The 127,330-nt window shown below is 42.8% G+C and overlaps 4 protein-coding genes, 2 long non-coding RNA genes and 3 pseudogenes across 12 annotated transcripts; 6 read left to right on the top strand and 3 right to left on the bottom strand.

Moving 5' to 3' along the window:
- The first annotated feature begins 6,465 nt into the window (after window positions 1–6,465).
- On the top strand, window positions 6,466–13,747 carry C3AR1 (complement C3a receptor 1). Its single transcript, XM_014565560.2, has 2 exons — window positions 6,466–6,682; window positions 10,416–13,747. The coding sequence occupies exon 2, from the start codon at window positions 10,426–10,428 to the stop codon at window positions 11,875–11,877; it is 1,452 nt and encodes a 483-aa protein (XP_014421046.2). The 5' UTR covers window positions 6,466–6,682; window positions 10,416–10,425; the 3' UTR covers window positions 11,878–13,747.
- A 703-nt stretch (window positions 13,748–14,450) lies between these two features.
- Window positions 14,451–34,011, bottom strand: FOXJ2 (forkhead box J2). Of its 3 annotated transcripts, none has more exons than XM_032473477.1 (12): window positions 32,797–34,011; window positions 29,489–29,639; window positions 26,574–26,920; window positions 24,606–24,680; window positions 23,812–23,880; window positions 23,495–23,635; window positions 22,825–23,023; window positions 20,127–20,498; window positions 19,622–19,723; window positions 18,866–19,075; window positions 18,218–18,316; window positions 14,451–17,171 (listed from the first exon to the last, which is right to left on the bottom strand). In XM_032473477.1, the coding sequence occupies exons 3-12, from the start codon at window positions 26,904–26,906 to the stop codon at window positions 17,083–17,085; spliced, it is 1,689 nt and encodes a 562-aa protein (XP_032329368.1). In that variant the 5' UTR covers window positions 26,907–26,920; window positions 29,489–29,639; window positions 32,797–34,011; the 3' UTR covers window positions 14,451–17,082. The 3 variants fall into 3 exon arrangements, with proteins under 3 accessions (XP_032329368.1, XP_032329369.1, XP_032329367.1); XM_032473478.1 differs by having other exon boundaries at window positions 29,540–29,639; XM_032473476.1 differs by lacking the exon at window positions 29,489–29,639 and having other exon boundaries at window positions 32,797–34,008.
- On the top strand, window positions 33,183–35,023 carry LOC116661372. The gene is made up of 2 exons (XR_004317259.1): window positions 33,183–33,317; window positions 34,305–35,023. It is a non-coding gene; the product is annotated as an uncharacterized LOC116661372 (long non-coding RNA).
- Window positions 35,024–40,593: 5,570 nt separating this feature from the next.
- LOC116661371 lies at window positions 40,594–41,610 on the top strand (annotated as a pseudogene).
- Window positions 41,611–42,061: 451 nt separating this feature from the next.
- On the top strand, window positions 42,062–42,714 carry LOC116661261 (annotated as a pseudogene).
- A 3,559-nt stretch (window positions 42,715–46,273) lies between these two features.
- On the top strand, window positions 46,274–105,927 carry SLC2A3 (solute carrier family 2 member 3). Of its 5 annotated transcripts, none has more exons than XM_032473446.1 (11): window positions 46,274–46,297; window positions 48,090–48,167; window positions 95,659–95,751; window positions 96,192–96,352; window positions 97,823–98,063; window positions 98,346–98,508; window positions 98,804–98,991; window positions 101,639–101,743; window positions 102,116–102,217; window positions 102,664–102,867; window positions 103,413–105,927. In XM_032473446.1, exons 2-11 carry the CDS (start codon window positions 48,147–48,149, stop codon window positions 103,623–103,625), a joined length of 1,491 nt encoding a protein of 496 aa, XP_032329337.1. In that variant the 5' UTR covers window positions 46,274–46,297; window positions 48,090–48,146; the 3' UTR covers window positions 103,626–105,927. The 5 variants fall into 5 exon arrangements, with proteins under 5 accessions (XP_032329337.1, XP_032329338.1, XP_032329341.1 ...); XM_032473447.1 differs by lacking the exon at window positions 46,274–46,297 and adding an exon at window positions 46,572–46,708; XM_006192153.3 differs by lacking the exons at window positions 46,274–46,297; window positions 48,090–48,167 and adding an exon at window positions 93,642–93,863.
- On the bottom strand, window positions 65,123–72,494 carry LOC116661366. The gene is made up of 4 exons (XR_004317253.1): window positions 72,437–72,494; window positions 71,148–71,415; window positions 69,008–69,095; window positions 65,123–66,186 (listed from the first exon to the last, which is right to left on the bottom strand). It is a non-coding gene; the product is annotated as an uncharacterized LOC116661366 (long non-coding RNA).
- A 904-nt stretch (window positions 105,928–106,831) lies between the features above and the next one.
- LOC102504891 lies at window positions 106,832–107,160 on the top strand (annotated as a pseudogene).
- Window positions 107,161–117,389: 10,229 nt separating this feature from the next.
- On the bottom strand, window positions 117,390–122,364 carry NANOG (Nanog homeobox). Its single transcript, XM_032473451.1, has 4 exons — window positions 122,293–122,364; window positions 119,942–120,207; window positions 118,740–118,826; window positions 117,390–118,608 (listed from the first exon to the last, which is right to left on the bottom strand). The coding sequence occupies exons 2-4, from the start codon at window positions 120,185–120,187 to the stop codon at window positions 118,177–118,179; spliced, it is 765 nt and encodes a 254-aa protein (XP_032329342.1). The 5' UTR covers window positions 120,188–120,207; window positions 122,293–122,364; the 3' UTR covers window positions 117,390–118,176.
- Window positions 122,365–127,330: the final 4,966 nt, after the last annotated feature.

Here is a 127,330-nt window from a genome sequence, read left to right as displayed (position 1 = left end):
GTAGCGGGCGGGTATAGCTCAGTGGTAGAGAGCATGCTTAGCATGCATGGGGTCCAGTGTTCAATCCCCAGTACCTCCATTAAATAAATAAATAAATAAATAAATAAATAAATAAATCTGCCCCCCCCAAATTTTTTAAATAATAAATAAATAAATAAATAAATAAATAAATAAATACAAGATGATACATTTATCAGTTGACCAAAATGCAGTGACCAGAAGTTGGCAGAAACTACCCTGTATTTCTCCTCGCAGCAGTGGTTCGATGTCTGCTAATTCAGTGTTCTTGGTGACTTTATAAAGCGTAACCATCATAATTACAGAGAGAATAGACTAGATTAACAGTCAAAGGGCTAATCAGCATGGGGGCTGAGAGCAAAGGTTCCGGAGGCTGGCTGTCTTGTTTCTAAATCTGCCATTTACATCGTGGTGTGGATGTAACCACAACTTGGATAATTCATCAGCTTCTGTACTTCAGTGTCTTTTTTGACAATGAGGTACTAGTGTTGGTACCTACTTCATCACTGGGGTATATAGTTAGAGTTAAATAACATACAGCCAATGAAGCACTTAGCCCAGTGTCTGGTACTTAAGTCTTCGAGGTGTAAGTTATTACTATTGTTAATTTTTTAGTAATACTAATTTACATTTGAAATAAGACTTATCATGTTTGTTTAGGTAACGATAAACATTGACACATTGGTTTTTAGAATTTCAGAAGCTGCATAACAGAGAACATAATAACTAAAATGGAGTTAACATTCTAACACCATTTTTCCCTAAATGACTGACAAATGTAACCAATGTAGAAAGACATTTCATCTGAAATGAGTACGTTGAGATTGTGATTTATAATAAGAAAAATATATATCTTGATCTGTGCCTCTGGCTCCTGAAACCCTTGTAATTTTCTAGTGTTAGGAGTGTTCTAATGAAGTGACTCTGGGCAGGCTCCAGGATGACTCCTGGGTGAGGGCTCCAGAACGACCAAGCCTTAATTAGAAGCTTGGAATTTTCAGTCCCACCCCAATCCTCTTGAGAAAGGAGAAGAGCTGGAAATGGAATTAATAATTGATCATGCCTGTGTGATGAAGCCTCCATAAAAATCCCAAAAGTATGGGGTTCAGAGAACTTCCAAGTTGGTGAATACATCCATGTACTGAGAGGGTGACACACCCCAACTCTGCTGAGACAGAAGCTCCTGCACTCAGGACCCTCCAGACCTCGCCCCATGTATCTCTTCACCTGACTGTTCATCTGTGTCCTTTATCATATCCTTTAATAAACCGGTGAACTTAATGAGCATTTCCCTGAGTCTATAAGCCACTCTAGGAAATAATCACATCCCAGGGGAAGGAAGTCCTGGGAACCTCAGATTTGTAGCCAAGATGGACAAAAGTTGTGGGTGACCTGGGGATCTACCTACTGCTTGAGATTGGCACCTGAGCTGAGCAGCAGTTTTGTGGCACTCACCTTTAACCTGTGGGATGCAATGCTGTCTCCAGGTAGACAGTGTCAGGACTCAGTTAAATTGTGGGACACCCACTTGGCATCACAGAATTGTATGATGGGGGAAAAAAAAAAAAACCAACAAACACACATTTGGTGACCAGAAGTGTCAGAAGTGAAGTGTCAGCTGTGGGAAAGTAAATGGAGACAGGAAATGGAGACCTGCGGGTTTCTCTACACAGAAAGAAAAACTGGGTAGTTTTCCAACCGAGTACCGTTACGTCATGCCACCTTCTTTGCCCCTATTATAGTGGAAATGAAATGGGGAAGAAAAGGCAAAGGAGAAAGGAAATGGAGAAGACATTTTCTAAATAATGAACAAATAAGATAGCTAACCTAAAAAATCCATCAAAATTTACTCAAAAAGTTATCTAGACCTACATTTATGAGAACCATCTATCTCTCAGTAGCCGTGAATCCTGTCCCTCACAAAAAAGTCCCTATGGCTTCTCATTTGATTAGATGAACACAGACTGAAGCCTTGTCCTTTGTCCATTTTAAGTTTTACGGAACTTAAGTCACAGAGGGTGTTCATGAAACACTCAGTTTACTTCCCCTCCAATCTCCCTTCCTTGGCTGCCCTGGATACGTACTATAATAGAAAATCAATAATCAGTGAATCAATAGAAGAAGCAAAGTTTGCTAACTTTTCTTTAAGCCACTCAGTTTTGAATGATTCATCATGCCAAATTTGGCTGGTTTAGGTGGCTAAACCACAGGGAGTAGAGAGTTTGTCTCATCTCCATCCTTGAGGACTATGGGTTAGGATTTGATTTGACAGAAGGGATGTGACTTAACAAATGAGAAGGGGACATTCTGGGAATTATTTACATGTCCAAGGTGGGAAAACAGTTTTGCTTTAATAGACAACTGGAAGGCACATTAGTTTTTTGACATAATAATTGCTAACATCTATTGAATGCCTATGAGCCAGCATTGTTTTAAGTGCTTTATGTGTATTAACTTATTTACTCCTAACAATCCTATAGAGTAGGTACAGTGACTGTTCCCCCAGCCAGGAAAACAGAAACCACTGTAGGTACTTTAGACAGGGTGTTTACCTCGAGGACTCGGTTATAACAGTGTTGGAAGGACTAGAAGATTAACAGGGGAGCAGATAACATAATTGCAGGTAGCTACTCCCCTAAAGTTGGAAGAGAAATTGTCACAGGGCTGAGGATGTGGCTGACACCTGCAATCCTGCTAGAGACCACAGTCCCCAGCTGCGACCAAGGACACACCTGCCATTTCTGTTCCAAGAGCTGACCACGGTTGTCTGCCATTGATTTCCCTTTCACTCTCCCTCTCTTTTATATTTTAATATTTTGAATGTTTATCCTATTTAATGTTTTAAAAAAAAAAACCTTGCAGTCTCTGTGCACAAGTTCCAGTATCGAAAGCAATGACTCCCTTTTCACTTCCCAATAAACATGAACGTGCCCTTGGGTAGAGCCTATTCAGACCTCGCTGGAGGGAAAGTCTAGGAAATGTAGCCCCCAGGCTTCTAAAAGATAATAAGGAAGAAGGGGAACGGGCTTGAGGATCAATAAATAAAATCTGACACAATCCCTGCCTTGCAGGTGAGGAAATGAAAACACGGTCTGAATAATTCCTGTACAATCACACACTTAGTCAGGGGCAGAGCTAGGAGTCACACTCAGGCTCCCTACACTCCTCTTGCTCAGCCACGTGTCCTTTTCACTCCAGCCAAACCGCATTCCTTGTCATCCACGTGTGTTGGATTCACCTCCACATTAATACATGTTTATATTTTCCCCCTGCTTGAAATGCCCTTTCAATTTCTCTCTCCCTGCTAAAATGCGAGAATTAAAGTTTGTTAGATGTGAAAGTAGCCTTAAAGAGAATTCAATCCAACCCTTTAATTTTACATCTAAGAAAAAAATGTTCTAGGCCAAGCATCCAGCCCAAGGTCAAGTAGTTATTACTTAAACTAGAGCTCAAATTCCTAATCTAGAGGATGTTTCACCTCAAGGGTTGTCTTCCTTGAAAATTTTTCAGCTCATCCTAACCACCATCAGTCTTTATCAGTCTTGTCCTCTGAGAAATTGTCCTAGCATATGTCTACATCAACCATAGTTTTTGGTACTTCGTTATTTATCTTTTAAAGTATAATTAATCGTATATAGTCTAATAATGAATCTAATCATTTTTCATCAAAGTCCCTAAGGACAGAAACTTTGTCATTTATTCTTTCAGACAAAACAGGCTAGAGATTCTATGATTCTAAAATTTTAATTTTGGCCAAGTGAGTACAATCTCCATCACTGAAAAGGGAGAATTAATTAGTGACTCGTAAAAGGTCTTAAAATGGCTGTGTTTGCTATGTAGATTCAAAATTTCATTCTTTCCAAAGCATCTGATCTCTGCATAAATATGTATGTTAAGTATTAAAAAGGAACAAAACAGAAGAGAGTCACATAAATTCCCCCAAATTTTCCACATTACACTATAATACAACTAATATTTTATAAAAAGGGCCTGGAGCCATCCAGAAACAGGAGCTCTATTCGCAAGGTGTTTTCAGCCATGTCCTTCCTGATCTGAAAATCCAAATAATATAGCTAGAAATTCTCCGACTGGTTTTAATTGCTTTATAATCTTCAGAGAGAGAGGAATCAGTAAAACTAGATTCACACCAGAAACAACTTTAAAGACTCAAATTAATTCTTTGAATTGTATTCAAAAGCCAATATCCTTTTCAACCAGACATTCATCCACTCCTTCCTTCATTTATTGGTGCCCCAGACATGTTATTCCAGGCACGGTAGCAGGCACTGGAGATAGAAACAAATTACAAATTCCTGGTCTAATAGGGTAGAGAGACAAATAAATTATTTCCCAGCACTGTTAGTGTCTGTCAAATCCCTACTCATCCTTGAAGGCCAGCTCAAATGCTGCCTCGTGAGTGCATTGTCTTCCTGTTTGCTTCAGTAAGAATTAGTCTTTTCCTCGTCCATGTCTGCAGGGTATATTGGGACCTGCTAGCAGCCCTCATTGTATTATAATTGCATATATACGTCTATCATTGCATCTCCTGCAGTGCAAAGCATAGTGTCTATGTACTTGCTTATGATACTGAACTTAATGGTAAAGACCTTACCTTTTGGAAATGGAATAGATACCCTTGCCACCGTTGATGGGAGTGTAAATTATTGGAGTCTCTTTAGTGGAAAATACCATATCTTTCAGCAATGTAAATGCACATGCTCTCAGATTTAGCAATTACAACTCTAGGAAACCATTCTACAGAAATATTCATAGATGTATAGAATACAAGAGTGCTCATGGAAGCATTGTTTATCACTGGATAAAAACAGGCTATCCATGAAGAGGGGAATAATTGACTAAATGATATAATATGGAGTAATTTTGAAAGTAGGATGCAGGCCATTATGTCCTAATATTAAAAGATAAATGGAGAAAGCAGAATAAAACAACATGTGCAATGGAATTACAGTTGTATTTATGAAAGTGATTACCTCCAGGGAGTGGAACTAGGGTAGCTAGGTGTTCAGGAAATTTTAGTTTTCACTTTAATCTTTCTATATTCAAATTTTTTACTATGGAAATGAATTTTTTATATATATATACATATATATATAATGTGTGTGTATATATATATATAATGTGTGTGTATATATATATATACACACACACATTGTAGTACTGTTTATCTTTTGTGAGTTTTATATCTCTGCTTTCTGAATACATTCATTATTCAATATTTCTAAATACTATATAAAAATGTAATTAATGGAATTACATGCACTAACATGGAACTATGTTCTGATATATTGTCAAGTGAAAAAGCAAGTCATAAAATCACATGTAAATCCCATGTTTATTTGAAACTAGAAAAAGTTCACAAAGAATGAATACTAATCTTTAAAAAAGTTACTTCCAGGCAGTGGAAACGGAAATGTACACTTTCATTCTCTTACCCTTTATATTTCTGTAGTATTTAAATCAATCTTTTTTTATAAGTATGTACTACTCTTGTCATTAGATAATAATAATGGAAATAAATACATAAACTAATGGACAGACAAACAAATAAATAAAACAGAACTTGTGGCATTTTTCTTGGGTTTTTCTGCCTCAAAAATATTCATGGTGATTTGACCACAAACAAGAGGAGGAGCAGATATTATTGTTTGGACAAGAAGTTGATTAGTACGTTAAAAAAAAAAAAAGGACACAGATGAACTTATCTACAAAATGGAAACAGACTCACAGAGAACAGACTTACGGTTACCAGGGGTTAAAGCGGGTGGGAAAGGATACATTGGGAATTTGAAAATTGCACCCCTTGGGGAGTGATGGATATGTTAAGCTTGATTTTGGAGGTGGTTTCACGGGTGTATACATCTATCAAGTTTCATCAAATTGTAGACCTGAAATATGTATAGTTTACTGTACAGGAACCATACCACAATAAAGGTGTTGGAAAAAAAAGAAGAAGTTGTGCGGGAGGGCATAGCTCAAGGGGTAGAGTGCATGCTTAGCATACACAAACAAGGTCTTGGGTTCAACCCCCAGTACCTCCTCTAAAAAATAAATAAACCCTAATTACCTCTCTCCTAATAGATTTTTAAAAAGTGCGATACATTAAAAAAAAAAAAAAAAAGACGTTATTTGAGATTCATTAGCTGAAGTTGTGCAGGTCATTCTTCCCAACCACTCCCCACCTTGACTCTCATGGGGTCGTTTTTGTGCATTTCTAAAACAAAATGAAACAAAAGCGAAACCTACAAAGTGAGATGCTTATGTAAAAAAGTACTCTCCAATGTACTCTGTCTTGCGGAAAACTTCTGAGAACTATAGTCTCTCACTTCTGTTTTTTTTGTTCTGGTTTTGTTTGAGTTTCTTTCTTTTTCTTTCCTTTTTTTTTTTTTTTTTTTTTTTTTTTACTTTTCTTATCTGACACATTTAGAAATGACTCACTTTGAAACTCTGTGGAGTCAGATAGCAGTCAGAGGTGCCTGCTAGAATTTATCATCGGAAAAGAAGAGAGAAAAGGAAACAGGAGAAACTCAGCAAGTTTCCTAAACATACTTCAGGACTTGATTGTGGTTAAGTGTGAGGATCTGCTGGGACACCCAGGGGCCTCCAGATCAGTGCTGAAGCCTTCAGCTACTACCTTGGGTTTTTGGTAAGAACACCTAAATCCATCTAATGACTTGAGTCTAGCTTGTTTTGCTTATTATAAATAATGTTTGTGGATCTTTTTTTTCTATTTCCCCTTATTCCTTCCCTTAGTTTTATTTCTTTTGTTTTATCCCCATGTTTACCTTTTTCTTTCACTAAATACTCCACATTCTACTTCTCTTTGCTCTTAATATTTTCATTCTGGAACTAATAGTGAATTTTTATGTCATTTCCCCCCTCTCTTAAATTAACTGTTTCTCTTCTGACCTTTAATTCCAGCTTTCTCCAATAGTTCTGTTTTCCAAATCATCGATTTGCCTATTTTTTCTTAACATATGTATTTTTTTCCATTTCCCTCTTTTTTTCTTTTTCTCTTCTTTCTTTTCTGTTTTTTTCTCTTTCCTTTTTGTTGCTGATTTTGTCATCCTATCATTAGTATTTGACTCTGGAATCAGCTTTTCTTTTCCTATCGTAGTTGAATTTTAGTTTCAGGATTTTATTTGTCTTTTTAATTACTGTCAGCCAATTCAGTACTGAAAACTAAAAAAAAATGTAGAGGTACCTTTCAGCCAAAACACTTGGAGAAATATAAAAAATGATCTTGGTCTGAAAGATAAGATTCTGATTCATATATACTTTCATCTCAAGACAGATAATATGTGACATTTAAAATATGGCTCACTCCAGATGACTCAATGTCTTTATATTGGAATTTTGCTCTTTTCCGTCTTTTTTGTGTCCATATTCTTCCTTCTTCTCATACAGCTCTGGGTACCTTTCCGTTTATTAGCAATATCAAAGGCTTTTCAGTTATGTGATTATTGGAGTAAAAAGACTATTGGCCTGACAGTCACTGGACCTAGGATTTGAGAACCCTCCTAGTTGTGAATATGTGAAAGTCACCTAAATTGCTGAGTTTTAGTGTCAAAAACTGCAAAATAAAAAATAGAGACAAGAAGAGATGATTGCTAACTTTCCTTTCAGTCCTAGAACTCCATGACTCTGTACTTCTCTCAGTATTTTACGGGTCTCTGTGTGAATAAATGTGCAGGACAGTCGATCAAGGTCACTTGCCATGCACAACGGAGAAGAAAGTGTCCCCGACAGGAACTGAATACTGAAATAAGCAAGGCTACAGAAAAGAGAATGAGAATCACTTTTTCATTATTTTGTTGCCTGATTTGTTTGAACTTCTACTTATCCCTATGACAGCATTTGGTTAGCTCAGCAGAACAACTTCCAAGACCCAAAAATATTTTGGGCTTCTACAAAAGGAAATGTAAAATGCTGTTATTGCCAGTAAAAAGTGGGAACTGGAAAACAAAAAGGAAGTTAGAAGAGACAGCATTCTTGCTGGGTTAAATGGATAAGAATAAGAATTTTTAATTTAGTTGGAAAAGAAAAAAAAGTAAGCCCCCAAAATCAACATTCATCCATTCAAGTAATCTTTAATCTTTATGCCTTGTAAGGCATTGTGCTAAATTCCATGGAACAAGCATTTAGGAACAAGACTCTTTTTCACCATTGTGAAATTTAAGGCTAGAATGATGGATAAGACAGCCAGGAAAATCATTATAATACAAAATAAAATGCATCATTACACAGAGAATATGAAAAAAGTTTCAACACACACACATGCGCACACACACACATACACACATACACAAACATAATTTAGGAGACTGAAGAACTAAATTATGATTGGGATTATAAGAGAGGTTTCAAGGAGGATATATTTGAACTTGATCTTGAAGAATGGCTAAGATTTCAACAGATAGAGATTAAGAAGGGAGGAAAGAGGAAGTTAAGGTGGAGGATATAATTCTAGATAGAAGTTAACAGCGTTAGCTAAGGAAGAGAAAATGGCATGAACTTGGAGTAGTGAATTGTCCAGGAAAGCTATAAAGTAGGGCATGTTTACGGGAGTGTTGAAAATTAGGGGAGGGTAATGTCACCAAGGCCAAGAGAGGAGAGTGTTAAGGAGTCCAAGTATCAAATGGCTCATATACTGTAAAGGATAAAGGCAGAGAAAAAAGACACTTGGATTTGTTATCTAGAGGCAGTTTTAGCAGAGTGATGGGGCAGAAGACTGATTACAAAGGGTTAAGAAGTGAGTAGTGAGAACAACAGACCCCAAAACAAGCCAGTATCCTTTAAAAAGAGAAATCTATGCTAGATTAAGAGACTTAAGAAACATCCTGGTACAAAGTATGATCCTAGATTGGATATAATTGTTGACAAATCAGCTATAAGGGGAATCTGGGGGACCATTGTAAACCAATGGATAAGTCTGAGCATTCCTTAAGGCAGAATCTTACTGTATAATGTGGAGACGGCTAACTGATAAGAAAGCAGTTTATAGAAAACAATATGCATTTACACTCGTATTCATAGCAGTGTTGTCCACAATAACTCAAACATGGAAAGAATGGATAAAAAAATGTGGTCTATACATGCAAAGGAATATTATTCAGCCATAAAAAGGAGGGAATTCTGACACATGCTACAACATGCATGAACCTTGAGGATGTTATGCTGAGTGAAATAAGCCAGTCATGAAAGGACAAACGCTGTATGATCACTTACGTGAGATAGCTAGAGTGGTCAAACACAAAGAAACTGAAAGTAGAGTGGTGACTGCCAGGGGCTGGGGGGAAAGGAAGTGGGGAGTCGTTGTCCAATGTCTCAGTTTTACAAGATGAGAAAGTCCTGGAAATTGATTGCACAATAACGTATATCTACCTAACATGACTGAACTGTACATTTTAAAACGGTTAAGAATGGTAAATTTTATGTTACGTGTATTTCACCACAATTTAAAATTTTTAAACCAATATACATCAGTATAACCAGAATTTTAAAAATTTAAACCAATATGTAACAGTATAATCTAATTTTGTTAAATTTTGCTTAGCAAAAAATATACATACATATAATATACACATATGTACATGAAAAAAGATCCAGAAGGATGTAAATTGAGATGCTAAAGGAGTAATCACTGACTGAAAAATTTTTGTGTTCTTATTTTTGCTTATTTATGTTCTCCAATTCTCCTCACACATGTTTTCTGTTTCTGTAATAATAAAGCTACTTTCCCCATATAAAAAAACAAATAAGTAAGAAATCATGAATGGTAAGGAAGTCAATGCGAAGAGAGATTGGTCCCAAAAGGAAAAGATGAGGTTGTATCTAAAAGACATAACTGAGTCTAGAGCAATTTATCTGTGGTGATGAGTCCTTTGAAAATCTGGTAGAGGGCATGGACAGACCTTCTTCCCTAACGGAAGTGAAAATACGTAAAGTTAAAGTGTTCTCTGTCACTTGAGGTGATGACGAAACTTCCTGATGTCCTTTTGCAGATCTCAGTTTGGGAACCTCTAGTCAAAAAGTCATTGTTTGCTTATCCATTTAGCTTGTTCATGTTTAAAGGGGACGTTAGGTTTGGAAAGGAGCCATTGGAGAATGAGACTGAAAGTGCAAGAAAGCGGAGAAATTGACATTGGTAGGGACTTCCGAATGAAGTTACTACTTTGCTAGACATTTAAATCAATAGAGCAGATATTAAACTGTCCATCAGAGAATGCTTTTGTGCAATCCAGTGTGAAATCAAGGAACACAAACTACAACAGTGTGAGGGTCTTTGGGTCCTACATCATTCTGTGGGAAGGTTAGAACTCAAAGAATATGCGTTTTTGGAAAAGAGAGTTTTACTATTTTTGTTTGTGTTTTTATAGAAATTTAGCCATGGAGTCTTTCTCTGCTGAGACCAATTCAACTGACCTCCCCTCACAGCCCTGGAATAAACCCCATGTAATTCTGCCCATGGTCATTCTGGGCTTCACTTTCTTACTGGGATTGCCAGGCAACGGACTGGTGCTGTGGGTGACTGGCCTAAAGATGCAACGCACAGTGAACACAGTTTGGTTTCTCCATCTCACCCTGGCCGACTTTCTCTGCTGCCTCTCCTTGCCCTTCTCCCTGGTTCACTTGGCTCTCCAAGGACACTGGCCCTACGGCTGGTTCCTATGCAAGCTCATCCCATCCATCATCATCCTCAACATGTTTGCCAGCGTCTTCCTGCTGATGGCCATTAGCCTAGACCGCTGCCTTTTGGTACTGAGGCCAGTCTGGTGCCAGAATCATCGCAACGTAGGCACAGCCTCCGCCATCTGTGGCTGCATCTGGGTGATGGCTTTTGTAATGTGTATACCTGTGTTCATATACCGGGAAACGTTCTCTATAGGTGACCATAACATGTGTGGCTACAATTTTGGTTCCTACAGCTCAGTAGATGATTCAGACTTCATCTTAGATCTACTGGAAAACTGGTCTCTTAAAAACTCCACTGTTGAGCACCCTGGAGAAATGGATGGTAGATTCAATTCTTTCTCTCTACAAACAAATGAACAGTCTTGGACAGACACCAGTGGCCTCCATTCTCAAATATCTCAAAGACCTTCTGGAGATTCACTCCCTACGGATTCAGCTAGATTACCTGTTCAACATCCATACTACGGTTCATTTAAACCTGCTGACAAGGTCTCGCCTGCAATCGCCAGTGAGTTTCCCGTTGAAGATGACAGAGCTAACCCGCCGGGACACTCTGCTGCTTTTTCCCCTACTGATTTAGAGCTTTTCTATAGTGCCTCCAGCAATTCCTTACACACATCTGACTTATCACAAGATTTCCAAGATGATGATTTAGGCCAATTTGTGTATGTCCATCAAGTGCCAAGACCCCAGGTAGCAATAACCGTCACTAGGCTGGTGGCGGGTTTCCTGCTGCCGTTCATTGTCATGGTGGCCTGTTACAGCCTTATTCTCTTCCGAATGCGACAGGGCCACTTCAAATCTCGGAGCAAAATCTTGAAAGTGGCAGTGGTGGTGGTGGTTGTCTTCCTTGTCTGCTGGGCTCCATACCACATTTTTGGGGTCCTGTTATTGTTTATTGACCCAGAAACTCCCTTTGGGGTAGCCCTGTTGACCTGGGACCATGTGTCTCTTGCTCTAGCATCTGCCAATAGTTGCTTCAATCCCTTTCTTTATGCCCTCCTGGGGAAAGATTTTAGGAAAAAAGCAAAGCAGTCCATGCAGGGAATTCTGGAGGCAGCTTTCAGTGAGGACTTGACACGTTCTACTAGCTGTTCCCAAAACAAAGTCTCTTGGGGAGCGAAGAGTATCAGTACAGTTGTGTGAACATATGGAGCAGCTGACCCAAGCACAGGTTCTTAGCGATTCACTCAGTGCAACATGTTTCTAGAAAGACAGGGGATATGGTGAGCAGGGGATTTCAGAAACCGTCAAAGAATCAACCCTTTTTAAGGGATTCTTAAGCTGTAGTCCCAGACTAGTGGCATCAGCATGACCCGGAAAGTTGTTAGAAATACAGATTCTCAAGCCCTAGCTTCCAGACTGGCTGAATCAGAATCTCTGCAGGTGGGGCCCCGAAAGTGTTCTCACAAGCTCTCTTGTTTCTGATGAATGCTAAATTTGGGAATCATTGTAAAAATTAGTCGACTTCTATCCCAAAGTCCCATGAGAGAAATGACAAGGCAATCTTAAAATCATGTCCCCATCATTAAATTTTTTCTAAATCCCCTTCCAGATTCTATTTTAAACCATTTCTTTTGGTTTTGCATGAGTGAAAGCTGATCATTGATTCCATGGCTTTATTGTGATGGGGGGTAATGATGGTGGTGATGATTTCAAATGAAAAAAAGTTGCAGAAAGAAAAAGTCTGTAAAAACAAGGAGTTATGAGACTGAGTCTGGAGCCAAGTACAGTGCCAGATGCTCTGCTACTTGGAATCCTCCAGGATACAGGACGTAGGAATTCTGAGTTTCCATTTTTACAACTAAATAAGCATCTATTGTATAAAGACAGACTACTTGGGCATCTAAACCGTCCTCATGAAAAAGTATGTAAGTGGTTTGGGGAGTTCTCTGTTTTGCTCTATCTGCCTATTGATAGAATCATCCATTTTCCATTCCTTTTCTTAAGCTCCTTAATTCTCTTATTCCTCTTTTGCCTCTAAAACTTCTTCCAGACTTTATGCTTCTAATAACCAATCGTTTCATAAGATGAAAATTACTCCCCTCCTTTCACTCCAAATTAGTATTTCCCTAGAAACTCATTTCAGATGAAAGGAGTAGGGGACGGGGCGGCAATCCTTTATTTCACTGCAGAATAACCAAGTACCTTCCGGGAATCCCATCAAACGTTTAAAAACATGACTGGGGTGTGTATATTTCATGCCAAAATTATCAGGTGTATCTTTGGGGTTTTTTAAAATTAACCTTTATCTTTACCAAAGTAATACTTGCACATAGTTTAAAGAAAATTCAAGGCTTATAATGAAATCTAAGAGGTTTCCTGCCCCACTAGTCCATCCACCCTTTCCTCTGACTCCCAGTTCACAGAGATAAAACCCTTGAAACAATCTTAGATGTTTCTTCTGATATTTACCATCACATTTCTAAGTCATGCCCTTATGCTGCTAGATTTCATAGACATGATAAAGTGACTTCTTATTTTGAAAGATGAAGAATTTTATCCCCAAACATTCATATTGTTTGTTTATTCAGCATCCAAATATGTATTAACCATCATCCTTTCATCTGTTCATGATCACATATTTTCTTCCTACTTTGTTTATCCATTCTAACCTTCTTTCCATCCTTCTTTCCTTTAAAAAAAATGTTATTCAAGTCCCCATCATCTTCTCATTTTCTTTTGTATATAAACTTTTTGTGTGTTAAACGCCTAAAATTTCAGGTTTGTTGGTACTATAACATAGCCTCATCTAAGCTGAGTACAATGATTTTGATTGGAAAAGTAGAAAACGTGATGTTTTAGGCTTATAAGGCACTGTTATTTGTTCAGTGGTTGAGGTGAAGGTCTGGACTACAAATAAGTTATAAAATACTCTGTGGAAAAATTTCAAATCACGAGGAATTCTTTCAGTTGTATGGTAACAATATCTGACCTGATGTGAGATTTTCAATGCTACCTTCCAATTTAATCTGCTAATATATTTGTTGTGAATAAATGCTTTTTTTTTCTCATGGCTCCTTGCAAGGCTCAGAGATTCATGGATCCTTTCAATTGTTTGACACTCAGAATATATCATAATCCCTAACCACACAGCAAATAAATCTCAAAGAGGGTAGCTTTAAGCTTGCTATAATGACAATAAGCTAGACTCCTGGAAATCCCAACACAGCTCACAGGACCCTGGGTGTAAGTCCCAAACTCCTAGGGTTAGTGTATAGGATATTAGGGTGATGATCTTGGCGTAGTTATAAAGATTCAATAGTTGACAATTCTGGACTCCTTTTGAGAGTTCTATTTTCCTTTCCCTACAACTGGAATTTCATTTCTGATGAAAAGCTCTGGTGAGTACGTGCAAGTGCTCAATGGAAGTCCCATAGTGGGGGCCAACCCCTCCTCAGATTGTAGTATCTTTAATCTTGAAAATATCCCAGAATGCAAGCAAGGTGGCTTAGTCCCCATACCAAGCTGCAAGGGGGCACTGCCTCTCCCACAAACATTTTGCTATATTTAATAGCACTTGAAAAGAAGAATGTGAAAGGCATGTTCTTAATTCTTCTTACCCATCAATCTTACAAAAAATGTCAGGGTCCACTAATGACACCCAGTGGTGGGAGGAGGGCAAGAGGCCATTGAAAACAAATGCTTTCACATTTCTTTTTTCCTACCCTGGCAAAAATGAATTTGAGACCAGCACCAGTAAGATAAAACCATAAACATTCTTTTTTTTTTTTATTAAGAAAGCATGCAAAAAACAACAACAACTTGTGAGACCATACACCCCCTTCCCAGCCTGCACCGATGCAAAGCATTATGGGTGGTGTGAAGGACTCACTGAACCAGAAACATGGGGGTTGAAGAGAGAAAGGCAGGGATGGGTGGATCTGCACCAAATAATTACTCCTTCTGTCCTTCTCCTCCACTCTCTCCCTTGTTTCCTCGTGGGTAGGCAGTGAGCTCGTGTGGTTTTGCACACATCACCCAATACAACAACAACTCTACCTTCAAGTCCAGCAATGCCAGACCAACAAGAAAAAGTAGTATTCTTTCCATTGCATGGAGGGGTAGGGAAATGGAGGCCCAAAGAAGGTCAGGTTTGTCCTGTGCCTTTTAGCAAGGCTGGGTTTAGTGGAGGGAAGCTAAAATCCCAGGAGGCCCGAAGGCCAACGTCCAGCCCTAGCCCCAAACTTCTTAATGAAACTAGTTTTCAGAAGACATAGATGAATTATGAACCAGGGACACGAACAGGTCTGATTTATCTACCCTTGCAAATCCTGTGTGGATCTGAGTAGACAGGGGGTTGAGAAAGAGGACTGATGGTCTGTGAAGGGGGGCTCTTTGGGAGAACAGAGGGGACGCTGTGCATGGGAGGCACCTTGATTGGAAGGAGGAAGGAAGACACGCCTCAGCTAGGGACACTGGGCAAAGGCATGCCGCCAGCCTCGAAGAGAAATTCTCCTTCCCCAATGGGGAATGTGACGTCAGCCTTGAACCCCGCTCGTGCCCTCCGACACAGTGGGGGATTCATGCCACTCACACTCCCGTTTCTTACCAAGAACTTCAAAGAAATAAAGTGCTGTTTGGTTAACTGCCCTTTCCTGCCCCCTTACTTTAGCCTCACTGGACTTCTTCAACAAACTCTCATATATAACCCCTGACAAAGAAAAGAAAGGGCGGATGAGGGGAAAAACCAGGAGAGCGGAAAGCATGGGTAAATAAAGAATATGAATGAAAAGCAGAAATCAGAGAGTGGCCTTGTCTGTTCCGTACATTTTGTCCTGTAGCTTTGAGAAAGTGAACATTCAGTAAAATAAAAGCAGAAGTAAAACTGTTCCTCCCTCTTACAACTAAAATTCAACAATGGATATCAAATATACACTTAGTACTTTGCAGCAGTAAATCATGGCCACTCCTGGTTAAAGGAGGTGAGTTATCCCTAAAACCTTTTTCTGGGAGGGAAGGGGGGGGTCTCCCTTGGCCCTCATGGAACTCTTCCCTTTAGATTATTTATCCTCCCCTACCAATTTCCTTCACCCCCTAAAAAGCCTAATCTCAAAAGCTTCAGCCCCAGTGATCTGGATTCCAAGAGAAGCACTTGCCCACATAGTCAAATAACTGAAATTTTCCCTACCCATGTCCATGGCAGCTCCCCTCGCCTGCCACCAATACTCCAGGTTTGGTTCTGCTGTGATCGGTGGGGAAGAGATGCCTGTCTTGTCCTAGGACATGACAAAACTAAAAGTAATAAAGGGTTACTTTCCTTTCTGGAGAATCCCAGAAAACGGGGGAAGAAAATCAGATGGGTGGGAGGGTTGAGCTAACCACTACAGGAAAACGGAATAAAATCTGCTGAATGAGACAAAGGGATGGAAGGATTATGTGGAAATGCAAAGAAAAGCCACAGTTAATGTCCAAAGAAAATGATGTTTAAAAAGCCAAAATGGTTAAATTGAAACCATCTCTAAAAAGCTGAACCTATGCTGAAGAGTTGTGCTCATTCCTACCAGAGAAGCAGGATTCTGGCTAAGATCAACTCCATCTTCTACAGAGAATGGGCCATGAATGAGCCAAGGGCAGTATCCCTGACACAGTAGCATCTACCCAATTCCCGACTCTTATTCTCCATCTCTTCTCTGTCATATTCTACTCAACCCAACCCAGACCTCTCATTCCACCAGGATTTTATTGTCACCCTCCTGTACCACCACCGTCACTCTTCCCCTCAATGGAGAATGAGGTCAGCAGAAGTAGGACTGGAGACACAAAGGGACAAGGAAGAGCTCAGAGGGCAAAATTAGCACCATTGAGTAAAACCTGCAAATTCATGGCTGCCAAGCAGTGTTCCAGATCCCTTCTACTTGATAATGTGGCCCTTCCAGTCCTGCACTGAACTGATGTTCACAAAAAACGATTTGGGGCCAAAAGGTAGGATTAGCGTTGACTTTCTCAAAGGGAAAGGTAAATCAAAATTTGAGGCCTTTCTCCATGGTGATCATGGCCTCACCTTCCAGCCAGATGATTTTAAACTAGCAAGAGGTGGACAGGGTCCATGGTGTAGGGACAGGAGACTGGAGACAGCATATAACCAATAATAATAATAATAATAATATAATAAGAATAATAATAAAAGAATTAGGAAAAAACAAGAAGGAAGAGGAAGAATGAGGCAAGAAAGAGGGGTTATCTTCGGCAGCATCTTGCAGTGGCTTCTCTGGCAGAGAAAGCAAAAAAAAAAAAGAGGATACATATCTATATACAGGCAAGGGTGGAAGGGAGGGGCCGGGGCTGCTGTCTCCCCACTGCCAGACTTCACCACCCAGCCCTGGGCTAATGGCCACATTCAGTGACACACTAAGTAATCAAGTCCCAGTCGAAGTCATCGGGGATCTCCTCATTGGCCCCAGGAGGTGGAACCGGTGGCCGAGGGACCATGTGGTGTGCTGTGGGAAGAGAGAAAGAGATTAAGAGGAGAGTGGGTGGGAAGCCGTTCTACCCATCCAGACAGGCAGTGGTCAGCCCCAAACACCACCATGGGGAAGGTCTGGTGGAACTATTGTCCTCATCAGCCCCGCGTTACTTTTGTTGCCGCCACCACTTCAGCAAGGCCTCAGGGAATCAACTAAATCGAGTAAATGAGGCCAGGTGGCAATATAACAGTATGCAGCCATTAAAAATTATGCTTATGAAGACTATGCAACAATGATTAAAAAAAACATACAGGATGTACCATTAGATGAAATAGCTGCGTAGAAATGTGTACCTGCATTACCCAGATTAGGTACACAGGGATAAGGGGAGGGTACAGCTCAGCGGCAGTGTGAGCTTAGCACACACGAGGTCTTGGGTTCAATCCCCAGTACTTCCACTAATAAACAAACAAACAAATAAACCTAATTACACTCCCCCCCAAAAAAAGTTAGGCACACAGGGACAGAGAGTCAGATATCATCCCCAAAACTGAAAACACTGTGGTAAGGCAGCTGATAATAGTGAGTTTCCTAAAATGCACTAAAAGGTGAAGGATCTGGGCATCCTGAACTATTTATGACCACTGAGGGTCCCCCGCTACAGCCCCACCATCAGAGATAGTTCAGCCCCAGGACCCTGGTACCCTAGGGCAGGGGACAGGAAAGCAGACCTGGCACAAAGCAGGCAGGTTTATATAACGTGTTCATTTTATTTGCCTGAGTGTGTCTCCCAGCTGGACTCCAGAGCTAGACTAAAACGTTCTATGTGTCTCTCTCCTGTTTGTAGTCATACTTTCACTTCCTCTCAATACTGCAGACATCAGCTAATTTTAAAGTAAGTCTTCTTCAGTCTCCCGTGACATACATCCTCTGGCCCTGGGAAACACGAAGTCTCACCCCCTCCCAGAAGGCGCAGACAAAAGGGCCAGAACCACAGGCTCAGAGCCCCAGGAAAGCGAGGCAACTCGCCAGGGTGGAGAGGGCTGAGCTGGTGGTGAAACAAGCTTCCTGGCTCTTACCTGGGCGATTGTATCCTGCTGAGTCCTGGGTGGGGAGTGGGTACATTGGCGATGGGCCAGGGTAGAGGTGGGGTGCTTGAGGGTGCACATAAGAGTTCACTGCCAAAGCAAGACAAGAGTTACTTGAGTGGGATCACTGTACTCAAAGAAGCAGGGTCCGACAGAGAAGGAGAAGGTCTTCTTCCTCCCCTTAGGCTCTTCACCCTTCCCTGCTCTGTTCCCTGGCTCCTGCCGGCATCAAGACTGTGCAGAAGCCATCAGTCCTCACCTCTGAGGGTAAAAAAGGACCAGATACTAGAATTGTGAAATATCACAGCTATCAGAGGATGACAAACATAGACACAGGATGGCTGAGTCTCTCATTTCACTGGTCTGAAGCTCATATAATTGTAGAGAATCGTGACTCCCCAGATACGGTCCAGGTCGGGGTGACCAGGACACATATTTGGAATGCGGACTCTCTCTTCTTTTTTCTTAAGTAAACCTGACCTCCCAGATCAAGATCTAAAAGGAATCATATGCCCTATTTCTTTGCCATTTGGATCCTTGCCATAGAATGTTTTTTGGTTCTCTTCTGACCTTCTCTTCCCCCTACCCCGCTTTGATTGTCAAGTCTCCGCCTCCTTGGCAACCTGCTCTGTGGGGTACCTTGGTTCATGGCTGGCTCCTGTTTGCCACTGGTGAGGGCACAGGAGTCAGCAATGCGGGCAGGGGCAGGTGGCCGGTGGGAACCCCCCTGGGGGGGCATGTGACCAGTCTGGGTGAGGAAGTGGTTGAGGGAGTCGCACAGATTGGCGATGTGATGCTGGTCGAGGCTCCAGTTCTTCTGCTCTGCCTGTCGCAGACTCTCCATCAGCTCTACAAACAGAGAAGCATGAAATGCTAACTTTGTCGAGGCCCCAGAGCCCTGCCAGCTTGATGCCCAACTCACTGCTGCAGCCACTCCGTCAGGCACCACCGCCGATCACACGCGCCACCGACGCTGACATCTGTTAGCACGCTGCTCTCAATGGCCCCCCTCACCCCCCCATTTCTCCCTCACTCAGTTCTTAGTATAATTTGCTTCTTACTGATGAATTAAAAGTTTCAAAGTGACTGAGTGAATTAGCCATGGTCACATTTTCAGTAAATGGCGACAAAACTACAAAACAGTTGTCAAGGGCTTCTGAATTCCTGAGAGCCTTCCTTCTCCCAGAGCTAAAACTGAGTAGAAGAAACCACTGGCACATTTTAAGGCCAAGTTAATCAGAATTCATTTGAAAGTAGTACCAAGGTCACGTGAAATCCTCCATCCTCAAACTTCCCTGAATCCCCCCCCCCCCACTTCTGGTTCTGGTTTCCACTGGGTTTTTCCACTCACACTGGGTGCCTCTTCCCTCCAGGCCCCATCCTCTGATTACTAACCTGAGAACTGTGACTGCTCAATGCTGGACCAGTTGAGCCGGTTCACCATCTTGAAGCTTTCCTTTAAGGAGTCGATGTTGGAGCACCAGTCAGGAGGGAAGGCTGGAAAGAGGAGGGGAACAGGGGAATAAGCCAGTGAGGCGGTGGCGCACGGACAGCAGGCTGACTGAGGCAAGGTTCTCCCATCCTCGCGTGTTCTCAGTTGCATCACCAAGACCATTTCACCCTCCCTCCCCGGAGGTTCAGGACCTGGTAAAGCTACCAACGCTTTAGGCACAGACAGCCCAGCTCACAGGCAGGAGAACACGTAAAACAACCCCAGTTTGTCCGAGAATCTGATGCAGAGCTCTCAGTAGCATCTTCCGTCGCTCAGATGAGCTCTCATGGGAGAGTGAGGCTGAAAGATCCGCTGTTAACCTCCTACCCAACTGCACCTTCGTGCCAGAGTCAGAACAAGGGGGTCCCCCACGGCCCTCTAGGGTCTGCGTGCCCGCTCCTTACTCACCGAAGCCAGAACTGTTGATGGGGGCCTGACTTTGTGCCTGTGGCTGTGGCGGCGGCGGCGGCTGGGCGGGGTGCGGGTGGGGGTGGTGCTGGTGAGGGTGGTAGCCTCCGTGCTGCAGGGGGGGCGGGTGCATGGCCATCACAGGGGGCGGCCCGTAGCCCTCGGCCCCCGCTTGCTTTCCCCCTGGCGGGGTACAACCATCGGGGCTGGGGGTGTGCAGAGGAGGAGCACCCCCTACAGGGGAGGGGCCCTGGGCGGGCGCCTGCTGGGGCGACGGCTGCTGGGGCGACGGCTGCGGGGGCGGCGGCTGCTGCTGCTGGTACATGTAGTAGTTGTTCGAGGGCGGCATGTCCCCCAGGAGAGAGGAGAAGCCTGCCGGGTGGGAGGAAGCAGGCAGGTGAGCTGGACCACACATTTTCCCCTAAACAGGATTTCCACCGGGGTAGACGGGAGGCCTCAGAGAGAAAAGGCCGACTACAAAGGCAGAGGGTCAGGATGCTCGGGGACACAGCGCCCCCTGGCTCCCTTGGTCCCCCGGCCGGTATACCAGACAGGAGGGCCTTGACAGCCTGACAACTGCTGAAATTTTAGCCAAGAGGGCAGCGTGCACCTTTTGACGCTATGTTTCAGGGATTCAGATGTAGGCCTGGAATCACAGTTTCAAAAGAAATCAGGTATCTGATTTCAAAAGTAAATTATAAATAAAACAAAGCCATGGGGTTTCTGTTCTCTTCTTTTCCTTATTATCCTACGCTCTTCAGGACCTAGAGATGATCATACTAAGTGAAGTCAGACAGAGAAAGACAAGTATCATATGATATCACTCATATATGGAATCTAAAAACTAATACAAATGAATCTATTTGCAAAACAGAAATAGACTCACAGACATAGAAAACAAACTTATAAACTTATGGTTACCAAAGGGGAGAGGGAAGAAGAGAGGGATAAATTAGGAGTATGGGATTAGCAGATACACACTACTACAGATAAACTAGAAGAGCAACAAGGATTCACTGTTGAGCACAGGGAGCTATATTCAATATCTTGTAATGACCTATAATGGGAAATATCTGAAAAAAATGTATATATATACACATACACACACACATACACATACATACATAGAACTGAATCACTTTGCTGTACACCTGAAATGGACACAATATTGCAAATAAGCTATACTTCAGTTAAAAATAATAATAAAAGGAAATAAATAAAAGAAGAAATTCATGACAATTAATGTAAATTTCCCCAAAAGTGACTGCTAACTACTTTTGATCATTCCATTCATCTCCTGCTGCCTGTCCAAGGCCACAGTACAGAACAGGAAGGTCAGATGATTCCCCTGAAATCCGGACTTCACCCCTACCTCTAAATTCTTTTAAAAAATGAAAAAAAAAAAAAAAAAAAACTAAACAGGAATTGCAGAGGGCCAAACCAGACGATCCCCCAAGGAGCCTCCCACTAACGACTTCAAGGCATTCTCACATGTTAATCTGGGAAATGTGAGTATGGACAAGATATAAACTGATATTAAGGAAGAATTTTTTTTTCCATATTTAAATTGTTAGAAGTATTAGTTCTAATGTTTTTATTGAAGTAGAGTTGATTTACAATGTTACAGTAGTTTCAGGTCTTCAGCAAAGTGATTTATATATATCTGTTCTTTTTCATATTCTTTTCCATTATAGGTTATTACAAGGTATTGAATATAGTTCAATATACTCAATATATTAAACAGTGCCATACAGTAGGTCCTTGTTGCTTACTTTATATATAGTAGTTTGTATTTGCTAGTCCAAAGCTCCTCATTTATCCCACCCCTTCCTTTCCCCTTTGGTAACCGTAAGTTTGTTTTCTATGTCTGTGAGTCTGTTCCTGTTTTGTAAATAAGTTCATTTGTATCATATTTTAGGTTCCACATATAAGTGATATTATATGACATCTGTCTTTCTCTGACTTATTTCACTTAGTATGATCCTCTCTAGGTCCATCCACGTTGCTGCAAATGGCATTATTTTATTCTTTTTATGGCTGAGTAGTATTCCATTGTATGTATATACACCACATCTTCTTTATCCATTCCTCTGTCGATGGACATTTAGGTTGCTTCCAGGTCTTGGCTACTGTAAATAGTGCTGCTATGAACACTGGCATGCATGTATCTTTAAGGAAGCATTATTTATTATGTTAGGAGTGATAATGGCAATGGATAACTAAAAGAAAAATCTTTATCATTAAGGACGCATACTGCACTAGTATTTACAGGTAGAACGATGTACCTTGAACTACTCCAATTAAACGAAAAGTTGGGTGGTAAACAAAACAAGCTTAACAAAATATCGGTAACAGTTAAAACTCGGGCGATGGAAACATGATGGTTTACTGTACTACTTTCTCTATTTATGCATCTACTTGAAATTATTCCTAATAAAAATCAACATAAATATGCTAAAAATTAAATTCTCACAATGAAACACTGTGATCCTTAGGAAAAGAGAACTACTGCTGGCCCCTAGTGGCCATCCTTGGAATGACTTGCTGGCAACCATAAAATCACAACCCTTAGTTCTAGAAGGGGGATTCCGCCAACTCAGAAGCTAATGACGCAGCCTGCCTCCCGAAACAGCTGTCCTTCAGCTCTAAGTCAGAAGAGCTCACCAACCCCCCTCCCCACCCCCTCCCGCAGCCTCACCGTGCTGAGAGGAGGAAGAGGACTTCTCCAGCATGGATTTGTAGAGGTTGCGGAAGGACCAGCTTAGGTCCTGAAAATTGATCTCTGAGTAGGAGAATTTGAAGTCGTGGTTGGTGTTATACAGGGGCGGGGGGGCCTCAGCGCCCTCTCGGCCTGGAGCCCCAGCTGCCCCTGCTCCGCCATCCACAGGTGCTGGGCCCTGCAGAAAGAGGTGAGAGAGACCTGATCTCCATCCTAGTGCGGGACCAGCTCAACCCTTTAACACACACCAGGCTCTCCTGCCTGTCCTCGCCACCCTCACCAAGTTTTCAAAGAATGAGCATCATTTTCTCCTTCTTTTCTCATTCGTTCTGACCTTGATGTAGCCTCCTGTCCTTTTCCTGTGTTACCTCCCAGCTCACCTTTCCCATCTTGTAAACTTTTTGGCTCTCCTTCTCACTTTTTACCCCTGATCTTTCTTAAAGTTCTGTTGCTTCTCTCTCTCCCTCTCTCTCTCTCTCCCTCCCTCTCTCTCAGCTTTCCTCTTTTGCTTTCTCCTTCTTTCCCAATGTATCTGCCTACTATAGCATAGACACCCATCAGAAAATTTTGAATCGACTGATACATGAAATCTATTCAACCACCCAGTCAGCCACCCAGCCCTGCGCCCCCTGCCACCTCTACTTCCTACCTGGCTGTAGCTGGCTATCGACGTGGGGCTCTGCAGTGACATCTGAGGATTCCCCTCGGGAGGCAGCGAGGCTTCTCCACTCCCTGGAACGCCTCCCCTTGGGCTCTTGCTTGCCTCCTGTTCTGGTGAGTCCTGGGACAGCTGAAGGTTGTGAAAGAACAAAAATCTGTAAGCAGATGATAAACATCCTCCCAAGGCCCCTGGCTTCACCTCTGCCAGTATCTGTCCTTTACCCCAAATTTAGGAAATAACTGGAAATACAGGAGAAGATGCAGCTGGCTCAGAAATGTCATCTCCCCATGGAAGTGGGGACTTACATCATCATCTGGGGGGTGTCTTCTCTTTCGGGAGATGTCAGGGCAGGTGTCGATTGTCCAGTAAGAGCCCTAGAAGGAGAACCCATCCCCAGAAAATCATTACATATGGAAATTTCTCCCTTTGGAAAAGTGGATATTTGAGAGGATTTTTATACAAAATAAGTTACATTAAGAAAGATGACTAGAGAGTCACACAGAATCCTGAGGGTACTGGATATTTTTGAGGATTAAATTTGTCCTAACAGCTCACTGAGTATGTCCGAGGTACCCACTGTGGTCCAAACACAGGCCTCGATCGTTCTGGAGAACAGCACAACAGCAGCTGGTTCAAAGAGCTGGAAATGCCAGCCTTTCCCTTCCCTGTGACCTGAGGGAAGGCTCTCTTGGCTTGAGAATCCACATCTGTCAAGTGATAAGGACCCTCTCCCCTTTGAACATAAAATCATGGGTTTTTCATATAGAAAAATTCCTACAAAGGTCATTAAATCCACCTTTTACATCTAGAAAGACTGCCATGTGGGGGGGGGGGGGATAAAAAGGAGCATGAAGTCAACTTTTTCATAAATGTTTCTATTAAAAAACAGATTTCACAGTCTCCCTTAATCACTCATTCTAATGGGGGCCACAAACTTGATAACCAAGCTCTTCCTCCAAGAATAAAAAAAAAAAAAAGCTGCTTCAAGAATTAACATGCTTTCCTCTTCTGGGTAATTAAAACAGCCACAGGACTCTGGGCTGTCAACTACTTCTCGCTCCTTCCTGATCCTCCCTTCACCCTCACAAAAGAATCTCACCTTCCCAGGGTCATCCCGAGGTCTGGGCACCTTCCGGAAACACTTGTTGAGAGAAAGGTTGTGCCGGATTGAATTCTAGGGAAGCAGAGAAGCAGGTCAGATTTGAGCATCGTGCAGAGCAGAAGATTTTCCAATAGGACACAGAGGGACACAAAGGGACATAACATACACTAAAGTTCAACTATCAGTGTAAACTTCTTAACTTTACTGATGGAGGAAATTACCTATCGGATAGCGAAAGCAATGAGATAAGAAAAAGGCAGCAATTAAGCCGAGGAGAGGTAATGGCTACAAATTTGACTGCCAGGTGCTTCTGGAAAGCAGTGTATACAGTTTTTCAGTTGTTCCACCCAACTGACAACAGGTATATAAATGCCTCAAAATCACATCTACCCCAACCTAAGGGTCCATCAACAGATGAATGGATAAAGAAGACGTGGTGTATATACGTATAATGGAATACTACTCAGCCTTAAAAAATGAAATTTTGCCATTTGCAGCAACATGGACTTGGAGAGTATTATGCTAAGTGAAATAAGTCAGACAGAGAAAGGCAAATACTGTGTGATATCACTTATATGTGGAATCTAAAAAATACAACAAATTAGTGAGCATAACAAAAAAGAAGGAGACACAGATATAAAGAACAAACTAGTGGCTACCAATGGGAAAAAGCACGGAAGGGTAGGGGATTAAGAGGTACAAAGTATTATGTATAAAATAAGTTACCAGGATATATTGTACAATACACAGAATATAACCAATATTTTATAATAACTGTAAATGGTGTATAATCTTTAAAAATTGTGAATCACTATATTGTACACCTGGAACTTATCTAATATTGTACAGCAACTATACTTTAACTTAGAAAAACACATCTGCCCAGTTCTTTAATTCATCCTATCAGTAATAAAAGAACAATGTTTTAAAACCAATTATGTAAATGATAACAAAATATAAATTACGAGTGAAACAAGGCACAGTTCACCTTCTGTCTTCTCAACAGCTCATAGAATGGTCACATTTGGAGGAAAGAAATATCAGGGGATAGGTCTAGCTCAGTGGTAGAGCGCATGCTTAGCATGCATGAGGTCCTGAGTTCAATCCCTAGTACCTCCATTAAGAAGATAAATAAATAAATAAATAAACCTAATTACCTCCCCCCTGAAAAAGAAAGAAAATACTCCTGGAGGAAAGAACTATTGTTGCATGCCTGTGCTGGGTGAGGTTGGGGGTGGTGGCGGCTAGCAGGGACATATTTATAAAGGAAAAACGGAATGCCTTCAACACTCTCCAGCGCATCATCTGGTCTGCAAGTCAGCAGGTGATTTACAGAGTGACTATACTGCATTAAATCCCCATTCCTACTCCACAGCTGGCAAGTGAGTTGTGCTGTGAAGGACTGAGACCATCAGTCTTCCTTCTTTGCTTGGAAGAGGAGGCCCCTTCTTCCTTTATCTCCAGCCAAACAACTTAGCCTCTTCTCATTACTTGCTTGGTGGATGAGCTGTTGCTAAAGGACTTAATTATACTACATTTTTTTCTTGGTACAGTTTTTTAAAAGATGACTATGTGCCATGAAGTTTTGGAGATCTGACGAGATTCTGCCTCTAGGTGGGCTGGAGCAGTGCCATGCCTTGCACAGTGATGTGAACAGAGGGTGGCAATAGATAATCTGTGAAATGAATGAATCTCCTTTTTGAGGAACCAGAGAGGAGGGTATGACCGCATCCTGCCTCCCCCATAACTATACCGAGAGGCTCGGTATCACTGGAGTTTCCCCACGATACCTTCTGAAAGTTGTTCAACTCTGCAAAAAAATAAGGGATGGGAGATTTGCGATTTCAAGTTCACATATCACTGAGACAGCTCAGAGTGAAATGGACCATGTTATAGGAAGAAATAAAAGCAGAGGAAAAGGTTGTCAAGGCTAAGAATGATCTCAGGTTATGGAAGCCATCCCACCTTCCAACCAATGCCAGCATTCTTGTAATAGGGGAAGTTATCGCAGATCCAGCGGTAAATCTCACTGAGGGTCATCTTCTTGGCTGGGGAGGAGTTGATGGCATAGGTGATGAGGGTGGCATAGCTGTAGCGGGGTTTGCCGTCCTGGTGGACCGCTGCCTCGTCTTTGCTCAGGGTGGCATTAGGATCCGTGGGTGAGCCTGGCGGACATTTGCGGCTGCCGCCTGGAGGCCCAGCCTGGGAGGCACTCCCAAGCTTCTCAATGGTCGCTCGGAGGGTCAGCTGGGGGAGCCAGTCTATGGAGGTGAGGCTACTTTCTAGGTCAGAAGCCATGGTACTTCGAGGTTCTGCAGAGAAGAGGAAAAGGCAAGAGGAAAACAATAGATGAGTGCTACCTGCGGTTACGGGCAGCAAGAAATACACAAATCCTGGTGCTCTAAGGGAAGGAGGCTCCCCCCTACTCTAATTCATAGAAAACTCCTCTCATGGGACAGCCCTCAACCAGGTGTTCCCAGAACCCCCAAACGGACATGTCACCATCACCTACCAGGTGACACTTCTCCAGTACTTTTCCTACATCTTCATGTGGAACATGGCCAAGAGGCCACTCCCTTCACGCAGGATGAAAAGAGAGATCAAACCACTCACCAAATTGAGCTATTCCCTCAATTCTTTTTACTTAAAGCCCAGCAACAGAATATTTTAAAACCATGTAGAAATTAAAACAAACAAACAAAACACTTAGCAGGTAAAATCAGCCAAAGTCTATTCTCCAATTATGTGACGCTTGTTATATTGACACACAACATCCTCAGACAGCGCGAAAGAACATGTGAAGACAAACAGGTTGAGTAAACAAGAGTGTACAATAACGAAACACACGCCCGCACTTTCGAAGATGTTTCATATTAATCACATTCCTGTGCTGGTCCTTTTGATCCCACACACTTGGACCTGAGGCGTCTTAGCTATAGCCCAAGCGTAAGTGACAGTGTGACAACCAGCCAAGGGCAGATGCCAGACACATCAACAGATCACAATTAGATACGCGGCGTACGTTACCAGCAGAGCACAAAGTCACACGCCGAGGTAACAGATCCGAGCCCAGCCGCCCTCGCACCTTGAAAGCTCCCCCTTGCGAGCTCCCGCCCACAGACACCGACACCAGGAAGAAGTCATCGGCAAGGCCCTCCCAGCGGCTGGCCCGGCTGCTCCGCCAGGGAGACACCCAGCTGTGTGCGCACCGGTAACAATCAGATAGCAGGACTAAAAATAGCCACTCTGGGGCGAAGAGCTGGCTCGGCTTCTCCCGCCCTCCTCCTCCCTCCTTCCTTCCCAACCAGGCACGGCACCTCCATGCAAACTCCTGGCGCTGCCAGACCGCCCCCGCCTGCTGTTTGCGCGCCCGGCCGCCACCCACGCAGCCTGGGCGCTCTCGCCGGCGGAGAGGTGCAGCTCGAGTGACGTCTTGGTGGGGGAAGGTGAGGAACACTGGGTCTAGAAAGGCTGGCAGGAACCACTTGCTGGCCATTTGGCACCCCCCTAGCGACGGTGCCAGCAACCCCCTAAGCGCTTGCTGCCTAACAGGCTTGTGCCTGCACCGGGCCAGCAGATCCCAGCTCGTGTTTCTTCCTCCGACCCCTGCTGACAGTCCCATCAAGGCATTTCTTTTGAAGAGCCAGAGTTCAGAATCCTGGACTGAAAACATAATCCGTATGGAATCTCCAAATCCACACCCAGATTATAGGCACACGCATTACGTACAACTACACACAAACCCACCCACTTTGTAGGTAAAAGCTCAACCCCCCTCTCTCCGGCCTCCAACACACCTTGCAAGCTATCTGCTCACTCCTCCAGGTAGTGATTCCTCTCCCCCTGGGACTTTCTCCAGAGGGTCAGCATTCGCACTCATCTCCCTCTGCCGCCAGGTCCCCACCCAGGCAGCCTCTGCATGCACACGCACTGTCCCCTGCCCTGAGCTGCTCACCAGCAACACGCCCACTCCACAAGGCTCAAGGAGACACCTTAGCGCTTCAGGAATCTGGGCAGCATGAGCCCCAATTGCAACCCTAAGAATTGCTTGACAGGAGAAAAAAAATCCAAAGTTTCTGTTTGTAAACAGCATCATGAAGGGGTTTCTCCTTTATCCTTAGCTCCTCTCCCTAGCTCCTTCCCAGCCCATCACCACCACCTTGTCCGAAAACCATGACAACTTGGAAACTAATAGGGACATTAAGTCATTCCAGGACGGCTCAGACCTCCCAGCACTTCACTAAGTCAAAGCTGCCAGTCTCTGGGGTAAAGCAGGGCACTTCCTTGCATCGATGGGTCCTGGAGGTGGGCTCCCAGCTGACATGTATCCCAGGAACATGACAATGTGCAGGTTCCCAGTGACCAAGGTTCTCCTGGGTCCACAAGGAAGTTTTGCCCTCTTCCCTATCATCCTGCTAAAGATCCCTGGGAAATCTCACCTTAGGGACAAAGAAGCCTTCAGGGGACATTTCGTTTGAAACTCTCCCCATCTTAGACAGGGAGGGACAGGAGAGTAAATTCGAAGGAGTTTACAGAACCCATCTGGCAAGTGCCAATCACTGAGAATTCCAGAAAGGGAAGCACCCTCAGCCTTTTGCTACTTGCTCTGTGCCCTTCCCTATCCTTCGCCCAGCACCAGGTTAGGACACGGAGGTTAAATTTAACCTTTCTCCACCAGCACCCTCCCCACCAGCCCTCCAGATACCGCCCCAGCACTCAAAATACCTCCAGATCTTACCAGCTACAAGACCTGCAAAACGCTTGCAGCAAAAGACCCTTCTGATCTCTGAGCACCATTCTCCCTAAACCCATCCCTGCTTCCTCACTACCCCCCACCCCATCACTTCCCCATTCTTGAGGGGCAGCCCAGTGCATGATACCTCAGAGAATGAGGTCCCCCGGTTCTGTTCCGAACCTTGACACTGACTCACTGGATGTCCCTGACCATCCCTGGCTCCCTGAAGTCCTGACGCCTCAGTTTCCCGCTTCGATAACAGGGATGAAGGCATCCACACTGTCAAAGCTTCATTCCTGGAGGGAAGTGAATGAAGCTTCATGAGCTTCAGGCAGCCACACATTCCACAATCCCCAAAATAATGACACCAGGCTTAAATGCAGGGCTATTATTAGAAAGGCACACAAAAGGTACTTCCATGTCTCAGTCCAAACAACCTAGTTACCCAGACCTCTCTCCCCAGGTGGGCCTCGTGCCACTGGGCTGGGGCAGAACCTGAGTCAGGCTACATTCTTCTCTGTGAGCTGGAAAACTCAAAGGAAATACTCATAGAGACTGGGAAAGGCAGCCAAAGGGCAGGCTCCATCCCATCCACTGGACCTCTGATGAAGACAGGAGAAAGGCAGAGAAAAACACAAAGACATCCTGGTGGAGGGGAAGACTGGTCCTGGATGAGACCCAGAGGAGCCAAAGTAACAGGCACAGTTTTCTTCCCATTTTCTCTAAAAAGCCAGTTATTGTTCTCCGCAGGGCACCAAGGTCAGGCATTAAGGAGTGATAACTTCTTGCTCTGTATAAAACTCACAGAGCAGCGGTTAAGTTTACCATGTTACCAATTACCAGCCAGGGTGCCTGGGCTTACTTCCTGGCTCCACTACCTGCTTGCTGTGCAACCTCAGGCAAGTCACTTAACCTCTCTGTGTGGTAGTTTCTTCACTATAAAATAGTACCTACATAATAACTGTACCTACATAGGGTTGTTGTGAGGATTACCTTGAGTTAAACATATTAAAGCACTTACTAAGTGTTATGTAAGTGGAGCAATTATTATTTTTAAATGAGAGAGACTATTAGAAATTAAAAATTAGAAAACTGACAGACCATACAGGTAAGACTAGAAGTAGCAAGCCTGCAGTGGTTTACATTGCAAAGCCTACACTGAGTTTGCAGTCATTTTCAGGACGTCAGAATCTCAAACTTTTCCATCGGGAAGAGTGGCACCCCAATTCTGACCAAGGCCAGAACTGAGTAAATGCTCAAGAATGAAGAAATGGGGGAATATCATCTCTTATTTGTCAGGGGGAACTAGGTCTAGTCATTAGACACGATCTGGAACACGGCACTCTCTAAACCATAGTTAATCCAGCCCTGTAGCCATCTGCTTCTAAGTGATTCCGCGGAGGCGAGGAGCAGTGGGGAAGCTCAGTCCCAGCAGAGCCAGTTACACCATGTGGCAGTGGCACACCTGGAGGTGTCGTGCGACACTTCACTCTGAGCCACTCAGCAAGTTGTGTTCCAGCATCTGGTAAAGTAATTTGTGAGAAACAGGCTGCTCTTACACAGAGCCGTCCCTTTTCAGAAAATGGGGGAGGGAGTTCTAGATTTAAGAGCCAATGCTTTTCAGACCAGAGATATCAGAATGAAGCTCTCTTATTAGTCCTAGAAGATGTGGTCCCAACCTGAGACTGGGCTGCCCTGCTGTAGGGGGTGGCTTTCGTGCAGCCATTTGCGAGGGGTCCGGCTGACCAAGGCAGGCCAAGCCTTTCCTCCCAGCTGGGCATCCTGGCCAGCACCCTCTCCGCATCCCTGCACCTGCTTTTAGAGGCCTACCAGCAACATACAGGTCTAAGTAATTGATGGCTTCATCTGAAAATCACACGTGTACCTGTCCCCACACACATACCCATTCAAAACACAGACTGAGAGCCACATCCACCTGAATCAAGAAACATATGCACATCACTGTACAGCACAGCCATACCAACCTGGCTTATAGCCCTGTGTCCTGTCCCACGACCAACAGGCAGCTTCCAGGACCAAGTGGATGTACTTAGGGACTTAGGCAGTCCACCCAATGCCCAGCAGAGAAAGGATGAAACATAAAAACCCAAACAAGATGAAGCCTCCCACTTGGACTCCCTGTGGGGTCTAAGACCCCTTACAGGAGACAAGGATTCTCCTAAGGCAGAAAGGTGGCACCCAGCTAGGCATCCCAGGTTGATTTGGGGCAGGGGGGGAGGTAAGTAGGTTTGTTTGTTTGTTTGTTTAAAGGAGGTACTGGGGATTGAACCCAGGACCTTGTGCATGGTAAGCATGCACTCTACTGCATTATACCCTCCCTCTGGATCCCAGGTTGAAAGGCAGAGCAGCGCTACTAAACCCACAGCCCAGGCTCAGCTAGAAGGATTTCCTGGCACCTTTTTCTTGCCTTTTCTGAAGATTCTGGGCTTCTATGATTCTTGCTATTATCTTATGAAAGAATACTTACATATAAGGTTCCAGAGCCCCAGAACTGAACAAGAAACAGGATGGGGGAGGACATCACTATTAGCGCTTTTCTGAAAGTAAACTCCTCAGGGGTCAAATCTCCCTGGCAGCCAACTTATTTCGATGGCAGACTGGAAGGAGGCTGAGCAGCCACTCTCCTCTCCTGTCCAGTATCTGCCTTTTCCTAAGGAACTGTCAGTGAAGGACAGGAGTGGTGTCAGGCACTGGGGCAGTGGTACCCGGCCAGCATTAGGGAAGAACTTTACCGCGGAGCTGGTGTTTCCCTGCACCCTTCCCCCTTGCTTCAGGGCAAGGGATCCCCATTTTTCCTGTGGATTTTATTGGTAAGACATGCTTCCAGCCAGAGTGGGGATGTCATGAGAGGAGGTCTCTTGGTGTCAGAGGTAGGGTGAGTGGAGACAGACTGCCTTTCTTATTAAGGAAGCAGTAATCACAGTGGGTTGGAGAGAACAGCTCTGGTGGACATTAGCGACCTAGGGTTACAGATAAGAAAATGTAATACCAATGGAAGCCCCAACAAGGCCAGGCCACGAAATGCCACCATGACTTTAGTGAGGGCGCACTCTCTGGGTGAAAAAGCCCAAGGATAGAGGGTGGCACGGGAGTCCAGCTGGGAAGAGTCCATCGTTACCACACTGCATGGATGGAGCACTGAAGAGGCAGGCGTTTTCTGATATCCCTCTGCCCTCAGCAGGAAAACACTCGTCCCTGGGGACCTCAAATGACTCCCATCCCTTTAGTCCCCAAACACTAAGAAACCCATTTCTCAAGACCCTCTGAAGCGAGATGAGGGTTTGAATCCAGCAGCTTCAGAACACATTTCCCAGAAGGTTCTCTGAGTTATCACTCCACCTTCCCAAGTAATGAAACCCAAGAAACCGTCTCAGCCCCCTACACCCACTAGTGCCTAAAGATGACAGAGAGAAGATGAAAGAGAACACTAACCTGTCTCCAAGTTTCCCCCCGCGGAGGGAGGGGACCACCTGGCACTGGAGTTTGGGGATTGGAGGGTCTCCCCTCTTCAAAGGCAGATGGAGAGCCTCATCTTCAGTGGCTCTTCCTGTGTTTGGCGGAGCCTCCCAAGCTGGGGAGGAGAACTGGGTTCCCAGAGGATGAGGAGCGGAGGGAGGAGGGGGAGGAGGAGGAGAAGGAGGTCCTACCTGGGGAAGGTGGCACACCCCCCACACTCGGCCAGTTTCCCTGGGGAGGAGGGGAGGAGCCTCTCCCAACCAGGAGTTGTCTCCTCCCCCTCGGGGGAGTCCCCCTCCCCCCCAAACTGAATCTGCCTGGAGTGGAGGGCTTCTTTCCTTCTGCTGGAGACCTGAGCGGAGGGGCTTTGCCCTGTTCCACTGTCTAGGTACAAGGAAGTTGGGGAATTCCTTCCCCTCTCCTGAAAGGCTGAGAGCTGATTCCTCTTCCTTCCAAGGAGTGTCCTCCGCTTCTGAATTTAAGGAGTCCTCTGCGCTGTGAGTACTGGGGAGGAGGCAGGGTGCCTACTCCATTGGCATAGCCCCCTTGCCCTTAGCCTCGAAAGTCCAGGACTGCTGAGAGTGTGTTTGGAGCAGTGGAGGCACGTCGGGGCGCCTCACTCGGCCGCCTTTGGGAAGGATCACCCCGTTCTACTTCTGGAGCTCTGTTCCCGGGCCGGTGTGGGGCTCTTCCTCGGCCCTAGGGAGGAGAGACTCGCCCCCGAGAGGGGTCCCTTCTTTCCCTCGCCCGAGCGCTAAGGGTCTCCACTCCGTCCCCGCTCCCGCCTCCGCTCCTGGGGCGCCCCCGAGGGTGGGGTTCTCGTACTCCCCGCTCCGCCGGAGCTGGCCTGGGCAGCAGGGGCCGGGAGGCCGCGGCTCCCGACTCCCGTCACTGGCGGCTCCTGCGGCGGCCGCGCCTCCTCTAGTCCCGTCCCGTCCGCTCCGCTCCCTCCGGCGCGCGGGGCTCCCCGCGCCACCACCGCTCGGGCTCCGGCCGGTCCGGGCTCCCGGGGAGCCAGGAGGCGGACGGACAGTGTCAGGGCTCGGCTGGGGCTCGGGCTCGGCTAGGCTCCGCTGCAGGCCCCGGCTCCTCCCCGGCCTCCGCGCCGCGCTCGGCGCCCCTCCCCCGCCCCCGCCCGCCGGGCCGCCGCCGCCACCGCCTCCCCGCGCGGGTTAAGGAGGAGCGGGCGGCGCCGAGCCGCGGGCCGCGCCGCCGGGGGTGCGCTCCGCCCCGGGAGCCGAGCTCCGCCCGGGGAGCCGCACCGCCGCTCCCGCGCTCCCGGGGGACACGCCGGCGCGCCGCCCTCGCTCCCCTCCGGCCGCCACCCCGCCGCGCGGCTCCGTGCCGCTCGGCATCCACCCAAGATGACAACCCCCTGCTGTCCATCGGGAGATTCCGTCGTTCGCGCCACGCGAACTGTCAATTGCAATTCAACACTCTCAGTCTGCCACACCGACCTTTTTTTCATTGTCTTCTATATACAGATGATCGTCTCCGGTTTTCTCAAGAATGTGCTGGGCTTCTCTTTCCCCTGAGATAGCTTCTGAAGGGTTATGGGGTTGGGGCGAAGTTAACATGTTACCCCGATACCATCCTGGAGTTCAGTAAATGCTTGTTGAATGTATAAAGCGAGAAATGAACGTGCAACGGAGAAAACTCTGCACTGAACATCAGAAAATCTTGCTTTATAAAGTTGTGCAAGGCCCTTGTTCTATGGACTCTTGGTCGGCGAAGAGCGGATCCTAATACTCGCCCTGCCTACCCAATAAGGCTGCTGCAAGAGTCAAATGAGCGCCTTTACGTGAAAATGCTCTTTAAACTGCACGGTTTGGCATCAGTTCCCCTGACAATCCTATAGCATCTCTCATCCTGGTCACAGAATGACCTGCTCTCATCCTCTGCCCCGTACAGAATAATCCCCACCCAGAGACAGAAGACGCCCCGAGGCAGACCATGTCCACTTCTCCTCCTGGAATCATGTTACTTCTCTGCAAATTCTTATATATTTCCTCCTCTGGCCTATTAGACGTTTCTCAAACTACCCTATTTACTGTCACATAAAATAATAAGAAAGAGAAAATATTAACCATGAAATATTTTAATTACTAAAAAAAAAACCCTGCATATTCAAGATTACAGCTTGTTCACTGTATTTCACATTTAGATAATAAAGTCTTTTTTTGCCTTCTGACTAAATATAAAACACTGTATTTTATTTAAATAAATAATTACATTATATTTACAATGTGCCACACGTTGAGCTATGCATGCGTTATCACATTTAATTCTTCTAGCAATCCCATAAGGCATTATTATTATACCTATTTTACAGATGAGAAAACTGACTCAGAGTTATTGACTATGTCTGAGTTCAAATGATTAGTAAGTAGCAAAGTCAGGACTTAAACTAACAAGTCCAAAATCCAAATGACTCAACTTCTATTCCGTTTTCCTGAGCTGTCAGAATTCAAAGTCATTCCTCTAATTGTAATTAAAGGAAATGAATTCCAATTGAGTCTTTTCTTTCTTACCACCCTTCCAATATCCAGGATTAAAGCTGTTACTTTCTCCTCCTCTTTGAAGTATTAATTCATTCTCCCACACATAGTTTAGCATCACATGTTTCTTGCTATGTGTTAGGTGTTTTGTTATGTTTCTTTTTTCAACCTTTTTTTTTTGACATTTTTTATATATATGGAATTTAAGGAGCTGGGAAAATTAAAAACTAAAAAAAAAATTAAAAAACTAAAAATAGGAAAATTAGGGAAGGATTAGATTCTCTTTTCCTAGAAACTGATAAAAATTAAAAGTTCAAGAAATTATTTGACATATACACGATATTTGCTGCAGCATTACTTATAACTGTAGAAAATTGGAAACAACTTAAATATCCATAATAAAGTTAAATACACGATGGTGCAGCTGTGTAATAGAATACTATTTAACTCTGAGAAGTAGAATTAGTGAGGGAGGAGTTATTTTTCTTTTTATGTCTCCTTTACTATTTAGATATTTTGCAACAGACAGGTATTATTTTAAAGAATCCATTTTTTCATATACCTAAATATATTCCAGTGAGAAAATAGTGTTAAAAAATAGTTTGTATAATATGTTTAGATAGTTGCTTTTTAAAATATATAGGTATGTGTGTGCATATATTTGTGTGTGTGTGTATATATATATATATATATATATATATATATACACATAGATGGATATATACCAAAGATTATTATAATTTACCTCATTTTCTACATCCATATCAAACACTATGTATTAATGTTTTTATGGTCTTTCCTTATGTAATTTTTTTAATTAAAAAAAGAAATTGATAAACTAGTTTTGTTTTTACCCTATGACAGGGAGAAGCATTTGCATTAATTCTCCCCTTACTTTCTATTAAGGAGGGTGATATGGAGCAGAATAAACATATAGCCACTGAAACATGCAAGGAATCAAAATGCAAGGATCCACACTTCTCTAGAACATATTATATAATTCTTCTTGAGTGCTAGTCTACTTTGAGCAAAACACTTCGCAATATTGATGATCAATATGCCTCAATACACATTTTGGAAGCATTTATGTAAGACTTGGGTATTTTATGAAACATGGTATAGTGGATAAAATTCATGTATTCAAATCCCAGCTTTGATATGCAGTAACTGAGTACTTAAGTCATTTAAACTGCTCTGTTAGTTTTCTCATCAGTAAAATGGAGGTAATAATATTACCTATTTCAGAGTGCTGGGGTTTCATGCATAGAATGCACTTAGATAAGTGCATGAAGGAAGGGGAACCTAGACATTGAAAGAGTCTTAAAAGACACATCAATGAAATGCAGTGTATATGGATCAAGAGACCTATCCATCAAATATAAAATGTAGACATTTGGGAAAGCAACTGGAAAAAATATTAAAAAGCAATTGGTGAAATTTCAATCCTGGCTTTGGTGATATCAAAGAATTATTATATTTTAGTTGTGTTAACAGAATAGTGTTATTATTTTTAAGACACCTTTATCTTTTAAAGATGCATACTGAAGTATTGTGAAATGCCTGAAATTTGCTTCAAAATCAGTGATGGAGGAGAGATGCATAGATAATAAAAGATTAGGCAAGTGTGTTGCTTATTACAAACATGGACTTGTTTGTGTTTAATGTTATTCTCTCTACTTATATATGTCTTTGAAATTTTACAAAACAGTTTTTAAAAATCTGTGTAAAAAGTGCTGGAACATAGTAAGAACCATGTAAATGTTTACTATGATTATATGCCTTACATTTATAACATCGTCTAATGTTTTTTCACACCTTTCAGATTACAACGTGTTTTCATTTCACTAAGTCTTTTAGTAGTCACACTAAACCTGGAAGGTAGGTATTATTATCCCCATCTTACAAATGAGAAGACTTAACCATAGGGGAGGCTGCAAGGCGGCCCCAAAATACCACCTCCCCTCTTCCAGCTTCAAGGGACCCTCGGTAAAAGGAGGAGCAGCCACTAGGCACTACGGGTTCTTGCTTCCTTCAGAGGCTTCGTCAGATCTGGGCGGGGAGATAATAAACAATCATACAAGCCATTCACTTAGAAATATTGATCAGACAAAATCTGAGCTCATATTTGCACGTCAGAAAAAATTCTAGCCGCTGCTTTAAAAGGTAATCTCTGGAGAAAAAGAAGAGAACACAGCACAAGTGATTAAATCGTAAAGGAAAAGTTCTCTTCACGGTTTGTATTTTCTTTGAATAGCTTCATTATTTTATTAGCTTAACTTTATATCCTCTACCTAACCTGTGTATTGTTTCTAAAAATAAGACTAGGACTACGGTTAGGAGACCAGAGATGAGACACGGCGTGGGAAGCGACGTTGGGAGGCAGGAGGACGTCCCATCCCAGTGGTTCAGAGGCCCAGCCACCCAACAGCTTGGTGCCACCTTAAGAAGCTGTAGCCTCTCCCTCAGCGGAGCGGGCCGCCCCCCCTCGGCTCCTCCCACTCCCGTGTCAGCTCTGACCCGGGAACGTGGGGAAGGGAGGAGAGACGCACTGAATGGAAAGATTGGCGCCAGAGGCTGCAGGGTCTCTCCTTCCCCCTGCTCTGCGGCGCGGGGAGGAGCGTGTAAAGCACGGGCCTCTGGGGTTTAGTTCTTTTCCGGAGGATTCAGGAGAGGGATGTGTTCTACTGAAATGGGTGATGGGGGAGGCCTGTGAAGGGTGGGGCTCAGATTGGGGTGAGGTCCAAGGGGCGCAGAACTGGAGCGTTTGAGATACGCAGTATGCGGTGATCGCTGGCGTAAAATTGTAAGTTCACGAGGTCCGAACGCACCTCTCCAAACCATTTCCAAAAGAGGGGGCAAGTTTTTCATTCTCCGCCCAATTCCCCGTCTTCATTTTAATTGATTGGTTTTAAGGTAGGCCGGGCCCAAAGTTGCTTGTTGATTGGCTACCTAAGTAATCTATCAGGATGACGCGAGCGAGGGGCAGCTGTTTGGGAAGGAAGTGAAGATTATTTGGGTACCTCCTACCCCAACTACTGATTGGTTGAGATTTGCTGTGATGTAAAGCGAGGCCTAAAAATGTCCACTAAAGGAAAGGGCCTATTGGCCATTCGCTCAGGGATGCCGTCTAGGGTGGGACAGGGAAGAGCCGAAAGGAGTCGGCTCTGGCACTGAAGGACCAAATTGATCGAAACCCGGAAATGCGTTTAGACGGGAACTGAAGGAAAAAGGGAAATCCGCGGCACCTTCGCTCCCCTGGGACAAGGTCATTTCCTGCGTGGGGTCGATAGTTTCCTGTTTACTCAACCGAGCCAGCGTGTGCCGTGGCTTCCTGCAATATACGTGATAATTAAATTCTTCTGAACCTTGCGTCCCAGACTTCCCATTTACTTACACTGCCTAAAAGGATGGGGTTTAACCTTGCCTTTAGGGAAAGATAGGGAAACCGAAGCTCTCATACAGAAAGCTAAGGACTGACCCGGGATCACAGCAGCCAAGCAGTGGGTTCCTAAAGAAACCATTCACAAAGTAATTGTGAATGCGGTGGAGGTGAAGGAAACTCAAAGATTTTTCTGAACGAAGGGCATTAATCACATTACAGAAACCTGCTTGGATATAGACTGTATTTTATTCATCCCTGCGTAGCCAGTGCCTGGCAGTGTCTGATACATAGCTGGTTTTGAACCAAACCAGAATGAGAAGAAGTCAATGACGTATGCTGGACAAATTCTAAATATACCAGATCTTTGGAATGTTTTTAAAGGTATCTATGCCAATGTTATGATCCTGGGAAAATGTTTCACACTCACCACCTGGGTTTTTCCAGCCATAAGGTGAAACATAAATCTGCTCTCCAGACCTACCAGGGAAACTACCTGTCTGTGAAAATGCTACCACTTTCTCCTTAATACCCTGAGGCATTTAACATTTGAAAGTAAAATTTTCCTTCAATCTACCTTCCTAGAAAAGTTGAAAAGATAGATGCAATTAGTGAATAGATGTCCTCTACATCCAGTGAATGAAAAATAAGATGTGTAAGTATGGAGGGTCCTTTAAAAACTGATCCAGCAATCCCACTCCTGAGCATATATCTGGAAAAAAAAATGAAAACTCTAATTCAAAAAGATACATGCACCCCAATGTTCATAGCAGCACGATTTACAATAGCCAAGACATGGAAACAACCTAGATGTCCATCAACAGATGAATGCATAAAGAAGATGTGGTATATATGGGGAGAGAGTATGGCTCAGTGGTGGAGTGTGTGCTTAGCATGCACAAGGTCCTGGTTCAATCCCCAGTACCTCCATTAAAAAATTAAAAAATAAATAGCTATTTTGTGGTTGGCTTTATTCCTTTGATAACTATGTTAAGTTTAAAAAGCTGAAGCTCTAAACTGTTCTTAGAAACAATGAAAAGTACATATATGTAAATGTTTTAAATGTGCAATATATTGTATATATGTATTTATATGCAATATATTATATATGTGCAGTCAAATTGTAAATTCTACCTAATAAAACTAAAAATGAAAAAATAAAAATAAAACATTTTCAATAAATAAATAAATAAACCTAATTGCCTCATTCCCAAAAAATTTAAAAGAAGAACGATATGTTATGTATACAATGGAATATAACTCAACTATTAAAAAGAATGAAATAATGCCGTTTGCAGCAATATGGGGGGGTCTAGAGATTATCATACTACATAAGTGAAGTAAGTCAGAGAAAGACAAATACATCACTTACATGTGGAAAATGATACAAATGAACTTATTTACAAAATAAAAATAGAATTAACTGACATAGAAGACAAATCTATCGTTACCAGAGGGGAAGAAGGGGACATGAATTAGGAATTTGAGATTAACAGATACACACTGCTATGTATAAAATAAATAACAAGAACCTACTGTATCGCACAGGGAACTATATTCAATATCTTGTAGTAACCTATAATGAAAAAGTATATATACACACATACATAACTGAATCACTTTGCTGTACACCTGAAACATTGTAAATCAACAATACTTCAATTTTAAAAAACTATTAAAAAATAGTAAGGTGCCAGAGCACAGGAAACTATATTCAATATCTTGTAATAACCTATAATGGAAAAGAATCTGGAAAATATATATATGTGTGTGTGTGTGTGTGTGTGTGTATAACTGAATCATTCTGCTGTACACCTGAAACTAACACAACATTGTAAAGCACTCTACTTCAATAAAGATACATTTAAAAAGGGGGGGGGGGTGTAAGGTGTTTTTAACCTACAGTCTGTGATTCCAGAGTAGGAAGAACTTACTATTTGAGAGTGCTGAGAGATACCATCTACACTGTATAAATTATGGAATCCGTAGTTGCTTGCTTCCCGGGACAAATGTGTACATATTTCTTCTAGACCCGACATTTTCTTAAAACTAACATTGTCTGAAAATTGCTCTTCAAAATTGAAGGAATACCAGGACTTCCCGGTGGTAGTGTAACTATCCCCACTGCAAGAGCCCGCCAGGCCTACTGGTCAAGATTCAGCAGCAGGTGCCTTCTGTTTATCCCATCTTCTTGTAATTTTTCTGGCTTATCTCGGTCAGATAGTTTACAGGGAACAATATTATGCTGGCGCTTCAGTATCATGATGACCATTTTGGAGAAAGAAGGGGAGGAACAGGAGGCAGCTGTATTTGCAGTAATAAAAGTACCACGGGAAAATTACGACTAAGCAGTAATAGTCCTAGCATAATAAGATGTATATTGCTTGTGCCAAAGTTGGTGGGCGGGGGCGAGGGAGGAGGGAGGTGTTAAAATTGTTGTCGAGAATTGTTTTGTCTGAGCTTCCGGGCGCGGCGGTTACGCGGCTGGGGGAACCGTTGGCAGTGGTGGTGGCCCGGGAGTCCCCGCCGCGTGGGAGGAGGACCAGGAGCGTGTGAGCATGAGCGAGGCAGAAGGGGACACCCTGATATCAGTGGATTATGACGTTTTTGGTAAGGTACAAGGGGCGTTTTTCTGCAAATATACTCTGGCTGAAGGTAAAAAGCTGGGATTGGCTGGATCTGGAACTTTGACCGGGGCTCAAGGCGAGGACAATTGCGAGGTCCCATCTCCAAAGTCCATCATATGCAGGAAAAGCTTGAGACCCGAGGAGGTCCCAGATCGCACGTGGACGAGCAGACGTCTACAAGGAGAAAGTCATCTTCAAGCTGAATTACTCAGATTACCGACTTGTAAAATAATGGCCAGAATTTAAATTTTCCAAGATAAACTCAGTGGTTCTTTCTTTCTTTCTCTTTTTTATTGTTAAGAGAGAGAGAACTATTCTGCGTTCAATAGTAGAACTTGTCAGTAAGTTATTTTAGTATCAGATATTTGGTTATTACTGTATTTTATATGTATGATGGAAGGATTACAACGATATACAATTCTAATCAATAAAAACACATTGGAATCTTCAAAAAAAATTGTTTATGAGCAAAAAGGGCATTTAGTTCCTAGTAATGTTAAATGAATGATGTGGAAACACGCAGTATTATTTTTAGGTTAATAATGTATACACTTAAAGCACTGACTTCCCTGTGATGGTGCCCAGTAACACCAAAGCAGAAACTGTCCCTGAGGGGACCAGAGCCCTACTGTTGCTAACAGAGCCTCAGTAGCCTTCAGTGACCAGGAGCTAGAAAGTGGATACTAGAACACTGCTGCAAAAACCCCAACATCTCATGACCATGCTGGCCAGCGGCAATGGCCAAAGCAGCCCAGAGAAGGCCCCCACCTCCCTTCTACTTTTCAAGTCTCTTGGATGTGCAAATTATTGATAGATCACAATTTACAACTAGACCCCTAGCTGCAAGAGAATCTGGGATATATAGTGTTTGGTCTTACAGCTTCTGCAGGCATATAAAAAGGAGGTAGACTTTTCACTAAGACTGCACATAAAGCAGATGGAAGTCCCCTGCCCCTCCCAAAGCTGAAGTCAAAGCAAGGGCTTTGAAGGCTAAAAAAGCAGTGCTGAAAGGCAACCACAGCCACAAAAAAAAGAAGATCCAGGCGTCACCCAACTTCTGACAGCCCAAAACACTGCGGCTCAGAAGGCAGCCCAAAAACCCCCAGAAAAGCTTCCCTAGGAGAAACCAGCTTGACCACTAGCCATCATCAAGTTCCCCCTGAGCACCGAGTCAACCATGAAGAAGACAGAAGACAGCAACACACTTGTGTTCATTGTGGATGTCAAGGCCAGAAAGCACCAGATCAAACAGGCTGTGAAGAAGCTCTATGACACTGACGTAGTTAAGGTCAACACCCTGAGCAGGCCTGATGGAGAGAAGAAGGCATATGTATGACTGGCTCCTGACTATGATGCTTTAGATGCTGCCAGCAAAATTAGGATCATCTAAACTGAGTCTAGCTGGCCAATTCTAAATATAAAAATTTTCACCATAGAAAAAGAAAAAAGGAGGTAGAATGTGGATTCAGCCATAACCATCACAAGTGTACGTGTATCTGCATGTCAAGGATTCCGAGCCAGAAGCAGTACGAGAATGAGACAGAAGTTTGTCTCATATCTTTTCATTTTATAAACCAACAGGGGCAGAAGGGGAAATAGAGAACTTTTTATATCATCACAGAAAGACATTACCAACTACCACCGACCGTAGCCATCATTTCATAAAAGAAGTAACAGTTTTTACACCAAAAAGGTGGGAAGATTATACTCTCAGAATTGAAGAGCTGGATAAATATAACTTAAAGGAAAACACTATGTGGTCCTTTCCTTTCTCAGTGAACACTTTGTTCCAGTGTGGCAGGGCTATGAAACCACCGAAGTAGTGGTTTCACTGCCCCTTGCAAGGAATAGGCAGCTTCTTACCCAGTCCTGCTTAGGACCTGCCAAATAAACAGAAGGAGTCACCTTAACCACCGGGCTTTCATTTATTGCTAACTAAAATTAGGATTACAAGTAAATATTAACATTTAAGAAAGGAGGGGAAAAGGTATGGAAGAAACAGTTTCTAAAAGAAACATATACAGTAGTCCCTCTCTAGCAGATTTGATTTCTGAGGTTTCAGCTACCCACAGTCAACCACTGTCTGCAAATATATTAAAGGGGAAATTCCAGAAATAAACAATCCACAAGTTTTAAACTGTGCCCCCTTCTAAGCAGCATCATGAAATCTCGAGCCACCCCGCTCCATCCTGCCTGGGACATGAATCATCCCGTTTTCTAGCATATCCACCCCGAATTCACTACCTGCCTGTTAGTCACTCAGCAGCTTGGCAGAGTTATCAGATGTAGTCACAATATCACGTTCATGTAGCTTTTATTACAGGATATTGTTATAAGTTCTATTTTATTATTAGTTATTGTTATTAATCTCTTACTGTGAAGAAATTATAAATTAGACTCTATCATAGGTAAGTATGCGTAGGAAAAAACATTGTGTATGAAAGGTCTGGTACAATCTGTGGTGTCAGGCATCCCCTGGTCTTGGGAAGTATCCCCCATAGATAAGATGAAACTATTGTGATAATAAAAATTCTTAATTAAAAAAATAAGAAAGATTAGCTCCTAGTTCCCCTCTGGTTCTGAAAGTCTGTTATTTAATTTTTTTTCTAGGACTCCTAATAACCTTCTGCCTGCACTTCAACTTGTAGACTTATGCCAGCTCTAACTATATCAATTAGTCTTGTTTGGCAGCCCAGATTTAATAAGGAAAAACACAGATTTTCTTTTTCAGGGTTGGGGAGAGTACAGCTCAGTGGTAGAGCGCATGTTAGCATGCACGAGGTCCTGGGTTCATCCCCAGTACCTCCATAAATAATCTTTTTTCTACATCATTGTTTGTTCAAAAGCATCCATAGCTACCAGTCATCAATAAGACATAATACATGCTATTCAGCTTGGCATTCAAGGCCCTCCTCAGCCTGATCCCAACCCATATTTCCCACAATTCCTGCCCCCAAAATGACTGCCATCGCCTAAACAGGAACCTTTATTTCTGTTACCATTTTCCCCATTTCCCCCCATTTCATTTCAACAAATATTCACTGAGCTTATTAATCAACTGCTATGTGCCAGACTTTGTGTGAGAAACTTCAAAGATGAATCTGGCTCAGCCCTGGCTAGCGTGAACACCCAGCCCAGGCTGCCCAAGACTGTCTAAGAGTTAGCGCTAGAAGTACCTTGTCCTGAGAAACCCCTCAGTCCTGGAAAAGCTGAGACAGTTGATCCCCCTGCTCCCTGCCGACAAGAAAGTGCGAGGCTCTTAAGATCCCGCCTGACTCACAAACTCTGCCTAGATGCATATTCTTTCCCCCAACTTTCTTCCAAAGTAATTATTTTGGCCTTGCCTAACAATTAGCATAGAATCAAAGACTACTCCTGAGCAATGACTTTTATTTGTACCACCGCCTAGGTTATCAACTCCTGGAAGGCAGAGACAACTTTCCAGGATTTCGCAGTGCCTACGAGTGCCTTAATATGCCAAATAGTGACTATAAAATCAATGTATGTTGCATTGAATAGAGGAGAACTTGGACAAATTAATAAAAGTTCAGGCTTTTTTTAATTAAAAAGTTTTATTGACACAACATTGTAAACTGATTATACTTCGATAAAAATGTATGTACAAAAAAATGTTTTTAAATGCATATGAAAAAATGTTCGGTTGGATGACTGTTTCTACAAAGTTAACAGCACCCAGACAAAGTTACAGAACATACCCCAGAGATCCTGGTGTCCCCTCCCAGTCACAACCCCCAAAATGGTAACCACAATTTATAGATTTTTGACACCATAGAACAGTTTTGCCTGTTTTTGAATTTTTTATGTAAGTGGAATCATTTGGTCTGCTCTCTTTTGCACCTGGTTCTTTCACTCAACTTTGTGAGAGTCATCCACATAATTGCACCTCACTGTAGCACGTTCATGCTCATTGCTGTGAAATATTCCCGTGTGTGAACATACCACAACGTAATTATCCATTCTTAATGGATAGCCACATTATTTCCAGCCTGGAAGTGTTATAAATACTGCTGAGATGAATATGCTAGTACCTGCTTTTTGATGAACATGTGTATGCATTTCTGTTGCATACATAACTAGGGGTAGAATTGTGGGGTCATAGGGCAGGCTTATGTTCCATTATAATAAACATTGCAAAAGTTTTCCAAAGTGCACCAATTTATCAATTTATATCCCCATTAACAGAGAGAATTCTGGATGCTCTATCTCCCCTCCCACATTTGGCATTTTCTTTTTCTTTCCTTTTCCTCCTTCATTTTAACCATCCTGGTGGGTGTGCGGTGGACTCTCGTGTGGTTTTAATTTGGAGTTCCCCGATGATCAGTTCAGTTGCACACCTTTTCATGACTTTATTGGTCACTGGAGTATTCTCTTTTGAAAAGTGTGGTGTATTCCTTTTTTAAAAAAGCCTTGTCACTATTCACTCAACCCTTACTAAAGCCCACGCTATCATGATGAGTCTCCAAATAATTCCAAGTTCGCTTGGGGTCGGGTGGGAGGCGGGCAACCTCTCCGAACACCGTTTCCTCGCTTGCCCTCCCCCACTCCCCCAAGAGCACCAATCAGGCAGCGGGGGACGACATTTATGATTCCTAACCCCAAATCTTAAGAGTCCTTTCCAAGAGGTGGAGGGAAAGGCAGCTGGGGCTTTTCATCAAAAAAGAGCCACTGGGTCCTAAAGAACTACTGGAAACTGGCCTCGGCCTTCTCAGCCCTGACTCTGGCCCAGCCCGCAGAGATATCTGGGGTCACCGGCTCCGGGCCGAGGAGGCGTTGAGGGGGACCGGTATCTCTTAAAGCAGAAACGTCAACACCCTCTTAAGGGCGGCGTTAAGGATGGTGGGGCCCAGAGCTGTTTCCCCGTGAAGGGTTCCCCGCGCTCCCGGCGAAGCCGCAGGGGGCGCCGGGTGGGCTGCGGGGTGGGCGGCGGCCCCGCCGGGCGGTTGGGCGCGAAGGTGAGAAGCGGGGCTGGGGCCGCGGTAGGGGGGACCCGCGAGCGCGACCCGAGCTCCCGCCGCGGGTGGGCGCCTGCGTCCTGCGTCCGGAGGGAGCCGGACCCACGAGTCACGTTGCACTCCCGCGTCAACGGATCGTTCAAAGCAGAACCCTGGGCGTCTCGTAGCTGCGCGGGGGTCCTAACGGCCGCGCTGCGGGGCGGGCGGAAGCGCGGGGGCGCCATCACTGTTACCCCCGGGCGCGGCGGCCTGGGACCGGCGGAGCGGCGTCGGGGTCCCGGAGATGGGCGGTTGAGTGGAGCCGCTGGGCCCAACCGCAGTTGCCCGGTCCGGGTGGAGGGTGCGCAGCGCTGTGCCGTCCCGGTGGCCGGCAGGCGGGAGGACGAGCCTCCGAGCTGGGCTCTGCTGGAGGTGGGTGGTGACTCCCAGCTGGGCTGGACTAAGGGACAGGGGGTCCTGGGGCTCTGGAGAAACTAGCTAGTCGTCTCAGAGTCCTGGGGAGAATATTTGTTGTTTCCTGAGCGCCTACCGTGTACGAGCCCTGCTCCAGGTGCAGGGGATCCCACCGTGAACGAGGTGGGCAATGGCCCTGCCCTCCTGGAGTTTATAATCTAGGGAAGCTATAGACAAGAAAATGCGTGGATGTATGGTAACATGCCAGACACTGATAAATCTTACGAAGGAAACATGTAGTAAGAAATGAGGAGGGGACTGGCATAGTAAATTGGGGGAAGGAGAAGGAGTGGGTCTGAGGAAGTGTCTTTGGAGCAGGGACCTGAAGAAGGTGAGAGGGGGCCCCAGGGAAACAACCTAGGCCAAGGGAGCTGTGCCGGCCAGAAAAAGATCCCTACCCAGGATTTCAGTGCTATGCACATGAGTAGCTCTGTAGGTTTTTGCAAGATGAAAATTGGTATTTCTTTAGAAAATTATGGCTCATTCATTCATGCAGTGCAAGTGGCACCTCACTTTTCAAGAAAAGTATGTTTATTGGAGTGAGAAGACTTGTGGGGTTTTTGTTTTTGTTTTTTCCGGAATGAGAGTGACCTGGAAGACAAGAGCTATCAGACAGAGGAAAGGGGAGAGATGAGGCTGGGGTGGGAAGGTTGTAGAGAAATGAAAAGGAAAGGGTGATAAGGAGTCTATGGACTAGTAAAGGAAATGATCTGTCTGAATTCTCCCCCTCCTCTTAATAAACTGGAAATAACACTAGTGCTTCATGGTACATCTCAGTCCATCTCCAGAACTACACATCCAAGACAGGAGAGCTGGTACAGGAGAAGACACTCAAACTTGACAGCTGGTGAAGCAGAATCATGATTTCTGACTCCACTGCAGCTCACGGAGGCAGTTGAGTTGAGGCTCAGGTGAAGCTATGAGGAGGTGGCTTATCTCAAATACTTTCTAATTTTGTAAGGCAAAATAGGCAAGTTAAATCACAGACTTTTATAATAGCAAGTTCACCTAATCCCTGCTCATTTTGCTGATGGGGACACGGTGCTAGTTGGTGACAGCAATGACTCAAAATATAGAGATTTCATTTTCACCATCCTTTTCCCTTTGCTCTTCTTTTACTTGATAAAAGTCTTCCCATTGGCTACTGAACAAGTGGAAAGAGCTTTGTTGAGGACCCCAGAACTGAGTTCATCTCAGATGTTAGAATTATATGAGCTTTCACCTTCTTCCACAAGTATTTATTGGCGTGCTGGTGGGTTGGGGGCTAAGTCAGAGCCTCATGTCTCAAGGAGCTTAAGTAGATAAAGCGAATAAATAACTAGCCAATTACAATTCACAGGAAGCAGTACCTCGAAGAAGAATTGGAGGGAGAGTCAATTCTTAGTATAGCAGAGAGATGGAGAGCAGCAAACAGGATGTGAGTATTAAGAATTTATGTCAGATTGATGTCAAATTGTTTTGTCATGATTATGTTAATAATCTCAATAGCTATCATCTTCCTAAATTTTCGTTGTCTTACTAATGTGGACCTACCTAGGGGGCTGTGGGAAAGACTGTTACTGCCAGTAGGTTTAGTACATTTCCCATATTGTCTCCCTTTTCAGATGTTTGTGGCATTTTGTGCTTTAACATCAAGAACAATAAGAACGATAAAATATCCATGTTCAGCACTGTAATTGCAAACAGGCCTTAGTAAACTATATACAACTGGATGAGGGGGAATTTCCTTGAAAACTGCCATAGCTGTAAAGGTGGGAGGAGTAACATAGAGTCATATCGGAATGTGCACAATAATAAGAACTACTTGTACAGAGCAGACTCTAGAGTGTAATTGGGTCATATTACTTGCAAAGCATGGTGATGAAGATCCAAGAAAGGTCTTAAGGGATTTGTGGATGGGGATGGGGGCAGGGTGAGCATCACCTGCTGGCTGAATCAGTATTGCCTGGAGTCAAGGGTTTACCACATGTAGTCACATCTCAAAATCAAAAATTCTCAGGGAATTCACAGGAATCTTGAATGGTTGTCTTCTCAGACTGCCAGATTTTTTTCCTGATCTTTTTAAGGCTCATACTAAGCAACAGAGCTGGGAGAAGAGCAGGGGGAGCAACTGCTTTTTCTTAGTACATTTTTCCCAAAATGCATCTTTTGGAAAAGTCCTAAAAGTCAACACATTTTTAAAGATGGTACATTTACATGACAATTGATAAGGCTATTTTTCCAGAAAGGCTTTGTTGGGAGCACTATGAGGACAAGATGTGACAGGCAGAAATCAGGGGACGAGTGGTCCTCTTGTTAAGTGTGTTCACTCCCCTACCGATCAGATCAAGAACAATCAAGAACAAAGTCACTGTGCCCCCTGCCCACCCCAGCTCTCCACCAAGCTCTCCCTACTGTGTATTTATTTAATTTACTTATTAATTTTGACTATTTAAGACTAGGAGGTACTGTGTGTTCCATTTCAAAACATAGGGTAGTCTATTTCTGTTGTTTGTGGGTTTCCTAAATGTGCCAACCTTATCATTATTAAGATATCATATATCATTGTTGTAGTTGTTATTTTATTTAAAAAGAGACACATGCCTGTGAAACATCTCAGTAATCAAGAAATTAAAGGACAAAATCTGCTGAATTTTAGTGGGACATTAAGGGTAAGCAAAGGTTTAAGATGGTTGTTGCTGTTGCTATTGGCATTAAAATCAGTGGTTTTACATCAACTATACCTCAGCAATAACAGAAAGAAACCAAAAATCCCAGTGATTTTACTTTTGACAATGCCATTTAGGTAGCCACATACATGTGGCTGTGAGTTTGTCCTATTTCGTACCTATTGACCAGACACTATGATTGACTCTTTGGGTAACATCTGTCTTTGCTGATTATTGTGACAACTAAAAATAACATAATATATTCTAGTACTTGGCAAAGCATTTCACTGTAAAGGGAAAAGAAACCTAGTTTTTCTGCACACCAAGCAGTTCTCTGTGGTACCAGCTGGATGTCCTACAGTTTAACTCAGTTCTAACCAGAGATGGCATCGGATCCCACAGGTAAGGGCTCAGTCTCACAGTCTGCACCCCCAGCCCACCACGCGCACACACACACACACTTGAGATGCCAGTCGCAAGCCCAGGTTATCCTGTGCTTCGAACCAACCAGCTATAGATCAGATTACAACGGCCCTCTCCTTGGGTTCGATTAATTTGCTGATATGAATCACAGAACTCAGGGAAACACTTCTGTTTACCAGTTTACTAAAAGATATGATAAGGAATACAAGCAAACAGCCAGTAAAGAGATACATGGGGGCAAGTTCTGGGAGAGTTCCATACATAGGAGTGTCCGTCCCCAGGGAGGTAGGGTGCTCACCCTCCTGGTGTGATGTGTTTACCAGACCTCCTACTGTTGAGATTTTATGGAGGCTTCCTCTTGTAAGCATGATCAATTATTAACTCCATTTCCGGCCCCTCTCCCCTCTCTGGAGGATGGGCGATGAGGCTGAAAGTTCCAAGCTGCTAATCATGGCTTGGTCTTTCTGGTGACCAGCCCCCATCCTTGAGACATCCAGGAGCCCACCCAGAGTCCCTTCACTAGAACAAAAAATAGTCCTGGTGCTCTTGTCACTTAGGACTTTATAAGGTTTTTAGGAGCCCTGCGTCAGGGACCTGGTGAAAAACAGGTATTAGACCAAGAGATGGTCCCAGTGTTCTTATCACTTAATTATGAGGGTTTTAGGAGATCTATGCCAGGAAACGGGGAGGCGGGGGACCAACATGTATTTTCTATTATCTCACAGTGCCGTAGAAAAGATGTTAAGTAATTGGGAATTTATTATTATTTGCATACATTGATTTGTGAGGCACCTGTTATTTGAAAACAAAGTTGAAGATCTTGAGACAAGTTTTCAAGGTTATACAACTAGTGAGCACTATAGCTGGCCTGCGACCGGCGTCTTTGTGCCACAGCTCTTTGCTCCGCTCTGCGCTGTTCCCCTGCAGACAGCTCAGGAGGTTCAGAATTCAAGAGCGACCAGCAGAGATCAATTATTGTGTGGGAAAGATAGCCTACATTGTTATCCACATATTGAATTTCAGTTCAGGGTCAAGAAGAGATTGGGAAGGAATTCGGAGTTAGAAAACAAATGTAAAGATTTTCAGACATCCTCTGTAACCCTCAGCTTGATATATTGAGAAAAACCACGGAGGTCAAATGACACACCCACATTACACAGCTCATGACAGGAATCGGACATACTGTTCTCTTTTTCAAGCATTGTTCCTCCAACAAAACATTTTACGGGACAGTAAGTAGGATTATTTTTTTCTGGAAAGATGTGATTTCCACATAGTTCTCTATGACTCACTTATTCATTCAAATATTTCTTGAGTGATATTACATGCCAGGCACTGTTGGTGCCTGAGGCTGCCCTCACAGCGCTTTCTCTAGTGAAGGAAGTGATAAATTCTATGAAGAAAAAGTAAGTAAGGGCACAGATGGTGGGGAGAGTGGCATATTCTAAATATTGTGGTCAGGGAAGGCCTCTCTAAAGTAAATTTGAGCAGAAACCAGTATAACAGTAAGGAGCCAGCCTTGAGAAGAAAGAGCGTTTCAGACAGAGGGAGTACGAAAAGGCCACGGAGAATAAGGATTTATCAGATCAGAGCAGGGGGCCAAGAAACTCTTCTGCAAAGATCCAGATAGCAAAAATTCTAGGCTTTGTGGGCCGCATGGTCTCTGTTACAGCTTTCCAACACTGCTATTATAAGTTAAAATAGCACAGACATTATGTAAATAAGTGGACAAGCTTGTGTGACCATGAAACTTTATTTTCAAAACAGAGGCTTAACATGAAAAGCACAAGCCCAGATAGACAGATAAGGCCTCACCAAAATGAAAAGCATTTGCTCTGCAAAAGACCCTAGAGATGATGAAAAGGTAGGCCACAGAAAAAATATTTACAAAGCACATATTGATGAAGGTCGTGCATCAAGAAAATAAGAAGCCCTTTTAACAAAACCCAGCAGTAAACTGTACTCAGACCAGTGTGGTATTAGCAGCAGTTTAGACATACAGATCAATGGAACACAACTGAGTCCTGAAATAAACCCCATGTGTCCATGTTCAGCTGACTTGTCAACAAAGATGGCAAGACCATTCAGTGGGGAATGGATAGTCTGTTCAATAAACGTTACAGGGACAACAGGATAGCCATATGCAAAAAAAAATATACAAAAATTAACTCAGAATGGATCAAAGACTTAAATGTAAGAGCTAAACCCACAGAACTCTTAGAAGAACACATAGATGCAAACTTTTGTGATCCTAGATTAGGCAGTGGTTTCTTAGATATGACATCAAAAGTATGAGCAACAAATTAAAGAATATCTTGGCGTTTTTGCTTTTTTTCTTGAGGGCTTATTCTACTTCCTGACTATAATGGGAATGCAATTAAAGTTTTGAGTCCTATAAGGAAAAAAAATAGAAAGAATAGTCATATTAGACTAATCTACATGACTTCATTTACATGACATGTTTAGAAGAGGCGAATCCATAAAGATAAAATGTAGATTAGTACTTGCCTAGGCCTGGGAGTTTGGGGAGAACTTTGAGAGTGAGTGCTAACAGGTGTGGGGTTCATTTTGGGGGTGATAAAGTGCTCCACAGTTAATTACAGTGGTGGTTGCACAGCTTTGTGAATATGCTGAAAACCACTGAATTGTACACTTTAAATGGTGAATTGTACAGTATCTGAGATATATCTCAATAAAGCCATTATTAAAAAAATACTCAACAGTTAAATAGAGAAAGTAAAAGTCATGGAGCAGACATTTCACTGAAGAAGGTATGCAGATGGCTTGGTCACGGGGATGGAGCCCTCATGAATGGGAAGAGGGTCTTTATAAGAAGAGCCCAGAGATCTAGCTTGCTCTCCCTCGGCCATGTGAGGACACAGTGAGAAGGTGGCCGTCTGGGAACCAGGAAAAGGACCTTAACTAGAACCCACCCATGCCGGCACCCTGACCTTGGACTTCCAGCCCTCAAAACTGTGAGAAGTAAATGTGTGTTGTTTAAGTCACCCAGTCTATACCACTCTGTGATGGCAGTGCAAACCAAGATAGGTCCCATTTATATACATTTTGTAAATGACAAGATTATAGGGATGAGGACAGATGAATAGGCACCACTGGTTGGGACTGGGAGAGAAAGGACCGCCTGTAAAGGAGAAACCTGAGGGATTCTCCTTTACTGCCGCTCCCTCTCTCCCGCCCCTCCCCCAGTCTTCCTTCTCCTTCTTTTTGGTGGCATCCTGCTGCTGCTGCTTCGCAGCTGGCTTGACCTGGTGCTTGTTGGCCTTGACCTCCACAATGAGCACAAGTATGTGTCTTCCATCTCCTTCGGGGCGCACTCCGGTAAGAGGGAACTTGCTGGCACCGAGAGGCCTGTTCCTCCTGGGGGCGTTCTTCCGGGGGTATCGGGCCACCTTCAGAGGCCCGTGTGTGGATGCCTTTCAGCGCTGCTTTCCTGGCTTTGGCTTGGCTTTGGCTTTGAGAGGGACGAGGACTCCTTTACTTTCTGCACCATCTTTGTGAAGCAGGCAAGAATTTTTTAAATGAACACCTTGAGGGGGCAGGGCATAGCTCAGTGGTAGAGCGCCTGCTCCGCATTCATGAGGTCCTGGGTTCAATCCCTGGTACCTCCATTAAAAAAAAGAAAGAAAGAAATAAAACTAATTGCCCCCCCCAAAATAAATTTAAAAATTAAAAAAAATTAATGAACACCTTGATATCCACCCTGCTTAAGAAACTGAATCTTGTACGTATTGTAAGACTCCGCTCTTGTGTCTCCCCATGCCAGAAGTATCTACTTTTCTGAATTTTGTCTTTATCTAAGGGGGAGTCTTGTTAAGAAATATTATGATAGTAGCAGAAATAGAAAGGGGAATTTTTTTTCCTATATAAGGGAACTACTTTTAGAACAAAATTCATGAGTAAGGTGAGAGGCAGAGGGACCCAGCTCTGCATGGAGGAGTGGCTAGTCTGAGAGGAAAGCAGGAGACAGTGAGGTCACCTTAACGGGAGGGAAGCTGAGTGTGTGGATGCTAATTCAGTCAGCTTAGTAGGCTTAGTAGTGAAGTAGGAGGTTTCTCTTCTTCAGTTTTTCAGTGAAATAAGAAATGAGATTATCAGCTAAGTGTGAGCAAGGACGGAGGAGATCTTGAAAATTTGAGGATCGGGGACAGGGTGTGAAATTGTTTTCTTGGACAGGAGGGAGTGAAATGATTTGGGAAAATAAGCTTTGCAGGGCAGAGCCCACCTGAGAGTATCATCTAAATTCATTGGGAGACCAGACAGCTCGGCTGTGGATTTTCCTACAGCTACATTCTTGTTGGTGTTAGTGAATGCAAGCAAGCAGGGTAATTATAGTGGTATTTAACCAAGGGTTGGGGTTTGACCAAGGAATATAACAGGAGAGAAGGAAGTGCTAGGGAGCTGCAGGTTTATGCAAAGGAGTGTTTAGAGTGATAATTTAAATTGGGTGACATAGCAGGATGACGAGCAGTGAAAATGTGGGAGCGTTCAGAGCTTAGACATCCTACTTCTGTCAAGAAATTGTGGAGAGGAAGTGATGGTCAGTGTGAGATGCGAGAAATAAGAGGTTCTGGAAGGAATGCCTTTGTTATGAATGACCAGGGAGAGGATATCACCTTGAGAAGAAGTGACTGGAAAACAGGATGATTGGAAATGAGTGGATAAGGAGCTGAGAGGCCAGCACATGGTGTGAATTGTTTCCATGGATGATGAAGCCACTAGGAATGATGACAGGAGTTGTGTAACCAAGAGGATGAATCAGGCTTTTAAATTTCCAGGGAATGGGGAGGCGGGGGTGGGGGTGGACCCAGGAGATCAGCCGATGATTGCAATATCCTGGTGGCATGTGCTTCAGAGGAGCTGAGTCTTTGAGGGACTTAGAGGAGGAGGAACGGTTTGGAACAGGCCGTGTGGCGCTCCCTGAGAATTACAGACGAAATGCTGGACCTACTCCACGGCGCGTGAGACACTCTAACGCAGAAGGTCAGAAAAAAGGGATCATGGCGTTTACTCAGGACTTTGAAAGATGAAACGGATTTTGAGGGGAAAAGATTTGGAAAGATGTTTCCAGCCAGACAGAATGCAATTACTTAAGCCAAGGGAGCTCGCACTGGCGGTTCCACCCACGACAGATCTCTTGCCAATCCGCCCGCAGGCCTGTCGCCCGAGAGCGTGCCGGCGTAGCCGGACCTCGGCAGCAGCAGCCGCTAGGTGGCAGTGTGTGTCCTCGGGGCGCCTTCCTAGTCCCGTGGGCGGGCGGGCGGGCGGGGCCTGGAGCTGAGGATCCCGCGGAGGCGCATCGCGGCGGGCGAGTGACGGGCGAGTGACGCGCGGGCTGGGCTGGTGGATTCCCTTAGGCCTGAAAGCGTGGTCCTAGCTGGGAATCGGCGAGGCCCTCAAGAGAAACTTGAGAACATTTAGGGAAAAGATCAGGAGGAAGGTAAGAGGAAAGGCAGCCGTTCAGGATAGGGTGTGAGGGGGTCTAAGAAGGCAAGGCGGAAAGACGGACCCCCAGGGAGAGGAAGGCGCTGGCAGCCTTGCCGCCAGGTAGGGGGCTGGGCACCAGAGAAAGACGAGAGCAGTGACCTTCCTTTTGGATTGTTTACTCGCAGAATCATTTTGAAAAACTGTTACCTGCCCCCCGCCCCATTTTAAAGTTTTTAAAATATTTTTAAAAATATTTAAATGCCTTTCAGGGATTAATTTCTGCTGTCTTGAATAGCACATACGTGCTTTCAGGGCTACTGTTAGCCTTTCCTGTGCCTTTGTGCAAATTAGGGAAAGATAACCTTCTGGGAAAAAGAGTGGGGCAGATCTTCAGGGGACGCAAGACCCCTTGTGCAAAGAAAAGCTTCTCCTTCTGGCCGAGGAACAGGGCTCCCCAGCTGGTTGTGGACTGTATTTCAGGGTCCATTTCCCCCTGTTCTGCAAACACAGACACACACACACACACACACAAACACACGGCCTTGTAGACCTTTTTTCTTTTCGTAAAAACTTTGAATACATAGCTCATTCAGTTACATAGAACTGTAAACCTGTTCATGGGCACACCACTAGGCCAAATCAGACTTCTTTTTCTGCCAGAAAGATCATTTCTTTTTTATTGAGATAAAAGTGTTAACTTCTGTCCCTCCACCAACCATCTTCTTTCTTCTAAGACAGACAGATGCTGCAGAACTTTGCTTACGGTGGTTTCTTTACCAGTTGATGTTTCTAAAACCTTAGCACATTTAAGAGTCACTCGGAAGGTTTGTTAATACAGATTTCTTGGTCCCGCCCTTCAGAGAGTCTGACCCAGCAGGTCTGGAGTGGAGCTGAAAATGCTCACGTCTCACCAGCTCCCAGGAGAGGCTGATGTGGCACATGCGTGGATGGTTCTGCCCTGAGCAGCAGGGGGAAGGCACCCCGCCTTTAACACTTCCCCTGCCCCCACCCCGTGTCACACTGACCGTCACCGCGCCCTCCCTCAGGGACTGTGCACTGTCTGATTGTGTGCAGCTTAGTAAAAACTTAAGATGGGTTGGAGGTAAACTCTTCTTTTAGAAAGTAGGAGAAAGTAGTGAAAAGAAAAGTGGGAAAGAGAAAAAAGAGCAACCAGGCACATTGTTAAGAAAAACAATTTTAGGAAGGAAAACAAATACTTCGTGTTGAAGATTTGGAAAATTATTCATTAAAAATGGATGGAGGAGGTCCAGCTGTATAGCACAGGGAACTATATTCAATTTCTTGTAATAACATATAATGGAAAAGAATCTGAAAAGAAAATAGATACATGTATGTATATGTATAACTGAATCACTTTGCTGTACACCTGAAACTAACATTGTAAATCAGATGTACTTCAATAAATTTTTTTTTTTTTTAAGCAGGGGGGTGAAGGGCTAGGGAGGGATGAGTCGGTGGAGCAGAGGATTTTTAAGGCAGTGAAACTACACTGTATGATACTATAGTGCCAGATGCAAGCCATTATACATTTGTCCAAACACACAGAATGTGCAACACCGAGAGTAAACCCCAGTGTAAACCATGGACTTTAAGTGATAAAGATGTGCCAATGAGGTTCATCACCCGTAACAAATATAACATTCTCCTGGGGGATGTTGATAATGGATCTTTAAAAAAACAAAAGATAGCCCAGTTTGAAGGCTACTGGATTAAAAATCATATGACCATAGTAGTCAGAATTTTACTTGTCAGATTTTACACTGAAAAATATAAAATTGTATGCAAAATGATATGGCTAATTAATTATAACTTATAGGCTGGTACTTCAAGAAGGAGCATTTGTGGCCTGGAAGGAATAGTGGTTTAGGGTCAGGAAGGCATGACAGCCAGATCAAAGAGTATATTACACAATCTATTTAGATTTCTTCTTATGGTCCCAGCACTGCTGATGCAGCCACTTGGGGGTGGGGGGAGAAGGTTATCAGAAAACAAATAGGAACTGAAATTGACATAACTGTCCTCAAGAGGATGCAAAGATGGGTTGCCTACCGTCCAGAGTGATGGTTGAGTGATCACTAGGAAGTGATGAAGTCGTGTTACTGACAGATGACACGCACTGAGTTCCTAAGCTCTGTGTAGAGGAAAATGCCTTTGAGGAAAGTTTGTCTGTGGATGAGCCATTGCGTGATCTCTGGCTCAAGGAATCCTCACTTCCTGTACTGTGTGGGACTCAGCACAGTAACAACTTTGTGCTTTACAGTTTCCAAAGAACTTTAATATATACTATTGAATCCTCCCAAAAACTCCAAGCCTGTCAATCACCATCCTACAGATCTAAACCTTAAAGCACAGCTCAGCCAAGGTCACACAGTTTGTAACAGGCCTTTCACTTTATATGATAAATTCTAACATCTGAAGCTGCCCAAATAAAGCCAGTTCTTTGTGTTCATGGAAGCTGTTGTATAACTAAACCACAATGACTTCAATATCCGCTAGCAGATTTCCTTTTCTAAGTATGTTTCATCTAATACTAAGTATTTTTTCTTTCTTTCCTTTTTTTTTTTTTTTTTTTTTTTTTTTTTCATTTCTGTGGCTAAGACAGGACAGCAGGGGAAAATGAACCAGAAGTATGCAGGGCAACTAGGATTTAACTTTTTACAGTCTACACATGGATAATTGAAAATTATCATGTCGTATTCCTCAGCCTCAGGAGAAAGCAAAAAGAATTTTCATTTGATAACTGTGTTAGGTGCTTCCTCCACTTTATCTGATTTAATCTTCTTAACCTATGAGATGGAACAGAACTTTTAGCTACCTCTGCTTAGGGATGCCATATAAAATAGTTTTATGGTGTAGGTTATGTCCCAAACACTTCATGGGATATATTTATACTAGAAAAAAGTATTCCTTGTTTATCTGAAATTCACATTTAATGGCATTCTGTTTATTTGTATTTTTTAGGTTTTGCAACTCTTGTTTCTTTTATCCCTCATATTAAAAATAAATTACTTTCTTCAAAACACATTGCACAACTTAAACAAATTCCCCAGCTTATACTCTTTTGTCTTACTGATGTTTGGGCTGTAAGAGGGGCCAAAAGTTAGAGGCAAAATGTTGTTAACGTTTCAGATAGTTTTTATAGGAATCTACTGAAGGAACTGTAGGAAATTCCAGAAATTGAACTTCTATTTCCAGATTTATCCGTGGGTCTCAGGTCCTCAATCCTAATTTTAATTAAGAATTATTTAGTTCTCTTTACAAATCAACTTTGTGAATAGATATGTTGTTCAAATCCTACAACAAGAATCATAAAGATAGACAAGTTTCTCCTGCAGAGCACAGGGAACTATATATTCCATATCTTGTAGTAACCTATAATGAAAAAGAATCTGAAAACGAATATGTGTATGTATATGTATGATTGAAACCTGCTGTATACCAGAAACTGACACAACATTGTAAACTGACTATACTTCACTTTTTTAAAAAAGGAATTGTAAAATTTTAAAACTGGAAGGGATCTTGGAGATGATTGAATTCTTAGAGTTTCCAGAACCTAACTCTGACTCTTAAGCAAGAACCAGTGTCTCCAGGCAATGACAGGACTTTCAGTGGGGACTCCTGTACCTACTGCCTGGAGATATCAACCTACCTCACCTTTCCCCTTTTCTTGCCTAGGCTCTGTCCCAGACATTACCCCTTGTCTAAGTGCCCAACATTCCAAACATCTTTTGTTCTTAAATTATAGTGTTATCTATGGCTGCGCAGTGTTGGTGATAAGAGCCAAGCAGGAGAGAGAAAGTGACATGGAACAATTCCAGATGAAAAGAAACATGCCCCAGACCTGGGGAAACCTTTCGCTGAAAAACTCCTCAAGTGGGAGGAGGAAAATTCTTTGCAACATGGGAGAAAGAGAAGGAAAGGTTAACCACAGGCTTCTTGCAGTGGATAAACATAGGTTATTCTCCCAAAAGCAATAGAATTCAAGGTCAGGAATGCTGAAGAGGAGCAAATGCCACCATTGTCAGCACCTGATCTAATGAGCATGTAACCTTGCTTCTGTCTGGAGAAACAAGCTGAGAAATAGCTGAAATATTTTCTAAAAGATTTTATCCTATTAGGAGGCCCACCAGCCCACAGAAATCTGCTTCTCCATCATCAGATAGCAATGTATCTATAGAGGCTTCCTGGTGGCTTTAAACCAGAAAAATACGTCTTTCTACAGTATCCAGAGAATTATGCTGAAGACCCAATAGGAAATAGTTGATAAATGGACTTTTGTTTATTGAATACCCCAGGTCAGGTTCTGTATTTTTTTCCCTGCTTTGTCACAACTATTTCTATGTTTTATTTGTCCGTCTGTAGTTTCAGAGAAACAAAATCAAACAAGATATCTTAAGGTCTGCGTGTCAAGGAAATTTCCTTGAAAACAGGTTGGCATTAGATGTACTTTTTGAGTCCCTTTGATACCTGATATTCTGAACCCCCTGCTGGTACCTCAGTACAAGTCATCACCATGTATTAGTATAGAAAGCTCCTCGTTTTAATACAAACAGCAATCTTCCTTAAATTTGTGTTCATGCTGTCACTGTGTTCAAGTGTAACCTACTAACCCTCTGTGGTCCTCAGAATTAAGTTCGACCCCTCTAACTGGCACATTAGGCCCTGTGTGTTATGGTCCCTGCTTACTGCCCAGCACTTCTCATCCTTGGCGTCTGCGCTTCAGCCACGTGGGAGTTTTTGCAGGATCACACACTCACCGGGCTCCAGCCATCAAGCCCTCTCTCGTGCTGCACCTCAGCCAGCACACAATTCTCTCCCATCTCCCTCCCTCCTGCTTTGTCCAGGCAACTACTGCCAAACCCTCAGCTCTTTCTCAACCTACCTTCTCAAAGAGGAAGCCCTCCTGGGCACGAACCACACCCCTTCCTCCTGCCTGAATTTTCTTTCTTCCCCCTACCAGGTCCCCCCTGCAAGACAGGAAATCAGGCACTGCTGGGTTAGGGGAGGGGGTGCCATTCGGGTAAACTCTGCTGTGAGTGGTAATCGGGGTGTGCACACACACCTAGCACAGTCTTACGCGGTGTCACCATGGGAGTCTGAGTCCTGTAAATCTCCTATGCTTCCATCATTCACAAGACTGGTATTCGCTAGTGACATCGCCTGGTGTCGTTCCCCGCTCCACCCCCCCACCCCCCTCACGGAGCTGCGGCCTTTGTAATCTCAGCCCTGTACTGGGTGCTGGGAGGAAACAGGGGACCCCAAGGAAGTAACGTGTGTGCTCAACTACAGCACACAGCAAGGTTATGGTTAGTCCTACAGTAGAACTGTAACCAAAAACGGGTGCTGTGTGAGCACTCAGGAGAGCATGATTCGTTGTTTCTGAGGTTTGGAAAGAGCACACCTGGAGGTACGTTTGAGCTGGGCCTCGGAGGTGTGGAACAGCCAGAAAATGTACATGACCACATTTCAGGCAGGGGGAATCACAATGAGAAGGTACAGAGGTGTGACCAGATGAGATAGGAGCGAATGGGGAGCAGAGAAATGAGGGGGAATTGTGTAGGGCTTTGAGCGCTTCATTTGTCAGTATGAATTTTATTCTGTAAGCAGCAAATCGCTGAAGAGTTTTGAACACAACAGTGATATAATCAGATCTGTATTGAAAAATATTTTTCACTATTATTTTTTCCTACAAGACAAAGTATGCTTTTTTCTTTTCTCTTTTTAAGTTTATTCCAGAGAAATATATACCAGGTAAAGTGAAAGCTCTCTATAATCTTACTAGAGTTAACCATTTAGTGTAATGCTCTGTATTTTCCCTGTGCATAGTACATTACTGTATGTGTTCGTGTATATGAGGATGAGATTATTCTAAACATACTTTTGACCACTGCCTTTTTTGAAGGAATAGTGAGTATCTTCTCTGAGGAGGCAGGTCACACAAAGATTATTAACTACAACAAACCCATGAGGCACATGTATGCACATTTTCACTGCTTCACTCATAATCAACACAGAAATGATATCATATTTTATCTACAAGATTAGACAAATTAAAAATAATGACCACTATTCAATTTTGGTGGGGATATGACCAAACTCTTTACAGAATTGCTAGAAATAAAAATTGGTGCTTTAGGAGAGGGAAATCCAGCAATTTCTGCCCCCCCCCCCCAAATTTAAACTACATGGTGATGGCAAATCAGTTAAAGGAGGAGGAGCAGAGGCATATTTGGAAGATCAATTTTGGGCATGTTGAGCTTGAGATATTTACAGGATATCCATGTGGAGCTTCACAGCAGGCAACTGTAAATGTGGTCTGGAATTCAGAAGAATGTTTGGAGTGAAAGCCGTAGAGGTCCCCTTCTTCCGTGGGAAAGGCTGAGATGACAGAGAATCTGGTCAAAGATAAACCCGACATTTAAGAGTCACTGAGGAAGAATCAATGAAAAAGAAGTAGGATTAGGTATTAGGAAGGTTGGAAAGACCACCTCGAGAATGGTGCGGATGCCAGGAGAGGTTAGGGGAGCTCGTTAACAGTGTGAATGAGGAAGAGAGCTTGAGTTGGGTTAGAGCTGAGGAAGTCACTAGTTTGCAATCAGGTCATTTATATTTTTTGCAGCTGAAGCTTCAGTAGAGAGGATGCAATGGAATTTGGGGAGGAGTGCTTGAACTTTCAGGCAAAAAAAACATGTTTTCCTTGAAAATTATTGCCAAAGACTATAACTACCATCTTGGTGTAGCCTAAGGGAAGGAGCTTGAAGGAAGCAGAATGCTTCTGTTTTAATTCTGGCTCCATACCCCCTGCTTAATACAGCTGAGATAAGCCTGGAATGTTGTAGCAAGACTTTCCAAAGACTAAGATGAAAGAAGATAGAAAGAATGTTATAAGAGTTATGAGTAATAGATCTTTCTCTTTTAGTGAGGTGGTTTGCTGCAGACCTGTCTTCCTGAGGAGCACTTGGCCTAGTTTCATTTGTCAGAAGCCAGCTTTACCTTGTGCCTCTTGGGAGGGTCCTTAAACACATCGAAACTCCAAGCCCAAGGTGCCAAGGTCAGGTTTCCTTACATCTGTGGAAGAGTTCTTGTTTTCTCTTTCAGGACACTCCTTTTTTCCCTAGATCTGGGAATACCCACTTTTTTCAGGGAAACCTTACTTTCTTACAGGGGTTGGGCCATAGGAGGATAATCATTATTTCAATAAAATAATTAAGAATTCCAGTCATACCAAAGATACTGTCAATACCGGGTATGTAATTTCATAGGGAGGTCTGAACCTCTATGTGGGACCACTAGATATTCTGAAACATGTTGATGTGGAATGGAAGGGAAAGAAACAGAAATAGGAAGTGATCGCTCTTTGGAGGATTTTGACAGTGAAAGACAGGGTACCTTATGGGAAGCAGAGGGAGAGGAAGGATGAGAGTACCTGGAGATGCGGGTACTTTAGAATCCCATTGGCAGCAGAGATAGATAAGCAGCGAGTGAGAAATTTAAGGTGGAAATGGGAATGATGCGGGAACAGTGTCCTGAAGCATAGCTGGGATAAGTTGGAGAGGATAGGAACTTCTAAAATAGGCAGGATTCTAGAAGGAATGGATGGATTAAAGGGGAGGGGAGGGTAAGAATGAAAATTAGCAAAATCTATTTTCCGAAAAAACACAGGGTCTGGTCATCGGGTAAATGAGGAAAACAAGGATGGGACTGGAATTTGAAGATGCAGAGAAAGGTCTCTTTCTCTGGATGCAGTATCTTCTCCACACCCTAAGACCTTCAGCAGTGCTTCTGTAGAGAGATGTCACTTCCTGTACCCTCCAAAAATAATCACTTGGTTGAATGAGTCCCTTGCCCAGTAGTCCTTCTGTTTCACCCACCTGAAAAATCCCCAGGATTGGTTTCTACTTTGATATTGTAGCCAGGATGCTGAAAAAAATAAACACAGCTTGGCAGAGGATGGTACCATGATAAGTTCATAGTCACCCATCTCATTGAGATATTAATGATGCTCAGCAATCTGTAATCATCTAAGCCAGTTTTGGGTTTTTTTCCTACCAAAATGAGGAACAGTGATCCAGTTCATCTATGTTATTATTTGGATATTCATTTATTCAAAATACTAATTGAGCATCTAGTATGTACAGGCTTCTTCTGGATGTTAAGTATATGGGACAAAAAAATGTTGATAGACAAGGTCCCTGTTGTAATGGGGACAGAAAATAACCAAAGAAATAATTCCAGATAGTGATAAGAGCTATGAGCAAAAGTAAAACAGAGAAATGTGAAAATGGTGGGTGGGCAGAGGGACAACGTAGAGAGTCTGGTCACGGATGCTTCTTGGAGGAGGAGGCTTTGAACTCAGACCTGAATGACAAGGAGGAATCAGGCATTTGAAGATCTTGTGAAGACATCTCCAGGCAGCTTATGTGCCAGAAATGAATTTGATATAACAGGACAGGACAAAAAAAATCTAGTGTGGCTCGAGTTTAGTCAATCAGGGGAGTAGTGATAGATAATAAGGCAGAAAACAGAAGTAGAGGCCAGAAAACAATTTTGAAACCTCTATGAAGAGTGAGTTTGGGGGAGGGTATAACTCAGTGGTAGAGCTCATGCTTAGCATGCACCAGGTCCTGGGTTCAATCCCCAGTCCCTCCTCTAAAAATAAATAAGCCTAATTACCTCCCTCCCCCTGCCAAAAAAAAAAAGAGTTATAGAAGAATAGGGATGAAATCAGTAAGACTAAGAGACTAGTGCAGTAGATCACGTGACAGATTCTGATGGTTTTGCCAAGGGTGGTGCCGCGGAGATGGGAGAGTGGAGGCTACCTGTGTATATTGTGGAGGTAAAGCTGCCCGTACTTGCTATTGGATTAGATGTGGGAGGTGTGGGAAAGAGAGAAATCCTGTGTAGCTCCTAGCATGTTGGCTTTGGCAAAGGGGAAAATGCTGATAACTTTTACTGGATGGAGAAGACTAGGGAAGGAAAAGATTTGGGGGTTTGGGAGAGAAATCAGTACCTATATTCTGGCTGTGCTTAGTTTGAGATGCCTTTTGGTCACTCAAGTGGAGACATCAGAAAGGTTATAGATATATGACTCGAAATCAGGAGGTAAATCAGCAGTGAGAACCTTACCACCTTTCAAGGCAGCCCATGATATGTTGGCTAGCTCAAATTACCAGAAAGTTCTTTCTAATACATTTTAAGACGATTATACATGTAACATAAATGTGATGCCCATTTCCATCTGGGGTTACAGAAAAATACATATTTTTGGAAGCACATCAAATATTTGAAGAAAATTACCATGTTCTCAACATCTTTTATTCATTAAGCTGAATAATCCTGGTTTCCCCAGCTGCTCTGCACGACCTCATTTCCAGATACTTCAGCATCCTGGTCATATCCTTTTTAAAGAAGGATGCCAAGGATGAAAGCAACCTGAACAACACGCCCAAAATGTCGGACTATTACCTCTCTGATGTCTTATTCTTTCAGAAATCCATTCACTTTTTATAATTTGTCTGTTTTCTATCTTATTGTCATTGGTGTGTTAGGGTCCCTGCCTGGGGCATGTGATTTTTCTTCTAATTTTCTTCTAATCCGTTGTTGATTTGGAACTCAAATTATCAACTTGCACTCTGTATCAGATATTAGCATTTTGCTTTGTATGTTTGGAATATTTTATAATAATTAAATTTTTTTCCTTTTTCAGTTTTATTAGGTACAATTATTACAGTCTGACTGCACATATTTTATAATAATTTTAAGAAGGAGAGAGTATGTGCTTTCTGAGAGGGGCCACCATTGCCCTCTTATGAGTAAAGCTTTGAACTTTAGGGAGAAATCTTTTTTTCTTACTTCGTTTTTCTAATCTATATTCAAATTAAGTGAGTTTTCCAAACATTTCCAGATGGGTGAGGTATTTCCATCCTTTATAAAAGGATCTCATTAGAAATTTTCTCAGTCTAGGGCACTGGTTTTAACAAGCAGTGGTTTTACTCCTCAGGGACAATTCCGGCAATTTCTGCGGACATACTTGGTGACTTGTGACACAGAGAATGCTGCTGGCATCTCGTGAGTAGGGCCCAGGAGTGCTGCCTAACATCCGACAATGCACAGGACAAGCCCGAATGACAAAGAGTTATCTGGCCCCAAGTGTCAACAGAACCTAGATTTAGAAACCCTGCACTATGCCGTTTCCCTGATCTAGTTTACTAACCTTATTGGAAAAAGGTTAGTAAAACCTTATTGAAAAAAATGGACATGATTTAAACTTAATGAATTAATTCTGCTTCCACCTAATCACTGCTCTGTCCCTTTATTGCAGGCCAACCACCTCTTAATAATCTTTCTGTAATTTAATGAGACAGTAATGAAGCACTACCTTTCTTCACCAGAGAAAAGGCTTTCATAGCTCCAATTTTCCGTCACCTCTCCCAGTCTCCATCCTTTCTAGAACACTTCACAATGTTCAGTGATCAAATCTGGACATTCTTTTCATAAAAGAATCATTTTAAAAAGCAAAATCGCACTCTCATTTATCTCATCGCCCATTCCGGCCTTTCCTTTCTGTTCTCCATATTTTGCTCATTCTTTCCAGTTGAAAGGTCAGGTTTCTTGAGAAGAGGGACAGCCCTGCTTTTCTTCTTCATTTCTTAATACAAGAGAAACACAACACAACTTAAGCCAGAAGCGCTGCTCCCCTTGTCTGCCGGGGGCCCCAGGCAGGCATGCGGCTATTCTGGGATGCGGCTGGTTCGTTACTGGTGAGGGAGGCTGCGGCGAGCCCCTCTGCTGTCACCGGCTGTGCTTAGAGGTAGAATGTTCTTTACTGCACGTCCTCCATGGTGGGAACACGTCAAGTCTTCCTGGGGCTGTTTTATTTCTTGGTGTTGACCGCAGCTGTCAAGATCAAAGAGGAAGTAATGAGGCAGGAGTGAGTAGCTTCGTTCTCCGGGTATCTGAAAGGGGCAAAACTGATGGAGATTTTGAAGTGAAAGGGAGAAATAAACTCTTTCTCTAGCCATACCTAGAAACAACAACTAGGTAGCTCTTTTCACATGCTTCTAATTTTTAAAGTTACACCTGTGTTAGCAAAAGTGGCAAAAATAACCCTTCCCCAGTACCTTTATGTTTTAGAGCTAGAGACTCATTCATTCACTCGAATAGCTATTGAATGTGGCTATATGTGCCAAGCACAAAAATGAACCAGGGAAGCTTCTAAACATTTGGAAATTTTGACTGTGTATCTGAAAGAAGAATAAGTGAATACCTAATTAGTAGTCAAAATATTTACTTTTTTTTTTCTTCCTTGGGGTAATTGCTCTTCATGCACGAATCACCAAGTATTTGCATAGGCGGTGTGTTGGAGATTGCAGAGAATAAATCAGAAGGAGGGGTCCTTCTCCTTCTTTTAGGATTAGAGAACTAAGACCACCTTTTAGGATGAGAGAACTGAGACCCAGGTTTAACAGCTTAACTAGCTGATAATTAGTAGCGCAGCATAGTGTGCGGCACAGCAAGCTGGTGCTATTGTCTGAACTGCTACCTGGGTCTTCTAACTTTCAACCTTGTCTTGTTCTAAAAATAGATGTGAGAGAAGATTGTTTGCAGAAAATGCTCTCCACCACCGTACCAAGTTGGTTTCTACCCAGAAGGCCTTCTGGCTGAAACAATGGATAGGATAATGAAAAGAACCAGCAGAGCCTGGAGTTCAGGGTTGGGGTGGAGGGAAGCAATAAAAAGGCGAGGTTAGCAGGGTGGGTACAGCTCAGTGGTAGAGCGCATGCCTAGCACGCATGGTGTCCTGAGTTCGATCTCCAGTACCTCCATTAACAAAAAGGGGAAATTAGAAAAAGCACAGAATGAGGAGAGCATATTTTAGTTGTGGCAAAGCATATAAGATAAAAGTGACACATCTGGGTTTCTGGAGTACCAGTGGTATGGTGGTGCTGTAAAAGAGAAAAAAAATCAATAAGATCTTGCTTCATTCTTCACCTAAGGGCTTATACCAGAGCCGCGTGTCTGGTATTCAAAGACCACTGCAGCAAGAGCCTGAGCTTGCCTTATCTCTCACTAGATTCGGACATGGGGCCCCTGCATTGTTGGGCAGAGTGCTGTGCATTGCTCTCAGTATGTATGTATGTGTCTATTTGAATTTTTCTTAACATTGTCTTTTAAAAAACTCATTAAGATCTTCTCAGGTTTAGAAAACTGTCTTTTCCTACTATTTTTATTAGATTGAGAGGTCAGAGACTGCAGCTAATAGGTGAAAACAGAGAATGGATTTGGAAGGAGCAGTTTCTGGCCAAGATGTGGGGAAAAGTGTAACTTATGGTGCAGGGAGATATTGAAAAAGAGAACAGGATTAACAAAGGAGCATGACGTTGTGGCTTATAATCTGGGGAGATGGAAAGGAAAAAAAGAAGAGCAAGAAAGAGAAGGAATTGTAGAAAATTTGAGATACAAATATTGAGGAGATGGACAGAGGAACAGTCAAGAGACCGAAAGGGTTATTTGTGTCCGAGAGAAAGATCTTAGCTTTTGCTTGTCTTTGGGAAGTTCCTTTCCTTATGTGTCAGAAAACCACAGGCGAGGAAAGGAAGTGGAAAATAATAGAAGTAAGGGTATCCTCTTTATAACCTCCTACTGGTCCCTTCCTTGGAAATCAGAAAGACTCAGGGAGGCACAGAAGAATAAACAAACACTTCCCTGGAGCTCTGTTCTTAGCAAGTTTCTGTCCGCGCTGTTTTCCCCAGAATCCTGCGTAATCTGGCTCAACACCTGACTGTGTCTTTCCCTCCTGTGTCTCTGCACATAGTTCAGGGCCCTGGGTGTGCTTAAGCCTTTTGCCTTTGTGTCTCTGCTTTGTTCCTCTAACTGTGGGCAGTATGTCTGCATCCATTTCTGTAAGTTGCTGACGGCGTTTTAACACTGGTGCCGTTCCCGTTCTGACTGTCTCAAGTCTCATCTGTGTCTGTGCCTTTTCCTTTGGCCTCAGTCTTTCACTTTCTCTCTGTACTCTGTCCCATTCGGCTTCTGTCACTGCTTTCCTTTACCAGCCGGCTTACTGTGACTCCATCCCCATAGCAACCCCTCTCTAGGGAAAAATGAGGGGAAAGAGGAGGAGGAGAGAGCCGAGAATTAGATGGACAATGAGAAGCTGGATTGGAGTTGGAGGGCGACCTTTTGGGTTGAGTCCTGGAACAGAGTACAGACAAACCGTGTGGATGGATGCCAGCCAAGTTACATAAAATCCTAGGGGAACACATACATATTGGGGGTCCAAATCCAACCCCTGCTAGCAAAACTCATTGAGCAAGTCCATTCTGCTTTATGCCAGTCTGTCATTTTTTTCCCTCTTCTGTGATCCAGGTTACCTTTCTTTCTATTTCTAAGCTGTATGGTTTTTATACACGTATGTTTTCTGATGTATTGTACCCTGAAAAGAGATTTCCTTAAAGATTTGTGAATACTCACACTGGAACCTCAAGGTCTTTCTTTTGATGTGCTATAGTTTTTCACTAGGATTCTTTCTGGACACCATAATTTAAGTGATAATGAAGAAAACTTGGAATGTCCTCAGAAAAGGACAACAAAAAGTCACCTGTGAAATGGTATTGTACACTCTCATTTAGGACCAGAATACTAGATAAGAGATTTCATAAGGAAGAAAGATTTTTACCAACAATGAGATTTGTTTACATAAGGAAAGTATACTCACTGAGGTAATGGAATTATTCTGCCCAGAGGTAACTTTAAATATCTGTATCCATATATCTGTAAAGGAAGTTATCCATATATCCATATATCTGTAAAGGAAGTTAGCTCCATGAGTGCTTCTCAAACTTGAGCTCTCTTTTCCCATTGCTTCCTTGGACCCCTAACCCAGAGAGCTTGTTAAACACAAATTCCTGCACTCCACCCCTTGGATTCTTAGGTGAGGAGAGGAGGGGGTGTATGTGGGACTGGGGGCTGTATTAATTTATATTTCTAACAGGCTCCCTGGAGATGCTGGTGCTGTTGGCCCAGGGGTCACAATTTGAGTCGCAGTAGTCCAGATAACTTCCGGAGTCAGAGGACAGCTGACATACATAGTCCAGAAATGTGTGGACATAGCGTTGCTCTTTGATAACAAATATATTTTTCTTTGGAAATGGAGGGGTGAGCTAAATCACATAAGTTTTGTTTTTCTCTGCCCATTTGCAAGCCATGGTTTCCATTAGACTCCTTTCTTTGTTCTGCAGTCGAAGTTGTCCCAGTGCTCAACTGGGACATCCAGGGCAAACTGGACATATGGTTGACCTCTCCGTTCACATAAGGCCAGTAAATTAAGAGGAATAGAAAGGGGAAATGAATCTGACTAGGAAACAGAAAATGTGGTTTCTAGTCCTAATTCCGAACTTATTAATTTTATGTCTTTAAATTGGGCATTTAAATTCTCCCTGTTTCAGTTTCTACCTGTAAAATAGAGATAGCATTACCTCCTCTACTTACGTCACAAAAATGCTTTGAAGATCAACTGAAACATGTATATAAAAGATGTTTATCAAAATACCATACACATGTTAAGACAAAGATGTGGCTCCCTTGTTTTTATTTAGAATTTACTGTTTAGTGCTAAAAAACAGCAACACAACAATCTGACTCCTAAGTATATACCCGAGAGAAAAGAATTCTTACATATGGCAAATGACAAGAATGTTTTATAATAGCTTAAAACTAAAAACAATAATGGAGGAGCATGAATGTGTACATCACAGGAGAATGGCTAAATGAGTTTTGGCATAGCCATAAATGGGACCCTACTCAGCAGTAATAAGGAATGAGCTGCTTCATACATCCCACATAACACTCATAGACACTATGTTGAGTGAAAAAAAATCAAAATCCTAGCACAGAAGCGTACACGCTATATGCTTCCATTTATACAGAGATCTAGAACAACAGAATTCACTGGTGATGACAGAAGTCAGGGTAGTGGTTACGTCTGCGGAGGGCGGCTGTAGACTGGAACAGGCACAGGGAAACCTTCCTGGGGAGCTAGAAGTGTTCTAGAACCCAGATCTCAATCTGGGTACTGGTTATGCAGGTGAATACAAATGTCAGAATTTACCCAGCTGTACACTTAACATAAATGCATTTTTGCCTTCTTTACTGTATGTATGTGATACTTCAATAAAGAGGAAAAAAGAAAAAGACATAAGTAAAAGGAAGAAAGAACTTACCTCAATTCTAGCACCACTAGAAGACAAATTCTTTTTTTTTAATTTTATTAATTAAATTTATTTTTTGAAGGGAGAGGTAATTAGGTTTATTTACTTGTTTATTTATTTATTTATTTATTGGTAGTGGGAGGTAATTAGGTTTATTTAGTTAGTTAGTTTTTAATGAAGGTACTGGGGGATTGAACCCAGAACCCAGTGCATGTTTAGCACGTGCTTTAGCCCTGAACCATATCCTCCCCACAGAAGACAAATTCTTTTTCTCAAAATGTTTCAACTCTAACAGCCCAGCACAACTAAAGAGGCTCGGTTTTGTAATTTGAACATCTAATACGTGGATCTAGGAGTCACCACCTTGTTCAGGGTTGGTGGTCACGTATCTGGGTTTCTAGACTTAAGCAACATGTGACAGTAAAGGGAAGAGGAAGCCCTGTGTCACTGGCTCAGGAAGAGGCTAGGCTTACGTCAGAGTTGCAACAAACCTTTTTGTTGTTGTTCCCTTTTTTTTCATTTTTGTGCCCTTATGACTACTTTTCTTAGATTTTTTTTCTTAGATTTTTCATATAGCATACCCTTTATGGGTGGGGCGGTCTTCAAATTTTCTTCGTCTCTGGTCAGTAGCCTACTTTCCCATCTTACCTAAACGTGTCTCATCAGTGGTCAGTCCTGGGATTTTCTTTTATGAGTCTATTCCAAGGACTCACATCCTGCCCCCCTGCCCAGAGAGCCTTCCAGCAGTTTTACAGCTGCATTCTGGGACTCTGTTTGGGGAACAGTGCCTTTGACAATTCCCACTCTCATTAAGACTTCCGGCCAGGCCTCCAGGAAATCCTCTCCACTTTGGTGCTTTCCCACCCTGCTTTCTCCTCAGCAGTTGTGGGGCTAGTGTGTTTCATTCACTGTCAGCCTAGGAAAAAAGAAAACTGAGTAAAAAAAAAAATCAGTTATTTCTCAGGCAGGATTAGTCAGCTGACCAAGCTGTCTGCGAGTCTAAAAAGGGGGATTATCAGAAATATGTAAGGGAAAGGCGAGCAGAAAGCATGAGTGGCTTTAGTCTGCCCTCCCTTTTAAACTGAGTTGCTCTTGTTAATTTCTGTGACATCAGTGTTTGTTTCATAGAAGGTACTTAAGTACTTGCCAATATATGGAAAAGGTTGAATGCATGAGACTAAAAGATACGGTGTGTTTGAAAGAGGACAGAGTAGGGGCAGCAGGAATCGGGGTGCCGAGGGAAGCTTCGCAGAGACGGATCTGCAGGGCGGTGGTGGCGTGGGTGTGTATCTCTCAGAAGTCACTGACCTGAACACCTGGCACGTAAATAAAGCTGACTTGAAAACACAGGATCAGAGCGCTGCAGGGACATACGGAGGAGACGATTTTGTAAAGATCACAGGCCTGTGAAGTGTTACATGGGGATATACACAGACAAGAGCAGGGGGGAGAAGAGGGGAGGGAGATGGGGAGAGCAAAGAACCGAAAAGAAAACAAGACCGACCAGGCCAGACCAGACCAGAAGCTAAACAGGCACGTTAGTCGGGGCAAGGGCAGGAGGGGCGCGGGAATTGGGGATGCAGACAGACACGGCTGAGTGGCACTCAAAGGGCCGCGTGGGATTAAGGTGCCTAGAACGAAACCGGCTACCCTCGAGGCAGAACCCTTGTATAACTTTTGCATGTCCCTAGAGATGCCTCGGATTCCAGGAAATTACAGCTCTCTCGGGCGAACAGGAGCGGGCGCGCCCGCCGGCCCCTCTGCGCATCTGGCCGGGGGCGGGCCAGGCGGCGGCGCGGCGGGGCGCGGAGAGCACCGCCCCGCCAGCGCGCGGACGTGCGGGGTGGCACGGTGCCCCCGGCGCGCATCCTGTCCCCGCCCCCGGCCAGGAATCCCGGCGCGGCTCGGCCTCCCACCCCCGCGCGGGCCCCCCTCACGTGTCTGCTCTCGGTCTCTACGTCGGGCCAGTTTTGGTCAAGGAGGGAGAGATGCCAGTGGAAAGGGGGGGAGGAGGGGCTTAGGAGAAAAAGACGAGTAGGCTGCAAGTGAGGGGGAAGGGGGCTGGGAAACCGGATGGCGGCTTGTGTGCGCGGGAGAGGGAGAGAGTTCTTGGGGGAAGGGGTGGACGGGGAAAAGGGATGATTCTGAACAAGGCAAAACGCTGAGAAAGATGCTTCAAGATTGGTAGGGGAGGAGCAGTTCGTTAATGGAGGCGTCAAAGAAGAGCATAAACTTGAGTAGGGAGATACAGAAAAAGCAAGTTGCAGGCACATGGGGGTTTTGCACGCGGCCGGGCAGAAGAGGTGCCTGAGAGGAGAAACGAGTGGAAATCAGCAAAGGGGGGAAAACTCTCGATCTCATTTTCCCTTCTGTTGAGATGTAAATAAATTCCTCTGCTGGTGTTTAAAAACAAACGAACTCCACTTTTTTTTTTTTTTTAACGAGGTGATTTATGTATGTATCAGGACATTATATTTGTGCCTTATGTTTTAGTTATGTCCTTGGTAGTGCCCCTTCAAGCCACATTTTTTCTGTTTAATTTTGTATCTATCTGAGATGATCGATGTTCACAAACTTACTGTGACAGTCATTTCATGATGCATGTAAGTCAAATCATTGTGCTGGACACCTTAATGTAGCTTACACAGTGCCGCGTGTCAATTATATCTCAATAAAACTGGAGGAAAAAAACATTTGGAGGGAAGCACTGCGTTCAAAGTAGCCGCCTAGGGATTTAGGTGTTATAACATCTATACTGTGCCCCTAGGTAAGTAAAAAGGACAGGTGACCCTATGAGCCCTCTGAGAAACAGCAACTAGTCTGAGAGGTCACTCTCAACACTGGTAAGTGTTTCTCCCAGTTCCTATTATGTGGAGTGAGAGAAATTTGGAAAATAATTTCCTGTTGCCTAGTCTGCCCTTTTACATCTCCATCTCAGTAGGCCCACATTTCTGCATTCTCTAAGAAGTCCTCAGAGATTTTTTTACTCAACATGTATCCATCTTCTGTTCTTTTCCTCATCACCCTCTTCTCTAGCTTTGCTGCCCCATTCCAGTCTTTCCCCTGTCTCGGGCCCAGCAGAACCCTACACTGTGAATTTTCACAATTTTCTGACCTTATTCCACCTGCTTCATCTACTGTCTAACTCAGGAGTTGGCAAACCTTACTGACCCGGTTCAGATACTCAATATCTTAGGCTTTGCCGGCCAGGAGGTCCTGTCCATAACTACTCCCCTCGCCGTTGTAGAACAGAAGCCACCATCGACAATGTACAGATGAGCGAGCGTGTCTGGGTACCAGTAAAACTTTACCGATGGATACTGACATTTGAGTCTTATATCATTTTTACAAGCCACGAAATAGTGTTCTGTTCTTGATTTTTTCCCCCAACCATAAAAAATGTAAAAATGATTCTTAAGTTTATGGATGGGACAGAAGCAGGCATTGGGTTCTCCAAATCCACTGTTCCTGAAAGAGACAACTTTTTTTTTTTGGTGTCTCTTGTTGACAAAGACAGCAGTGACAAGCAGCAAGCTGCTGGCCTCAGGTAGCCTCCACTTAGGAGGATGTTCATCTACAGCCCCAAGTTATCAGCCCCTTGATTGACTGCACCCAGCCCTGCTTCCTGTTTGTGATCAGCTACTTAAGAAGGGAGGAAGAACAGCCCCAGTTCTAGGAGAAAAGGGCTGGGGCTGAGGATAGGGAAACGCTGTCTATCCTAGATACTTTGTTCTGGACCTGCAGTGGCTGTTTCTTAATCTACAAGTACACAGTGCAGTGCAGCCAGACGAGCTCTGCCCCCAACCGTGGGGCTAGAGCAAGTTACTCACGGAGCTCTCCTGACAAACCAGGACGATAACACCAAATCTAAACCATTGCTGTGAACTGCAAATGGTGTAACATAAGAACCTGGCCCTTCATAAAAACAGCTTCAGGTTATCATGAATCTGTTACCACTGCTACAGAGCTTCTCCCAAGTAAGTGGAGAGATTTGGAAAGTCTTCAGGTCCTTAAAAAAAAAGGAACTCTAGACTTTAATCCACGGCTTGCAGTAGCTTCTTTATCTCTGATCGTATGTATTCAGCTGTGGAATTAGACATGTTTGATTCCTGTTTTCTCTTTAATTTGACAAACACTTGTATGACACAATGTATACCGTCAGTATTCTAAGTAGTTTACTCATATTAACTGATTTGATTCTCATAACAAGTCTTACAAAGTAAGAAAGACTATTACTACCTTCATTTTACAGATGAGGAAGCACGGTGAGGCTAAATGACTTTCCCAAAATCACACAATGTAAGTGGCAGAGTTAGGACTTAAACCCAGGATGTCTGCCTCCAGAATCCATGCTCTTAGCTACACCTGCTTTAAAATAATTTAAAAATAAATAAATAAAAAGTAAAAAGTGTATGTGTAACACCAACTCCCTTGGATTTAAGCTCTGTGCAAGCAGGGAATGGAGTGCTCCCACCACCTTTGTTTAGCAGAGTACCCCCGGTATCTAAAACTGAGCCTGGCAACACAGCAGATCTGTATCAATGAATAAATGGGTTGATTTTCTTCCGGGCCGTCTGTCTTCTTCGCTCTTGCTGTCAGTGTGGCGATTTGTTTCTGCTTATTAATAGCACTGAGAGGGAGCTGGCCAGAGCGTATCAAGCTAAGACCCAAACCCTTTAAAGAGCCCCTTGTCGAGGGTGTGAGATTTAATGGATTATCTTGTTCCTCTTAATTGTGTAAAAACGTGTATATACTTGTTTATTTTCAAGTAGCTTAAAACAGCCATTTACATGTAATTGGAATTAAGTTGGATTAAAAAGTCCACCTGGAACCTAATATTTAAAGAATTTAGATTGTGATTGTACTCAAAGTAATCCCTTCCTCCGTTTAAACACTTAAAACGGTTCTAGGATTATAGGGTCAGGGCATCAAAGTCAACACTTGTTGCAAACATTTTTGAAAAAGGTACAAATTCATTCAATAAATTTGCATCCCAGCACGCAAGAAGCACTTGGGGTTTTACACACCCATAAGATTGTGCAGATTCATGTCCAGTGGAGTAGAAGAACCAGAGGATGAGGAAAAACAGGACAATGAGGGAGACAAAGCTATTGCCTGCATCCCTGGGTAGCATCAGCACGAAATAAATTCCGTAGGAGGAGGGGAGAAGCAAAAGAATAAGGGTCAGGAGACTTTGGTCAGCTCTGAGTGATGGAACTGGTTGCCTTGGCGATTTGGCTGACGTTCTACACAGCACGTCTGCACTCTTACGCAGCAGCCTCCTAACCTCCCCCCGCCCCCCAAAACGGGGGCAGGCGGGGCTCACCTACAGGATAGACACAGACTAGAAGAGATTCTTTGGTTTCTGGGCCCGCCTCATCCAAATATTTCTGTGACTGCCTGATTCAATTTCAAGCTGAAAACAGTAAGTCTAAACGGCCTCTGTCATCTGCAAGGAAGATGTGTAAATTAGAGAAGAGAAGCTGATTTTTCTCGGCACAGAAAGATCACGTGGCACTTGTAAATGAGGATATGCAGGAGACATAGAAGGGTTAGGAGCACAGTGGTTAGAACAGTGCGTGGCCCACGGCTGGCACTGGGCACGGTTGGTTGACAGCATGTGGAGTGGACAGTTTTGATGAGGAGAACACAGATTCTCAGCTTAGCTCTAGAGAGTTTTGCCCTTACTCCTTCACATCTCTTTGAGTTTCTAAAGGCAACGCGAAAATATTACAGTGACCGCTTGGATCAGTGAAGGCGAAGATTTTTAGTCTCTTCAAACTGTGCCCTGTTCTGAGGACTGGTTGTATTTTTTGCTGAAGTATCTCAGCAGTAAAGAGCACTGTTGCTGCACTCCCAGAGGACTTGGGACTCTCCCCCCCCCCCCCCCCCCCCGCCAGGAGGGGATTAGAGCCCAGCCCTTCCCCCCAAGAGGGGGAGGACCACCACTGTGAAAGCAGACAATGCCCGCAGTCTCCACTCCATAGTTCATCTGATGACCCCGGAGAGGTCAGATTCTGCTCCTCCCCCCTCCTACACACCCAAGGTTTGGCGGCTTTTTCCACTGTTTTCTGGTCTTGCACTTTTTTTGAGGCTGTGATAAGAAGTTATGGTCCTCCTCCCCCCTCAGAAAAGTACCCTGAAATACAATACTTGCATTCACTTTGAGGGGATTTGTGTATCTGCCTGGTCCATCTTTGAACCCCCTATGAAGAAACCCCACCTTAGAGCTTTAATGGCCTTTTTCTTCCTAGAGAGCCTGACAGGTTTCTTCTGAGGGGTTGGGCTCACCAAGGTGAGGGAAGGCCCAGCTGAATGAACAGAGACCTTTAATTATGAAACATCGTACTGAAAAGCGGCTTTACTTCCAGCCTCATCAACAGACTGCCACTTGCTTAGGGTTTCTTTAAAGGGTGGATGTGAGTCAGTGTGAGTACTTTTGTTATCGGTATTCAGTGGCTGTGTTCCTGTAAATAAGCCAGGCCAGGTATCCTGGAGATAGTGTCAGACGACTAGTCACCAGAGGAGGAAGGACATTTATAGTCTTAGAGCATTGCTGGAGTAAACTTAGGGAACTTTGCTTCCTTTGAGCAGTAGTCTGTGTTCCCTATTGGCACTTGTGTAGAAATTGACATTTAAAATACTAGTTTCACATTTCTTCTGTATAACACAGGGAATTATATTCAATATCTTGTAATAACCTTTAATGAAAATGAATATGAGAGCAAATATATGTATGTATATGTATGACTGAAACATTATGCTGTAGACCAGAAATTGACACATTGTAACTGACTATACTTCAATTAAAAAAAAGAGTGGAGGAGCATAGTAAGTCTTTTAGAAATTGTAGCTATTTTTCTTCTTCAGCACTACACCAAAACTTAATAAGTAGTAGTTTCTTAAAATTTGTGCATAAATAAACCATATGAATAAAAAATATTAAAGTACTTGTTTCGAATCCAGCAATCACACTCCTTGATATTTATCCAGATAACTTGAAAACCCGCATCTGCACAAAAACTGCATTTTATATATATAAACAGCTTTATTCATAACTGCCAAAACTTGGAAACAACCAGGATGTCCTTCAGTAGATGAATAGATAAAATATGGTCCATCCAGACAACCGAATATTAGTCAACACTCAAAAGAAATGAGCTGCCAAGCCATGAAAAGGCATACAGGACCTTTAAATGCATCTGAGTAAGTGAAAGAAGTCAATCTGAAAAGGTAGGAGATCATAAAGAAGAAACTGTATCTTTTGTATCTTTATAAGTCCCAGAACCTAGGGAAGAAAGACAAGGAGAGTGCCCTGTTATTAATGCAGTACTGTAGGACGTAACCTAACGGTAGCTCAGATGCTGTCTAAAACCGAGCTCTTGATTTGACCCCTTGTCGCTCTGTTTTCCCTGTTGAAATAAATGGGAACTCCAGTTCTCCAGTTACTGAGGCCAAAACCCTTAGGATCATTTTTGACTCCTTTTTCCTCTCTCCCACCCAACAGCTAGGTTGTTAGTTAATCCTGTTGGTTCCCTATCTTGAATATATATTTCAGATCCAGCAAGTCACTGCTTCCACCACTACTACCGTTGTCCACACCCTCAACATTTCTCACCTGGACCAGGAGCCTCCTAGTTGGTCTCTGTGTTTCCATTCTGTTCTATTCCAGCATCTTCTCCATTCAACAGCAAATACTTAAAAAAAAAAACAAAAACACAAATCAACCAATGTTACTCCATCACCCCAAAAGAACTAAAATGGCTTCGTAGCTTCCTGGCTCTCTGTTACACTTAAAATATAATCCAGGATCCTCGCCATTGCGTCCCATTGCCCTGCGTGATCAGACTCCTGCTCACCTCTCAGTGTCATTCCTCCTACCTCTCTGCCCCTCGTTCACTCCACTCCTGCACATTAGCCTTTTGGCTCCTTCTCTTGGTGTCTTTGTATTTGAAGCGCCTTCTCTTTGGAAGACTGTACTCATAAATGCTCCCAAGATTTGCTCCCTCATGTCATTCAGGTCTCTGTTCAAATGTCATCTCCACTGAGATCAACCCTCACCACCGTATCTTAAATAACCCTCCTTCCCAACTCTTTATTACCTTACTTTGCTATACTGTTCTTCCGAGTGCCCCCTTAACATTACATGTCATTATGTATTTATTTGCTTGTTTATTGTCTGGTGTGTAAGTCTGCGAGGGCTACCGTAACAAAATACCAGAGGCTGGGTGGCTGACACAGCAAATTTAACATCTTAACAGCTTTGGAGACTGGAAATCTAACATCAGGGATGGTTTCTCCTGAGACATCTTTCCCTGCAGACGACTGCCTTCTCACTGTGTCCTCACGGCTTTGTCTCTGTGTGCACACCTCCCTGGCGTCTCATTCTCTTCCTTCAAGAACACTAGTCATAACTGGATTAGAGTCCCATTCTTATGACCTCACTAAACTTAACAACCTCATCTCCAAAGATAGTTACATTCTAAGGTACTGGAGGTTTGGGGCTCAACATATGAATTTTAGGAGGACACAGTTCAATCCATAACACCCCGCTCTCTTACCCCCCAGAAATTCCTCTCCTTCTCACATGTAAAAGACATTTACTTCCATCCCATCCCAACAGCCCCCAAAGTCTTAATCCATTTCAGTATCAATTCCAAGTCCAAAGTCTCATCTGAGTATCATTTAAATCAGGTGTGGATGAGACTCGAGATATTATTCAACCTGAGGCAAAATTCCCCTCCAGCTATGTACCTATGAAACCAGACAAGTTATGTCCTTCCAAAACACAGTGGTGGGACAGGTGTAGGGCAGACAGTCCCATTCCAAAATGGGAGAAATTGAAAGGAGTGAAGGATCCCAAACAAGTCCAAAACCTGACAAAGTAAATTTCATTGGATTTTTTTTTCCATTTTGTTTCTCATTGTGATAACAAACACATAACGTAAAATTCACCATCCTAACCATTTTTAAGTGTACATTTCAGCAGTGTTAAGTATGTTCATATGGTTATGAAACAGATCTCCAGAACTTTCTCATCTTGCAAAATTGGAGCTCTGTACCCATTAAACAGCAGCTCTCTTTTTCTCCCTCTCTCCAGCTCCAGGCAACCACCGTCCTACTTCCTGTGTCTCTAAGTCTGACCACTGTAGGTACCTCGTATAAGTGGAATCATACAGTATTTGTCCTTTTGTGGCTGACTTATTTCACTCAGCAAAATGTTCTCAAGGTTCATCCATGTTGTAGGATGTGACAAGATTTCCTTTTTTTTTTTTTAAGACTGAATACCATTCCATTGTCTGTACAGACCACAGTTTGTTTACCCATTTGTTCACGGATGGACACCTGGGTTGCTCCACCTTTGGCTACTGTGAATAGTGCTCCTGTGAACATGGCTGCGCGGGCGTCTCTTCCAGCCCTTGCTTTCAGTACTTTCCATAGCTAGCAGTGAGATTACTAGATCACATGGTAGTTCTGTTTTTAATTTTCTGAAGAACTGCCTGTTTTCCACAGCAGTTGCACTATTTTACAGTCCTCCCAACAGCACACAGCAGTTCCAGCTTCTCCACATTCTCCCCAACACTTGTTATTTTCTGTATGGTTTTCTTTTGGTTTGTTTTTTGATGGTAGCCATCTTCTTGAGTGTGAAGCGATTATCTCATTGCAGTTTTAATTCGCATTTCTCTGTTGATTAATGATGTTGAGCATCTTTTCATATGCTTCTTGTCCTTTGTATATCATCTTTGATGATATGTCTGTTCAAGTTCTTTGCCCATTTTTTGATTGGGTTATTTGATGTTTTGTTGTTGAGGTCTTTATGTATTCTGGACATTAACCCCTTATTAGATACATGATTTACACATCTTTTCTCCTATTCCGTAGGTCACCTTTTCACTCTGTTGATTGTGTCCTTTGATGAACAGAAGTTTTTAAGCTTGATGCAGTTGCATTTGTCTGTTTTTGCTTTTGTTGCCTGAGCTTTTGGTGTTATAGCCAAGAAATCGATGTTCCATTAGATTTCAAGTCTCAGGGATAAATAATCCTCATTAGCTTAGTGATCTGACCCTCCAGGCCCACTGAGGGGCCAGCCTTGTTGCCTCTCAGCCCAGGGCGCCTGCCTGACTGTGGAGGAGGTAGCCTTGCTTTGAGGGCCTGTGTGCTTTGGGTCTGTGGTGAGAGCGGTGGCTGGTATCTGAGTCAGGGTCTCCCCCTTTGCACTGAGGGGTAACATGTGCTGATAGCTCTATTGGCCCGTCATGTAGAACCTCAGAGCCCGAGAGACTTACTTCAGTTTGCCTTATCTCTGTCTTTTAATCTAATCTGGCAGTATTTCTGCTGATAGAACACCATCTCTATTCCTAGATCCTGCTGAGATAGCTGATTAAATCAAAGAATTTCACTCCTTTTTCTGTTTATCAAGTGATTTTCCAGCCACACCCTTGGTGTCCTCTCCAGAGCAAACTCTGGTCTTTTGCAATACGGATAGGGTAAGACTTTCCCAAGTCTTCAATTTCTGGTTCCTTTTTGCCTAACAATTCTTCCTTCAGTGTACCTCTTGCCTCTCACATTTCTATAAGCAGAAGGGGAAACCATACCTTTAGTACTTTGCTTAGGGATCTCTTCAGCTGAAAAGGCCTGTTTTATCACAAATTCTGCCTTCCATAAAACACTAAAACACAATTCTGCCAAGTCTCTTGATACTTTCAAACAAGGATCAACTTTCTTCCAATTTCCAATATGTTCCTTATTTCTATCTGAGACTTAACCAGAAGAATCACCTGTAACATTCATGCCTCTACTGACAATTTCTTCAAGGTTTTCTAGTGTGTATCTCAAAACTCGTCCAGCCTCCACTCACATCTTTAGGAGTTTGTTACAGCAGGACCCCCACTTCATGGTACCAAAATCTGTATTAGGGTTCTGCAGAGCAACAGAACCAACAGTATGTGTAAATACAGGTTTTCCCCATTTCCCCATTATAGAGCGTTCCTGTGAAACGTTTCATAAGCTGAAATGGCATAAAACAAAGAAGCAGTTACCTTAAGACACATCTTGCTAACACGTGCACAAAATAAATCAAGATAAAGCTCAGGCAGCAACAGGGATGGACCTGGAGATCGTCAAACTAAGGGGAGTGAGCCAGAAAGAGAAAGATAAATACCATATGATAGCCCTTATATGTGGAGTCTAAAAAAATGACACATGAATTTATTTACAAAACAGAAGCAGACCCACAGACATAGAAAACAAACTTATGCTTAGCAGGGGGTAAGGGGGCAAGGAAGGATAAACTGGGAGTTCAGGATTTGCAGATACACACTACTACATATAAAATAGATAAACAAGGTCCCACTGCAGAGCACAGGGAACTATATTCAATACCTTGTAATAGCCTATAATGGAAAAGAATCTGAAAAGGAATATATATATATAGATATATAACTGAATCACTATGCTGTACACCAGCAATTAACACAACACTGTAAGCCAACTATACTTCAATTAAAAAAAAATGGTGAGGCACAGAGGCTCAGGACATAGTTCAAAGCTACGGCAGTGAGATGCTGAAATGCCGAGTAAAGATCCTGGGAATAAGCTTGGTGGTGCCGCTCTTGATGTTCGGGCTGCGCTGCCTCTGGCGGCTCGCTGCAAAACAAATGCGTGATGCTGTTGTCACTTTTCACCTTTTTTCCTAAAAACAAAAATCCTCTTCAGAATTCTTTTGGTTAAGAAAAACAGGTACTAATGTAGGTCTTTCAAGAAAGTGCAGTGGCATAAAGCAAACTTTCAAAAAGCAGAAGATACTTGCATATAGAGAAAGATTTGCTCTAAGGGATTTGCTCATGCGATTATAGAAGCCAGCAAGACCAAAATGTGCAGGGTGGGTTGGCAGGCCGGAGACCAAGGAAAAACCAGTGCCGCAAGTTCAAGGGCAAAAGCCGTCAAGCCAGGGCCCCGGGAAGCGCTGATGTCACACTTGAAGTCCAAAGGCAGTCTGCTGGTAGAATCCTTCTAGCCTGGGTGGGCAGTGGGGGTGGACGGGGCGGAGGGAGGTGTCAGGTCTTTGTTCTTTTCAGGCCTTCAACTTAGACCCACCCGCATTATAGAGGGCAATCTGCTTTACTCAAAATATATCACTTGAGTGTAGATCTCATCCAAAAATACCCCCACAGAAACATCCTAGAATAACGTTTGACCAAATATCTAGGTACGGTGGCCCGGCCAGGTTGAGAAATAGAGTTAACCTTCACATATGCCTCCTGCATTAAAATTTAAGCTCCGTGAAGGTAGGGACTTTGTCTTAGTGGCATTTGTATTGCTTGCGCCTGGAACTGTAGCTAGCATACAGTAGGTACTCAATAAACAGTCGATGAAAAATATGTAATGAAAAATATATAAATGAATATTTGCTAGGGCTTTAGAGTTTATCAGGTTTTGTTTTCCCACTTGTATTGTCTTATTTCTCTGAATAATTCTTTGAGCTGTGTATTATGACCTCCAGTTAAATACTGAAACTGAAGCAGAGAAGTGACTGGTTCAGATGTGCAAAGTCTAGTTCATGTTCCAGAGCTGGGACTCGGATTTCACTCTTTTGACTTCAAACCCTCTGTTTAGTCAACTACACTACACTGTAATTATTCTCTCGCCTCACCTAGTGTTGCCAATAAGGGGAAATAGATAGCTTCACAGTGCCAAGCCTCTGCTGCGGGTTAGGAAGCTAACCGTGCCCCGCCCAGGGCAGCTCAGGAAGGGGAGGTGCCGGAGAAGGAAGCTTCTGCTTCAGTGGTGATCATGGCAGGGAAGCACTGAGATGCTCTCGAGGAAGGTGTTGATTTTTTTCTCTAATCCTGGAAGAAGCCCAGTTATGAAAACACTGGAGAGAGTCTGAGGTTTTTCTCTGCTGCTTATTCTTCAGAATTTGTTTGGCACTTCGTTCCCTGGCTGGGACGGAGCAGGATGACACAAGATTTCATCATGCTCCTCCGAACCGGCATGCAATTTTAAACTTATGAATTATTTGTTTCTGGAATTTTCCATTTAAAATCTTTGGTGAGGTGTCTTTTGGGGAGAGTTTGGGGCTGAACTGTGGGCAGCTATAGTATAAGGTAGTTTCTTTTAGTTTGAATTGTGACATAGAAACTCACTTCCCCTCTTAGTAGCCTGGTTCTTCTTTTTTCTTCATATCTGCCTTTGTCAACCTTGGTGATCTGTTTATTCTTGCAGAGATTGCTTAGAATGTATTTGGACATATTGTTATTGACTGTTAGCAGTAAGTGTAGGATACATGATGCTATGGTATGGCAGAATCAGTTTACACTCTGCCAAGTATTAAAACGTACTTGCTCGAGAAAAAAGTTGCTTGGCATTGGTAACAGACTTAAAAGCATGAAATGAAGTTTCTGAGGAGAAAATATTAAATAAGGACATATATTCAAAGAAGTTTAGGGTATGGTATTAAACAGCAAAATTCATTGTTCTCTTCATAGGCCACTCTTATGAACTGATTAATTTTTCAAGAGAAATTAAGAATTGGATTTTATTACAGAATTGACAAGGAGCAACCCTAGCTGACTGATTAGGTAGGGCTTAAAAGGTGAACTGTGTTGTGAAATTGACAAGAGACAGATTACAAATTTTTAGTTGGCATTGTGGTTTACAAAAAGGAATGAAGACTTTGGGGGAAGGGTGTAGCTTAGTGGAAGAGCGTTTCCTTAGCATGCATGAGATCTTGGGTTCAATCCTCAGTACCTCCATTAAAATAAAAAAATAAAATAAATAAAAGGAAAGTACAGAGATTTTCCATATACCTTCTGTCCCCCAAAATGCATCACCACTCCCATTATAAACATCTCCCACCAGAGAGGTACACTTGTCACAGCTGATGAACCTACACTACCACATCACAATCACCCAAAGTCTGTGTTTTACATTAGGGTTCATTTTTGGTCTTGTACATTCTGGGGATTTGGACAAATGTGCAATGACATGTATCCATTACATTGTCATATAGAATATTTTCACTGCCTTTGAAACTTCTGTGCTCCAACTATCCATTACTCCTCTCATCACCCACTCTCAACCACTGGCAACCAGTGATCTTTTTAGTGTCTTTTTCATTACAGGTTACTACAAGCCATTAAATATAGTTCCTGATATTTCCTTTTTTGGGATGCTAATATAAATGGTGTTGCTTTTTTAATTTCAAATTCCACTTTTTTATTGCTGGTATATAGGAACATGATTTAGTTTTGTATCTTGCAACTTTGCGATAGTAGTTTATTAGTTACAGGAATGTTTTTATGGGACTCATTCAAAGCATAAACAATCATATTATGTTCAATCAAAGCCAGTTTTATTTATCCTCCTCAATTTATATACCTTTTATTTTCTTTTCTCATCTTATTACATGAGCTAGTAGTTCTAGAACAATATTGAAAAGGAGTGGTGAGAGGGGACAACCTTACCTTGTTCCTGATCTTAGTGGGAAAGCTTTGAGTTTCTCAATTATTTAAGTATGTTGTTATCTTAGGGTTTTTTTTTTTAAATTGTTTTTTGTTTGTTTATTTTAGATTTTTTCAAATGCTTTTTTCTTTTATTTAAAACAGTTTTTTTTATTGACATATAGTTGATTTACAATGTTATGTTAGTTTCTGGACTTTTTCTGTATATATTGATATGATCATGTGATTTTTCTTTTTTAGCCTTCTCATGTGGTGGATTACATTAACTGATTTTCAAATACTGAATCAGCCTTGCATACCTGGGATAAATCCCAGTTGGTCACAGTGTATAATTCTTTTTATTCATTGTTATATTAAATTTTGCTAATATTTTGTTAAGGATTTTAGCATCTGTGCTCATGAGAGCTATTGGTTTGTAGCTGTCTTTTCTTTTGCTGTCTTTATTTTGGTATTAGGTTAATGCTGAACTTTTAGAATGAATTAGGAGGGAATTGGTCATCTTAAGATTGGGTAATATTAAACTTTAATCACCTATTTTCATCAAATGAGTATTTTTAAGAAATAAAAATTATTAACATATCCTTTTTAGAGACATTCAGACTATAAATACAATTAAAACTACATTAAATTCTATTCAAATCCTGAGAAATTACTCTCTGATCACCATTCATTTATTCGGTTTTCTCAACAAGCATTTATTCATCACTTAAAATGGATCAGATATTCAGAATATTTTAAGTAATATATGCAATAATACGGTATAGGAATAGACTCGTTTATGCTAAGTACACTTAGAAAGTATAGTAATCTCCCCTTATTCAGTGTTTTGCTCTCTGAGGTTTCAGTTACCCACAACTGCAGTCTGAAGATATAAAATGGAAATTCCAGAAATAATTCATAAGTTTAAAATTGCATGCCTTTCTGAGTATGAGTAGCATGATGAAATCTTGTGTCGTCCTGCTCTGCCTCACCCAGGGAGTGAACCATGCCCTTGTCCACTGTAGCCACGCTGTATAAACATGTGCACGTACAGGAAAAAGCATAGTCTATGTAGGGTTTGGTACTAATCACGGTTTCAGGCATCCACTAGATGTCTGGGACATATCCCCCACAGATATGATGGGTTATTATGCCCTCTTTAAAATTGGCACCAGACTGAAATGCATAAAAAGAAATGTTCTAAAAGATAAAATATTGACCAAAAGCATGCATTTCAAGATACCTATTTAGATTAAGAGTATAGCTTGTAGTATTAAAGAGTAAGAACAGAGGGAGGATATAGCTAAGCACGTCCCAAAGTGCGTGCTTAGCACCCCACCCTAATGCACCTCATTAGCATAATTTAGGTGTGCCCCAAAAGAGCTCCTTATGAATAACAGACTTTCCTACCACTCAGGAAATTCCAATGGTTTTAGGAGATTTTAAGCCCGGAACGTAGACAAAGACCAAATGTATTTCTTATTATCCTATCCAGCCCTAGCAAACAAGCACAAATGGTTCAAAATCGGTAAGTAGTCAGGTACAGTAGACATGTTAAGGTGTATGTGGGAGAACAGTAGGAACCAGACTGACCGTCACGCGAGGGGGTACGTGTAGTTTCTAAGAGCAAGGACTTTGCAGCCAGCTGCCTAGGTTGAAGTCTGGTCAACGTCATTAACCAGCTATGCGTGCAGCCCTAGGCAAGCTATTTTCTCATTTAATAAGATGGGTTCTTTCTGTCTCGTCAGAGTCATTAGTCCATAATGCATGTTAATTGGTATGGTCATTGTTTTCCTTAGTAGCTCAGTTTAACATAGTGTTTAATAAGTGTGTATTAAATAAATTATATATTATAGATGGAAAGAATCTGAAGTCTTTCTAAAAATTAGTAACCTTAAAACCTCAATTCTTTTTTTTTTTTTTTTTTTTTTTTTTGGCTGTTCCCGATCCTAGTTTGTTTTATGACTTGTAAACATAGATGACTTTCTTTCATATGCTACAGAAGATACAGTCAAAAAGCTAGAGGAGGTGCCCAGCAGACCCCCTGGCATTTGTTGGTGGAAATATGGGCTTGTCACAAGTCCAGGCTGGTCTCCTGATTCAAACACCAAAACCAATGAGCCTGTCCAACATTTTGGCCCTGTGCAACTTGTCTTGGAATCTGGACAGTGCAGTAGCCCTGCTCTTGTAGCATTCTCATCTGCCTTTCAACCTAGAGCCAAGAGATTTGGAGCAGCCCACATGGACTGACAAAACCTCAATTCTGACAGTCACAAGTCTTTTTATTTCACAGTAGCCATAACTTCAAGGTCTTGAACTTGTTGAGATACTAAGAAATATAACTTTGATGACCCTTGGCCTGGATAGGATTTTTTATTCTTTCATATTCCCAGGAATGTGCACTTGTTAGGTATACTTACAGTTACATCCACTTAAATTAAGGGCATTACATCTGCCTCTGACTTGAGGTCATACTCAGAAAATCATTCTACCAATAGTCCCCTTGGGTCAGAAAATGCCTTCTAATTGGTACAATTAGAGTCCCTTGTTTCCATATTATTCATGAATAAAATAAATGAGTAAACTTGATTGAATAATGAGATTTAGCAGAAATACATTCTCTTCTTTTCACTTTCTTTTTAGAATACTTGATATAACTCCCCCCTTTTGGTATCATTATGGATTCTTCAGATTTACAATAAGTTAAACTCAGACAATATTCTCTTTTTGAGGCCCAAACTATCTTAACTTTGGCCTGTGAGAGTCCCTTTTAAATTGGCTCCTCTGTCCTTTTGACATGACCACATTGATCTTTGAAAACATCTTTGCTTCCTGACGAGTAAGATGTCCCAGGCTCATCTTCTGTGGCTTAGCCCCAGATATGGAATCAGCTACTTCTCTAAGAAGCATTACTTACTCTCCGTGGGGTCACTGTTAAGTCAGTGCTTCAACAAACAAACAAACTAACTAACTAAAAAAACTCTGATTTGTGGCATTTGCCAGTTTACCCCCACTGTGATAGATTTACAGCTACCAACATGACCTCCCTGAACAGTCAGGGAGCAGTGTGGAGGGCTGGCTCCAACACACCACTGCTGCTCTCCTTGCCAGTCAGAGCTCACAGCAGATCCTCGTATTAGAGACTAGTTTTATATATATATCTATTATATATATTAGGCAAAATTTTAAATTCCTTTAGATGAAATTCAGAAAGAATTTTGGTCAACATTAAGACATCTACTGTTACAATTAAAGATAATGTTTTAATGCCTATGAGTGACAAAGATGGCTAAAGATGCAGATTGTTTCTATCTATGCTCTGTAATCAATACAACAAACATCAAAGCTTTTTATGTGCTAAGCACTTAAAAACTAAAAGTTTGTACCCAAAGTATTGATGAGAACACTTATATTATACAATGACCAGATTCCCCAGATTTTTGTCCCATGTGGAGGGATTTCATCGTACCACGTGGAAGGATTTCAGTGTGTCAGTTATCAGCACGCTGAGTTTGTGGTTTTAGTCTTGCAGAAGTGCTCTCCTAGATAACTCAGTGATAGCTCTGCAGGCACGCAGAGGGAAGGAAGCCCACATCATTGATTATCGGCCAATGTGCTCACTAAGTTTACTTCCACTGCCAGCCTCATCCTGTTTGGGTGACTCTAACGCATCCCTCAAGCAACTGCCTTAGTAGGAACTCAGGTGCTGATTAAGTTTCAATTTGTTCATGTGTTCATTCAGTTTTTTATTTACATGTCCAGCACTAAGCGAAGCAGTGTAGACAGAGAAAGACAAATACTGTATGTTACCACTTACGTATGGAATCTAAAAAATAAATGAATATAAAAAAACGGAAACAGATTCACAGATACAGAGATCAAACTAGCGTTTGGTTACCAGTGGGGACAGAGAAGGGGGGAGGGGCAAAATAAGGGTAGGCGATTAAGAGGCACAAACTCCTACATATAAAATAAATAAGCTACAGAGATATATTATACAGCACAAGGAATAATAGGCAGTGTTTTACAATAACTTTAAATGGAGTGTGACCTATTAAAATATTGAATTACCATGCTGTACACCTGAAACTAATAAAATGTTGTAAATCGACTATACTTAATTTTAAAAAAATTGAAGCAATGTAAAATGTTTTTTGTTAAACACAGCTTTATTAATAGGAACACATTTCACTCTGATTGTTGAAAACTTAGTGTCCCAATTAAGATAAGCTGTGAGTGTAAAATACAGATTGGATTTTGAAGATCTAGTCCCAGAAAAAGAGAGTAAAATATCTCAATAATTTTTCATATTAGTTATGTGTTGAAATGAGAATATTTGGAGTATATTAGATTAAATAAAATATTAAACATGACAACTCATTTCTTTTTTTTTAAATGGCTACTGGAAAATTTTTAATTTCATATGTGGCTCACATATTTCTGCTGGACAGCACTGATCTAGATTTTATTCAATAACCATTGAAGTCATTTGATTAGGAGATGACATGATTAAAATTTTAATTTGGGGTAATTCTTTTAGCAGTGGTGTGTGATAGGATTAATTTTGGAAGGAAATGAGAGGAGGGAAGACGCCTTAGAAAGTGATAAGGATCTGGGAGCTGGGATTCAGTCCTTCAGGATCAATTGGAGTGATGAATAGCTGAAACCTAGTTCAGACAGGAAAATCGACATTTCTCAAATTTTTTCTTTCTTCACCCCGAGAGTTTATTTTTCACACTGTTTTCAGATTCAAGATGAACTCCACCTACACCTAACTAATAAAAGAAGATTCAAATAACATTCTGTGCAAAGTTGTTCCTTATGAGAAATGTTACAAATACGAGCAAGAAAAAATCAGTCTAGACATTGTGTTTAGTGTAGAAATGATCCATTCAACCATGATATTTAAAATATAAATTATATTTAAGTTAAAAAATACCTAAAAGACGGCTTAGTCCTCCTAGAAAGCAGTGAATGAGAATCAGTGCTCTTGAGAACTATAAGAGAATAAACTAGTTTTATTTAAAAAAAAAAATACGAGCAAAGAGTAGAGTTAACTTTGGCAATCTTTAGAGCCGTCACTAGCTTTTTTTGTGTGCCTTGAAATGCCATTTGCATTGTTCTGTGAAAGAGGCGGTTTTCCCTGTCTTTACCTTGACAAGGTAAAAATGTTTACAGCCCTTTGTTACCTGCTTTTAGGATTTGGGGTCTATTTGTTTTCCTATGTGGCTATCACATTACCAAACATCGTCCCACAGAGCAGCTCAGTGCTGCGACTGAGAGTCACAGTGGGTCGGCAGAAACCTGCATTTGGATCTAAGAGATTTCAGATCATGATTCCATTCATTCCCTTTCTTCCAAGCAGACCTTACATTATATTATCAGGTGAGGATTTCATGTTGAAATTCCATTTTGGAATTTACCCACCACGTTTCCTCTCGTTTTCAGTGAAGATGGAAGAACATCTCACAGGAATCAAATGACACAGGAGACCTGCTTTAGGACACTCACTTTGCTGGCCTCCCCTGGCGTGCTCCCACTAGACTAATGGGCAGAGCTGCGGCTCCTGACTGAGTGGAGCTTTGAATCCGGTGGGGCTACGTCCAAGATGCAGCCGAGACCCCAGCCCACCAGCCAGTGCCCCCAACATACCAGCAAACTGTCCTATTGAGCAACTGTTACCTGTTGCCCAGAGCTAGGATTGCCTAACTCCGAGGTCCTTGCTACCTTGGGGACATGTCAGGTCACTGACCTGGTTTCTGAGAAGCAGGATCTTATTAGGTCCCACTTGCTCAAGGAGGATTTGTCTCAATACATTCGGCCCACTTCTAGGTCCCTGAGATTGAGTTGAATTCCAGCTGTTACCTTTTAAAAATATATCCTGCTAAAAGTAGAAGGTTCTCTCTTCCTTCCAGCCTGCTTAGCTTTCTTAAAGGCAATTTTCTCAGACTGAGTTTACCCAGAGAAAAGGCGTGTTTCAGATCCCTCTCCCTTTCACCCTCCCTGCTTTTCTGCCATCAAGAAAATACCTACAGATTTCAAACATTTAAAACTCCACCCTCGGTATGGCTTCACCATACTGCTTTTACACAACTTATTTTAGGACAAGCATAATCCTAGGTTTTTACAATTATTTCATTGATTCTTTCAATAGACATTGGAAAAATAACTTGTGTACTGGAATTACATGGGGGCCTGCTCTGAGTAAATGCAGGGGGTTGGAAAAACCTGCTTTTTACTTTCACTGGTGCCATTTGATCTTGCAAAACATTAAAGAATAATTATTCTAAGGCTAGAGAGAGGGAGAAAGAAAAGACAAAGTGATTTCGAGCCAAGAATGACACTGTGAGACAAAAAGTCAGAGCTAAAAACGAATGAAGAAAGAAACGGGAGAGGGTTTGTCTTCCTCTAACGCTTCAAGGTCCAGCCTTGAGCCTCTTGTGACTGGTGAGTGCGGCTGGGGAACTGAATTGCTAATTTTAATTACGTTTTTAACTTTAAAAAATTCATTGAAGTATAGTTCATTTATGTTTCAGGTGCACAGCAAAATGATTCAGTTATACATATATCTGTTTTTTTTTTCAAATTCTTTCCCATTCTAGGTTATTACAAGATATTGAATACAGTTTAATTTTTATTAAAATGGAAGCAGTTTAAAATAGTTTCCTATTAAACACAACTTTGTTGTCTTGATTAGAACGAAATATTTCTGCAGCTGTGGAAAACTTAGGGCCTAAAATGGAGATGTGCGGTAAATGTAAGACATACACTGAATTTTGAAGACTTAGTAGAAAAAAAGTAAACTATCTTAATGTTTTTATATTGATGTATATGCTCAGCTGATATTCTTTTGCATATATCAGGTCAAATAATTATTCAAATTAATTTCTCTTGTTTCTTAAAAATTTTTTCTTTTAAAAGTTTTGATGAAGCTACTTAGAAAATTTAATATTCCATAAATGGCGCAAATTGAGTTTCTGTTGGACAGCGCTGCCATACAGGATATTCTTTGTCCCTTGGCTGCTAAATCCCGTTGCTGTGGTAACTAAAGGGGCCCCTAGGCTGGGTATTTCCTGGAAAACCGGGATGAAGTGGGGGAGGAGAGGGGTGGCCTCACGGAAGTCACGTTTCACTCATCCCCAGTTCTCTCAGCTAACCATGAGGTTCAGAAAATATCCCCATTTAGCGGTGTATATTTGTAATGTATAAAAAAACTGAATCACTATGTTGTACACCTAAAAGTAATATAATGTGAGTTAACTATACTTCAATTTTTAAAAATCCTCTTTTAAAGAACAGAGACAATATAACGTGGTTTGTTCCAAGTCCAGTAGTATCTGTTTGAATTCTAGGCCCTCAATCAAAACCTCGAAGAAAGATACACTTGTCCAGTTAACCCTCGAGCAAAATTCTCTCTCTTTGCCGTGCTCCTTGCACCCTACCCGCCTCGCTGGTCCTGCCCGAGGCGTTGCTAGGCTACGGATCAATAGGCGTTAGGAACCTGGCCACCGATATTTCCCCTCCAGCAAGGCGGTACTCTTAGCTCTCACCCAACTCTTTAAACTCCAACGGAATTGTCTTCCTTCCTTTACTCTCACACTGGAGCCACTGCTCTCCCCTTTCAGTATCCTTCATCGCCCTCCGTTCACATTTTTCTTATCCGTTTTTCCCACTCATCTTGCTCAGTTTTCTTGCATGGCTTAGTTATCAGATATTTATCTCACACTTTCCTTTCAAGAAATGCACAGCCCAGAAGTAGTCATCGGATATTGATAATCCTCTCCAGTTGTGTAAAACTCATTTGGCCTCGTCCCTTTTTTATTTTTGAAGTGGAGGATGGAAAGCACCACGAATTCCTTGCGGGCCAGGACTTTTTTGTCCTATACCCTGATAGATGGATCCCCAACTTTTCAAAGGGTGCCTGATAGGGAGTATATGCTTCGCAGACACCTGTTTTGCGGAATTTGATAACTGTCCTACCCTGGATGCTGTAAACCTGAGACTGGAGGCAAACTGCAGAATGGGCAGAATTCAGGAGGGGTGGTCGGTGTGGGGAAGGCCATAATACGGAGTTTGGATTGTGTCCCACAGGCAGGTGATTGTCTCTTTCCTGCAGCCTCGGGGAGTTGTTCTGGCTCCTAAATATTCAGGTTTTCTTCCTCCTAGCAATAATTGCGCTATCAGAGGACAAGCAGAGCCCCAAACTGGTCCAATGATTCCCTCTTTTGCTTTCCTTCTCTCAAACTATCCTTCCCCACCGCTTCAACATCATAGGCACAGCCTACAGTCAAAGAGCCCCTGATAAATGCATAGGATTATGAATTATTCTGTTTACACTCCGGCAGACAGCCTTAACTCACAGTAGCACCCAGTCGACTTTGCCTAATATAGATAGCATTTATTCTCGTCTTTTTACAGATTGATTCAATTCCGAACAGTTGCGAGAGCCAAAAATAAAGTGTATCTGCCCTCCCTCCAGGCTTTTCTGGTAGCACTTTGTCTGTGAAACTAAGAGGCTCTCAGAAGAGGGAAGGAGGACGAGCTTAAAAAAACGGAGTGGAGGGAGGGTGGAGGATGTGGTTTTAGAAAGATGGGCGGAGGGTTGTTGCCTAGGGTGGGGGGAGAGTTTGAGGTCACAAAATTCCGGGAGGTCCGGAGATTACTTGGGGGCGGGCGTGGGGTGGGGCAGGGGGCTTGTCGCCCAGGCTCCGCCCTTTGCAGAGCTTTTAAATAAGTGCCCACTCATTGCCGGCTTGTGAGGATGAGCTGTTAGAGCGGTCCTGCGAGCATCTCGAGGAGAACTTGCTGCCGGGAAGGACGTGGTGAAGGATTTGTTGGCTGGGAGAGGTGTCTCTGGAATCCGACTCCCAGATCTTACTGAGGATTCGAAAAGAATTGAATTAGGGCCATGGGGACAGCGAAGGTAAGAACGTCAAACTGCTGGTTATCTTTGCTTGTTTGGGATACGCTGAGAAAGGCAAACCTTAGTGGTGACTGCCGCGTTCTTTTTCGTGCGGAGTCACTTAGCCATCTTAGAGCCTTTCCATTTCCTCTCCAGGCTGCGGTGCCACAATTTCACCAGTTCTCCCTGAATGTCATATCCTGTCAAGGATTTATCCCAGTTCCATTCACCTTCTGTTGCAGGGAAATCACCTGGAGAAGTTGTGTTTGTTTTTCGTGGTTTTTTTTTTTTTTTTTTTTGGTTTGGTTTGGGTTTTTTTTACATAACTACATGCTACTGAATATGTAGGGATGAGATAGATAGATGGGGGTTGGGGGCTGCTTTTGGGTTGATGATGACTGTGGGTCTGAGAGCTGGCGTCAGGATTTCTCTGCAAGTGTTAGACCTTGAAAGGACCTGGGATTTGTCTGGGGTCCTGGGTAGGTGTCCCGCCATCTGTTCCATGACCTATGGGAGTCTGGATTCTAAGGAGGGAGAGTTCCAGCCATCCTTCTTATTGGTTGTAATTGTGCGTGCATGATGTATGAATGTATTTTTGTGTCTAAGGATACAGTATTTGTAGGGAGGAAGGCATTATCCCTAAGGTAAACTTACCTGAAAATAAAGGAAGATAAGAGAAGGGAAGAAAAAATGAGAAGGCCCACAAGGATGGCAAATGATGAGTGAAAAGAAGAGGTTTTTACTCAAAGGAGAGGATTAAACAAAGCTGTGTCCTGGTGGAGACCTCAAGGGTCCTTAAGCCTAGTTGCTTGGGAGGCAAGGTCAAAATTTGGGCAACTGAAACTTCTCGCCTGCCATTGTCTGACCTGAGAGGGGAGTTGAGGATGAGGAAGGGTTGGGCCTCAGGCATAAAAATTGAGCTACCTTGAAGTGGAAATTAAGATGATGAGAATTATTCCCTGCAAGGTGAGTGATAACTGGGTTGACTTCTGCACCTCCCCGCCCCCCCGCCCCCCACCAAATGTCTCCTAAGTGCTGGATTGGGAGTGAGAGATTGTGTTCGCCCCCTGCTGGGTGGGTGGGGGATAGCACTACAGTATTAAGTACACGGGAACAATTTCAAATGGGGCCAAGGATACAGTGGGTAGAAACTGTAGATTACGCGATCCAGAGAGTTAAAAGCAGCCCAGTGATGAAGAAACACCACCACCATTCTGGCCTTCCGTGGGATCTGGGGTACAGGTGAGCCTGCACTGGATCCAGCTGTTTCCAAAAGAATCTGTTCTTAGAAACCCTAGGCTTTGTTCACTGCCCCCCCCCCGGGGGAGGTAATTAGGTTTATTTATTTTTTAATAGACGTACTGGGAATTGAACGCAGGACTTCATGCATGCTAAGCATGCGCTCTACCACTGAGCTACACCCTCCCCCGGAACACTAGGCTTTTTACTTTGCCCTCACAATCTTTTCTATTCCTGAGGCCAGTGGTCAGTTCTGTGTTTGCTTTTACCTGGGGCAGTTTTTTGAATGTTTCCAGACCGACTAACCCAGGTCCTCTTAGCTTCTGCCTGCCCACATCTTCTTGCCACTTTTTCCAAATTTACCCTCCATGCTCACCTGTTTATCTCGAGACAAGCATTTTAGTGTAACCTGTATATAATCCTTTTGTGTCCTGTATTCATTACCTACATCTCATTAAGTTTTGTTGTTTTCATACCACTCACAGGCCAAGTTCTCGTAATATATAATCTTCTTAATAAGAGACAATCATCACTCAAGGGTTTTAAGGACTGTTTCTTCTTTCTCCCCTCCCCCCAGGTCACCGCACCTCTGATCTTTGCCATCACTGTTGCTACAATCGGCTCTTTCCAGTTTGGTTACAACACCGGAGTAATCAATGCTCCTGAGGTGGTGAGTACCAGGCAATTAGAGTTGGAATAGGGGAAGTATTCCTTTGGCAGTGTTTTCAGAATTAACAATTTTAGACAAACTTGGTAGCTGGCCTGGCCAAGACTTAGAGGGGGAATAACTGGCAAGGGTGGGTGGCTAATTGAATCACTGATCAAGCAAAAGGCTCAGATGCTCTCTGTACCCTGGACTGTACTCATTCTTCCTCTCACCCCATGGGGACACACTTCCTTTATTATCCCTGAGGGGTTATCCCTTAGGTCGCGGGGGAGAGCTGGGGTAGTCACCGAACATCAGCACTTCAGTACTACTACCTACGGGAATTTTCAGGACAAATGAAAACTTGTTCTTTTCAGAGCTGGTAACATTAACTCCTATGTGGTATCTGTCTTCCATTGCCATGTATTTATCCCTGTCCTCCCACCAACCGTTTTAATTTGCAGATCATAAAGGACTTTCTCAATTATACTTTGGAAGATAGGTTAGACAAGCTTCCCTCTAAGGAGTTACTCACGTCTCTGTGGTCCTTGTCTGTGGCCATCTTCTCCGTCGGTGGTATGATTGGCTCCTTTTCTGTTGGACTCTTTGTCAACCGATTTGGCAGGTATTGACCACAAACTGGGCAAGGAAGGGGGCTACACTGGTTGCACTGAGGACCGGTATTGAGACTTAGAACAAGGGGATGATGATGCATTTGCATGAGAACACCTCAAATTCTGATCAAGGAAAAACTGGTCCAGCTGGCACTGGATATGACTGCTCTTGCTTGGAGCTCTCCTGCCCATCAGGAGATGGGCCTGGGAGTGACTGGAGACTATAGTCCAGCTTAAGCTAATTCAGAGTTATTCTCTGGTAAAGTCCACTGGAGTTTCCTAGAAACATACTTTATTTACAAGGTCAGACATTTGCTTTAGTTAAAATTTGGTGGAGGGAGGTAGAGCGCATGCTTAGCATGCGCAAGGTCCTGGGTTCAATCCCCAGTACTTCCATTAAATAAATAAATAAATAAGTCTAATTACCTTCCCCCCAAAAAATATTAAATTAAGATTTGGGGGATTTTATGCAAGTGTTTTCATAATTTAATATTGCAGGATTGGGAAGAAGTATTTTATAATCCTTGGTCTGCGGGCAGATATAGTCACAAAACGGTTAACATGGACCTCCCATAACTAACATGGTTTTCTTCCTATTGTTATTTTATTAGCAAAAGAACCTAATGAGGAGGGGGGAAGAGGATGCAGAGGAAAGTAAAGGTGACAATGAGGAGGAGACTTATTCTCTTAACAGTGGTTCTCCACCCCCACTGCACATTTAGGATCTCCTGGGGGAGCTTTTAAAAGTCCCAGTGCTGGACTACACCCCAAGCCAATTACATCAGCCTCTCTGGGGATAGGGTCCATGAATCAGTATTTTTCAGATTTCCTCAGGTAATTCCACTGGGCCACCCGAGTCAGAGTCAGAGTCAGAGTCAAGTACCATGATGCTGATCCTCCAACATCTGCAGGAGTTTCTAAGTTTCTAAGCAATTACATTATAACAAAATGCAGTAAGAAGCATAAAAAAATCAGCCCTAGTCCAAAAATTTCTCTTGAGTGTTTCTCTGGACTGACTCTATCAGAATTGCCTCAGGCAGTGTTCCAAACTTCAGTTTGCATCCAATCACTTGGAGGCCTTCTTAAAACATGGATTGCTGGGCTCCACCCCAGACTTAGGCCTAATGACTTAGCAAATCTGGGATGAGGTGGGACAGTTTTAATTTCTAGCAAATTTCTAGCTGATGCTGTTTGTGGACCACTTTGAGAATAACTGGCCTTAAAGTGCTTGCTAAAATTCTAGGCTACAGCTAGGACTTAGCGAGGAGAATCTTAAACATGTTCTCTGGGTGAGCCTTATACGTACAGAGGTATAAGATCCATTGGTCCTGGTTATCTCAGCCAGAAATGTTCTGATAAGAGAAAGTGGAAAAGTTAGACCAAAAGACGTACCAGCTTGCAGAAGGGTAGAATGATAAGGAAAGAAGGGGAGAGATCGGGTCTCTTATGCTAACTTCACTTGCCTTTGTTTAATCTTTCAGGCGCAATTCAATGCTAATCGTCAACCTGTTGGCCATTGCTGGTGGCTGCCTGATGGGCTTCTGCAAAATAGCGGAGTCGGTTGAAATGCTGATCCTGGGCCGACTGATTATTGGCATCTTCTGTGGACTCTGCACAGGATTTGTCCCCATGTACATTGGGGAGATATCTCCTACCGCCCTGCGGGGGGCCTTCGGCACTCTCAACCAGCTGGGCATCGTTATCGGGATTCTGGTGGCCCAGGTACTCCAGAACTTCTGTTAGTTTCATGGCTCATTAAATGAATTTACATAGATAAAGCAATCCAGAATATGGCGCATAATTCGACTTTATATGTTTCAGATACTAATATTACTATAGCTCATAGATGGTTAAGAAAGCAGGGCAGAGAGAAAGAGAAAGTAGAAGAAACAAAGTCTTTTCCTGTGATTAAAAGAGTAGATGATTTTCTAAACACTTTCATTTTTTAAAATCCACTTGTGGCCTATACAGTATGGAATTTAAAGTATTTTCTTTGGCTTCTAGATCTTTGGTCTGAAAGTCATCATGGGGACTGAAGAGCTCTGGCCACTGCTCTTGGGCTTCACCATTATTCCAGCTGTCCTGCAATGTGCTGCGCTGCCATTTTGCCCCGAAAGTCCGAGATTCTTGCTCATTAACAGAAAAGAAGAGGAGAATGCTAAGGAGAGTGAGTCCCCTTCACACCTTCACTATAGGAATTTTAGGCTTGCAGTTTGTTTTAAGATAAGATACTGAATATAGTTCCCTGTGCTATACAGTATAAACTTGTTGTTAATTGACTCAGAAACTTTCAGCCCCTAAAGAATAAGGTGAGAAGGCAAGTTAAGTCCCAGATGCTGACTGATCGGCCGCTTCCGGGGCTCAGCTCTCATCTCGCCTGGCTTCCTGCCAGCTGTCTTAAGGGGGAAGGCTCTGGGGACAGCAGCTTATCTTGAACCTTTCCTCTTGGTTCCTTCCACCAGTCCTCCAGCGATTGTGGGGCACCCAGGATGTGGCTCAGGACATCCAGGAGATGAAAGACGAGAGTGTTCGGATGGCACAAGAAAAGCAAGTCACTGTGCTGGAGCTCTTCAGAGCGCCCAGCTACCGCCAGCCCATCATCATCTCCGTCATGCTGCAGCTCTCCCAGCAGCTCTCCGGGATCAACGCCGTGAGTGTCCACCTGTCCTCAGATCCGCGACTTAAAACGCCTGACCGGGGGTGAACAGCCTTGGTTACTGGTCACCTTCTCACATGTACAGGGTCTCTCCCAATGCTTACCACATAGCAGCCACTCAGAAAATGTTGACTATCCAGGTTTTGATTTGGTTTAGTTTTTCATGTCTTAAAATGATATCTATAGTACATGTTTTCCATGTGAAAAGATGAAAAGAGGTGAAAAATTTGTCACCCTTAGTCTTGGAACTCAGTTAACATTTGTCCTCTTCCGGATATTTTTTCAATATTTACAGTACTGCAATGTATCTAATTTTTATTCTTTTTTTTGACCACTCTTTTTTATTTTATTTTTTGGTGGTCAAATAATCCTTTATTAAATCATTTTTCTTTGTGGTTCTTAACTTGCTGGGCATTCAACCCCACCACTGTTGACTGACCACTCAATTTTAAAATTTCCAGTTCTCTTTAACTCTGATCTAGCTTATATGATGTCATCAATGATAACACAGGCCATACAACCAAAGTGGATCTGAGAATTAATTCACCTCGGTTCTTTTTCCAGAACTTTACTGTCTAAAAATCAGTGTAAAGCCCTGGGGAGCAGTTACGAGGTCTGTGAGCGCGCTGGCAACTTCAGGCCGAGCTGGCTTTACCTTATATATTTTGTGCAACGTAGACTAGTGACTATGACAGTTTAGAGTGTGGGGCAAAACGGAAGCTAGCATTTGGCAGGTGGCCATTGTATTCACGCAAAAATCAGCTTACTCCTTTTGAGTCTTGGTTGTGGTCAGAGAGGGTATTCCTGTACCTTCTATCCACCTGAAAATAGAACATTTGGGTAGGAGGAATCCAAATATTCTTGTCCCACCTCTGATTCATGCCCTGAGGTTTCCCATCAAAACGTGATCAGTGTGGTCAAATCGTTGTGTGACAAAGCATTTTGCAAAACATGATACTCAGAGTAAGTTGCTTCTTGGCCTTTTCTGCCTAACTTGCCACGAGGATACTGTGTTTGAAATGGCTGTGCTTCTCCTGAGGGCTTAGAGGCGGTTATAGCACAACCTGGGAGAAAGGATAGTGTGAAAAAGCTGCTTTTGATGGATCTCAATCTCAGATTTCCTCCTTTGAAAAACCACTGTAATCAAAAATACTCTCGAGACTTCCCCGAGCAGCAAGGCTAGGACTAGTGAGGCCTCCAGCGCAGGTGCATGTCCTGAGAGTGACAACTGCCCTCTTCAGTTCTGCCCCGCAGGTGCCTGCTGGCCTCCCCCGCAGTCCGAGGCCTGCAAAATAAGATCAGAAAAAGACAGACCACTCTGGGAAGATTACCAATGATAGATGAGCATTCTGTAAGGCAGATGTCAAACCGTGTGTGAAAATCACTTTTTTCTGTTTTTAATTTCCCTTAAAGGCAGAGGGATAAGAGGCTGGATAGTGTTTACCCTGTTTACATTGCAAAGTAAACAGCTGTTAAGGCAGCTGGTGTGCGGGTTAGCGTAACCCAGCTCGATGGTGCCAGGCAGCGGAGCGGTTTCACTGTAAGGAGTCTGCTTGGGATCTGTAGGAACGTGTCAGGTTTTGACGTGCACACCGTTATATAATAAGAAAGAGGACTGGCATAACTATTCATTCCTAGTTTTAACTCTTCAGATGTCTTTCCTGACAAGCTTTATAATCATTAAATACTCTTGGAATGTTTTCTAACAGCTTTACTTAGCTCACCCCTGCTTCTCTCCTAGAGGACTAGTCAGTATCTCAGGTTCAAAAAGCACAACCTTGATCTTATTTTGGAAAAATTACGTAGTTTCTATCTTAGGTTGTAGGGATTTCCCAATGCGGAAGCATATGTTCAGTGAAGCCTAATGACTACTGGTATGAGGGCAAATACTCCGGGTCAAATCGGAAACTCTTAAACCAGACCTGAGGGACTGAGTGATCTAGACCCTGTGCCCTTGTATTCTTGGTCTGAGTCCACGGTCTGACATCTCCTTAGCTCTGGGGGTTGGAGCAGCCCCACGCTGTAGCACAGTGTTGAGCAAATAATAAAAATAATATACTTTAAATAGCAGCTTATGTGATAGTGTATATTAAATTAAAATAATAGCTGGTGTTATCTCCTAAAACACTTGCAAAGACCTAGTGCTAGGAATTCCAGCCCAAGTTCTGCTTCTAATTACACGAGCAGGCTGAGGTTACCCCTCAGTGTCTTCACTGTCAAATGGAGACATCAATGAGTATCATTGTTGGGGTCAGGGGGTTAGAGAAGTAGTCCATTGAAAAGGTGTAATTGAAAAATGTAAAAAAAAGAAAGAAAGAAAAATGTAAAAGGACTTATGGCTTTAAAAAGTTAATAAGGTAGTCATAAGGAAGAGGCTAAATGGAGCAGTAAGAATAAACATAGTTAGAAGAAAAAATGGAAATAAGCAGCTAGAATTGAGGGAAATTAAGAAGAGAATAATAGACCTAAGATACAGAAGATAATTAATTTGCAGAAGATACTGTGATTGAACAACAACAACAACAAAACTCTGGGAAGGACTCCTTCACTTCTGGTACTTTTCTGAGTTGATTTTTTGCAGGTTCGGTGTAACTGCTGTGCACAGTTGAATTTCATAGTTGCATCTTTTGTTCCCTACTAGGTGTTCTATTACTCAACGGGAATCTTCAAAGATGCAGGTGTCCAGGAGCCGGTCTATGCCACTATTGGTGCTGGCGTGGTTAATACGATCTTCACTGTGGTTTCTGTAAGTCATGTGTTTGGATCATTTCTGAGGGGGGAGGAGAATTTTTGCTCCATATGTTCAAAGATGGGTTGTGGGTCCTTCCACCTCCCTATCGTTATTTAGTTAACCCTTTTTGTTGCTGTCGAATTCCTTTCGGGGGAGATGAGGGGCGAAGCGGTCTTCACTCGCTTCAAGCGAATAGGCAGTAGGTGGGCAGGAGGTGGGTATGGGAAGGGAGTCCATGGGACACTTCTAACTTGGAGCTGGAGAAGACGACGTGTGACTACCGCAGCTGTCCTGCTGTGTGCGGCGGATTCGGGTAGCTCCTGCGGCGTCTTCATAAAAGGGAAAGCAGATGTTCCATGTTTATTATTATTATTCTTATTCTTGTAGCTGTTCCTGGTGGAAAGGGCGGGGAGGAGGACTCTACATCTGACAGGCCTTGGAGGAATGGCTTTCTGTTCTGTCCTCATGACGATTTCCTTGCTGTTAAAGGTGAGTGCTCTTTGTGGGGGAAAGAGGGGGTGGGGAAAGGGGAGAGGGGTGGGTAGTTGAGGTTGGAGATCGTACAGACGGCATTTGGGAGAAGCGCCAGGCCCAGGGTTTTGAGAAGAGTGGGTTATCAGACAGAGGTCACTGAACTGCCTTAATCCTTATGTCTATATAACGTATGGCTTGAAAAATACATTATCTCATTTAATTCTTAAAGAAACCTTGAGGTAATTAGTCCCATTTCCCAGATGATGAAATGCCTCGGTGCAGAGGGGCATGTGTGGTCACACTGCTAGGATTCAAAGACCCGAGGCTCCTAGGGCCAGTAACTCCTTTATACCACGGGACAGAAGGACCTTTTCATTATTAGTCAGTACTCCTCTCTGGGAAGCTGGCTCCTGCCTGGGTCGTTCTATGAATACTAACTTTGCTTTCTTCCTTTCTTATAGGATAATTATAATTGGATGAGCTTTATCTGTATTGGGGCCATCTTGGTCTTCGTGGCCTTCTTTGAAATTGGCCCAGGCCCCATTCCCTGGTTTATTGTGGCTGAACTCTTTGGCCAGGGACCCCGCCCAGCTGCAATGGCAGTGGCTGGTTGTTCCAACTGGACCTCCAACTTCTTGGTTGGATTGCTCTTCCCCTCGGCTGCAGTAAGTAAATTAAAACTCACCTCACCTATCTCAAACCAGCCAACACATAGCTCTGCCTAGAAACAGAACAGTCACGATAAGCCTCAGAGGATTCCAAGTCGATATTTAAAATCCATCATTTGGACTAGCAGTAACGGCTTTATGATCTTAAAGGCTCACTGAGTGTGGGATGTTGATGATGGGGTAGGTCTTGTTGTAAAATGACCAGGAGCTGCTGTATAATAAAGGACCTAGCATGGATGTCTGGAACGCATTTCTGTTTCCATGAGTCTTTCGGAAACCCAGATCTTAAAAATAATAGAAGTCCTAAAATAGTCAGTAGGCGTTTGGAAGCAGCTAACTTTAATGACTAGGGAAAGGAATGACACAAATTATAGAGAAGTACAGTAGTTACCGATGAAATTAGATCCGAGCGCCTGGAGAAACCTGTTTCCACTCATGATAGGAGGATTCTGGCCGGAGGCCTAATGTGTATGTGAGGGAGGCTGGAGTTTTGGTGACCAGATCTTGACATCAACTCTCCTTTTTCTGTGTCCTTTCACTAGTTCTACTTAGGAGCCTACGTTTTTATTGTCTTCACCGCCTTCCTCGTTATCTTCTGGGTCTTCACCTTCTTCAAAGTCCCTGAGACCCGTGGCAGGACTTTCGAGGAAATTACACGCGCCTTTGAAGGGCAGGCGCAGGAGGGTCACCGCGCTGAGAAGGGCCCAGTCATGGAGATGAACAGCATCCAGCCCACCAAGGACACCAACGTCTAAGCGGGGCCTCCCTCCCGCCTCCCTCCCGCCAGGAGAAGCAACCTCTCCCTGCAAGGGGAGAGACCTCATCAGGTTGTAACCCAGGACTGTTTCTGATTGCTGCTACTTGATTCCTTTCTCATCCCACACACTCGAGGGGACCTCAGAGGATCCCCAGGCCGGGGTTAGTCCTTATTTTCAGTGGCTTTTTAGAATCTCATTTCTTGGACACTCTCCCCTGCTGAGGAGAGACCAAGTGAACCTACCTTCATTTCAGGAGGGCTTGACCCCTTGGCATCTGACAGCTTTGCCAGCTCTTGCTCCCTTAGGGTCTCATGTTGCTCCCGGGGGCCTTTAGGGGAGTGAGCGGGAGGGCGCGGTTCCTCTAACCTCAGACCTACCAGGAAGCAAAGACACACGAGTGTGGAGGGCAGAGAGGGGTCACCTGAGAGCACCTTCCTCACTTCCATACAGCTCTGCAGAGCAAATTAACTTGAGTTTTATTTATTTTATCTTCTGGTTTTATTGCATAAATATTTATTTTTTTAAGTGTAAAGTAATTTTACCAAATAATGAAAGCATAAGGAAATCGAGGTTAGAGGGAGGTGCTTAAAGAGAGGTTCTCGGGTGGAAGATTCAATACCGAAGAGGTTACGGTGCAATAAGGGACGAATTTAGGGAGAAATGTGATGCGTTATTAGAGGGGCTATGATGTGGTGTGTGAGGTTTGCACGTTGCCTCTTAAACATTTCTGTTCTTCAGACGAAAATTCTCTAGTTTAATTTCTCAGAAAAGTCACGGTGCCTGTATAAAGAAGCTATCGGTTTCCTTCGGAACTTCTTTCTTTGTTTAAGATTGTATGTAGCAGTACTTGAAATCTAGGCTCATTACTAAGATGAGCATTGTAGTTAATGGTGGTTGTTGGGTTCTAATTTTGGATGGAGTCCAGAGAAGGGGTGGTTATTTCTAGAAACCCTCTGTCCCCTCACTGGACCAACTTCTTTCTCCTGTAGTGAACTCAGTTTTTTTTTTTTAAGTACTTGTACCACCTGTCTGGTGGGAGAGCCTCCCAAGTGAGCAACCTAAAATACTGGTTCTTGGTAGAGGTTCATTATTTCTTCAGTTTGTTCTTTAGAAGATTTTAGATTTTTATTATTATTATTATTACTATTATTATTATTATTATTATTTTACTTTAAGCCATAGCTTTAAAAGAATTCAGAGATGTTCATAGCTAACTTGGAACTTGTAACCTCAGCTTTGGGAGAGGATTTTCCTGAACAATTATTATCTAGTTGCAGTATGTTGTTACATTAGGGTTATCTCATGCTTGTTTCCGTCTGTTACCATGTCAAGTTACCCTGGTCACCATGTTACCATAGTATTATGGCAAGCGTCCTTAAGGGGCTTGAACCTTTCCCACAGACCACATTGGAGTCGCTGTGAGTAGATGTGCAGCGTGGCCCACACTTGAGAGTGTGAATGTGCGCCGTCGCTTTGTTCTGGGTGGAAGGCGTTTGTGGGTGACTTGTTTCCTCTGTGTTCCTAAGGCGTCCTTTTGGATAGAGTGTGTTAAGACGACTCATTCCTCTGTATGTAAATAGCGCTGCCCCTGCTGGGTGCAGTCTGCATCTGTGGTTGCCTTCGGGCCTTCAGCGAAGCTCAGTCTCATCTGGCTGCCTGTGTTAGGAGGGGGAGCCCCCTCCATTCTGAGACTGAGGGTGGAGGGCTGCATAGTCAGACAGTGGAAGCAGGAAAGGATGTGGGATCAGGCCGTGTGGCCTCCTGCGGGCACTGGGAGGGAGGCATTCTTTAAGGGGATAAGAAACAAACTGAAGACTTTGAACTCAGGCGGTTCAGAGACTTGGATGAGATGGAGGGGTTCACACCTGCCATGGTCACAGACACCTCCGCAATCATCCAGTCTCCCAGTATTTTTAGAGATGGCTGTTGGACCCCTCTCCCCGTTTTCATATGTTGCCTGATCTCCCAGTCCCTCTTTGGTGCTTACAGATTTCAGGCCCTTTAGCCAAACCCTTGCCTATGACGTATTTTGGTTCTCAGTTCTCACCATTTCCTCTGGTCATTGAGCCTCTGTTTATAAGCTCGAGAGCCAAGGATGGGGCTTTGCCAGAAGGTGACTTTCTTCTAACTGTACGTCTGCTTCTGGCTCCTCAAAAACAGTGGGTTGGCAGTACTGCAGTGTGGAAATTTTCCCATTTCTCAGTGACCAGATTGTGAATAATTTCCAAATGGATTTTCTATTATTGTTACCATGGTTCTTTGTTTTGAAATAAAAATTCTGAATGTATATATAGCATCACAGGCTTGGTTTTTTGGTTTTGTTTTGTCCTTCCTGTAACAACAAAATCAGCTTCAAATCAACTGGCCACTCAGTACCTGTTGTAACCTTGAGTAAGTTTCTTACACGAGAGTCTAAGATGCAGATGAAATGGAAAAGCCTTAGTGCATTGCTTTACATACTTAATAAATTATGTTGCTTGCTTTCCCCAGTGAGAATTCTGATTTTCTCTCATGCTCTTTCCTACTTCCTTTCTCCTCCAGTCTCTGAGGTCTAAAATTCATTCCACACTGATGTCAAGGCATCCAAATGGCATAGAACCATGAGTATATATATATATATATATATAACTAGCCTACTTAAAACCCTTCAATAGTTTCCAGTCAGTTACAGAAAAAAAAATAAGCCCCCTGGCTCAATACATCCCTTCCTGGGCAAGGTCCCTGCTGCTACCTTTTCAGTCTGAGTTACCATTTCTTAACTCCCATGTATTTAAGAAAACAGTTCACACTCACTGTCAGCACTCAACACCTCTGTGCTTTTGCTGATGTAGTTCTCTCCCTCCCTCCCTACGTTTCCATCCACTTACTAGAGATATTTGAATGCTACTTTCTGTTTCTACTAGTCAGGCAGGAGCTCCATCAAGCCTTCCTTACTCCCAACATAATCCTCCCAGCGTGGTCCTCCGTGTTAGAGTGAAAGAAGGAAACGGCCTGGCTGTCCCGATGAGTACACCATTTTCTCCAAAACTGGTTTGTCTTAGCTCCCCTTTCCCACCTTTGCTTCTTTATCACTCATCCTTCACACGACCAGAGTGATCTAAAATCAGATCGTGCCATTCCCCTGCTCAAAGCCTTCTACTTAAAGTAGTCACACTTAAGTAGTATCCAGGCTCTTTTGGGGACGGTATCTGGAGACACTCAGAATGGCCCAGCGTCTGACCTGCTGTCTAGGCTGTCCTACAACATGGCCTGTAACAAAACTGGGTTGTCGGGAGCCCCCGGTGGTAGAATTGTTTACACCAAGAAGGCTGGGAAAGCACCAAAACCCACCCACCTAGGGCGTGTGCCCAGGCCGAGGCCGACTCGGAGGGGTTCGTGCTGAAAGACCCAAGGTTTTAGAGGGTTGTCTAAAAGGACCAAGCATGTCAGCAGGGCCTCTGGTGGGTCCACGGGAGCTAAATGTGTCTGTGGTCAGATCAAGTGGGCTTTCCTTAGTGAGGAGCAGAAAATCGTGTAAGTGTTGAAGGCATAAGTACAGAGAGCCAAGTTTAAAAATAGCTTTGAGTAATAAATTAAAAAAAAGATTATCCAGACCCCTTTGCTCTGGCCTATGATCTGGGTGAACACATGTCCCAGTTTACTCCCTGGACCCTGGCGGAGCTGTGAGTATCTGATTTAATCCATCCTCGCAGGCCCTGACGCCGCCGAGTGCTGCCTCCCTTACCGAAAGGGTTTGCTGCTTCAGCTGCATCTCTTACTCTCTTTGCTCCCAGAAGTCCAGCCCCACTGGTCCTTCTGGTACTCATCTACATCAAGTTCATGACCTCTGAGGTTCTTTACACTTACCCTCTCGTGCTTAGAACATTCTGCCTCAGAATTTTGCGTGGCTGGGTCTGTTTTGCGGGGCAGGTCTTCGTTAACAACCTCTGGGGAGGGTAAGCGCCACAAAAGCGCGTACCTCGTCCTGTTATGTGTGGAACACTGCCTGACATACAACTGGTTTTTATCAAGTGCATCAGTCTGGCTCCTGTCAGAAGACTGAAACCACATAGTAACTTAAACAGGGAAAGTTTAATTTAAAAGAAAATCAAGTTATAATAAAAGTTAAAAAAAAAAAAAAAGATGTCAGAGAACTCAATATGGTATCCCAGAGCTGAGGGAGAGTATAAGGAAGGACAAATTTGGGGACCCCCCCCCCAAAACCGAAATTCAGATCTTGCTGGAAAAGGCATAGTTGCAACCTACTGGATAGCAGAGAAATTGGCTGGATTGTGCAGTCCCGGCTGGTGTGCCTTCCCCAGGCAAGCAGGTGAGCCGCACCTGGTGGCCAGATAAGTGAGTGTTCAGAGGGAGTCAGGGCACCAAGGTGAGAGGCCTGGGGCCTTGAGGACAGTGATTGCCCAATCTACGCTGGGGCTGGGAGGTGGCTGAGGCAGCTTGCATCCCAGGGGCATGGCTAGGGGAGGACCCCACCAAATGCTCCCTCATCTACACTGCTGATCTGTGGTGTCGCCCCTGGCACCAGCAGAAGCCCCTTCCTCCTACAATACCATTCTAGCACCATCAGCTGAGAAAACTTCATTGTGCTTATTAACATTCTAAAGAGATGATATAAAGGGAATTCCAGCCATAACCACAAAACAGGTTTTGAAGTGTGAATCTGGAGCTGAGGCAGTAAATGGATAATGGCCACAATAAATGTTAGATGGCTGGCTGGCTGAAGTGGTTCTTGACTAACAGGACTTCCTCCTTCCACAACTCCCAGAGCCACCTGGACTTCAGATAAAATTCCAGGTCAAAAAGGCCATGGAGGGTGGGGTTTTGGGGTGCCCAAAAGTATTGTTGCAGTAATTTGTCCAAGGCTACGACTGGGTCGCTCTCGCTGAGGCTGGGCTGGCGGCCCCTGCTCAGGGCTGGGCAAGCGTTTCAGGGGAGAAGCAGAGGGAGCGCCTCTGAGCCTGGAGCCTCAGAGCTACGGGATGATGTAGATGATGTCAGGGACCAGGCTGCAGGGGAGCCGACCAGCTCTGGCTCTACGTTCCGAGTCTTCACCACGTCGTCCTCTTATCATCAGGGAGAACTTCTTGGATGTCGACTCCCAAAGAGCGGCACCAGCGAATCTAGTAACAAATCTGCGTCCGTGATCTGTGGTCCACGGTGGCGGCGGCACCGCTGAGGTTTCAGGACCCGCCGGGTGTCCACCATCCTCTTGGGGGTCCCCTCCCTGCTCCCTCCGCGGCCGTCCCGGGGCGCAGAGCGCGCGGGGCGTTCCGGGGTGCGCAGCCCGGTCACCGCCAGGCGTAGCTTTGCGGCCGCGACCGCCACCTCCCCAGCCCCGCAGTCGGAGGCGGGGACGAAACCGCAGCCCGGGCGAGAGGCGGGGCTTCGGCCGCGCCGGGTCCCCCAGCCGCCCTCACTGCGCAGGCGCGGGCGGCCCCTCACTGCGCTCAGGCCCTTTCTGGCTAAAACGCGGGACGTGCTTGGAAGCCAGCAGACGTTCAAATGCAGGTATTTCCCGCCTTTCTTATTCTGAAGAGAATTTAACTACCCTTTCTGGATTTCTCAATGCTTCGTGACTTAATTGATAGGACTGACTTACCTGAGTTGGGATAGGTTGCAGAGATTAAATTCAAATCTCATTAAAAAAAAAAAAAAAAAAAAAGAATGAATCTTCAAAACTGGAACTGGCACCCTGTCTCTTGACTAAATGCTCCAGGACTGGAATAAAGTTAAAATACCAACAGGATATAAGGGTGCCAGTTTTCGCACACTTTTACTAAAATGTTTCACTATGAAACGTTTAATCTTTATCCATCTGAAGCGAGAAAGGGAACCTCTATTTTAAATGTGCATTTTTATTATGCGATTGAGCATTTTTTTGCTCTTTGTTGATTTGTATTTCCTTGTCTGTGAACCATGTGTATCTATCAGAGGAGGAATATTTTGAAAAGGATGTATTTTGGAGAAGAAACAAGACAAAATACATAAAATAGAGTTTTTAAATAAAATAGTTACCATAAGACCTAGTATTTCCACTCCTAGATATATTACCCAAGAAAAATGGAAACGTGTCCACATAAAAACTTGTTCACAAGTGTTCACTGCAGCGTTATTCACAATAACCCCAAGCTGGAAACAACCCATATATCCATTGATAGATAAATGGATACCCAAATGTGGTTTATCCATATAACGCAATATTATTTAGCCACAAGAAGGAGTGAAGTACTGGTATAGACTATAATATGTATGAACCTTAAAAACATAAGTATGTGAAGCCAGTCACCAAAAGACCACATGTTATATGACTCAATTTATATGAAATTTCCAGAACAGGCAGATCTATAGAGAGAAAGAAGGTAGATGAGTGGTGACCTAGAACTAAGGGGAGGAAAAACAAGTGGGTGAGGGTCCAGAGAATTAGGGAATGACTTCTAATGGGTACAAAGTTTCTTTTGGGGGTGATGGAAACACTCTAAAATTAGATTACAGTAGTGGTTACACAACTGTAAAAATGCTAAAAATTATTGAATTGTATACTTTAAGTGGGTGACCTTTATAATAATATGAATTATGTAAAAATAAATCTGTATAATAAAAAGGTAAAAACAAAACTGAAAATAAGAGAATTAAGAGGTGATATAAAAACCTAAATATTCTGATAGGAAACTGATAAAATGAGACTTTGAAACATCCTGTAATGGAATATATGCAGATATTCAACATAAATGAATAGGGAGATATTTTTGTGCTATGTATGAGGGATTCACTTTCTCTACATTCTAAACACCACTTGTTAATATCTGACTTTTTGATTTTATGCATCCTAGTGGGTGTGAAATGATACCTCAATGTGGTTTTGATTTGCATTTTCCTAATAGCTACTGCTGTGGAACATTTTTTCATGTGCTTATTGGCCATTTGTATATCTTCTTTGATGAAATGTCTTTTCAAGTCCTTGGCCTGTGTTTTAATTTGTTACTTGAATTTTTATTTTTTATTTATTATTTCTATTGAGTTGTTGGAGTTCTTTATGTAGTCTGAGTGAGTCTCTTATTGATAATATGATTTGCCAGTCCCATTCTGTGGATTGTCTTTTCACACTCTTGATAGTATCCTTTGAAGTGAAAAAGTTTTAATTTTTTTTAATAGGCTAGTAAAATGGTATAACCACTATGGAAAATACTATGGAGTTTCCTTAAAAAATGAAAAATAGACCAGTATATAATCTAACAGTCCCACTTCTGGATATATATCCAAAAGAATTGAAAGCAGGGTCTTGAAGAGGTATTTGCACACACATAATCATAGCAGCGCTATTCACAATAGCCAAGAAGTGGAAGCAACCTAGGTGTCCAGCAATGCATGAGTGGGTAAAGACAATGGAGTATTTTGTTCTGCCCCACAGAACATTTAAAAAGTAACTATTAATCATATTTTAACAATTTTTTTCATTTATAGCCTTTGTGTATTAATTCCTTAACAAGGACTTTTTCATCTCAGTATTATAAGTACTAAATAGTAAAAATACTTACCAGCATTTCTGCTAGTATTTTATAGTTTTCATTTATGTTTAAATCTTTGATTCTTCTGGAATTTGTGAGTGTGGTATGAAATACGGTTTTTTCCTCAACTAGTAAATATCATTTAAAAATTTTTTGAATAGTACCTTTTTTTTTATTAGTCTCGTTTATGGATGTCTCTTTGTTGCTGGTGGCAGCATGGGGCGTGGGGCAGTGGAAGGAAACTTAAAACTGTTCCGGCTTTGGCCATTGGGAGCTCTTTTAGGTTGTCTCCAGGAGCCTTTACACATGCCAAATGTAGAATAAGACATTTCTCTAAGGATCCCTGGTTCCTTTTATTGGTATCCAGAAATCGAAATATGGGTGTTGGTGTCCCTTACTTTTTAACATGTTCTCTCAGGAAGGGAAGATGCCTGAAAAGAAATGGTTTCATCTTCAAGTTAAGTCAAACCCTCCACCTGGCAGGGGAGGGTATAGCTTAGTGGTAGAGTGCATTTGGGGTCCTGGGTTCAATCCCCAGGACCTCTGTTGAAAGACAAATAAATAAACCTAATTACTTCCCCAAAAAATAATGTTTAAAGATTTGTTTTAAAGTCTACAAGGTAAAGATGGGAGAGGCATTCGCATGCTCAGGGAAAAGATGGTTTTTTTAAGGGTGTATCACAATTAGAAATAAATAAATACTAAAAATGGAGATACTGTGAACATTCTGAAATGGGGAGAAATTTATATAGAAGTATAGCTAAGAATTCGAATTCTGGAGTCAGCTCTTTTAGATGTGTGTCCATTGGGAAATTATTGTTCATGCTCTAACCCTCATCAGCTATAACAGGGTAAGGATATCTCATCTTGTTTTATGAAAAGTAAATGAGAGAATTCAGTTAAAGTAGTTTATCACAGCACTGGTCATATAGTTGCTATAAATGTTAGTTTAGAATCAACTAACATAATACTATCTAAGGTTAAAGGATTTAACCATTTATGTTATCTCTGAGAAGACAAGCACCACGTCTATTTGGCTAAACTCAACACCTAGCAAAATATCTGATACGTAGTAACTATTAACAAATATTCTTTGTATGAACTATTGAAGGATGAATTTTGAAGTGATTCTTAAATTTTAGCTTGATTTATTATAAAGGACAGTAGGGACAGAAAATGGATGACAGTGGATTTTAAAGGGACATGCAGTTTCCCGATGCAGATGGGTGAGAGTCAACTCAGACAGTGAAGGGAAGGCAATCCAACGTTGGATGTGTTGACTAAATTTCCAGAACTTCGGTTTCTTTACATATAAATGGTAGTTAACTTCAGAGCATAGCTTAAGGATCATATGAAATAAGATTTTAAAACATTTTCCCGTATAAGAGAGTGCCATATAAATGTAAAGTACTTTTATTAAGTATTTTCCCCCAAGTTGAAACTCGATTTATCTGTCACTGTTCTTTTGGAACATGTAAATGCCATAAGGAAACACACTGTAAAGAGCTGTCCATGGAGTTAAGAACAATGATGATTTTTCTCTTATCCTAATGGAGACTGTTGTAGCAGGTACTTCAACAAGGGCGTTTTCTTCGTAGAGGGTAGACTCAGTAGGTAAAAGGAACCATTTTTATCGACCTAATGAGAGAAATTGATCAGAGAATCAGTGGGAATTGGCGCATTGGGTTTAATGGCTCATCACATAGCACTGAAGGAATCTGCAAAGCCTTACACAATTTGGGGAATGTTAAGTGTGGCTGGAGGATTAAGTAGCTGAGGAAGGATGAGACCTAAGAAATGAGATCTAGGGTCTGGATGAGGGTAAAAATTAGGGAAGGGTTGCAGAAGGACCCAGAGTGTGTGGCTAATCTCGTGTGAAGTGCACTTACTACTGTATTGTCTGAGAATGGTCACTTGGACAATGGGAAACAAATGAAATATACAGCACATTGACTATAGATAAGTGAGTAACCAGGAAGACGTATTTAGAGCGCGTGTGTAAAGGACTCAGAAAGGGACGGAAGGCGCAAGAGGCACCTGGTTCTCTTATTTAGTCCAACACTAAATATCCTTATGTACCAGGGGCACTCAACATCCATCACTCTTAAATTGACCATCCATTGGTGACACCCATTCCAACCCATGTATTCTCCGCAAGTAGTGAAAATAAATTCCCCAGCTGCTCGTCAAGCTACGGAGAGCTGCTTTTGTGGCCAGGAGTATGTGCCCTCGATGTGTCTGACAGAGGGGGCCAGCGTGATTGCGTCCAGGGACATTCCTTCTGCCCTGATTCACTCTTGTATTCTCATCCTCAGTCCTTGGTCATTGTAACCCCATCATGCATTCGAGAGATGATCGAATGAACGTTGCTACCCATTCTACCCGACCTGAGACCCTATCCTGAGGGCATTAGTGTGACCCATCTCATGCCCCATGCTTTGTGCCAGGTGAGTTTTAATTAATTTAATACGACCCTAGCATCTCAGTCTGATCGGTGAGCTTTTCTGATCGCTAGCTTGCTTGGGAGTTACACTTGGAGGTAGTGCTACTTTGCATTAAAGTAACTTCCCAGGCATTTAACCTTTTAAAATTCTCAAGGACACTTTCTCCCAGGACTCCAGGGTTTACATCCACCACCCAGGAACCGGGTCACTCGCCACCAGCTGCTGCTGCTTTACAATCTGGTTTCACTTCAACCTCACACCGAGGAAGCTATTCAAATGCCTACACGTCGGTATCCTTAGTTGAACTAACTTCCTGTGTCAGGAGCTTTTGTCGGCCCCAACTGCTTCTTTATTTAACAAATTCCCTTTATCTCCCACTTGAGGCAAAGCTCTCTTGGCCCCGGGGGGGCATGCAGTATTGACTAAGGGCCCTCCCCACCTCCCGCCTCTGTCTGGCAGCTGTCGGCCTTTACCTTTGGGTCTGAAGTTTTATCCCTGTGGACACCAAGTTTTCTGAATAGTAGGATTATTCAGAACAGGATGAAATTTGTCCTTTACCCTAAGAATTGGCTGCTTGAAATTCACTAAGCAAGGTCTACACTCCTCCCACCTCTGGGCTTTGAATCCAGTCTCTGGAATTCAGAAAACCCAGGCCGATTCAACCTATGTGCTTCTGTCCTTCAGACACAAACTGAAATGGAGATCCATGCTGAAAATCAAGACACCCTGAATTTTAAAAGCCAAAATATAATAAAGTAACTAGAATATGACACTAGAAGTAACAGCCACCTCCTTTGGGGAGGAGGATGGAGAGGGCAAGATTTTCGTATGGAAGGGATGTGTAAAGGATGGGAGAGGCTGGCAGGTGGATTTATTTCCTTTTCGTCTTATCTCCTTCTGTTAGACTGGTTTATTTTTTTTTTTCAGTTCTAATTTTTTATTGACTTGTAGTTGATTTACGATGTTAGTTTCAGATGTACAGCCAAGAGATTCAGTTATACATATACATATATATATTTTACGATTTTTTTCCATTACAGCTCATTACAAGAAATTGAATATAGTTCCTTATACCACAGAGTAGGTCTTCACTGTTTATCTATTTTATATGTATCTATTGTATATCTATTAATTCCAAACTCCTAATTTATCCCACCCCCCAATACTAGTTTATATTCTTGGTGATGGCTTTAAATTGCTATTGTTAATGGCAACATAATTTATAGCGGCAAATTAACCAAAACAAATAAATACATTTGTACTATGTAATATTATACAGCAATTACCACTATACAGTAATTAAATTCTCTGATATGGAAAGATACCTTAAGTAGAAAAAGTGAGTTGCAGAATAAATTGCATAATATAATCCCATCTTTGGATAGGAAAAACGAGTTATAATTCTATATATGTCATATATATGCATGAAAATGTCTGGAAAGACATGGAAGGTAGCAGTGATTTTAAAAGGTTGACTTTATGTAATGATCTTTTCTCTCTCTCTCTTTTTTTAAATGGAATAGCAAAAGTCACACTGAGATCTTAGGAAGAACCAAAAAAACAATCCTTTCCCTAGTTCAACTACCTACCTGAACTGCATTTTATTCTTCTTATCAGAAATTTTTTGATAGAGAATATTTGAGGAAGAAACCATTTCAAGCTTGGCTAATATATTTAAAGGAAAATAGGGAATCTTAACCGTTCTTGAGTGTACTTGGCAATTTTTAACGTGTATGTCAATTTAGGTATATCTCAGATGGATATATCTCTAAATTCTGACATGCAGAGGTTGAAAAATATAATGCTAAGTGAAAAAAAGTAGCTTTCAGGAGAGAATGTATGGTATAATCCTGTTACAAGGTATTAACAGTCCATTAAAATTCACATATAAAAAAACCACCCATATTACATATACCAAAACACCTATATACTAAATTGTTAATAGTTTATCACTGAATAGATACAATTACTAGACTCACTTCATTATATATTTCTCTGTTGCTTAAATTTGTTTTTAATAGTAAGATTCTTTTAGTTTTGCAATCAAAAGATCCAAACTTTAAAGATTAAATTTTTAAAGACTTTGGTTCCTTGATGGTTGTGGATTTTGCTGTCCTCTGCCTTAGGTTTTTTTTTTTTACCTTTAATATCTGCCTATTGGGTATAATAAACAATAGATGAATGGCATTTCCTTAAGTGGCTAATTTCCAAAAGCAAATAAAATGATCAGAACTCCATCTCTCTTCCGCTTTCAACTTTTTTCCTTCTTCTCCCTTCTCTTGCTTGCTTCCTGGGTTCTCCAGTGTCTTGCATGATGCTTTACACATAACAGGTACTCCTCTTATTTCTGGCATTCTAATAAACCCTCCTTAACTATTCCTTGCCTATTCCCAAGGTCTTATAGCTGAACTTAATCCAAAGCAAAGACAAGGTTGTCAAAAATTGTTACAGGGCACAGCTCTGTTCCGGAGAGCGAAATTTGGAGTTTCCTGGGCTCACATCACTTTGTAATAGCTATTTTCCCAAGTTTCTAGGCCATTTAGTTCACCATTTAGTTATTTCCTCAAATTTGTTGTCAATTCATCATCTACAATTGTTTAGGGCCAAGAATTTTGTAAAAGTAAAGTGACATATCTTTAAAAAAAATTCTACTTTAATCTCTTCTAATTTTTCCTAAAAATATAAGTGAAAAGCCAGGGAGTAACAGTGAGAGCCTGTTTTCAAAAGTCACACTCAAATCTGCTTGAATTCAAGACTAAAAAGTGCTGACTTAGAGTGATTTCATGCATTAATTTATTTGTTCCATCAGTGCTTTCTGTTCCCATTATTCACTCGGTTCATAATATGTTTGGCACAAAACTCAGATGTCTCTGCCAGTTGAAAAAAAGAATATTGTGTTGCACTTAGGTCTTGGCAGAAATTAATTATCCGTGGCTTCTTTTTGTCAAATGTCTAGATAATCGGGTCGGATAGCATTATAGAGCAACATTGGAAAACTAGGGGAACCACGAAGGAAATGACTAGGGAAATGCTCCGGCTGTTCCCTTTTCTCAGCATCTCCTCCGCTGCTTCAGGAGGCTGGAGGTTTCCATGGAGCAGGGCAGAGTGGTGAATGAATGGGCTCCCAATCAGATCAACTTGGGGCAAGCCAGGATGGGAAAAGGTCAGTGAGAAAAAGACCGGGATTGTTCACAGATGCCTGCCTAGCTCCTTCTAAGATGAGAAAAATTTACCAGAAAAAAAAGAATCTATTTCAAACTAGCCTTAGAATTTACTTCTATATTGGCCTATGATCCCGTTTTTTTTTTTAATGTTAAACATGAATTGATTCAAACATTAAAACAGTGCATTAAATTGTGCTTTGTAGTTGGTCTCCACATTTAAAATGTCCTAAAAAATAAAAGCTGGGAGAGGGGGAAGGTATAGTTCAAGGGGTAAAGTGTATGCCTAGCATGCAGGAGGTCCTGAGTTCAATCCCCAGCACCTCCTCTTAAAAAAAAACAAACCTAGTTAACTACCCCCCAGCAGAAAAAGAAAAGCTGGCTTTTAAAAATAGGCTTATTTCAACATAGTGCTTTGTTCTGGAGGAAGAGCAGTCACAGGACATTTCGTAGGTGAATTACAGGGGAAGATTCCAATTAGTCAGCCAACCCCCCCTCCTCCCTTAGCTTCCTCTGCTTTCCAGTATTTGCCTCCCCTCCCAGCTGCCCTTCATTTAGCCTTTTACAAACCTAAGAGCTCTCATTTATCGCTTCTTTGCTCCAGATCTTCCAGACATGGCAGTCTTCTTTAACTGCAAGTAACCACACATCTTGTTTCAGTATCACACATACAAGGAGGAGGTAACGTTTGTCCAGGTTTAATTAACTAATCAGTCACCTAGCACTGTGTACTGGTTACCTTTCCTTGACTCACTCTTAAGACAGCAGTCTCCTCAATGGCTTGAAAGATTTCAGTTAAATTTTTCCCCCCATATCAAAAAATATTCCCATGTTTAGTCAAATTTTTATTAATTGAACCACTGGGTGTAATCAGGGTAGAGACAACTAAAGGTAAAATGGATGTTTTATTTATTTGTACGTAAACTTATAAACCAACCAGCCAAACTGGGTACCATTATCATGATGTGCAAAATACAAAACATCTTTCTACAAAATACTAGCATGATGAACAAATTAGGGTTGAAATAAAACAGCAAAAGGGGCAGAGGAAGTCAGTGAGGTGCACTGTAGCATAACCTTCACCTTAACTCAACTGGGTCTTCACAAGTAAAGCCTCCTCAACTCAGAAAATAAGAACAGTCCTTCCCCACACATCTTTGTATTTCTGCTCCCTATTCTTGAAGTCAGATTCTACATCCTAAAGATATCCAAAAACTAGTTATTCTATCTAGTCGTCTATAACAAGAACTTTTATCATGTCTGCAGAAGCCACTGCCACTGGAACCTCTTTGATTAGACTCCAGTCCTACCCTCTCACCCTCCCAAATTGACACAAAGTCATCATGAAACACAGGCTATCAAGGCAGAGATACAGAACTCTAAAAGAAAAAGCCTAGAAAAGGAATACAGTCACTGAGACTGAATGACTTAACCATTGTCACACATCTTCAGGCTGCATGTTCATGGAGTAACTGGGGAATAAATCCATGATCTGCTGCTGGGGACTGACATACTTAGCAGCTTGCTGTATTACATTATGGCTTTCCCCAGCACTTTCCAAGGCGGCCTCCAAATCACTGAAAGGAGAGTTTTGCTGGAGCTGGATGTGGGGCTGCAGGAATTCCTCGACACAGTTGCTGAACTGACTGTTCCAGGCCTGGTTGTTCCAAGTCTGGTTATTCCAGGCTTGGGGGCACCAGGGCTGACTGTTCCAGGAGTGACTGCCCCAAGACTGGCTGTTCCAGGTCTGGCTGTTCCAAGTTGGGCTATTCCAGGTCTGGTTACCCCACATGGGAAGGTTTCCGGAAGTATTCGCCAGGCATCCTTGGTGGTAAGAATAGAGGCCCGGGTATTCTGTGGTTGCTGAGCCCTTTTGAAAGAGAAGGATGGATTAACTGAAAAGGTACAAGGAAAAAAACCAGAATTGTCTGTGGTTGGGATTGTATGCTTGAGCGATGGGCAAGTCCTTGTTAGGAAGAGCAGGAAAATGTTTCCTGGTACCTGAGTCACGCTGCTGCTGTTCCTTGGCCAGTTGTTCTTCTGCCACCGCTTACATTTCATTCTCTGGTTCTGGAACCAGGTCTTAACCTGCAGGGAAAAGGTAACAGGAAGCATAAAATACTAGTAATGCAGGATGTACTAGGGATCAAGGAATTTTTCTTCCTGACAGCTACAACTATCTCAGGCTCAGGGACAGAATTTTCGCTTCTGCAGTCCTTTCTTAAATCTTGAATCTATGTGTGAATTTCAAGCCCCTCAAATCCTTTGGCTGCTTTTTGTTTAATAAACCTAATCAGTGAGAGATGAACTGCAAGTTCACATTTAAACGTCTGTTCATCTTCCTTTTCATGGGATTCACCTATGCCGTGAGTCCCAGTTAAAGGTAATTTGTTTGTAATAAAAAGCACCCCCCATAAGCACATTTATGTTTAATGTGATAATGATATTTTAACTCAAGAAATACAAACATACCACAAGGACAACTATTTAGAAAATATCAAATTATACTACAGCACAGAAAAAACTAAAATTTCCAGGTGATTTATAAATGGAGTTGGAAAATGAGATCACAGAAGTAGAAGGCATGTATATAAAATAAGATCATGGAATAGAGAAGGAAGGACTCTCTACGTATGGGACCAGTGATAGAAAACCATAGCATCTGACTGATTAAAATGGCCAATTAATATATGAAAAGTGATTCAACTCATTAGTAATCGAATGTACATAGATGAAAACAAAACATGCAATTTTTATTTGAATGAGAACCAGTGTTGGCTAGGGACTCCCCTACCCTGGAAGATAGGAATATATACTTCCTTTGATTAAGGAAAAATTGGAAACATTTTTTACAGCTTTGGTTTATGCAACAAGGGAAAAGTATTTAAATAAATTAGGACACATGCATACAATAGAATATGTAGTGAAAGAAAGATGGTCACAAAACATATTACAAAAAGATTCCATTTTTCTATTAAAAAGTTAACTTATTTGTTGGGGTGCATAAACAGTATCTAGAAATTAGCCTTATTTATGTATTTATTTATTGCAGAGGGGAGATAATTAGGTTTATTTATTTAGTTTTTTGATGGAGGTACTGGGGATTGAACCAAGGACCTCATGCATGTTAAGCAGGCACTCTACTACTTGAGAAACTAGCCTTATTTTTATTGCTTATTGCTTTGACAACAAGGCAACCCTACCTGTTTGTAGCTAAGGTTCAGGATGTTGGAAAGTTCTTGCATCTGCTGGAGGCTGAGGTATTTCTGCCTCTGGAATCTGTCATTGAGCACACACAGCTGGGTCTGGGAGAACACGGTTCTGACCTTCTGTTTCTTGACCTGGACCTTCTCTTCCTGCTTCTCTGTGCTGCTCTCTGCAGAAGTGGGCAGTGGTTTTACTCTGGGGCTGGTGGAAGAATCAGGGCTGTCCTGAATAAGCAGATCCATGGAGGAAGGAAGAGGAGAGACTGTTGGGAATAAAACAACACTTTCCTCTAAAACTTCAAATATTAAAAAATTGCTTTCAAAACACAATGAAAGTCCTTACAACCTCAGAGCTAGGTAGTAAGTAATAAACTTATTCTTAAGTGTTCTGAACACTTGGCTAACCTTGTGCAATGTCATTTTACATATAATGGACAAGACTGATATTAAGTATTGCTGGGAAGCTGGTGGGATTCAGACCTCTATGCCAGCCACTGCTTTGAGCCAGCTGACGGTCAGGAGCCCATACCACGGCTGTTCTTAATTCCCACCCACTGTGTCCCTCCGTGTAACTTCCTTTTGTACCTAAATCAACACCTACTTAATTTTGAAAACGGATGATCCAGATTCTGGAGACCTGTAAAACCAACAGTTGACTGCCCAGTTCTAATGCCAGGACTAGCAGGAAATGTGAATTCTGATCAGCTGTTTCAATCCAGACTTTGTTTTCATGAGCTCTGTGATCTCATCCAAAATTAGCCCTTCCTCCTAGATGGAGTTTTTTTCTTTTGTTTGCTGTGTCAATCGGGCCAACTAATCATAGGTTTTGTTTTTTTTTTAATTGAAGTATAGTTGATGTATAATATAATGGAAATTACAGGTGTACAGTATGGTGAGAGTCACAATTTTTGAAGGTAATACTCCATTTATAGTTGTTATAAAATACTTGATACACTCCTCAGGTTGTACAATATGTCTCATAGAGTTTCTTCACTGATTAAAATGAAGTAACAGAAATTGAAAATTTAAAAACAGCAACAAAAACAGGGGGAGGATATAGCTCAAGTGCTAAAGCACATGCTTAGCAAGCATGAGGTCCTGGGTTCAATCCCCAGTGCCTCCTCTAAAAATAAATACATAAACCTAATTACCTCCCCACTCCCCACCAAAAAACATATATTAAAAACAACAAAATGAGTTAACAGGTAAAAATTGTCTAGTACATGTCCTGGTATATATTGACTTTGTAACTGAAATTTTATTTCCTGTATTACCTAGATTTATTTGCAGAGGTATTCCCAGTGCTCAACTCCAATTCCACCCTAGTCATGGAACAAATAGGCTTTAAAAGGCAAAAATACATACTTCATGCTTCTTGCAAGTAGATCTAATAAGAAAAGTCCTTGACTAATTGCTAAGTGAAGTGTGTTCTAGAAATTATGATACTAACTATATAAAATAGATAAAAAACAAATTTCTTCTGTATAGCAGAGGGAACTATATTCAGTATCTTATGGTCACTTATAATGAACAAGAATATATGTATGTATATGTATAACTGAAACACTATGCTGTACACCAGAAATTGACAGAACACTATAAACTAACTATACTTAAATTAAAAAAAGAAATTATACAAACTCGCAGTTGGTTTGCTATGAAGGACATGCCGAGCTCCCAAGCTATTTCTCTCAAAATCCAAATTTGTGTTTTCAACGTTTGAAATTATAAAAGGACATTAACACAAAGTTTAGGAAAATAGGGGAACATCCATTGAACAGTCAAATATAGCAGTTATTCTGTTGACTTATTCCTTATCCACAACTTAAGTTTTACAGTTGTAATCCTAAGTGTAAGTAGTTTTTAGGCTATTTTTTACCATAAATGTTAAAAATGGCATTCCTGGGTAAAGGTTGGTTTACCTTTCTTACTTTTAACAACTACTGCCAAATTGATTTCCGAAAAAAACTGGTGCTGGCTTTACATTATCTGAGCAGCCTTCATACTCTCATTATCAGTTAGAAGCCCAAGTACTGGAGTACAGATTCTGAAGCCAAACTAGAGTTCAAATCTGAGCTCTCGCCAGTTTGTTTGACTGTTAGCATATTAAACCTTCTGCAAAGATCTGTAAAATGGGGTGAACACTTCCTTGGGATTTAGGAAACTTAAGCATGGCAGGTGCTCACAAACTCAGCTGCCCAGTAACACCCTGGCACCCAAAGGTTAGCAGAAGAGCCGACTGCCACTGCAGCGGGAAGGGAAGGCACTTCTCCGAGGTGCGCTTCACGTCCTTAGCGATGCCACTTCTGGCGCTCCTTGAATAGACAAGCCAAAAAGGTGGTGCTCACCTCCCCTCCCCGCCAGCGGTGATGTTGTGACTTCGGGCTCAGTGGTAACATTTACTGCTGCTGCGTGTCCGGAACGACCTTAATTAAGATTGATACATCAGCATAGTCATCACAGCACGTTTATGCTTCCACAGCACCTATGCACACAAGCTCAGATGTACAGTATACAGTTGAGCTGCCAAGTCCCCTGTCCCTCGTCTCAGTGCACAGCGCCTGACGCCTGGGACACAGGGGAAAGGCATGACCCCAACAAGTTTCAGTTGAAAAAGAAGTGTCAGGAGGATTAATAGACAAAGACACCTGCTTCCATGGATGGGGTGTACCCGCTCAAGAGGGAAACAGATGGCTCTTACCCCCTTCCCGTCCTTCTCTTCCCCTGAAGGAACTTAGTCTCTCAAGGATTCAGGACTTTCTTACCAGTCTCCGTGTCGGCTGTCTCAGCAGATGACATCTGCAAGGATGTGTAATCTTCTTCAGGCCCATAAGGCTCAGGCATTGGTGAAGTCTCCCTAGAATTGGATGCTTCGGGGCAAAGCAGGCTTTGGGGACAATCGGCGTCGGCGCTCATGTTGTTGAGATGAAGAAGGGGGGAAAAACACCAAAGAGCTAGATGGTAGGAAAGGTCCAGGTTCAGGTATCCAGGTAGAAGAGCTTAGGGAAAGATAAAGAGCTCCAGGTGGAAAAGAATCACACAGATGGGATAGGGGTGGGGGCGTCACCTTTGCCGTGAAAGGAGCCCACTGGCCCAATCTAGCAAAATGAGGAAACTTTGGAGGCTCTAGGTTTATAAGGAAGGCTCAGCCATACTTAGACCCGCCCTCTTGGCAGCCCCACGCCCACACACACCCTTGCGAATTCCCAGTTAATCCCGTCTGCCAGTCTCCCCAAGGCCATTGTGATGCAGAAGGTGGCTGCTGAGAACCCAGACTGGGTGGGGAACTGGCAAACTGGGGCCACAGAACCTGGAAACAGAGTAAACCCAGCAGCTAAATGCTTCTAGATTCACCGTGTTTCCACCTTTTAAAATCAAAGATGTACCTCCAATTCCTGAGGCTACGTAAAGTGATGGAAACTCCCACGGGGACAATTAATTTCTAGACTGGACCTCAGAACAATTAATTTCTAGACCTCAGGGTCTCAAAATCAAGCTAGTTACGGCAAACTTCAACTAGCTCCATTTTCCTCTTGGATTCACCCACAGGTCACAGTAAAACACATTGAATGTTAAGGCATTAGTTGATGTTCAAGATAGTACATGTTTTCAACTCCCACTTTACTTCTTTCTGGCTTTTTAACTTTCAGAAAGACCAGCAAGTCCTTTCAGCAGGACCATTGCCTTGCTTTTAGCAAAAGCCAGAGGAAAGGACCTGCGGACGCAGGACACTGGGTGCCCCGTTAATCATTATACATACCCCATCACTTTGGAAGATTTTTAATTGGTTTTTATCTTGGCTCAGCCACTTAAATAAGTCCCAGTGTCCTCATCTGTGAATAGGGATGAAAGTACCTTCTCTGCGTTGTAAGAATCAATGAAAATAAAGTGCCAAATAACTAGTAACATTTGACATGGCAGGGATCTACAAAGAGTGGCTGTTAATAAAAATTCTTTCAGGATTCTATGCCCATGACCTCTAAGTTTGAAATTACCTTTTTTTTTTTTTTGGTGATTTTTATTCTAATCCAGAATGAAAGCACCACCTTCTTATTTTACCAGGGACATTAGTAGATTACTAGAGATAAAATCATAAAATGTATTGACCTGTAAACCAAGCCAATTGAAAAGAGGGAGAAAAAGGAGAGTATTCCCTAAGCAGTTGATATTCCTGTAACGGACTTGCCAAAATGTTTGTGGTGGGTTCATTTCAGGAACAGTGTTTGCCTTCCCGTCTAGCCCTCCTTCCCAAGCGGTTATCTTCTTCCCTCTTGTCTTTTTTCCCCTCTGGCTCTTTTTCAAATTAGCTTTTCCTTCTCTGACCTGGCAATCCTGTCAGTCCTTCAGCCGCACTCCATCCTCACTCTGTCTTTTTCTCCCCTGCTCTGGTTTGTCACCAAAGGAACAGTTTTTAGAATTGGGTTCCAGCACTAACGTATTTATGGACAAAAGGTAGCAACAGTCCATGGCGTTCAATTTTCCACCCCATCTCCAAATTCAACATTCAAGAATCCTAAGGTTTCTTCTTCTTTTCCAACCCCCCCATCCCTAAAAAATAAACCCTTAGCAAATTCCAATTATATATTTTTCTGAGATACAGTTCTTGACTAATCACTGCATGCACTCCGGCTGCTCAGGTCTCCACCTGCTGGCTTTGCTCCCACACAAGCTGAGTTTTGCTCACAGAACCAACTTGCAGGCAGAGGAGGATTGCTGGGTCCAAACAAGGGGATGAAATTCGATGTAACCTTTGCTTTGTCTTCTCACACCACCATTCTGGAGGGGGAAAGAGTTTGGAATAGGGGTGTCCAGGAGAGGGTGGGTGGAGTACACTGTGCTTCAGGCAGATCAGCTCTGTTTCATTAGAAATAGAACATGATTTCTTTAAAAAAGGGAATGTGAGGTGATGGATGTGAAACTAGATTTGCGGTGGTGATCATTTTGCAGCGTATGCATACATGAGATCATTACGCTGCACACCTTAAACTAATACAATGTTGTATGTCAATTACATCTCGATAAAACGGGGAACATAGACTTAAAAGGACAGAAACCAGACTTCCTGGCTCTCAACACAGTTTGGAAAATGAGAACAGTCAAGGCCACCAAATACTTTGGTTTGCCTGCAGCTCTCTAAACTGCAGGTATGGGAAGTTTTGTTCTTTGCTGATGGGGGTCTTTGCAGGAAAGCCTGGGATGAATTCACCCCATCCCCCCACCGGTGTCCCATTGTATCCGGGGTGAGAGCCTCCGGAGTGAAAGACCGAAGGCCAGGGGCTGGTAGCTGGAAGGCAGGCTTGCTACATTCTTTGCTCAGGAAAGCAATTTGAATGGGGCTGAGAATGCCTCAGAAGCTATCAGAGACCTTGGGTTAGCGGGGGTGGGCTGTGTGGGTGGAGGAGGGGCGTGTTATAATGTGCCAGAGTCCAGAGTCTCAAATGCAAAAGTGATTCAGTAAAATCCCTGATTTCAAATTTTACTGTCCTAAGAGCAACGTCTGGGAAGGGGAAGAAGAAGAAGGGGAAAAAAAAAAAAAAAGCTGACTATTAGAAAGGAAAAGTATTTTACAGATATTATTTATTCCATATTTATAGATAAAAGATACACTTCGGGCCACACAATCTTTTGGGAGGGGGCCAAGGGAATTAGGTTTTTACTTATCTGTTTATTTATTTTTAATGGAGGTACTGGGGATTGAACCCAGGACCTTGTGCATGCCAAGCATGTGCTCTACCATTTGAGCTATACCCTACCCCGTGACCGTGGGTAGTTTTAAAAAAACCTTAATTTTTGAATTAAATCTCCTCCTCTCATCAGTTTACACTTTCCTGGTGTCCCCCTTACTAACCCAGTGGTTCTCTCAGTCTCCCTTCTAGTTCTTCCTCACCCTTCGTATATCTAAAACTTAGTGTTCCAAAGTTTATTCTCAAACCTCGTCTCTGCCTACATTTCCTACCTTGGTGATCTCATCCTGTGTTATGACTTTAAATATCATCTACATGCTTTTGTCTTTCAAATATTTGTGTTTACCCCAGACCTGTTTCCCAAACTCTGGTCTCATATTCCCAACTGCCTGCTTAACACCTTCACTTGGATTTCTAATTAGCATCACAGAAGTAATATTTCACAGATAGAAGTCTCAGTGTTCCTCCCTACACGGGTTCCTGCATCTCAGTGTATGACAGTTCCATCTTTCTAGTTCCTCAGGGCAAAATCCTAAAGCCACCTTTGTTCACTAATGCCGTCAAAATATGTCAGAATCCAATTGCTTCTTTTAGTTTTTTTCTCCACCTGTTTCCTTTTCCCATTGTTTGAGTGAGTTTTTGCTCAGCACACGGACTAGGGCTTAGAAAACCAGCAGAGTGGCAAGAAATAGTTATTTCTTTTAAGGAACACGTGTTAATTTTGTTATTGCCTGGGTCACAGGAAAGCTGGGGGCTTGAAATTACCTGCATCCTGAGACAAAAGAGTACGGTTACGTGGGCATGTCTGCTAGCCCGAGCAGTACTTGGCCTTTTCTCAGTATCTCCGAAGCTATGATGGCTCCCCACACCATCATTTATTGCTTGGGTTATTCCAATAGCCTCCCAACTAGTCTTCCGATCTGCACCCTAGCCTTCAGGCTATAATCTAGTCTCCACACATTGGCTGGAATGATTTTTTTTTTTTCTTAAAAAAAGAAGACGTGTTGCATGAAGCTACTCCTGTGCTCACAATCCTGTTTTAGCTTTGTCACATTCAGAGTAACGAGTCGAGTCAGTGTACCGAATTCCTAAGCCCTCTTCTGGCCTTGCACTTGACCTCTGTCTTGTGCCCTTCTGTTCTCTCTTATCCCCATGAAGCCAGCCTCCCTGCTGATCCTGGAACAAGCCAGGAAAGCTGCGGAATCAGGGCTTTTGCCCTTAGTTTTATCTCTCTCTGATCAGTTTCTCCCCTAGAAATATAACCAGCTTAATCTCCCTCTTCCTTTAAATCTTTACTGTTGCCTTCTCAGTAATGTCTTCCCTTCTCTAGCCTTCTCCACTTGTTTTTTTTTCATAGCACTTATCATCTTGCTTAATATATATTCTCTTCATCATCACCCATCATCGTATTTTACCTCCCCACTACCAATAAAATATAAATTCTAGGACGGCAATTATTTGAATTTTTGTCTGTTTTCCCTGTTTGTCTGTAGCATTTCCAGCCCTGGAAGAGTGTGGTCCATAGGCCGGCATCATCAGCATCACTTGGGAACTGTTGGGGACAGAAATGGATGGGCTTTACCACAGAACTGCTGAATAGGCATCTCCGGTGGGGGTGACGAGGAGTCTGTGCTTTAAAAGTTCCCCGGGTGAACCGTTTGCATGCTATTGTTTGAGAACTACTGTTACAGAACAGTAACAG

Source organism: Camelus ferus, chromosome 34, assembly GCF_009834535.1.
Source record: "Camelus ferus isolate YT-003-E chromosome 34, BCGSAC_Cfer_1.0, whole genome shotgun sequence".
Classification (NCBI taxonomy): Eukaryota; Metazoa; Chordata; class Mammalia; order Artiodactyla; family Camelidae; genus Camelus; species Camelus ferus.
The sequence above is the reverse complement of the archived record's forward strand: the minus strand, read 5'-3'. Positions and strand labels throughout refer to the sequence as shown.

Excerpts from the sequence above, each read along its gene's own strand:
- NANOG (XM_032473451.1), bottom strand. The coding sequence starts at position 120,187 with ATGGATCTGCTTATTCAGGACAGCCCTGATTCTTCCACCAGCCCCAGA. Across the intron at positions 118,827-119,941 it reads TGAACCTTAGCTACAAACAG|GTTAAGACCTGGTTCCAGAA; the intron begins GTAGGGTTGCCT and ends TTTTCCCTGCAG. Across the intron at positions 118,609-118,739 it reads ACAGCAGCAGCGTGACTCAG|GGCTCAGCAACCACAGAATA; the intron begins GTACCAGGAAAC and ends CTCTTTCAAAAG.
- C3AR1 (XM_014565560.2), top strand. The coding sequence starts at position 10,426 with ATGGAGTCTTTCTCTGCTGAGACCAATTCAACTGACCTCCCCTCACAG.
- SLC2A3 (XM_032473446.1), top strand. The coding sequence starts at position 48,147 with ATGGAGAGCAGCAAACAGGAT. Across the intron at positions 98,064-98,345 it reads TCGGGATTCTGGTGGCCCAG|ATCTTTGGTCTGAAAGTCAT; the intron begins GTACTCCAGAAC and ends TTTGGCTTCTAG. Across the intron at positions 98,509-98,803 it reads AGAGGAGAATGCTAAGGAGA|TCCTCCAGCGATTGTGGGGC; the intron begins GTGAGTCCCCTT and ends TCCTTCCACCAG.
- FOXJ2 (XM_032473477.1), bottom strand. The coding sequence starts at position 26,906 with ATGGCTTCTGACCTAGAAAGTAGCCTCACCTCCATAGACTGGCTCCCC. Across the intron at positions 20,499-22,824 it reads CTCTTCCTCCTCTCAGCACG|GCTTCTCCTCTCTCCTGGGG; the intron begins GTGAGGCTGCGG and ends CCCACCCGGCAG. Across the intron at positions 17,172-18,217 it reads AGCAGGATACAATCGCCCAG|CACACCACATGGTCCCTCGG; the intron begins GTAAGAGCCAGG and ends CTCTTCCCACAG.